Source organism: Stylophora pistillata, chromosome 2, assembly GCF_964205215.1.
Source record: "Stylophora pistillata chromosome 2, jaStyPist1.2, whole genome shotgun sequence".
In the NCBI taxonomy this organism is placed as follows: Eukaryota; Metazoa; Cnidaria; class Anthozoa; order Scleractinia; family Pocilloporidae; genus Stylophora; species Stylophora pistillata.
Window position 1 is genome coordinate 11,599,197 of NC_142520.1, and position 144,179 is coordinate 11,743,375.

General features: G+C 39.2%; 4 protein-coding genes and 3 pseudogenes across 6 annotated transcripts; 3 read left to right on the forward strand and 4 right to left on the reverse strand.

Annotated features, from left to right (window-relative positions):
* Nucleotides 1–234, forward strand: part of LOC111319289 (uncharacterized) — a 1,664-nt pseudogene extending 1,430 nt beyond the window's left edge.
* Nucleotides 235–5,363: 5,129 nt separating this feature from the next.
* Nucleotides 5,364–9,217, reverse strand: LOC148737131 (uncharacterized; annotated as a pseudogene).
* Nucleotides 9,218–18,286: 9,069 nt separating this feature from the next.
* LOC148737132 (uncharacterized) lies at nt 18,287–19,473 on the reverse strand (annotated as a pseudogene).
* Nucleotides 19,474–52,495: 33,022 nt separating this feature from the next.
* LOC148737133 (uncharacterized) lies at nt 52,496–73,634 on the reverse strand. The gene is made up of 8 exons (XM_088749266.1): nt 73,553–73,634; nt 69,438–69,703; nt 68,856–68,970; nt 67,873–68,010; nt 66,103–66,219; nt 65,367–65,489; nt 58,540–59,058; nt 52,496–54,247 (listed from the first exon to the last, which is right to left on the reverse strand). Exons 1-8 carry the CDS (start codon nt 73,632–73,634, stop codon nt 53,883–53,885), a joined length of 1,725 nt encoding a protein of 574 aa, XP_088605392.1. The 3' UTR covers nt 52,496–53,882.
* Nucleotides 73,635–84,062: 10,428 nt separating this feature from the next.
* LOC148737134 (uncharacterized) lies at nt 84,063–95,390 on the forward strand. Of its 2 annotated transcripts, none has more exons than XM_088747292.1 (6): nt 84,063–84,458; nt 85,716–86,036; nt 86,604–87,220; nt 87,330–87,420; nt 88,193–88,298; nt 94,940–95,390. In XM_088747292.1, the coding sequence occupies exons 3-6, from the start codon at nt 87,157–87,159 to the stop codon at nt 95,144–95,146; spliced, it is 468 nt and encodes a 155-aa protein (XP_088603418.1). In that variant the 5' UTR covers nt 84,063–84,458; nt 85,716–86,036; nt 86,604–87,156; the 3' UTR covers nt 95,147–95,390. The 2 variants fall into 2 exon arrangements, with proteins under 2 accessions (XP_088603418.1, XP_088603417.1); XM_088747291.1 differs by having other exon boundaries at nt 84,063–84,342.
* A 137-nt stretch (nt 95,391–95,527) lies between these two features.
* Nucleotides 95,528–111,893, forward strand: LOC148737135 (replication factor C subunit 1-like). 2 transcript variants are annotated; one of them, XM_088747274.1, is made up of 15 exons: nt 95,528–98,155; nt 99,334–99,513; nt 99,969–100,218; nt 101,120–101,266; nt 102,662–102,880; nt 103,947–104,032; nt 104,510–104,647; nt 105,220–105,315; nt 105,971–106,069; nt 106,655–106,806; nt 107,597–107,714; nt 108,262–108,407; nt 108,882–108,963; nt 109,603–109,746; nt 110,000–111,893. In XM_088747274.1, exons 1-15 carry the CDS (start codon nt 98,108–98,110, stop codon nt 110,309–110,311), a joined length of 2,217 nt encoding a protein of 738 aa, XP_088603400.1. In that variant the 5' UTR covers nt 95,528–98,107; the 3' UTR covers nt 110,312–111,893. The 2 variants fall into 2 exon arrangements, with proteins under 2 accessions (XP_088603400.1, XP_088603401.1); XM_088747275.1 differs by having other exon boundaries at nt 101,123–101,266.
* Nucleotides 111,894–112,230: 337 nt separating this feature from the next.
* On the reverse strand, nt 112,231–120,109 carry LOC148737136 (uncharacterized). Its single transcript, XM_088747280.1, has 11 exons — nt 120,049–120,109; nt 118,906–119,064; nt 118,277–118,413; nt 117,491–117,983; nt 117,331–117,378; nt 116,728–116,907; nt 115,797–116,061; nt 114,464–114,639; nt 113,917–114,046; nt 113,086–113,257; nt 112,231–112,565 (listed from the first exon to the last, which is right to left on the reverse strand). Exons 1-11 carry the CDS (start codon nt 120,107–120,109, stop codon nt 112,362–112,364), a joined length of 2,025 nt encoding a protein of 674 aa, XP_088603406.1. The 3' UTR covers nt 112,231–112,361.
* Between the last annotated feature and the right edge of the window lie 24,070 nt (nt 120,110–144,179).

Genomic DNA, 144,179 nt, shown 5'->3' on the forward strand with positions numbered 1-144,179 from the left:
AAAGGCAGTAGAACCAAGGGGTGGCCCAACACCACGAAAAGTCAGAAGACTTTCATGGGAGAGAAGAAAACTGAGGAACATTAAAGTGATACTGGATGAGGCGTATTTTGCCGCACTAACTGAGAAGCAACGTCTTACAAGTGCACGTGTCAACCGGACTGAGGATGAATCATCACGCCCGATCACGCCCCTCACCCAACTAACGGCCCGCGTTGGGCTGTCCGCAGCGAATAAGTCAAGACATCTTCTTCAGCATATTTGACATTTTCTATATACTAGCTGCAAAATTTTTTTGATGTTCATTTGTTATGAAAGGAATTGTAGGCACATTTTGCTCAAATAACGAGGACGACATTCGAAGACGATGTACTTTTTAAATAACAAAAATCAATTATGTGTCACCGATCCATCGACTGAAGTAGATGTGTGATTTTACATAATATTGATGAAGTACAGATTTCGCAACTGAACAGTATAAGTCTGGTATGGGTTATAGAAAAACGCACGATCAGATCCTATTAACCTGTTCTGTAGTAATGAAAAAGGTAGAGAAAAAAACACTACTGCGCATGCTGAAACAAAAAAAGGTGTTTCTGAAACAGAACATTGTACTTCCTCCCCTCTAAGTCTGAATACATCAGCAGAAACAAGAGGAAAATATGTTTCCGAAACGTAAACTTGTATTTCCGTGAACGTTTCGGTCTGACGGAAATATAAAAAAAAATTCATGTTTCTGGAACGTTACCATGTGTTTCCGCACATGTAAACACGAGGTTACACATGCGGAAACATTTGTTTCCTTCAACTGAAACCTAACGGTAATAACATCTAAGAAAAGTGATTCGGTTCCGTTGTTACCGCAGCAACGGAAACACGAGTAAACGTCATCAAACCGCCAGCGGATACACGTGTTACCTGTCATGTTTCCGCAACGGTTTCACAAATCTCTTTCACGTTTCCGATTACGGATTCTTGATATTTCGTCCTGTCAAGGGCCTTGAAAAACCTGATGCAGGCAAGATCCCTGCGCTGACTTAGGGTTGGGAAGGAAGATAAAACAAAGGATTCCACATAACCATTATCTGGAAAGATAATCTTCAATGCCCTCCTCTGAACGGCTTCGATAAGATATCTACATAGGTGATGCATGTTCACTAACAGATCTGATGAATGAACAATGTATTTACACTAGGTCAGTATGATAGGGCTCTGACTTCTTAGAAAATCTCAAGGCATGCAGCCTTTTGCTACCTCTTCAAATTATATACTCAACATGGTGATTCCACTTAAGGTCATTAGACTTATATGCCCCTTGGAACTTATAACTTGAGACTCTTTCTATGTCATTACCTAGTATCTTAATGGTATCTGGAACCATAGGCTGGTATTCAAGAAAGTTGACAATCATCTCTTTGCACCTCTTGGGATTTAAGCGCATACCTCAGCTAGTAGCATAACCACAATGTCCTGAACAACAAACGAAAGATACCTTGGGCTACATCTGGATATTCACTCATACACAGTTGTGTCATCCACATACTTAGTGCACAGATGCCAATTATCAGAAAGCTTGTTAACCAAGGCACCAAAAAGGACAGGGGCTAGCTTTGTCCCTTGGGGCAGACCCAGTTATGAGGATAGACGGGGGCAGATAAGGCCCCACCAATTCTAACAATCTGAGATCTGCTGGTAAGGAAATCATTGATCCATTTGACCAATTATGATATTGCTCACACCCAGTTGTTTAAACGCAAGTTGTAACTTACTATGATCAACTAGACCAAATCCTTTACTAAAGTCTGCAAAAAAACATTCTCGAATATAATTCCCAGGACAATCAAGAAACAGTAGTGTTAAATGCACGAAACAGAAGAATGCATGATTTGTTGATTTTCCACCAATAGAAAACTGTTTACAGTCAAGCCTATTCCTTACCTGCTTAAGAGCTGCCGTCCCTATAAATATCGCCCAGAGGTGTGTAATATGAAAAAATAAAATCTCCTAACTTTTCCAGAATATAGATCTAGATGAACTATTTCTGGAAAAAATACTTTGAGTTCAGCAGGGCTGAAAGCTCACTGAAAGTGCACTAAGCACAATGATGTTTTGGGGCCATTTATTTTCTATCGAAGGAAGGGGGAGTTGGGAGGATCGCATGGTTTTCAAAGGGAATGGCTACAAAGTGTGATACATATATCATAATTATATATTTTACGAGTTGTGCCGTATTTTGACAGGCCCGTAAGGCGAGTCAAATTATAAACGACAGGTAAAGCTATCATTTTTGATGGGTGTCAAATATCACTGAAAGCGCCCGCATCAAATGATCTTTATCATTTAATTTACACTAAACGGCCAATCCGCAGGTAAACAATCTTAAATCAAATTAATTAACAGGCACATCATCAAGAAAGGACACGCGTCTTCTAAGAGAAAAAAAGGGCGCGAGACGTGCGTGCTGTATTGCTAGCAATGATTACAGGATAAAGACGTAACTGCGCTTAAAAAAATTGTAAACTTGACTTAACTCCAAACAAAAATAATGCAATGCAATAAAAACTAAAATTAAGAACACAATTTGTCGTTCACGACTCGTAAATCGTTTGATGACAGGTAGTGTTACGGTATTTCTGAACCACTAGAAAGATATAACCCATACTAAATCAGCTAATTTACTGACTGACGTAGTATGGAGCGATACCAATAACTAATACAATAACTATCCTTTTAACTTAGCTACGGAGCGAAATTAATACCTATACAGTAACTATCCTCTTAACTTACAGCCCTCTATAAATTACTATACTTTCAATCTCAGTGCACTACTGCACAACTCACGGTTCTCTTTAAAGACCCTTTTCGCTTATCAAAATCCACAACACTTTTTCAAGGCAGCCTTCCACACGGCTGACGATTCCAGTAAATAATTTCAACAACTCTATCCGGCTCTCGCTCCTCTGGGCTCCTTGTAGCAACGCTAACTCACTGAAAAAAGGTCTCTAACTTTAACCTATCGCGACTCCTTATATATCTTTTTGTATGTATAGTACCAGGTATGTAAATTATGTAATTGTTCGCTGAAAAGTCCCCAAATGGTGGCATGCCAAATGAATGGAAGTAATTGGTGACATTATCTTAAACAAAAGTTGTTATAATTACCCAATGTGATCCTGACATGTATGAAGGGTAAAGATTGTAAATAGAGTTTTTTTTATTGTTATGTGGAACCTTTTTATCTCTGCTTAAAACATCATTTATTGGAATGTTTTTAGATATTCACACCATTTAATCATATCAAAGTTTGTTAAAGGGATTGTTTTGTGAAATTGTGGTCTTACAAAATTGCTCCAATTAATGGAATTGAATTGAACGGGCTGTTTTTTCCTGGAAGTAATCTTTTGCCTTTTTTTTTAAGTTCTTTTTTTCTTTTTTTTTTTTTTAAATCTCTGCCAACTAGATCGTTTGACCAATTTCCGATAAATGAAGGTGGATATGCGCAAGCACCCAGTCTTGGAGCTCCTTTGCCACCTTTTGATACCAACTGTGGTGCATCTCGTCCAGAAATTAAATTTTTAACCAAACCAATAGCCACTGGAATACCAATTGAAGCAAGAATAGTCCCAAGGTCTCCTCCTTCTTGAGTCTGTATTGGTTTAATATGAACACCTTGTCCACTTTGTAAAGCGCCTAAAATATGTCTATTGTGTTTTTCAGTTAATACATTATTGTATTCAATGAGTTTATTTATTTTATTCCCTGGTATTAGAAAACCACCTGACTGAGCACCTTTTCCAGAAATTACTTTAACTAACGGAGGTGCTCCTTCACTTGCCAAACCAGATAAAGCACAAAGTCCCAATGTCTTTCCAACAGTTGGTGAAAGAGTTCTTCTCAATCTAATAATTGATGTTAAAAGTCTGCCTCCAATTTTGTTTCTGATGCTTGATTGAGCCAATTTTATATCCATACCTTTCTTCAATTGACGATGTTTGTTAACCGTTTGGCGACTGTCTCTAGAACCAAGAGTTCATCATTATCTGTCAATGCGTTCGAGGCTAATCTCAATGTTATTGCCTGTTTGTTTTTATAAGCTCTACCTAGATTAATTTTTTTTTTTTTTTTGATTTGGTGATAGTTTAGCGTTGATTTCAAATAACTGTGTCATATCTTGTATATAATATATGTTAAACAATTATTCAATCATATAACATATTCAATTAACAAGAAAAGAGATAGATCAATCAATCAAAAATTTAAATAATTTACACTATCGGCAATTCATTTTCGACTTGTTTTATTAATTCTTTATCGTATAGTACAACAGCATTCACTTTGAAAACACTATCAGCAGCTGGTTGAGCATTGATTTTATACCTAAAAATAAGCTGTTTGGGATCTCTTGTAACTTTTTCAGTTTGATAACGGAGATCGAAATAAATAACTCCGAAAAGAGAATTGAAATTACTGAGATTAAGTTTCGTGCCTAAATTTTAATCATTCTTACGCATTGCGTAACCCATCAAATCATTCAATATTCTCACTTTGGAGTCGCTATCGTATTCCACCTCGGGATAAAATACGCCATTACCATATTCTAAACGACAAGTTGCGAGATAACTCTCTAGCAAAGAGAGAATAGTGTGTGGAGTCCCTCAAGGTTCTATACTTGGTCCGCTTCTTTTCTTAATTTATGTCAATGACATGCATCGTTCCTCTAAAAAGTTTGACTTTTACCTATTTGCTGATGATACCAATTTACTATATGCAGAAAAAGATCTAAAGAAACTTGAAGTTGTCGTCAATGAAGAGATTTTAAAGTTGTGTGAATGGCTGAATTCAAATAAATTATCTCTTAACGTATCCAAATCTAATTTCGTTATTTTTCATCCTTATCAACACAAACTATACCGAGAAGTAAACCTTAAAATACTTGATAATAACTCGGAGCAATTGGTATCTCTTGAACGTAAGACATATGTTAAATACCTAGGTGTTCTCATTGACGGTAATCTCTCCTGGAAGCATCATATTAACTACATTTCCACGAAAATAAGCAAAGGTATCGGTATTGTTGCAAGGCTAAGACACTTGGTACCGCTCACTACTCTTATAAACATTTACCGCTCGCTCATTGAACCGTATATTTCCTATGGTCTCGTTGCTTGGGGCCAAGCCGCCAATACTCATCTAAACAAAATCGTCATTTTACAAAAGCGGGTTCTTCGTCTAATGCACTTTTCCGATTATACATCTCACAGTGCTCCTCTTTTTAGTCGTTCGGGAATTCTACCGATAAAAATGCTTTACTTCAAATTGGTTGCCTCTCTGTTACATGACATCAGAAATCGCTGTGCTCCTCTCAATATTTCTGAACTTTTTACTCACTCTGAACAGGTTCATTCCTACTCTACTCGTTTCTCAGTAGCTGGAAGCTTTTATATAAAACAGGCGAGAACAAATCATCAGTTGTTTTCCTTTTCTAGAGTTGGTGCGAAAATATGGAATGGCATCCCCCCTGAAATTCGTAAGCTAAAGAAAGCACCTTTTAAACGTGAGCTAACTCACTTGCTTTTGAAAATTCTTGAAATTGAGGAGATGAATGTTGACTTGCGCTACCTTGACCTTTCTAGCTTATATTTGTATTTCAACTGATTAGCTTTCTCTTTGACCTGTTAAAAACTCCCTTGTGTGACTGGCTCAGTTAAAACCTTTAACATGATTATTACTACTATTATTTATTATTTATTTTTATTTGCTCATTTATTTATTTATTTCATTGTTGCGTGTGTGTGTGCGTGCGTGTGTGTGTGTGTGTGTGAGCCTATACAGTGTCTGTTTAGGTAGCCCGCCTAGAATAGCTTTGCTAACTGCGGGTTACAAAAGCCTTTATTTCTTTCATTTTAAAAAAATAAAGTCAATGTTGTTGTTGTTGTTGTTGTTGTAACTACCACCACCACGGTCAGCGTTGATATTGAAAGTATAATATTCATACGGATTCGCCTCATCATTACCGTCTTTATTACGCTGAAGAAATACAAAGACATGCTTTATATTATCGATGATTGTACTGATCTGAGACAATTCCGAAAATATAGTGCCGCTGAGATGATCTTTCAAACACTTCTTGCATATAAGTCCACTGATCCACTTTCATAAAGTTTGATAGAATTTGTTCGTAAAGACTATCTTTTTGTTGGAGTTTGGGAACCCATAAAAAGAATAGATCGATGACAACGCGAGCATTATCGACAACGTTCAATTTGCAGATGAGATTTGCGTCATCTAATAGCTGGATTTTAAATTGTAACTTCATCGGTGGTAACGTACGATCTTCCAGCTCTTCGAAAAATGAATAACGGTTGAGAGGAATGATTACATTTACATCATTGTTTCCACTTGTTAACAGACGTCGTGCTTCAAATCCAGCGTTTTGATTGGCATTAACTATTCTGTGCTCTGTCTCCAGGTACCATAGATTATTTGTAATGACGCTTCTTGAGTAATCGTCACTGTATTCAAGCAAATTCTTCAAATTCACTACTTTGTGAAGATTATCGGTATCATAAACGATTTTACTTCCACTTTTAAGTCATCTGCTGAATAAGTGAATGAGCATCATTGATTACTGACACTCGGTCTGCTCCAAAGGCAGTACCATCCACATTCTTCTGAACCAGGAACTGGACCTCGAAGTAAGCATTATACCAATCGAAAAGACTACTTCGGTCATTGATGGTAAATTTGTAACTAGCCTTAGATTGTTCTTGAGATTGTTCTTGATAACTAGTCTTAGATTGTTCTTAGCTGGGCTACGAATAACATCATGAAGCTGGATTCTTACTAATTCATTTTGTCATAAAGACTGATCTGTTCTGAATTATATTACATTATTATACGTATGATGTGCGATCCTCGCAGTAAATAGCGCTATTTATGCAATAGCGAAAATCAGACCTGAAAAAAATCAGGCCTGTACGGGACTCGAACCACTGACCTCTGCGATACTAGTGCAGCGCTCTACCAATTGAGCTAACAAGCCAACTGGGAGCAGGCCGTTGTTGATTCGCAATAAACCCGTGAAAGTGATAAATGAGATGCAATGAATATATGAAGTTCATAGATTTTGAACTGCGGTATTAGATACGTATGATGTGCGATCCTCGCAGTAGATAGCGCTATTTATGCAATAGCGAAAATCAGACCTGAAAAAAAAAAAAAAAAATCACCCGATCGTTGAGAAACATCTTTTCCAAGACGTTCTCCAGCATGTGAAACACCTGCATCAAGAGCTTTGTTAGCGAATGGTTTTGCAACTGATTTGACTCACCATAGAGTCTCTGTGGCTCAGTGGTCTGACGTTCGACTCCTCAAGAGGACTCGTAATTGTTTCTTTGTCCCACACTCGTGACGAGACAAAAAAAGTATTTTTCTATTTCTTTACTGGGCTCAAAACTTACCACCTTTTTTTATTCCAATCGATTCTTGTTTTTCTTGCTGCCATGTTACCCATGAAATTATATCTTATTGACAAGAGCATGATCTGCAGGATTATACCTTTGCATTCATGTCCATCCCATCTGAATCCAAGACTATTACAAGAGTAGCTGTAAGATCCCTCGATATTTGTACAATTAGCTTCCTCGCTACAGTTGTGGGAATTTAGAGCACAGTCGTCGAGGTCTTAGATAAAATCAGTGGATTGTACCAATCATCATCGTTGTCTCTAGGAAAGAGGGAAGGGGAACGAGGAGCTGTGCAATGCAAAACCAGATCTACGGCTTGTTAATCCAGTCGTGTTAGTGGAAACGTTTGTGTCTTAGATGTAATAGTCGGAGTACGTTATAATTAGGATTATAAAACTTGTGTTTTTTTAATGTTCATTACCTGTGCAGTTGTGTATATCCCCGGTGAATCCACGTTTACAAATGCACTTGAATGGTCCCTTGGTGTTTTGGCAAACGACGTTTTCATTGGTGCAGTTGTGGTTATCTGTAGCACACTCGTCGATGTCTAAAATAAAGTCAATAGACCTTTGGTCAAAATACTGAATTACAGAGGTCGCAGGAACTAGGGGGGATGGGGGGGGGGGAGAGGAGGTATGACGTGCAATGCTATTTGTCGCCAGTGGTGTGTGAAGAAGCCAGTTAGAACAAAAACTGCGAGGCTTTGGAGAGGAACATTCTTTGCTCCGCTTTTCCCGGCACGGAATGCCTGTAATAGGCTGGGGTGACACTATAGCTTGAAAACACATAATGGGGCTGGCTTGAGATCCTTTCTAAAGAAAGAGCAAGAAAATTGAAATTACGCGTCATAAGTAGAGCCGATTTTGAATTATAAACCATCCGAGGGAATAGGCCCCCGTGTTACAATGAAATACAAAATTAGTTTTTATTATTTTAAGTCTTGCCTTTTTCACAATCGTGGCCAGTGAACCCAGACGCACATAAGCATCGATATCGTTTTGTTGTGAATCCCGACTGGCAGGTGCCGTGGTTTTCACATGGAGATTGAGCACAAAAATTCTTTAAAAGAAAAAGAAAAAAAACAAAAATAAAAAAGAAATGGGATGTCACAAGTAATTATTCAATACCTTGACAACATTCTCCGACATCTCCCCGAGAACTTGAATACAAAAAGAAAAAGAAAATCGGGAAGGGGTGCCTGTTGATAGGATTTAAAGAGTATAGTGACGTTCCTAAGAACAACATCTTGGAACCCCAGTAATAGCTCAATTGTATCTTTCTACCTGTTCTTAGCATCTCCCGGGCCATGAAATTGATCTAATTATTGCGATTGTTTTTAAGCTTCGAACCAATGGCATAAAACTGCCTTTTGCAGAAATGCCTTAAAACAACCATTCTAGTCATCTTTTCTCCCGAGAATTTTCTTATTAGAAGCGTGGTTGTGCTTTCTTTTAATAGAACAGCGATCAATTGTTTACTCAAGGCAAGTGAGCATGGCTCTAAAATGAATACGACAAAGTACTCGCTTATGTTAACGGTGTTGGGTGTCCGTCCTCAAGGCGCTCAAAGGATTTTTGTTTTTGGTAATTTGTTACGTACAAAAAAATCCGTAACGACGCTAGCAGGTGGTTAAAATTATGTAAAAATAACAAATAATGGATGAAAGTATCCCTCAGCTCTCATGAATGGCTTAAAAAGAGAGAGAGATGCAATTGACATTTAATTAACAGCTCGTCTATGTACCTTAGTTCCATGGTACACATAATTCGATGCTTGTACCAGATCCTCACCATACTCTTTAGCAGTTGAGTTATTCAGTTCACAGTTGTGTGCTTCTGCCCCATTTTCTCCAAAATAAAAGTTAACACTGACGCAGTTATAGTTCAGGTAGCAACGGTATTCACAGGTGTCCCTGTCAATCACACTGATATTTGCTATGGTGTGGTTAATAAGACGTTCTCCCACGAAGAACAGGGTCGATGGAAAGGCTAATATACGGCATTGATCTAAAAATTCAAATCATTAAAAGTCAAATAGCGTCATGGGTTCTAAAGGTCTAGGTTGCTGTTAAACTCGTTTTCCGAGCGTTTGGGTCTTGCCTTGATAATTATGACATATTCAGTAAGATACCAAGATCAAATTATATATATCCTTTAGTTTTTTGCGAGAGAAAAGATCTTTAGAAAAGGATTGTATGGACAGAAGACATGTTATTTGGCACGTTTATCTATTATCCTATGATTTCCAGAACATTCTTGATTAGTCCTTTAGGAAAGTCCTAGTGATTTCGACATGAGCACGTGACTTCTATTTATAGAAACTTGAGTTGTTTAACATAAATTCTATAAAATTCTATGATGTAATTTTACTTAAAATAGGAAGATGGCGACCTGCTTACAATCTTTCTAGAAAGATTGTAAGCAACTATATAAGAAGGTGCTGTAGGTTGTTGTGATTTTTTAGAGGAAAAAGAAGAAAAAGAAGAGAAAAAGATGAAGGAAATAAAGGAGTTAGTGAAGACAATTCATTTCAAGGTTTATCACGAAACCATTGTATGATATCCAATAGCCAAAAAAGTTTTTTTTCTTTCCTTTATATAAATGCAAATAATTTTCGCGATGACCTCTGCTGAACCAGCTTACATTAAACAAAGTACATATCTTTTTTTTGTGTTTTTTTGTTTTTCTCATCTCGGTCACTTTCTGCGGGACACCTCACACAAATAGCTTCATAGTCGTTAAAAATGATATCGACAAAGTGTAGTTTTAACGAACCCAAACTCCGACGAAAATTTGATCCAGAAAACTTTGATACCTTCCATCAATGCTAAATAATAAAAGAGGCATGAGGTTTCAGTCTTGAACTCCCAACCTGTATGCATTATGACAAATCATATTATTTTCCTCGCTCATCTTAAAAGTTATTATGCGCGCGGTAATTGCAAGTCCTACCTAACTCCTAATGAGCCACCATGGTGTACATTTCTACGTATGCATGGCCGCAACACGACGTGTGCACTTCTCTTCAGCTGGCAAGTTCCTGTCTGGCCTAGCCGAGTGGTTTCAAAGCTCTCAAGAATTTTTTCTATGTTTCATCCCGATTGAGATACATCCTTTTTGAAGCTCAATTTCAAAAGTAAATATTTGCATAAAAAAAAACAATGATATTTTAGCTCCTCAGGTAAATTAAGGCCTAGGTCAATAGTCAACTGGGACCCTCAGCGCGGTTCTAAGCAGCCCCACGACACGCGCGTGAAGTTTGTAATTTGAGGAGAATAATATAGAAACCAACACGTACTTCGCGTGTGCGAAGCGATGGAGACATGTTCGTGATTGCTTTCTTCCTTCCATATAATTAAAAACCTGATATTCTAAGGCTCGAAAGCCCTGAAAAATGAACTCTGTAAAGCTCAGTCAGAATCTGTAAGCTTAAATACACCGAGGAAACAAGTTTAACGAAACATCTTTTAAGTCTGTTTTTAAGTCGAGGTAAGATTACAATATTTGTCGCACAGCTTTATTAACTACGTAACGAGGAAAATGTTTGCCGCCCGGATTGTGGACGGTCATAGGGTTTGTCCGGGTCATGGCAAGCCCGGAGAGATTTGAACAAATAGTTTTCGAGACATGCGTGAAAATTATGTCTTGTCGGTCATAAGAAAGTCACGGGAAATGACAACTAAGATTTGTACGTGCATCGGCACACAGGTCGAAGCTGAAACAAATTTTAAAAAAGGCTAAACCTAATCTGTGCAGTGTGAACTGCTTGCGTATTGTCTAAAGTACCCTAAAACTGAGGACAGGTTTACTATTTGAAAATATAGGGTCATGGGAAAGGTCATCACCCGTATTTTACTCTGTCTGGGTTTCCCAAACCTCAGAATTTTACCGTTCGCATCTACATCTGTTTCTATAATGTTTTTTCCGAAAGTTTTTTCTTCACTGGCACAATTCAACAACTAAATCAGGGGTCTTTTTACAAATTGTACAACGTAGCATGCGCCTGTCGCTATTTTACACAAACTGCCCGAGGTGTTACGGCTTTTAATTTGCGATAAACAAAAGCTAAATTTAGCTATGAAGGTGTTTTCTTTAATTGAACGTGTTCGTATTAAGTGACAAGCTGTAATTCCTCAACGTTGTGGTTGTTCCTTCTTTCCCGAGTTGTCACTGTTTCAAGCGTTTAAAGTACTGAATTGTCAACGAGAATAATAATTTCTCTGGCTATAGTTTCTGCTATTCAAAGTTTTCTTTTGGTGCTTGTGGTATGGGATGGTGATTAACTAAAAAATCCCAGTCGTATCTACCAGAATTTCCTTTGCAGTAATTCACAACGCACACGAGGCCGTCTCCCTCTGGTATTAGGGAGTTTGGCCAAATATTCCTTCACTTTATTTTATGCACTTTGTACATGCTCAAAAGAGCTAAAAATATTATTGCACTATAAAAATGTACTATACATTACAAACATTATTGTTAATCTAGATCCATGTTACATGGCCTTCTAATTTTTCAACTCAGTCTCCAGTTCACCCACTCCTCTCTGACTTGACATAGTTTTCAAATAATTGATGAATTATGAAAAAAAGCACATATATACATATATCTAATACATAAAAAATCCACACTCTGTGAGATAAATCGTAGTCAAAGGAGGGTAAAAACTAGTAGCTAAGGTAGCTCTCTGGTAAAAATCCCATTGAAACTGTTTGAACACACACGGTTAGGATAATGCCTGATCTTTTAATGCAATTCACTTTCCAATGCAAAGGAGGCTTGTTTGTTTAGTCACCATTCAAACTACCTAAGTACTGAATGGCAAAATGTGCCATTTTGCCAGCTGCCAACTTACGATGCGCCATCGAGAAAGCTCTCAGTACTTTGAGGAATTCAGTGACTGGAAAGAGGATATCGAGCTAGATACTAGTATGTTCACGCACTTGAAAGTAAAAAAAGATATGAACAGTTTCAAAAGGATTGTAGTAATAGTAACAAGAATCATGATATCTGACATTTTAATTTTGTTTGAAGCTGCTCTGTGATTTGACATAGTTGTAACCTAGACTTGGGTTCATTGTGCATGCATTTTTCTCCTAGTGTGCAAAGAAAATCACAAGCAATTTTTCGTCCAATAGTACAAATAATTTTCCCAAAGGAGTAGACATCACTAGAAATTGAAGGAGGACTAGCTCCAGTTATAATCTCTGGAGCAATATAGCCATGTCTCCTTTTATAATGCTCTTGTTCTTCTAGAGAGAGATGTTTTGTGAGAGAACTAGTCGCTGCTATAGCTGTACACTTGCCAAAATCAATCAAGATTGTGCGATACTCGCGGTTAATATATGAAACTAGGACATTATCAGTCTTTATATCTCTGTGAATAAAGCCTTTACTATGGGGATAGGAAATTGCATTGGCAAGATGAAGGACAAGGGTCAGCCAAATATCCAACGACAGGCCACAATTGGTATTTTGCAGCAAGGAATGCATTGTGTATGGCCTATCAGAAATATTGTAAAAGGAGGATACTAGAAGATATGGCTTTGATACAGTACATATTCCAAGGAGAAGAGGGAAATTGAAATGTTTTAGGTGTGACATAACTTTTGCCTCCTTTTTTACTTCTCCTACTGTTGCAGAATAAAATGTCTTTACTGCAACACGAATTCCCCAATTGAACATTTTCTTACAGCTTCCAAAGACACCAGAGCCAAGATGAATTGCAACTTGATTGCCACATTCATCTTTTGGGTGCCCCAAAAGGTTACGGTCAATTTCCAGTTAGGAATCACAAGGCGGGTTTAAAATCACCTACAATTTAACAGAAAAATTCAAGTAAATTTACTATTAATATCTTAACTTCAACTGACTGTTGCGTGGCATGTCAGTAATTGTCTATACCTGTCATCACCAAATTACAAAATTGTATACGTACCTTTCTTTGCGTCTTCAAGTGCCTAGAAATCGACCTATCAGTTTTCCTGGAAGCCTCCTCGTCTTCTCGCTTGCGAATGGACCGCAAACGGTCATAGTAATGTCGTGACATGTACTCGTATACCTGTCGCTGCCTCGCGAGACGATCCTTTTCTTTTTTTAATTCCAATGCAAGTGTTCTCCCTTTCTCGAGGCTTCTTTGCTGTCGTTTTCGTTTTTTCCTCTCCCTGTGCATGTTTCGTTTTTCTTCAGTTGTGTTTTCACGACTTTCTTTTCCCATCATGACGATTACACAGATTCCCGCGCTCAATCTAAATATTGGCGGGAGGAAATTTTTTGTCGAGATCAATATCGTTCCCAGTGCCCGAGTGGCAGAAAATCCAGAAAAGGAAACAAGTTATTTAGCCCAAAATGTCATTTTTGGTTTCTCCAGCGGTATTTCCGAGAAAAGGTCGAACGAGATAAGCGTGGATCATTACAGTAAGATCTTATTTTAAGGTCAGAATCAAGCTTCTTTCAAGGCCAAGAGAAAAGGTATGGTTCAAAGTATAAATTTATTACTAATGGCTTGATAAGGCTGCCACAAACCTTTTAAATAACGTGTTTGTTATTGTTTATTGACAATGCAACCTCAATGACGAATTATTACGTATCAGACGGTCCAAAACAAGACTTGTGTACATTTCTCAATAATTATTTACAACCCAGGGCATCCATTTTCCATTCATTTAACAGTCCATCCACATACTTGATTTTTTTATTTAGCTCCTTTGCTGTTGCATCGTTGTTTATATCTTCAGGTAATGCCAGCAAACAATTGTGAGTCACAAGGAAATCTTTCTCCCATTCCTCGAATTTTTTCTTGAGTTTGCGTTGTTCAGCCAAGACTTTTGATTGCACTAAAGAAAGTTTCGTCTGGTAGTCATTTGCTAGCACTATGTTGTTTGGTTTGCTCTTGTGAAGTCTCCTTGCTTGATCTAGCTTTTGAACTTCTGGTGTGGTGCCAACTACAACTGATACCGCTTTACAAAGCTTGGTCTGAAGTAAGCTGGCATCTTTCTCTTTTTCCTATGTTACAAAGAGGGATAGACAAGAAACAGTAATTTGCAACAGACCACTTATATTAGTTGTTATTACTACTTGATTATCTAAACAGGATTAGTTTAACAGACACGATTTAGAACTTTATTATCATTATTATTGTTACTGTTCTCTTTTACTACTATTATTATAACCAGTCTTTGTTTGTCTATACTGTTACAGTAACATGTATAATGTACCTTTTGATTTCCAGTTAAATCTGTCCTTTTCTTTTGACTGTCAAAACTACCACCTGATATAACATTTAAGTCCACTGTCTGAAGAGCCTTAACTCTGTTCCCTGCAAATAAGAAAATGATACATTGTACATGATAAGTGGAACATGGAAAATATTGAGTTGGCACTCCTTTACTTGAACATGGTCAACAACATAATAATCAATTCTCCAAGTCAGCCAACTTGTGTTTCATTGTAGTTTCTTTCTTGTAAGTGACTTATTATGATTATTATTGTGCCTCATAGTCACCCCCTCAGTTTTAAAATCAGTGTAGCAGACTTTTCACATATTATCTACCTGGTACTCTTGTGTCACCGTATATTGTAAGTTCATTGTTTTCAAATATCTTTATAGTAATAATCCATATTGTCACAATACATGTAAATGAATATCTTTTATCAGCCTGAGGGTAACAGTAGACAGTGAATCACCTACCTGAGGTTTTGATGACTTCTTCATCATTTGTGATGCACACTCCTTCCAAGAGGGTGTTATCTTCCAAGTCTAGACCTTCCCCTCCTCCGATAAGCCTCAGGCATACTGCTTCGCCATGGTCGCAATTTGCTTATTGTTGGTCATCATTGGTATCATATAGCACTGAGCTTGCATTTTTAGACGTTGATGAGCTGTCATTAGCTTGCAGGGGCATTTCTTTTTGTTCTGACGGATTCTGTGGTCTTAAAGATGTAACTTCTGTGAACAGAGGGCCATTCAAATAATCAGTGTAAATTCGCTCTACATTGCCATCTTGATCTTCAGCGCGAATAAAGTGTGCTGGAATGATTACTTCTGTTTCTACGCATTCATGCCAACACTTCCTCAAATATTCTTCTTCATTCTTGAAGTTGGTTGACCTGAAGTGGTGCAGCTTGGGACCCTCCTCTCAGAACGCAGGTTCACTGCAGGCATCAAAAAACTCAACAAACTCATCATCTTGACACCACCACACGCCCTCTCCTGGCAACAGAAAATCACTAATTCTTTCTAGGTGTACCTGCCATGATTGTGAACGTTTCTTAATGAATTTCTATAGAGTTCTTGTGTTGCTTTGCAGTGGAAGTGAATGTGCCGAATGAGAAACTTGTGATTCTTATTTTTCAACACAGTTTTCTGATCTTCCTAATTTTTCTTCAGCTTGTAAGCGAATGAATATGTTGCTGATGATGTGGCTACGGCGATAGCATGATGTGTTGTTAGTAATTGATTTGACTATGTTGAAAGTTCTCTCTTCATCTTCAGCACTTGAAGAGCGTCCTGAGATGATTCTTAGTTGCATTGGGGCATGGGATGTTAGGTCATGTAGGTAAGTGCCATAAAACTTTCGTTTAGTCATTAACTGAGTGTTAAAGCTGACTATTTCTTGACAAAGAGTATGGTGGTACCAGCTGGAGTTATGGAAACGGAGAATTAAACGTGGGGATCTGTATTTGTCTTGCTTGTAAAGGATGTCCTGGATGTCAACCATTGTGTCGAGGAGATGTTGCTCTCTAGGGCTGTCTGTTCCTCTCACATAGCAAGAGGTTGTTATTAAAGAACATCGGTAATCCACGGCCCTCTTTGTTTCTTTCTTCCCTGTAGTTAATCCAACTGCTTCTTCTATTTTTTTTTTTTTTCTACACGACTCATCCTCTATTTGCACTGGTAGCTCTGTCAATAAATTTTCAATGTGATGTGAAATGTCATGCATGGGTTCACATGGAAGTACCTCTTAACTTGCAAGGTTCAAGGATTCAAGGGTGGTATTGGGGTTGTTATAAAGAAGTACTGGCACTCTGCGCACACCATGGAGACTCTCATCCAAAAGAAGTTGTAATTCCTTCTTAGTCTTCCCCTCATAAATTCCTCTCCCTCCTAGTTCCAATTCCAGTTCTGATTTCTGCAGACTGCTAAATGGCTTTGGTTTCAGAAAGAGAGAGTTCCTCTTTCCTATGGGCCCTTTCATTACAATCTCTGTCTATCATGCAGTGAGATGGCTTGGCATCTGAAGCTGTGGTCTAGCTCATTCACTCTATCTGCAGTTACTCCACAACCAGAGCAGTAATAATGCCCTCCCTTCTGCTGCCCACTTTCAAACTGCCGAGATGGAGAATCACCATAAAAGAATCTTATGATATCTTTTATTTCAATCCCATCTGTGGTCAACAGATTTCTTTGAAGATGTTTTTGACAGCAGAGACGTGTCTCTACATAGACCAGTTGCTCTTCATCACAGCTTCTACATCTTGCTACAATATAGACATGAGGTTTCTCAACTTCTTTCTGGACATTGGCAACTTTTCCTGATGCTTTCTTGTATTCTTCATCGGTCATGTAGATGGCAGGATCATAAAGGCAGTTAACTGTGAAAATGACGTGGCCAGTGTTTGCAAGTGTGGAGTGGTCATGCCACATCTGAAGGTGTCGTGTGGTTGACAATTCTTGTAGTTGTTTCCTCATTTTGATGAGTTCATCATCCTGGTTATATTCATTCAATTGCTTTAGCTGTTTGATGACCTCTTCCCTGGGCATTTCTGAGTAGTGCTTTGTTTGTTTGTTTTCATGTATTTCTCGTGCATCTTCAGTGTTTTCCTTCTAATTTCCTCTAGAGGTTGCTTCCTTCTGTATCGATGATCATTTTTTCATACTAGGAACAACAAAGCGTTATTTTTTATTAATAGAAAAGTTTAATAATAAAATAGCATAATTTTATTGGTATATATAGCAAATGTGTTGCATTTACTTCATTGGATTTCTCACTGTTTTTATTTACATACATGTTACAAAGGGAGTAAGTGAAAGAATTGTTTTATTTTTAGAAAACTTTTAAAAGACATCTCAAGTAGGCATGGAACATGGACTCAGAAGGTAATCCCTGTTTTTACTGACCATTGACAGTAATTAAATATTACACAGTCTAAATTCCTGGGTTGTGATCCTTTTGTTTGGCACCAGAAATCAAGAGCTCTGGTCAAAACTGTTATGTTGCAGCTTGTACAGACACTAGTTTCCCATCATGGTTTTTGTGTTTTGTTAGTTTAACCAGTCAAGCAGATGTAAAAAAGAAATTGATTTCTTCCAGACCCTATATGTTCATAGTGCTGAAAAAAAAAAGATAACAGCTCTGGTATCAATTATTTCAATATTTGGTTCAACTTGTGTTACCTCTCTAGGAACTATAAGCTCGCCAACTGTAAATTCTCCCTCCTGAATTTGAAGTTTCAGTTTCTCTTTTAAAGCATCATTTGTTTCTGGTGTGGGGATGGAAATTTTACCACCAAGTCCTTTTAATTTCTTTCCTCTGGGCTGTCGTTCAACTTCAGCAGCACGTTTAAATCTGTGTAGGTTAACACCTTGGGAAATAGGCCATTCCTGAGCTATCTGGCCTCCATTTTTTGCAATTTCTCCCTTCGGTTTGTTATTTTGTACCTTCTGCCAATTTCTGACCAATTAACCTTCACACCATCTGCATACCCTTCTACTTCAAATTTTAGACCATTCTTGTCCCATGTCATAACATCAAAATTGCCAGAATGACGTTTTCTTTTGACAATTGAATCTTCATGTTCTGAACTGGTCTCTTTTCTTTTAGTTGCAGCTTCTCTAGTCTCAAAGGAAGTATCAAGCCGATCCCGTTGCCTTGCAGCATATAATTGCCGCTCTCCAAGACATCTGCAAATTTTTACGAATTAAAGGCATTTTTAGGACATTTTTGCAATCTTCTTAGCTTAATAAATATTTAATTGAGCATTTTTGTGCTGTATGAAGTTTTGGTCTTTTCTACCCCATTTTTTATAGGTTGTTGAATTGTTGGTAACGACAGTTAATGGCAGATTGTTTTGGGTGATGATGCTCTGACTAAGTTAGATGGTTATTTGATATAAATTGCCTACTTGACAGATATATTCCCTACAAACTGCACACAGTCAGTCACCCACTTCCAAAAAATAGTTACCTCAAAAGGGAAGTTTTCTGCCATTCTTCTTCTACTCTCTGTTTATATCTTCTATACGTGGCTCTCTTTTCTCTCTTGGCCTCAGCTGGGGATTTTCTTTTTTGAAGTTGGAGCTCTGGGAGGTTAGTCAAGACCTCACCAAAAGATATACTGCATACTTTTTGAAAGGTGACATCAATTTTATTGTACAAAGATCTTGCAATAGTTTTGACCTCCCCTGCCTTGCATGGCTTGATTTTCAATTCTTTTACAGTGGTGAAAAATGGATTCTCTTTTTATATTCCCTTAAACTGATTTGACTTGACTGGAAGTAAAGCTTGAATTTCGGCAGAGCGATGATAGCATCCTTTGCAGTTTGCAAAGGAATGTTCACTCTTTTCCTTGAACGCCATTTTCTCCCAGTTATTGACACTAAATTTGTTCGAGTATTTTTCCTTTTCATCCTTTTTCCTTGGATTCCAGCCGCTAAACATAGCGCGTCGAGCGGGAATTTTCTTCTGCAACTTTAAGAAATCGATTGCAAAATCCTCGGACCTGTCTTTGAAGACCTCATTGTACCGTTTGTAACACTTTTGCATTGAGCGCGCTTTAAATTTTGCCATTCCTTCCCCATTTTCCCGATAAAGCGTCTCGGTTGTTTTCCTTACGATTGTTAAGGGTGCTACTCGAGAAAAGCCACAGCTAGTCGGGCAAATAAAGGTAGCAACCATGCTACTGTACTATTAAATATACTATCGAGCGAAAACTGTTTGCGAACCAATTTGTCAGTCCGATAACTGAGTGTGAAGTTGGCGCTATTTTTCTTGAGCGGTATATTATATGCACACATAAATTATGAAAACATCATGTTTCAGCGCATTTTTATTTTAAAAGATAGCCTTTTACAGCAATTTAATTCATCCCATGCCTTTTCGTTTCTGAAGACTATAAAACAGGCACAAATACTCTCAGTTCCTCCCGTTCGGGGCGATGAATTAGTCTGAAAATCTAGAAAGCTACATATTATTCATAACCTACCAGTTCTTTTTAGAAAAAAATTAATTTTAGCCCACTGATTATAAGATTTGAAGCAATTCGCTTGAAGTAGGAAGATGGCTTCCCTGTCCACCGTCTTGCATACCTCTGTATTTCCATAGCAACAGTAGCATCCACTGTTTAGGTGAACCGTACATTCGGGAACAAATGGCGGCTAAAATCTTGCAGTGACTGACTTCGCGAAACCTCGTTGCAGGAGCATTGTAAATGAACCTTATACGCGTGTTTACTGATAAATACTTTCATCGAATCACATTAAACGTGTTATGTACTGGAAAAGCAACATTTGCGGGGGCAAGACAATTCTTGTAGTTCGACATTTGTCAATACTGATTAAAAACAACCTTAATTTTACATAGTCGTTTAAGGAGAAAGAAGAGACATCCTTGCCAGTACATTTTCGATTCTTCCTGTTATGTTTTATCCTCAGGGCGAATGTGGTACCTTAAGGTAACTAAAAAGTACTCCTGCAAGACAAGCAAATATATTGGCGGGAAAATGTTTATTAATGTATCACGTGATATGTCTCTGCCGACAGCTGGTGTGGGGAAAAATAGGAAAACATATTTCGCAACGATCTGACGCGCAAAAACTCATCTATCCGAACTGTTATTTTAAGTATTATTTTTATTATTTTGCCTATTTTTGATCTTCACCCAGGCCTTAATTTACCTGAGTCTGTAAACGGACGAAAATAAGTTTGGAGTTAACAATATTTTATTCCTCAACGCGGGACGAGTTAAGGCCGTAACGAGGCAACTAAACTTTCTTTACTCTTCCCTGAAATAGTATGAATTATTGAGTGTTGTTGAATTGATTATTTTGTCATAAAATCTTATGATTTTCAACATAAAGCCACACATTCTCGTAGTAAATTATAGCCAAAAAAACAAAAAAAAAAAGATTCAAGCATGCTAAACGTACTACGCGGGCGTCGTAAATGCGGGAAATTCGCTGTTTTTTCGCTTCCGAGCAGAAAATTTAGCACTTGTTTGGGAAAAGCCTTGGTCTTGAAATATCTCTTTCCCTCACCTCAAGCAGCGGTTTTGCTACCCTCGTATACTAAGAACTTCCTCTTGCGTGCATCCATTGAACGATATACACGCGCCAAGCACGATCAAATTCTCAATATTACGTTAAGATCTTTATTCCGTTTTAGTCCTGTTTTGTTTTTCTCATTGTCCGTATCAATTAAACCTCATTTCGATAAAACTTGTCCACGGTGGATCAATATCCAAAAAAACCCTTGGAAACCGCTATTGAAGTAAAAATCTTCCCGTTGCTTCATTGTGCATCGGTTTTAATTCAGTTATGAAAATGCACTAATAAAGAGTTGTGAAATATAACCAATTTCAATGTGTTCATGGTTAGACATCCACGTCGTTTCATCTCTTAGTATAGCCACCTGTCAAGTGAGGATCTGGAGTTCTGATATTTCCGCCCATTCGCACTTAGTTCCGTTTATATTATTGTAAACATAATTGCTCTGTCTGCGTTGAACAACTTTCTCTCTGTTTTTATTACCTTTGAAAAAAAAAAAGTTACTCATTAGGCTTCCAAAGACTGCGTAATACCTAACGCAGGAAGGTTGCTACGACGACTGAAAACAATATGCCTCGAGTGCCGATTGGTATATGTTTAACACATGTCGGAAATATGTTTATGAAGTGTATACATTTTATTGCAAAAGTTTTCTTCAAATAAAAACAAATGATGTCAACTAAATATGACACCAGCGACTAATTATGTACCAAAGAGAGGTCGTTTTTCCACTGGAGAATGTAAAAAGAAGGGAGGAAATTTTTCGAATTGAAAAAATGTCCTTTCCAACTAGTTGATATAACAATTTCTATTTCCCTGAGTGCGAGGCTAACTATAGGCTCTTCCTTGGGTTCATGCGAGCACCAAACAAATATACGGAATTTGCGAAAATATGTTCATTAGTTTTGGATAGCCTTGATAAAACTTAACTGGACCTTAGAGTGTCTCAAAAGAATTCGAGGGCATAAGCTGTAAAAAATATAACCAGTTTGGTAACTGCAGACATTGTTCGGTCATAACTAAAAACTTTGCAGACTCACGTTCGCATAATGTAAAAAATAGAATCTAGAACATTTTTGAGTGAACAGAAGATGACAGCGCATTAAAATGGAAGATGAGTTTCAGTAGCCATCTTATACAATGTATATATGAAGTTCATATATTTTGAACTGCGGTTATAGATACGTATGATGCACGATCCTCGCAGTAAAAAGCGCTATTTATGCAATAGCGAAAATCAGACCTGAAAAAAATCAGGCCTGTACGGGATTCGAACCACTGACCTCTGCGATACTAGTGCAGCGCTCTACCAGTTGAGCTAACAGGCCAACTGGGAGCAGGCCGTTAAGTTGATTCGTAATAAACCCGTGATGATAAATCAGATACAATGTATATATGAAGTTCATATATTTTGAACTGCGGTATTAGATACGTATGATGCACGATCCTCGCAGTAGAGAGCGCTATTTATGCAACAGCGAAAATCAGACCTAAAAGAAATCAGGCCTGTACGGGATTCGAACCACTGACCTCTGCGATACCAGTGCACCGCTCTACCAATTGAGCTAACAGGCCAACTGGGAGCAGACCGTTAAGTTGATTCGTAATAAACCCGTGATGATAATTCAGATACAATGTATATATGAAGTTCATATATTTTGAACTGCGGTATTAGATACGTGTGATGCACGATCCTAGCAGTAGAAAGCGCTTTTTATGCAATAGCGCTCTCTACTGCGAGAGAGTACTAATGTGCTCTCTACTGCGAGAGTGTACATTGTACATTATGCAATGTGCTCTCTACTGCGAGAGAGTACATTGCATCTCTACTACTTATGCAATGTAGCCATCTTGTCAGTTAAGCCTCTATATACGAGAATTTTAGTCCTGGAAAATGTGCGTTTTAATTTTTTTTTTTTTTTTTTTTTTAATAAATTTCATAGCTGAAGAATTAAGAGCAGAAAAACGAACGTTTCTTGTAAACAAATGCAAGCTTTAAAACATACCATCTGGGCAGAACTGAAACTGTCTGAAGGGAAGCACCATAGAGATAAAGAACAAGTGGGGAAAAACTCTCATGTCTGCCAATAAACAGCAGAAAAGAGATCCTTTCGATGTTTTGAAGCTGTTAAGCAAACTGAGGAGCTTAACAGCAGTTTGTTGACAGAGATGTACCTCCAATTTAAGGCTACGCTACCCTAGAAACGTGTTAGCCAATAACATTTGGCCGTGATATATGAAAGATGTTTCACCGCCCGTCACAGAGAGGCTGTGAGATTAATTATTAATGTCTACTGAAACAGTTAATTTGGTTAGTTTTCTCCTCAGGCAGATAGTTATATCTTTCACTCACTATCTCTAGAGAGGCTTCTTATCGTCTTATAACTGTTTTAATAATTATAAGTAGCATCAATTAACAAAACTTTGGGGAAAATGCAAGCGCTTGAAAAGGTTTTTCTTTTTTCTTTTTAAGATTCAAATTGATACCTCTGTGGTATTTTGACCAGAGAGGGATTTTAAAAGACAATTTTAGAGATCATAGCTTCAATGAGGTAGACCTTTTTGTTGAGTGTCATTCGCACTGAGTTATTTTTAGTCTGATTTGCACCTGCATTTTAAGTATTCTTTCCTACAATTAAGTGAGTTTTTGATATGCAAATTAAATTCGAAGAGAAGGTTTTCCCCTAATTCCAAGTGAAGTTTCCATATTTTGTCTGTGAAATGACTAAGGGCATCTTTTAACTTGTAGCAAGAGAGAATTTCATGACACTTTAGATCGCTGTCCACACGGGTGGTCTAGCCAGAAATTAATTTTAGCTTGCATAGACACGAAAAAGTAGGATAGGAGAACAACCAATCTAAAAAAGGAAAACTTTCTTTCGACGAGAATTCGAGAGGATCGCCCATAGAGAGAGTGGCAAACATTGCCAAACCGAAATCTGGTTTATAAAATGATATCTACCACAAATCTGGTTTATAAAATAATATCTACCACAAAAACTCAACTTGTTTAAAAGATAAAAGGTTTAGTAGAACTTGTCAGGTGATATGTCAGGTTGCCAAGCAACAGTAAGAATGGGAGCCTCAAGCCCATATGAAGACAATTTTCGAAAGAATAGGCTACTTTTTGAGATCCCATAATTTAATGTACTTTTTGCCGGATGATGCATCCTTCACTTTTGTAAGTTTGCTAAACATTGCTTATGTTTTTCTATGCAAATCATCTATGTCTTAAGTCTAATTTCTCCAAATTTTGCAACCGAAAAACTTTTTATTAGCAGATCGTTAATGAATCGGTCTTGTGAAAGAGGTAAAACGAAACTTATCATTTCACCGCAGGAAACACTTTTTTTTATCATATTACAGTTGTAATAAGAACTTGGAAAAACCTACGTACAGACCTAATCGAGTGTTGTGGCTCAGCAAACCTCATAACTGAAGTTTATATTGTTTTATTTTAATAATGTAGTCTTTAAGTCCCGACTTTTTCACATTAATTTTTAAAATAGAAATGTCCATACTTATTCTCAAAGTTTCTTTATATAACAATATTTCCCATTCTTATTATTCATGTCAGTTAACCTTGTTCAAGATAAAACGTCTACACATGGAATAAACCTTAGAGGTCCTTTAATTAAACTCGAAATCTTCTCTTTGCCACACTGGATATGGGCGATAATCGAAATATGAGAAAATTCATTGTAAGTGTTTCCATAGTAATTGCATAGCATCTACAACGTTTATTGGCGGTCAGTATCAAAGTTATTCCAGGTAAAACACAAGATGGACTCAGTTATTCACGCATGCGTTTCACAGCGCATCGATGATAGTTAGAACATTTCTCATGATTACTGTAACGAATGAAAAGGAAGAACCACAAGGATCTTGAGTTGAAAGTGAAAAATCTCCTCAAAGTGATAGCAGACAGTGTACAGCAATTATTCTGACAGCCTCTAGCTTGCTAGCAGGCCATAGTTTGCGTCTGCAAGCGCGAGACTCAGCGCGGCGAATATTCGGTCGCCATTTGAAAGCGCGGGGAAGGGAGGAAGTGGAAAAAAACGCCTGCCCGAAACCCATCATTTCTCACCAACCGCTCCCTATACTCTGCATGGTATCCCCGACATGTCACGCATTCTTGAAGGAAGAATCAGATGCAATGAAATGGAACCTCGCTTCTAAAACTTACGAACGTGTCATACTGCCAAAAAAAGTATTCACGTGTCAGGGGTGATCGCGGACGGTACGGCGCAGTGACACCAAATTAAGCGGTAAAAAATTTAAAATCGACAAATAAACTGCAACATTTCAACGAAAATTAATTTTTGATCCCCATAATAAAGGAGTACAGAGGCCTTGAGTTTCACTACATAGAGAACAAAACTTTGTACGAGTTATGTAGTGAACTTGGTTTTCAGTTGACGCATTTATCTAAGTTATCCTACAGAATTTGCAGGCCACGAGGTCGCAAGTAAAGAAGCAATTATCGCTTTTTCAAAGATTGAAAGTCTGCAGCAAACGCTGCACTCAAGCTTCACCAGTGCTGTACAAACACCTACTTGTACAAGTTGGTTGGCAATAATACAATTTAAGAGGAAATCCGTGCAAAAATCAAACATTGCATTGCAAAGTTAAAAAAACTGCAATTAGCTGTTCTTTGCATACAAGTATCCTTTAGAGAGTATACAATTGCTGAAGTTTTTTCCTTGAAAACATTATTTGTTTCAGAAAAAAAGAAAACGCTTCATTTTCAGTCCCAGGATTGATTTGGTGACACCGAAGAGGTTTAGAAAGGTCATGATTCGCTCGACTCGCGTATTAAAACAATTGTGCTATAAAAAGCTATCATAGTTCCAAGTGGTTGTACAGCTTGTCACAGTCTAAACACCGCAATTTCATAAAGATTACATCAATCCCAGTATTCAAGAGAAGTCAAAAGCTTATGGCTCTCCCGTGTTGCGTAAAAGGGAAGACGAAAAACAATGACAATTTTGGGTATGAGCCTTTGTTCAGAATTTCGTAAGATTGCAAATTGCAGTTATACTGGAGTTGATGATCTTTCAAAATATGTAAAGTTGAGTTTGGGGAAATAAGTTTGGGATTTTTAAAATTTGTTTGAAAATCGTGAAGAAAGACATAAAATCACGCCATCCTGTTGTGTACATGTTATCATCAAGACATTGATGTAGTAAAAATTACCACGACTCCGATGCATATAGCAAAGTAAATATGATAACCTTAGCTCAAATGTTATATTCTTAGCTGTTCGCAACAGTCCAAAGTTTTTTTCTGTTTTGTCGTTTTCTCCATTCTGCGGTCTCGATCAAAACAGCCGCTCCTGAAAACGTCTAAACTTTGCAATTTGTGTTCCTTGTGCGCTTGATACGACGGGTCGGTTTTCTTAGCGACAACATTCATTAAAACACTGATCGAGCCGACTACGTAATTAAAGGTTACGTTGAGAGGTTTCTATCTTCGACCCTGTTCATCATTTATCCGTTGTTTAACAGACTGTGTGCAAATTTGTTTCGCTGAATTTGTTCATGGAGGGATGGGGGGGGGGGGGGGAGGAAGTATACGATCTCTCCCTATAATTCGTTACTTAGAGGCAGGAGATTTCTCTTTAGATCGCTAATAACTATTTTACCACGAGTTTATCGTTCTCGTTACTTACTTCTGAAGAATCGATCACGTCGATTTTATGTAACTGAATTAACCTCACTAGTGCGTGTTTATTTCCAACGAGAACTAAATAAAGATTATAAATTTAAGAAAGACAATACTTTCGGTGTTCCTGCCCCTGACGAAATGATGGAAGTTTTTTGCTCCTTCGGGAGTATAGTCGGCAGTCCATGTTCGTAAATTTATCATATTATATTGTCGCGCTATGCAAATTACGTAGGGTAGTTCTGTCAATTAAAACCATCGGACCTCTTCTTTTCTGTTTTGAACTAATTGATTGAAAACTTCTGGACAACGATCGTCAAAAACAAAAGAGAAGAGACATATGGCAAAAAAACCCAATCTTGGCAATCGAGGACTTAGAGACTCGGGGACTCGGGGACTCGGGGACTCGGGGACGCGCAGGGACTCAGTGACGTGATAAACAAACAACTCCTGATTCTGTAAAGTATAATTTTCGGTGGCCTCGAGAAAGGTATTACACTTCCGAAACAGGTAGACCTCTTTTCCAGAGACGTGCGTAGTGTTAACGACAAAAGTGATCCTTTTTGGTCAAGTGACTCAACATTCTCTCGCATTTCTTTGCCCGCGCTTTTGTTGCCTGTTGTAATTTATCCGCTTTCGTTTAGTAATACAACCTGTTTCGTAATATTTCTTTTCCGGAAAATCAATGCGAACTAATTACAACAGACGAAACTAAGGTGTCTACCTTCCATGATCTGATGCGAATCGTAAGGAATAATCATAAGTGAGAGTGTTTACAATTCATTCCTGAGGAAGAATTGCGGATTCAGTACAAGGACGATGAGGATACTTTCCAAACGAAGTAATCGCAACTTGTGTCCGTTGTTATAAGCTCGCATCAATCTTCCAGAAAAAAAAAGGAAAATAAATTGTTAAAACTCTAATTTATTAATTCTTCATCAAGAATAAATTGTAAACGCTGGAGTTGTACTGTATCCGCAATTCTTCATCACCAATTAACTGTAGACGCTCTAATTTATTCCCTACGATTCGCATCATATCATCTAAGGTAGACACTTCAGTTTTGTCCTTTGTTGCTAACGACAACTGTTACGCACGTCTCCAGAAAAAAAAAAAACAAAAAAAAAAAAACAAAAAAAAAAAAACAAAAAAAAAAAAAACAGTGTGTCTGTTTCGGTAGTATAAAACCTTTCTCGAGACCATCAAAAATTACACTTTACAAATCAATGCAAAAATCAGGTGTTGTTTGTTTATTACGTCTCCGAGTCCCTGTGCGTCGCTGAGTCCCGACTTTTTGGCGCCCCACGTCCCTGAGTCTCCGGGTCTCTGAGTCTCCAAGTCTCCGAGTCTCCGAGTCCCTGATTCCACTTCCCTGAGTTCCACGTCCCTGAGTCCCACGTCCCTGAGTCCTGGTCGTACTTTTGGTCACAGCCTGATAAAATTCCACATTCATTTCCCCAAAAGAAACTTTACATATTTTGAGAGATTGTTACCTCGGGTAATGTCATTCTTAATCTTACGAAATTCTAAACAAATGCACACGCTCAAAATTATCGTTATTTTTCGCCTACGGTTTTACGAGGCATGGGAGAGCCATGACTTCTATACTTCTCTTGATTACTCAGATATACCTAATGTTTATGAAACTGTGGTATTTAGACCATGGCAAGTTGTCCAAAAGGTTGGAAGTAGGAGAGCTTCTTCTAACGCAACAGTTTTGACAAGCGAGTGAAGTGAATCATGACTAATTTCAACCCAGTTTGCACGTGATTAGGATCGCCAAATTGTGCCTAAATTGAAAACGGCTTCCATCGTTTTTCTCAGAAATTAATAGATATTTCAATTTAAGGAAAAAACTACATGGTACTTATGTACTTGCTAAAGGCTATCTAGATGCAAAAGACGAGTGAATTTGATTTTTTTCAGCTTTGCCGAAGACTTGCGATTCTGTTTGATTCTTACACGGATCTGCTCTTAATAACGAAATGACTAGTTTGTTGATGCTTTTCCACAGCCTGTTAAGAGCCCATGACTGCAAATATCGAGAATCGCTGGCCAAGCTGAAAAATCGAAAATTCTGATAATTTTCCTGGAAAACTGTTTTAGGGAGACATATTAGAAAAAAAATATTCCAAAGTCTGCAATATCAAATAATTCCGCGAAAATGGGGAAAAACGAAAATTCGGGTTTTTACCTAATTAATTATGCAAAAAGGAGGATGTTTCGTAAGAAATCGGGGATGTTTTTACTTCAAAATATAATTCATTTAATTTTTATTTATGGCACTTTTAGGAGCTTTGGTTTAATTTTAAAAATTACAAGATTTTTTAACAAAGTACTCTCAAACACTTGTTGCAAAAAGCAAAAATTCGAGCAACTTCAAGCCTCCAAAACTCGTCTTGGTATGTGAGAAATCATGTCAAAATGCATGCTGACACAAAGTTTGGTCCTTATACTAAAATAATATGAAATAAAAGATTTGGATAATTCAGAAAAGTGCCGGAAAAATACAAGAGTTACGACGCAAAGTGGCCAAGGTCATGAATTTGCATGATACAAATCAGGTCTAGAAATCGTACTTAAGAGCTACGAAGTAAACAAGATAGTTAAAGATGGTTAAAACAATTATTTGATATGGAAATGAAAGGAAATTATACAATAAAAAATCCATAGACATTGCTGAAGAGAGCTGTAAATTGATGTGTAGATACGACATTTTCTGTTAATTTGAATTGCACAAGACTTTGTTTTTGTTGACTCGCTATTTCAACAGCACTACCTACACCTAACTATAGATAATCGCCGCTGTATATTTCACCACTTCTGTTGAATAGGTGTTTATTATCGACATTATTCTTAGATGAATAGCTACGTTTTCTGCAACTGCGATAATATTTCTTTTGAAATATCTTGTATATCTTGAGAAATGTTGTGCGAGTAAACAAAGTCACGCAACACCGCAAGCCTCTGCTGTGTAGTTTTTCACCTAAGAGAACAGCCCAACTATTTTTTATGCTATTTAATCTTATCTATTTCGGAAAAAGGGCCACATTTCTGTCACAAAAATTGATAAAAAAAAAGACTTATGTCACGGTAACAATTATACCGTGTTGCAGTCTGGGCGATAATTCTCTATGATGTAAGCATGGTCTTTTTCTTAAAGGTAAACACGTGCGAGGTTTTTCACAGAGCATAAAAAGGAAACAATATTATTCTGTAGCTTTGCTTCTCTTCTTGGGGGGGGGGGGGGGGGGGGGAGGGGCTTGTGGTGCAAGTTCTGGGATTCGTGTAGTGACTAGTGTTAGACAGTCTCAGGGAACGCGAAACTGTTTCCCCAAGCAAAAGAAGATTAATGACATCAGTTTACTGAACAACTTCAGATTTTATCCTGGTGGAATGAGGGTGTGGAAGACATTTGATAAAGGCCCCGGCAAATGTATCTCTTTGGAAGGAACAAATGGTAAACTTTACGTTATATTCTCTTTCCAGTTTCTAGCTATAATGTAGCATGATCTCTCTTTAGTTTTGAGACTGAAAAATTCAGCGAGGGAAAGCTTGAAATCAAGATCACTTGAAAACATCAAACCTGGCGCCAGTTTTTGTCATAAAAATTTATTTCAAGTTTTTTTATTTTTTTTTATTTTTATATTTTTTTTTATTTCGAACGCTATACTGGAAAAATAAACTTTTACTTCATTTAGGTGGCAATGCACAAGCTGCACCTAACGCTATTTTCGCTGTGGGGAACGCACCAAATCTCGCTCTGGACAATTTTTAGGTGTCTTTGATTTTGTCGTAAATCATCTTTCATGTTATTATTTTCCACAGAACGCGATTACCAAAATATTCCCTCGGCGAATTTAAAGAGATCGCCCCAAGGAGAAAACTTAAAGAGCCTACTAAATGAAGCCTACTGGCCGTGAAGCGAAAGGTGATGTTCAAGTGTTTCCGCGTCCAAAAGAGGGCGGCATGCGTAGTTTCCAAAGGCATTTTTCTCTGGAAAAGCATCTCGTGTTCGGAACATACAAAAAGACGGTTGAAAGGGAGACATTTCTTGATAAAGCGAAGGTTGAATATGCCGCAAGGCTCGAGGAAGGCTCAAGTTCCGGGCCAACTATTCCTCTACCTCCTGAAACCTGTCCTCGTAGCACTGAAGGCTTCGCTTTCAAACAAGTTAAGAAAGCTTACCGGTTTAACGAATAGCAACGAGAATATCTGACTGTTAGATTTACCATCAAACAAGAAAGTGGCAAAAAGGTCGACGCGGAAATGGTTGCAACAGAAATGAGAAGAGCAAAGGGATCGAAAGGGAAGCGCTTGTTCAGTGTCTCCGAGTTTTTGGCGACTCAACAAGTAGCTTCATTTTTTCCAGAATGGCACCAAAAGTGAAACAGCAGACAGCCCTCTGCGCACAAGCTGTAACTGAGGAAGATGTGGTTGCTATGGAAGAAGAGTTTAATTTGTCAAATGCTAAAGAGTCTATTTTTGAGCAGTTAGATTAAAATGTAAACTGAGTTTGATCAGTGAAAAAAGACATCATACATCGCTCTGCTTGAATACCTTGTTAACTGCTGCTCATGCAGTTTAACAGGCAAATGGAAAAAGGCTGTATCAAAAAAATTGAGTTTTATATGAAAGTTGATATAAAATGGGGTCCACGGAGCATGTTTTAGATCGGAGGCGCTATTTTAGCTCACGCGTAGTGTGAGCTCATTGACACTAACTTATCAATGAGGGACCTGGGTCCTCCCCTCCGAGGAGAGCCTCCTTTTGTCTGTTTCTTAGTACGCCTTTCTTGGTTCAGAAAGACTGCTAGATAGGGTGTCCTGGGATATGCTGCCCCCGCAATTTTTGAAATCTGGAGCTTCTGAAATCACCGGAAACGCGCTTCAGTCCTAGGAAAAGTTTTTCAACTTTTTTTTAATTGCAAAGATTAAAATAAATTATAATGATAATAAGAAATTGTTTTTGGTGGGGCTACAGCCCACTCAACCCCATAGCTCCGCGGTCCCCGTATTAAAGGCGCAAACCGGAAATAAAAAGTTTCCTTCGAACTGCACTTGGCAGTCAGCCTGAAGTCAAACAGGATCAGGCCGGCGAGATGTTGTTCGATAAAGACTCATTAAAGAGTTTATGCAAATAATTTAAAACGAGATATATAGGACTGGATGCTTCAGAATGGAGTTTTGACGAAATAAAGGATCATGTCCGCTTTACTCGGCAACTTCACCTCTGATCCAACGTGACAATTGTCACGCAATTGAAACATTTTGCTTTTCCTCAAGACAGTATCGAGATAAAAAACAAAAACCTCATTGGCTTGAAAACGAATTAAACGCTATTAAATACTGGTCATTATTCTTGTACATTTTATGTTGAAGCCGTCGAAAGAGCCCCTCCTACACCAGAACCGTTACGCGGTACGATTTCTACAACTGATTTGCATCATGCAAATTCGTGACCTCTGGCCACAGTGTGTCGCAAAGCTTTATGTTTTGCCGACAAGTTTCTGAATTACCTAGATTTTTTATTACATATTATTTTAGTATAAGGACCAAACTTTGTGCCAGCATGTAGTTTGACATGATGCCACACATACCAAGACACATTTTGAAGGTTTGAAGCTGGTCGAGTTTTCGCTTTTTGCAACAAGCATTTGACAGTACTTAGTTAAAAAATCATGTAAATTTAAAAATTAAACCAAAGCTCCTTAAAATGCCACATATAAAGGTCACATTAACTATACTTTGAAGTAAAAACACTCCCGATTTCTTAAGAAACATCCTCCTTTAGTACTAGCACGCTAAAGTTGCTCAATTTTACTGTATTTTTTGCATAATTAAGAGGCTGTCTCTCTCACCCGGTCAGTTTCGCGTCAAAAATAATTTTGCCTGAAACTCTGTCAACAGAAAGACTTTACTTAGGAAAGAACTAACTTAGATTTGGTTTGTTTCGAAGTAATTTTCTGACTGCGTTGGGGCCATAATTGTTTCCCAGTCTATTGGGACCGTCGCAACGTCTAGAAAACTGAAAAATTGGCATATTTTGTAACATTGTAAAATATTTGATTCGCATAGTTAAGCCACCAAATTTATATCAGATTGTATAAAAACCTTTCTAGTTTGCCAAGAAAATTAGAATTTGCCCTCTCAATATATCTGAAAAGGCGAATTTTAGCATATTCTGACCCCTATAAATCTCCATCCATGGTCGCGATTTTTTCACCTACACTAAAATCGAACCACTGGGGCAGATTTCGTCATAAATACAGCTTACCTTCGGCGCACCTTGGCTTTATGTGAGATTTCAGATTTCAGATCGCTCCCCAAGCTGGTGAACTTAAAGATAACTCCAGCAAATAACTCCAAACTTGAGCGGTCGGCGTGTATCGACACTCTTCCTTAACTGGTTGTTGCGAACTGAACTCGAAAACTAAAGCCATGTTTCGCGCTTAATTCCTGTTAAAACTTTGGATCGCTGCTGCATTCTCTTCAAGAATCAGTCATAGAACTGCACAAGTCTATATGTCGAAGTTTGGGGGCTAAAATTTGGAATTTAAGACTGAACGATTGTACTATCGAGCACAGCCGTGGTTCTGTTTTCACAGAGGTTCGCATTGACTATTGCGGGTGAACCCGCTGGCTCTTTATTTTTCTGAAAGGCCTGCAAGTGTAGTATGGCATGCAAGTGCTTTTTCGAAACCAGAGAGGTTTCAGTCTGTAGCGCTAGCGAGTCTTCAGCGAGGTTGATAAAGCTCTCAGAATTAAGAGGTGACATCAATGATCATCTACAAGCATGTCACTTAGGTCAGCTTAGAGGAAAGGTACAAGAATATGAGCTTATCGTTAACAGGTCAGGGTTGCCACACGACCTTTCCCCCGATCAACTTGAAGAACTTTGGATCTGCGAAAAGCATAGAGGAAACATGGGTAAAAACTGGCGACCACGTCGCACTTGCCAGTACCCGCTGCACAACGGCCGGAAAAAGCAGCTAAATACTAGAAATGCAGTTCATCTCGACATGTCAAGAGAAATGTATGCTATCTTTTCAGAACTCGTTCCAACAGGTTCCCGTAAGTATGATTATGTAAATTATAGCTTACCAATAAGGTATTGTCCTGAAATGTGGACCACGGTTTAAATTAAGATAAAATCTACACATATATTAAGGTGCGGTGAATGTCAGAACTCAGTATTTTGGATTTGATTACCATCTGGGCCAAAGCTCTCACGCAAGTGAGTATAAAACAAAACAGCTGCTGCGATTTCGTCGCAAGATACGTACCGTCATTCCAAATGGAGGCCATGTGGCAGCTAGTGCAACTTGATAACTTAAATCACACTTCGACTTGTAACAATGCTCTGAAGCAAACTTTAAATCTACAACCAAAGTTTCCAACACTACAAAATTTTGACGTTAGTCAATTATGTTTATAATCGGGAAACAGCAACTGTACCGAAACATGCGTAATATATTGAGTTTTTCTGCCCTACCTTATCTCTCAACATCTACATGTTTACAAAAGCATTTTTTATGTCATACACGCAAGGCGAGATAACAGATAAATAAACATGGACAGTTATTTGACACCAATGTTTACACTGTTGCAAGACAATATTCCTTCTGTTTTTGACGTTTTTACATTTCCACAAAGCCCTTTTGCGTCATTGATATAGAAACCAAGAGACATCGATTTTCGTCCTTTTATCCCTAGAGTCGAGTTTAACAACATTTGCAGTACACCCCCTGTTGGAAATTGAAGAGAGTACCTAGGGGTCACGTGATCATAGTGCAACTGTTTTTATTTGTTATCTATAAGTATTACTCTGCTTATTATCATTTTGCATTATTGTTGTATTTCGTGCTTTTCAGTAATCTGTGTATCTTGTTACAAGCTGCACAAGCTCAAACTCGCGGAGAACATGACGTTTTTGCAAGGGCAACGTCCCGAAGAAGGTAACCAGCAAGAGGACGAACCTTATAGGTGATATAACGCTACCTGATCCTATAAATAAAGCGGACCATGATATGCATTGACAACTAGAGAACATTCAAGGACAAATGTTCAATGGGAATGTTGCATGCAAGCAAAATCATTTTCCTCGGCGTGGCCACACACTGAAATATTTCGCGCAACATTGCTGATGCACTAAGCAAATTAGGTTTACTGGTGTATGGCCAAAATAGGAAAAATTTTCGAAAAATTGACAAACAGTGTTTTGGCTTTAAATTGGACGACTTTAAAAGAGAAAATGGTTGATAATGTACTATACAATTGCACGCGGTGATGCTGATTGTGAGCAGAACGGAATGTTTTGCGCGTATTGCTGACGAAGATGAACTAAATTGTACTTTCGCAACAATGTGCTCAAAAATTTCAGTGGTGGACATACTATGCAGTTAATCCCATGGCGGGAAGACTTCTAATTCTTTTTTACTTTCTCAACTCCCAGAATCGCCAAACGAATGGCAGCTATAAATCTTGCAACGGTCACATGAACGCCTGCCGCGACGCCGCCCTGACCCACACCCAGAGCTCTGGAGACGACGAGGCAGCTGAAAGTACCAGCGAGTTTGCAATGTCGGCGTTTACAGATGCCACGGAGAAACTGAACCGACTAGCAACCGGTGGTGGCCGCGTCAGTCCCTTGACCTTTCAGCTGAAAAGTACATGGGAGGAGGCTAAAGAACACGAGAAAGAGATTTGCATCGACAAGGCTACTGAAGCTTGTACTCTCGTTTGTGACGTCATAGCTCCGAAGGCTGGACAAGAGCTAGTTCAAGCCTGTTTCACACCCGATAAAGGGACCAGCCACATGGACCTTGTGCCGTTGATGCAGGCCTACAGCAACGCGATGACGAGTACCTTGAAGACCCAAATTCTTAGTCTGTATGCGTATCGATATCCAGTGAAGACGCTTCAGAAAATCCACGAGCCATAAGCAGAGTTAACCGAGTGGCAAATTAGACGCGCTAGAGCTAATGCAAGAGAATGTGGTCCAGGTTCTTTCGCCGAAAAGTCCCCATGTCATCGAGTTCGACTGCCACTAATAAAGCTTGACCATTTCTTAGACTTCGCGAACCGCCCCTATTTTTATCAAGACGTGTCATTTAGTACGAGGAAACTGAGGCTCAGCAGTGGCGAGAAGATCACAATGCCAAATGTCATTCGCAAAGTCACAAGGTCAACAATGGTCAAGCAGTACCTTCAGTTCTGCGAAGAAGAGCAGTTTGAACCACTGAGCCGTTCAACCCTATTTCGCATCCTCGAGGTAAGGGAAGCCTCTCAACTGAAGTCCCTTAACGGCTTGGATAACACAGCAGCTGATGGGTCGGCGGGGTTCGCGCAACTCCTCCAAATAGTGGACGAGCTTGATCAGATTGGGCTCGCAAAGAACGTGGCAGACGAGCTGCGAAGAGCCCTCAGCGAGGGTAAGAGGTACCTCAAAACCCAGTTTCAGAGTCACTGCCAGGAAGATGAGAGGGAATGTCTCGACCACTGTCGTAAGTTTGGTCTCAGCGATCCAAACGATCCAGATTTCCAGGGACAATGCTCACATCAACACACGCTTCTCTGCTCTCAGTGCGACGAAATTACTTTCGTTTTGCAGAAGATGCAACAGATTGTTAAGGATAACAAAACCTTAGTTTTTTACAGCGAGGACCAAAAAAATGACTTGTTGTACGATATCCAGAAATCTTCAGAAGCTATCGTTCAGTGGAAAGCCCACATTATGAGGTCCGTGAATCAGGAATGTGCATAGCAAGATATCATCGCACAGCTTGACCAGACTTCGAGTCTTCTTGTTATAGATTGGGCCATGAAGTTTCTGCAGCTGCGCTATAGAGAGAAGCAAAGTGACTGGTAAGGAAAAAGAGGGTTAAGTTGGCACATTAGTAGCGTTGTGTCTCGAAGCCAGTCTAACACGACGGAAGTCATCTCGTACGCTCACCTCTTTGATCAGTGTACTCAGGACTGGTATGCAGTTACGTCAATTCTCGAAGATATTCTAAAGCAGCTGAAAGTCAAGAATCCTTTGCTGCAGAAAGTTCATCTGAGTTCAGATGAAGCCAGTTGCTATCATAACGGCTCCCTAGTAACCGCTGTGAGGGATGTCGCAAAAGGAGTTGGGGTTGATGTTCATAGTTATCACTACTCGGAGCCGCAGTCTGGTAAAGACATTTGCGATCGTATCTTCTGCCCAATGAAGTCCTCTATTCGCGCTTACTGCAACGAAGGGCACGATGTTCTAACTGCCGTGGACATGAGAGATGCATTGACTTAACACCCAGTGAAGGGAACAACCGCTGCAGTTAGCATAGTCGACGAAGCAAAGAACACTCTCTGCATAAATAAGATTGAGCATTTCAGTAGCTTCCACAACTTCGAATATGGAGATACCGGTCTGAGAGTATGGAAATGTTATGGCATCGGTAAAGGGAAGTACATCCCATATGACGTGATTCATATCAAGCACCAAGGTGAAACGTCCCTTCAAACCATAGAATCTCAAGGGTTTTATGATCCTCCTGAAAAGCATGTGGTCAAGCGTCGTTCAAAGGACAGCAAGGAAACAGAGAGTACAACGCCATTGTTTGAATGCTCTGTGCTTGGGTGTGTTGAAGTGTTCGAAACGTTTTTGCAACTAGAGCTCCACCTGGAAGTTGGAAAGCATACAGTCAGTAGGTTAAGCCAGTATGATGCAATCAAAAGGGACTGGGCTCTTAAGTTCTAGTCAATAGATACCGCTCGAGTGTTCGAGCTGTTCGTCGGATTCCAGTATACCACTCACTTCTCCTTGGGATACTTCGCCCCTCTCGCCTTTACGAACAGGATGGGCCGTAAGCAAACCGAGGGGCAGTGTTAGATTTGTAGAGAATGTAACAGAATACATAACGGCACGGTTTACACTTGGAGAAAGAACTGGGCGAAAGGCAGACCCCGCCCAAGTTGCAGTGGACATGCGAAATGCAAAAAATGAATCAAATGCACGTTTATTCACTAGAGAACAGTGGCTGACAAAGAGCCAAGTTCAGAGCTTTTTCTCCCGGCTATCAGCAATGCGACGCAAAGATGGTGTGATCGGGATATCGCTGGACGAGCAGGAAGATGTCCAATGCGTCCAGGAGAATTCCGAGAGACAAGATCTAGTAGAAAAAGTTAACAAAGAGATCAAAGTCTCGCATCCAATCTGCTACGACACGTATGACCACTGTGAACGTTACCACAGTAACACACTTCAGAAATTCAATGGGGTTTTGTTGCTAGCCATCTGTAGTCATTTTGAGATCCTTGTAAAACTGACAGACAAAAAGCAGATCCTCGTAGACAAACTGTCCGACGTGATTAACGATTGTCAGTGTGTTTCACAGTAGACTTATGTAAACAATGTCCTATACAGTTGCTGAAAGTGTAGAATATTGTCTGCAGGTACAAACTTCCTTTAGTTCCGATATCAAGTTCTGACGGCGTTGTTATAGTGTAATACTCAAAGCTTATAATATCTATGACATAAAATTTTTTCGTGCTTTACTCACTTAGAATTCAGAACTAAATCAGTGAAAGATAGTACCTAGTTTAACGACATGTCAAGCAGTGTCTGATACACGATATAGGCATCGTACTGAGCCTTGCTCTTCAAGTCAAAATCATTTTTAACGAAAATAGGGATATTTGTGTTCAGCTTGTTGCAATCAGTGATATTTTTTTACAAAAACGATTGAAAATTTACCAGAAGCAACATTTATAACATCTGTTCATACCAAGCATGTGTCAAAATTTTTCTCACGTTTGTAGCCGATCGATTTCTCCGGCTATTGACAAGTTGCTGGTCTGTGGACACAATCGACGCGGAACCGAGAGAAGCAAGCTCAGGACATTCGAAATTAATTTATTAATTGTATCATATCAAACTCCAGCTTGAAAGCATTTATTCTTTTCAGCCATAATTTTCTCCCCAGATATTACAGTGAGGTGTAAATTGGGACAGAACAAAATCATACGACACAGCGTACGGCACAAGCTATCAGCGGTCTTCTCTTTTGTGCGGACCTTTGTGAGAACAGTAGAACATCGAACTGGATCGTCGTGATCTAAATTTAAGCGATTATTTCTTCACTTCAGAGGCCTAAAACCTTCATTTCTCCCTCAGCTTCCAGAAATGGAGAGTTCATATTCTGATTCTGGAAAAATTCACCTCGGAAGCGATATTAAGTGGGTAATTAACTGCGAAATGTGGCCATAATTCCGACCATTTGTTTTGATACCACGATCGAATCACGATGGATGCAGCCTACTTTTCGAAGGCAATCTAGCAATTTTTTTGAAGTTGTCATGGACTTCAGCAATTTATTTATTACAAAAATACTGAGGTTAGCCATGAAGCCGGGCTGCAAAGCGGGTAAGTTGTATTTATGACGAAATCTGCTCCAGTAGTTCGATTTTGGTGTAGGTGATAAATCGCGAATGCTCGTACATGTGCTGATTCAAACGGTCATAACTTTTGAAAAATCGAAAACGTACAGGGGTTTTTGCATTTTTTTTTGTCTATAAAGGTCTAAACTTAACGGCTGTGTAAGATAGAGTTGTCAACCAGGTCCCAAATCCCAAAACTTAACGTCTAAATCAAGGTTATTTACGGCCATCGGCCGATGGCGATTTATAGGGGTCAGAATATGCTAAAATTCGCCTTTTCAGATATATTGAGAGGGAAAATTCTAACTTTCTTGGTAAACTAGAAAGGTTTTTAAGCAATCTGATAGAAACTCGGTGGCTTAACTATGCGAATCAAATATTTTACAATGTTACAAAATATGCCTATTTTTCAATTTTTGAGACGTTGCCACGTTCCCTACGGACTGGGAAATAACCGTGGCCCCTAACGCAGTCAGAAAATTATTTGGAATCAAACCAAACCTAATTTAGTTCTTTCCTAAGTAAAGTCTTTCTGTTGACAGAGTTTCAGGCAAAATTATTTTTGACGCGAAATTGACCGGGTGGAAGTAAGAGAGACAGCCTCTTAATTAGGTAAAAACCTGAATTTTCGTTTTTCCCCATTTCCTCGGACACATTTTATTTTTCAAACTTTGAAATATTTTTTTTGAACATGTCTCTCTAAAGGAGTTTTCCAGGCAAATTATCAGAATTTTCGATTGTTTTAGCCTGGCCAGCAATTCTCGATATTTACAGTCACGGCCTCTTAAGGAAATAAATGACTAGTCTGTTCATGCCTTTTCCACACTCTGTTAAGGAAATTGAAAGGACATCTTCTATCCTTGGTAGACTTATCGCAGCTGTTTCTTGTTCTGGTTTCAAAACCACCGTTTTCCTCTCAAATTTAGAAAAGGCAATTCTCCTCTTACAACACCCTTCACTTCTTAATTTATAACGTGACGAGGTTTTGCTATCAAATTATACCTTATTTTGCTTTTGACACCTTCTCAACCAATTAGGAACCCCTTTCGGTGACAGTAAATCCAGGCAAACCTTTAAATCACCCACTGTGGTCGCTGCATCATTCGTTAAAAAAAAAAAAAAATGCGCCTTCCATCGACAGCAGCGAGTAAGAGAATCGCTCAAAACCAAAACAAGTGGCGCACGGATTAGATATCAGCAATGGAAAGAGGAACTAGGTACTAATAATCATAATGATAATAATAAATATGATAATGATAACTGTACTCAGTTATAAGAATAAGATAAGAGCGGGCGTGCAGTATGTAGAGTTTTTGTGAGCAAGACCTTTGTCGGAACATCGAGGAGTAGGTTTTACCCTACCAGTTCTCCTCTGTTTCCCTCCTCCCCCCCCCCCCCTCCCTCTTCTCGAAAAAAGTTGTTAACTCTCAAGTTCACTAAAGAAGTTCTCATAATATAAAATAATCTTTAGTTATTATGCTTTATTCATTGGAAGAGAAACGTCGACCAGTTAATTACTTACGTGGAATAGCGAAAATAGAAAGGCTGAGGTATATAGACTGCCTCCATTAATGATTATGCGCGTCCTTGGAACGCTGGGAAGATTTTTATTGGGATTTTATTTGTTTTAATGACATTCGGATGAGCCTAGCATTAATTAACAAACATTAGATACATTATCCTGTTCATGGATACAGAAAATATATGTTTACTTTTGTTAATCAAATCAATCGCACTGCAGTAATGAAGATTATCATTAGTAGCCCTAACATTACGTCGGAGGGAGGGGGGGTAGGGGGAAGTAGCTATCGAACGCGCCACGATCGGGGAAAGGCATCGTGACGACTAGTCTCCCTTGCAGCCCTTTCCGACGTCGTCACGCAAGCGAAAACTCCCCCACCAACGGCTGCTCACATTCGAACAACATTCCTTTCCGGAAATTGGCCAATCAGCATTTACTTACCATATTCTGGAAAGCGTTCGCGCCTCAATAATCAAACCAATCACAGAGTTCGTATTATCCGAGCGTTGAAACTGACAAAATGAAGACGCTTTCGACTTAGTGCGAGATACTTTTGGTATTGAGAGCTTGAATTCCTATCAGAGAGAAGCCATAACAGTAATTATAGAAGAGAGAAGAGATGTTTTTATAAATTTGCCCACAGAATTTGGGCAAACAAAACAGCTATCATTATCTGATATTTTCTTCGGAGTTTCGATGACATCAGATTCCATCTTTGGAAACTAACGCTAACGCGCTTCCTGTGAATACGCGGGAATAAATATATCGCGTGTTCATTGGTTGTTTGTGAGACAACTTTATTTTGATTGGATAACACATTACAATGGCAAAGGAATGTTGTTCGAATGTGAGCAGCCGTTGGTGGGGACACCGTAAAGAGTTAAAAAAGTTTACATGAATGAATGAATGAATAAACTTTAATAATTACTCCTGTACAGGTTTTTCAGCAACTATTTACAATGGTAGACAATTTACAATCACAAATGAACAACTTAAAATAGGGTAATAAAATTAAAAAATAAAAAAAAATAAAAAATATATATATGTATGTCCAATGGGTATCATACAAAGACTATTAATGTGCCCCTTTTAGGGAGTCTTTCAAAGAATGTTTCAGTGACCTTACTGAAGAGAAGTTCACTAGGTCACTACTCAGGGAATTTAATAGTGAAACTGCTCTATAGGAAAAGGTTCGTTAACCGTTCGCGGACTTATAAAAAGGGATGTGAAGTTTGTTGCTATGCCGCGTGGCTCGATCATGTATGGTGGTGCGTTTTTGTAACTTGTTACCTAAGTAGTCGGGTGCTACATTATTGGCACACTTATGAGCCATAATTGTATCTCTAAGGTAAAGTGTCTGGCTCACTGACAACCAGTTAAGTTGGTGCAATAGGGGAGTGACATGTGAGTGCTTCCTGGAGCCGGTGATGATCATACAAGCAAAGTTTTGGATTAGTTGCAGTTTCTTTATATTAGTGGAGGATGTATTTGACCACACGGTTAAGCAATAGAACATTTTGCTGAATACCAGTGATAAAATAACAAGCATTAGTGTTTCCTTGTCGAAACTGTTTTTAACTCTGTTGATCTGGACTAGTTTGATAAACAAGAAGAGACTAAGTAAGAAATGTGACTATCATAGGTCAGGTGTGAGTCAATGATCACACTTAAGTCTCTTGCTGAGTCAACAGGGGTAAGAGACTTCCCCAGGAATAACATTTGGAGTGTTAGCCCTTCGTCAGAGCAAATGGAGGAATTGTGGGTTGTGTGTGGATTCATGTTCAGAAAGTGGAGCTACGCCATTGGTGGGAACGTGGCGACGAGAAAAACACGAATAAATTAGTAGAATGAAAAGCGTTCGCTGATACCTGTGGGATTAAGAGTGTGGATTTGAAAGATAAACTTTTGTTCAAGAGTTTTGCGGCTACCTGAGCTACCTAAATGCAAGGAAAGACGGCAGATTGCCATATGTTGCTTAGAATGATTAGGTAGGTTTAAGTGTCTAGCGACTGGTTTTGATGCGTCCTTGTCATTCCTTTCTACATCGCGGAGGTGTTCTCAGAATCGGTCACCTAGTTGTCTTCCTGTTTCGCCGATGTATATCTTTTTGCAATACAGAGAATCTGTTCAAGAAAACCAAATTCAATGATCAAATAACGTTTTGAAATAAGCCCAGCCATTCATAAATTTGTACAGGGCCATCTTCACGTGAGTTGCCACAAGTCAAACCGGAACAGCCTTCCCCATTACAATACGATCCTCCTCCCCCTCCAGCTTGATTTCCATAGGTACCACTACCTCCCCCAGAGTATCCACCACCTCCACCTGATACGCAATTATCCTCTGATCCCCCTCCACCATCACCAAACCCTCCAATTGCTCCTGGTGCAGGGCCCCCGTTACTACCACTATTCATTTTTCCGGCTTTACCTCCGACCCAGGCTTCGGCACGTGACTTACCTCTTTCCCCATGGGAGGGGACAAGTCAGGCACAATCCTTACCAAACCAACCCGCACCTATTCCTCCATGGTAGCTAGCTCCCTCACCGTTGCATTCACCTGGCTGCGCTTCGAATGAGTTCCATCTCGAGCTTGTGTCGATACTTTCCCCACACTACTGGTGCCATTTGATCCTGCCTGACCATCCATAGCATTGGATCCACCGGATGCACCTACTCCAGCTCTGGCATCCACTAACAGCACATCATCGGTAGTATAAAAAAAACTCCCTCCCCCTCCTCCAGTGCCAGCATTGTCCCTCCCAGACTTTTCAAGCTGAGCTGCGGTTTGGCTAGCGTTTTGTCCGCCCTCGAACTCCACCTAATCTCCTCCTCTTTGTCCCACCACAATATTTAGCACAGTTGCATTACTCAGTCTCAACTTCCCTTCTTTGAACACTCCCTTTCCACCATAATATGTCCCTGGAAAGTATCCATAGGCGTATGAATGGATTAAAACTGCAACAGATAAATCTTGAGCATCAAAAACCTTTAGATATAACTACATTATTTGATTTTCTCTCCTCAAGTTACAAAAGTCTGTGTGTCTCTTATTCATTGTCATCCGAATAATTCATCAGTGTTTCTCTGCAAGCTTGATTTGAATTGCTGGTTAATAACAACCAGGTAAAATATTTCTTTCCCTCCAAAAGATAGTTTTTATTGCGTATTTCTGATTGTTTAATGATGAAATTGATCTGAATAAATATTGTAAAAATTCAAAACTTAGGAAACGTCGCGGAAAAGTTTCAACCAAAATACCTCAAATGAAGTTCCCGCACACGATCGAGTTTGTTCCAACTCGTTTTGAAAGTTTCTAAATTTTTCAGCGCTTTGTAAAACCGTAGTTTCTTTCTTCATCATTTCTAATTAGTTACTCTTATTGACAATAGCAAATTTTTTTCACTTAAATCTCGGGCCGTTGCTTTCCTGCAACTCCAGATTTGCAGGCTTCGGATTTGCCAAAGTCTACATTTTCATCCAACCCACACAAAAGAATGTCAAACTTAACTCACCATGGTTGCAACTGTTAAGGTGTAGAACCAACCTCCAAACGAAAAAAGAAGAAATATGAAAGCGAGCACCGGACAGCGACGGCGGACCATCTTCAGAGTATTGTTAAAAAAAAAAAAAAAACCTTCTTAACCCACTATCACGGTAGTTTGCTTTTTAAAATTATTTTCAATAAAGTGAGTAAAATGTAGCAATCATCAGTTGCCCATCTCTGGCACTGCTAGGTTCTTGAAGAGCGAAGTTTTATTCTTGCCGTCATTTATTATTAATCAAAATTAGGTAGGATCATAACTTTTTCATGTTTACTATCTTCCTCAAACATCATTTGTGCATGAAATGTGCCCATTATAAGCCTCTTGTTTTGTGGAATTTTAAAAGAGATATTTCTCAGAAACATTGATCAAAACGAAATGAAAGAACGACGGAAAAAGAAAACAAAAAGAAGAGAAAAATCCAGATACTAACTAGGGATGATTAATCCTAATGTTACTCATTAACTTCTCTCGGGGTACGTAGATTCTTAGCCATTGGAGCCAATTTTGACTAATGTATGTCTTTTGTATTCTATGTCAAAACAATTCCACAATTAAAAAAACTCCTTAAATAAAAACACATAAGCGACTACCGGGTTTGGTGTTTTCCCATTCAATGACTTGGCATTTGGAGGTAGAATGATTATTTCAACATTCAATAAAGAAAAAGTTCTGAAACGTCACTCAATATGAACGCAATATGAACTTTTTGGATCTTTTCCCAAGCTTTTTTTATCGCCAATAAAGAAAAAAAATTACATTGATTTTAACAGGCGAAATGTTTAAACGACAGGGGTGCGTAACTGTTAAAAAACAAATTACTGTCATGTCAGCCAAGCTTTTAGAATATTCGTCACGATTTTTATCATAATGAAGTGTACACAAACTCATCAAAAAAGGTTTTTTTTTGTTTGCTGCTTGAAACGGCTCTTTCGCACGAATCAGGGTGTGGATCACTATCCGTTTCTGGGGATGGAAAACGATGGAAAAAAAAAAGATTAAGACAGCTGTAAAATCCCGTTAACGCCACTAGTGTTATAAAATCCGATCCCATTCCGGCTGTATTATTTTGTCTGACAGTTTGAGGCACTTCTTGTAAATAATCAATGTAATCTGGAGACAATTTTCATCTTTCAACGCATGGCAAAACCAAAAGTAATAACATTTTAATCCAACATCAGATGTCATTGATGCAAACAATTAAAAACTAAGATTTAGCCCTTTTTTGCGACGCAATGTCCCAAGTCTGATTCACGCTAATGATAAGAACTTGTAGAATAAACGTTAACGACATAAGAGGGTTATTTTGTTGTTAAAATGTGTGGTGTAAATCCGTGGGCATAACGACGACACAATGAAAACAGGCTATATGAATAAACAGGCTACCGCTGAGCTGTACATGATAACATCACTGATTAGCACACTTATTTGGTTCGCTAGTTTTGGAAATTTTCCTTCGGTTCTGGCTTCACCCGCTTGCGCTCAACAGCCGGCGGGGCTTCGCCACATGTGGTTAATTCACCAAGAACAGCCTTCGGAACTCAAATGATCCATTCCTTTTCTCTTTTAAGATTTTCGTCCTTGCACGTGTTATGATATTGCAAATTACGGCGCTTAGCATGCCTGCAAACCTTTGGTTGGTTCTTCTTTTACTACCTGCCTGATCGCTTATTCCGAAATTTCACTTTAATTGATTAACGAACAAATGCCAGACACAGCACAAATTGGCAGATACCGTGACAGCCTTGAATCAGCTCCATGCTCTATATTCTGTTGTAGTTCACCACTAAATTTTCTCCGATTCTTATTGGATTTAACTGATCTCGTGACGCGTAGTGTTCATCCATGGTGGAACACTATCAACCCATAGTGCCCGGCTTCGGAAAATACCCGGATGGATAGTACCCGGCCGCGGAAAATACCCGGGTGGATAGTATACGTCCGCGGAAAATACCCGGATGGATAGTACCCGTCCGCTGAAAATACCCGGATGGATAGTACTCATCCGTCAACAAATTTGAATGCTTTGACGGTCGGGAATTTGGGGAAGTCGAAAAAACAGTGACTTTTCAAGTCTCACATGTATAACGTATTATTTAGCCAATATACAGTTGCGAATTATGACATTTATGACAAGCTGTACGCATGAATAAATATTTGATTGATCTGCGTTTAGTGGGTTTTGACTGTTTTTCAAGTGGCGCGCAGAAGAAAATTTAGAGGTGAACAATAAAGACAAAAGAGTGTTTGTCTCAGAACCATCGGTCTGATAGTTCCTCGACAGAAACACTCTATTGTTTAAATAGAGCACGTCTTTCAACCGACAATAACGCGCATTGTATCCAGTCTCTATCATAATTACAAATATTACCCAAATTTTTTGGCATATTTTTCGGAAAACAGTAGGGGTCATAGTTTTACGTTCCAATTCTTCTCGTTTTCCCGCATATTTTCATGGCACCCTATCCTATGGTATTGATGGTATGCCCAACTTTAATTTTAAGCGTCCCTGTCTGAGAAAGTGTTCCAGGAGCCAAAAGTGGTGGTCCACCTGAAACTTGGCACAAAAGTCAGGTGTGATAAGATATTTCAAAATCCATTGTGGCTCACTCCTCTGACTGTTTGTTCTGTAGTTTCAGAGGGGTCCCATTTGTGGCCTATCACGGAGCACCAAAAATTCATCCTCCTAAAGGGGTTAAAGTTAGGTCAGATTTGAGGTCAAAATCACTACCTAGAGTTTCCATTTTTCAAAAAACCACAACATTTACCTGCCTGCTTGAATAAAATTCACACCAAATCCAGTATGTACTCTAGTGACCCATTTATCCAAATCAGTTGAGAAAAATCTGGCTTATTAAGGTTTGTTAAGTTTTTGGCACAAACTCTCCTTGCCCCTCTAAGGCCAAGCAAAATGGAATTTTTGAGCATAATTCCTGCTATGAAAAGACAAAAGCCTTGACATAAAGCCTTTATTTTGTATTTGGTGAGTGAAAATAAAATATTAAAGCCAAATCAATTTTATCGTCTAGAAATACCAGCTGGACTCATAGCTTATAATTACTCTTAGAAGGCCACTGACTAGCACTGTAAATACCCAGCGGTTTAGCAAAATAAAGGTAATTTTTTTTCCTATGAAAACCTAGTACCCATCATAGAGTACAAATGATGATGTTCTGACCTAGAAGAGCTGGATGAAAAAAAATTATTGTCGCTTTTTAAATTAAAAATTCCACACGAGACGTGAGATGATGCCAATAGGGCCAGCCATTTTGCACGCAGAATATTAGGACTGGGCCGAGTTTCCATTCCTCCCCCTATTCAAGTGTAAATGTTTGTGTTCGTATCAAGTATTAAAAGTATAGCGATGAGAAGTTTCAGGACCATTTTACGATGGCGCTTTGTTCCTTTGGAGGGCTAAATGATCATTGTGGTGCGGCGTCCTGGGATCTGCACGAAACAGGAATGACTCCTTTGTTGTCTTGCAATAATGCCATGACTACTTCGTTAAAACACAAGTACAAGGGTTCAGGTGAGTCCGGGGCGAGAGGAAGATCGGGTGATACCAAAGCTACAAGTACAGGAAATGAAAAATATATGAAAGGGCTCATACACGCGCATAGATGTAGCAAATGGCTTTTTTAGCGCCACTCTTGCAAAGAGCGGTCCTCAGAAAAATATTTCCTTACTTTTTTCCTATGAAAATGGTTTAGGGCACATGTTTTAATATAGTTTGATGGTTTTTTAATTTTATTTTGTACGAGGGTTTCAAATTTCGCGAGCTCCCTGCCAAGGGAAGATTAACAAAAGCAAAAACTCAGTCAACTGCAGTCATTATGCGAGTTTTTTGACGTTGAAATATAGGTAGTGCTAATCGTAAGGCATCACGTCTGAATCTCACGTCCGATATGGTGGGTCAGTTGATACAATAACAATCGCATCTCGAGGTGTTGCCTGGCATTTTTAAAAGGCGCTGCAACCAAATATATTTGTTATCCAGCTCTCCTAACTGTGTATTGCCTGTTTTCACATGACGTCACGCGGTATCCATAATTAGGTGTCCGCCATTATAGAGCCCCTCGGCAGCGTAATCTGATGCTAGCCAGTTCACACGAGTCTCGCAGTACTTTTCGATTTGATGATGAATACTTCACAGGAAAACTGCCATGAGGACCTGGATAGTCTTTCTAAAGATATACCAGTGCTTTCTGAGTACGCAAAAGGTTTAGAAACGCACGCTAAGAGGAGATATTTCCAAAAAATCTCACAAGTTGGAGTCGACCCTGCTAGTATCTCCAGCGATACATAACCGTAGAAAAAATGTCACTCTGATTGACAAGTTGTCATCATGTCTCTGTACAATTGATGGAAAGTAGATTGTTCTCCCACGTTGGAATCATAGGTTTATGGCGACTTCCGCGCGGTCTGGATCCGAGTGATTCGGCCGAGTGGGTTCTAATTAAATATTCATACGGCGTAGGTGCCGAAGAGGGGGTTTTATGGTTTATTCATGCGGCGTAGGTGCACTGGGGGCTTAGGGCTGTTGGGGTTTAGGGTTGTTGGGGTTAGGGTTGTTAAGTTTGTAACGGTTTATGCACTAGTGTGTATTACAAACTTAAAGACTCGCATAATTACTTGTTATATTCGTCTTCGCATCCATCTCACGCTAAGAATTCCATTCCTTTTTCTCAGTTTCTAAGACTTCGTCGTTTATGCAGTGATGACTCTGATTTCCACCACAAATCAGAGTCAATGTGCCAGTTTTTCCATAACCGTGGTTACCCTGTTTCTGTCGTTCAAGCGGGTTACCACCGCGCCCAACTTATTGATCGACATTCAGCGCTACAAACGTCGCATGAGGAAGATTCCGACCGCATTCCATTCACTCTCACGTTTCACCTCACAAACGCTCAGTTAAATCCATTATTCTTAAAAACTTTAAATTACTTCAAAACAATCCAGAGACAAGCACTATCTTTTCGCAGCTTCCACTCATTTCATTCAAACGCGACAAAAACATAGGCAATTTTTGGATCAGAAGTTCTTTTCAGACTAATGACCAACCAGGCACTTTTAAATACTCTCGTGAACGATGCAAAACGTGTCCTTTCATTCACAACACTGATAAGATATCGGGACCTAAACGATCCATTAAGATCACCGATCGCTTCACGTGCACCTCCGCCAATGTAATGTATTGTATAACTTGCACTTATTGCAAAAAGATATACATCGGCGAAACAGGCAGAAGACTAGGTGACCGATTCCAAGAACACCCTTGAGACGTGGAAGGGAATGACAAGGACACATCAAAACCAGTCGCTGGACATTTTAATTTACCTAATCATTCTAAGCAACATATGGCAATCTGCGGTCTTTCCTTACACTTGGATAGCACGGAAAGCCGTAAAAATCTTGAACTAAAGCTCATCTTTCCAACCGGCAGTCTAAATCCCACAGGGATCAACGAACGTTTTTCATTTCACTAATTTTCTTGTTTTTCTCCTTGCCATGTTCCACCAATAACGTAGCTCCATTCTTTTCCTTTAAAAGCACACACAACCCACAATTCCTCTATTCACTCCGACGAAGGGGTAACGCTCGAAACGTCAGCTTTTGTAATCGTTACGGTGGCCAATTTAACACTTCAACTTTGTTGATATATCCAAATGTTTTCGTTACCCCACCGACGCAGCCCCAAACAGCTTCTTTCAAAACTATCAGCCTTTGATAAACATTACGTATGCGAAAACTGTGTGTTGGAGTTAACCCCTCCACCATCTTAGATTCTGTTGTGCTTTTTTTACCGTGATTTTTTAAAATGAGATGCAAAAAAACCCTACACACGAACCTACGTGAAAACTTACCCTAACCACCCCAACAACCCTAGCCCCAACAACCCTAGCCCCAACAACTCTAACCCCAACAACCCTGAGCCCCTAGTGCACCTACGCCGCATGAATAAACTCTAAAACCCCCTCTTCGGCCCCTACGCCGTATGAATATTTAATTAGAACCTACTCGGCCGAATCACTCGGACCCAGACCGCACGGAAGTTGCCATAAACCTATGATTCCAACGTGGGAGAACAATCTACTTTCCATCAATTGTACAGAGACATGATGACAGCTTGTCAATCAGAGTGACATTTTTTTACGTTTATGTATAACCTCTTCCTCCATTTCAACATTCATTGCATACACCATGTCATCTGAAAAACAACTGTTTGGACGAAGAGATTGAACAGAACCCTCAATGGGCCCGAACCATCCTAGACGAATTATTTGCCATTATAAAAGAAAAAAGCAACCACGCAAGATCTTTGTGAAATACGCAGACAAGTGACTAAATACAGTGACGAGATTGAAACCTATGATGCACAAGTGGGAGAACATTCTACATTTCATCGATTATACAAAGACATGATGACAGCTTTTCTAGCTTATGTTACTTATTTACATCTCAAATATCGTGCAGAGTGAACAAATAAACATAGTTAATCCCACCGCCATCTTAGATTCTTTTGTTATCTTTGTACTTTTTTGTACCGTTACTTTTTAAAAACCCTACTCACGAACCTATACGAAAATTAACCCAAACCTTAATAACCCCTCGTACACCTACGCCAAACCCTAACCCTAGCCCCCTATATACTCCTACGGAATATTTAACCCTATTCAAACCCCTCGTACACCTACGCCACATGAATATATTAACCTCGACCAAGGCACTCGGACCCAGGCCGCGCGGGGTGTGCCATACAGGCCCCCAATACTACTAATATTGCAAATCCCGGCACTTGGCGTGCCTACATACCTTTGATTGGTTCTTCTACCCGCTCACTTATTCCAAAATTTCACTCTTAATTAATTAACGAACAAACGCCAGACACAATAAAGTATTTCTGTCGAGGAACTATTGGCTGGTAGTTGCCCCGCGAAAATCTGATGTTCTTAAAACAAATGTTTGCCTGAGAAGTGAAGCTTCGAGGGCAAATATGCTAGTTTTAAGAACATCAAATTTCCATGGGGCAACTATCAGACCGATACTTCCGAGACATAAACGCTCTATTGTCTATATTGTTCCGCGCACCTGTTGAAAAACAGTCAAAACCCACTAAATGCAGGTCAATCACATATTTTTTCACGCTTACAGCCTGTCAAAAATTTTAATACCTCGCAACCGCACATTGGCTAGATAATACGTTAAACCTGTCAGAATTCAAAAGTTACTGTTTTTCCGATCTGCCAAACTTCGCGGCCGTCAAACTATTCAAAACTTTCCACGGATGACTACTACCAATCCAGGTATTTTCCGCGGACGAGCACTATCCATCCGGGAATTTTCCGCGAGCGGGCACTATGGGCTGATAGTGTCTCTCCATGGATGAACACTATCGCGTCACGTGATCGATTTAAACCAATAAGAACCGGACAAAATTTAGAGGTGAACTATAAGGGCTTATAGTGTCTCTCCACGGATGGATACTCTCGCGTCACGTGATCAATTTAAACCAATAAGAATCGGAGAAAATTTAGTGCTGAACTATAAACTCTGATAAAGCACGCCCTTTTAACCAATGATAGTGCTCGTCGTATCTAACCTGTATCACAATTATAAATATTACCCAAATTTTTCAGCATATTTTTCGGAAAACATAAGGGGTCGTATTTTTACTTTCCAATTCCCCTCCTTTTCTTGTATCTTCATAGCAGCCGGCTATCCTTGGGAATTTATGGTATGCCCAACTTTGATTAAACGCTTCCGATAAATGAGTCAGCCATAAACTATGAAAGCTTACTTTCATGGTAACTCACTTTCATGATCTGGAACTCCATAATCAGACCTGCATACACTTTTTTTTTCCTTGATATAACACCAACATTACAAATATTACATTACAAATATTACATTACAAACATTACATTACAAATATTACATTACAAATATTACATTACAAATATTACATTACAAATATTACATTACAAATATTACATTACAAATATTACATTACAAATATTACATTACAAATATTACATTACAAATATTACATTACAAATATTAGTTACAAATATTAGTTATATTGTCATTGGCTTAGGTTCTCACAGGGTAAAGTGTCTGTCTCGCACACGTGCAAGTCATATTCCTTTTCGACATTGTCATCACAAATGTATGTTTTTGTTCTAGACGCCCTCTCCCCCTCCCCCACCCTTTTTTCTCACAGACAAGGTTTGGTGGTAGGAAGGAAGGGATGAGTTGTAACTTAGCGAGGTGTCTCGAAATATAGGGTACCCCCTTCCTCCACCCCTCCCCCCATCCCCTTAAATCTGTCATTTTTTCAAGGTTTGTTTCTTCAGTAAATGGCTTGAACTCGGGGGTAACATGTGAAAGTATCATGTCATCGTCCGGGTGAGTGTAGTCTTGAGAAGGACTGTTGTCGATGGTGGCGACTTACTTTTCCACAACCTGTGGGAATGTCATCTTGACCCTTGACTCTTCGTTTGTCCCTTTGCTATTATTCTTCTTTTCTCGTGTTTTTAAATCTAAAATGTCACGTTATTTGCCCGCAGTTGTAAGGAAATTTGAAATATTTCCATTACAAGATTATGAAGTTCACAAACGATATACTACAACTTCTTTTTTTATTAATAGCTTTGCACTAAGTTTCCAGTATTAACTATTAGCAACAGCTTTGAATGAAAGTTTAAACTCACGTTTGTTTATTTAACAATATATTTCTTAATAGTAAATGTAAGTAATGTCCCCGGCCACCACAGACACTGCTGCCATTTCATAAAACCCTTTTGACACTTATCTTCTATTTCAACATCTTTCTAAGAAAATGTTTCTTTTCCAAATGTTACTAGCTCCCTGTAAGAGCCCGTGGTCTTTTTTGCAATTGCTTGATAGGTGGCTAAAACAGTTCAGTATTCAACGGAAAGGTTTTAGGTCAAACAGACACCTTTTTCGCCGATGGAAACGACATATTTCTGTTTATAACAAGTACTTCTACGAAATACATAGTATGTTTTTCTTAAATTCAGAACAGAGTGTCAAAGCGTATGATATAAATTATTATTACAGAGAGATAGGGAATATTATTCCGTTATTCAAAAAATTATGTATACCTCACACATTAAAAGAACTTTTTTTACGACACTAGCAATACTTTTAAACAACTGTCGTTAAATGAAGTACTTGTGAATACTTCCTACTTAATTCTGGTCCATAATTTACAATTTCACACGAAAATTTACAAGTTGCCGTAGCAACTCATTGGGTTTTCCGGTTGTTATACCAATTTGCAAATGATTTCCTTCCTCAAAGGGCTCGGGAGGGATCTTAACTTTGACAAAATCGTGCGTGTCATTATCCCCTCATGCTAGTCTTCATCATTTGACAACACGTTTTCAATGTTAAGATTAGTGCTACGTTCGAAAAGCCATACCGATTCCAGACTGTTACATTGTAATAGGTGTCTTTACTGTTTGATCTTAAAATCTTCACTGATCTCACTGAAAATCGGTAAAAGAAGGTCACTGAAGATTCGTATCAAAGGATTGATTTGAAAGAACAGACAAAACTTAATCCTAGGCTTCCAGGAGATATAATCATCTGGAATTATTTCTCATCGCTTTAGGTTGTACAGTGTGATAATTGGTCTGTGCGATATTGTGACCTTTCCTTAAGACCCTGGTGAAAAAGTATAACGAGTGAAACTCGACTTCTGAAAAAAATATTTCTTCATTATCTCAAGTTTTAGAACCCTATTTGTACTTTTCAACCATAAAAAAAGCACCGAGCTCAGTTAATGTAATAGATGACCGAAAGAAATGATGGCGAAAAGTAAACCAAATGAAAAATAAGATGCGTGACTTTTGGGTTTCACAGAAGGTTAAAAAGTTAAACAGTTACACTTTATTCGGCACTTTAACTGAGTTCTATCAGTCGATTAGAATGCCAAACACTGAAAGCTCAATACTAAGTGCCATTATCATGTTAGATAAACCTTTTTTTTTTACTCCAGGAACGTAATAGTCACTTGACCATGACCAGCGTTGTTGTAACAACATTCATTGTCCTGGTTGTTTCCATCGTTGTAAGAGCCTCCCCCACCACCACAGGTGTCAAAACGATTATTTCCACTGCTTCCCCCAGAGTATCCTCCTCCTCCTCCTCCTCCTCCTCCTCCTCCTCCTCCTCCTGATCTTCCTCCATTAGCTCCACCACCTCCACCAAACCCACCATCGACATCGTTATACCTGGCTCTTCCACCCACCCCTCTCTGAATAAATCCCTTACCACCTTCTCCACCAGTTCCTTTGGTTCCATTAAAATTCCTTCCACTTCTTCCACTGGAGTAAAACCCGCCACCACCACCACCTGAAATACAATGAATATATTTTAAGATTTTCGTAAACAGAAGCGAAGCTATATTTAAATGGGATGCTAACCCATTCGAATTTTGGAATTTTTTACTAGTATTATAAAACGCTTCAGTAAACCCATATCAGTTCGGCCAAACCTTACATAACGCATTTTAATTGAGCCGCTATCCATGAGGTTTAATATTTATATATAGCACCTGTAATACCTAGTTGTATAAACTGTTTTCTCTTACTTCCCCTGTCCAAGATACTATGAGTTGATTTACCGCGTTACCAAAATGCTTTATTGCAGAGTTAATGAACGGTGAGTTTCTTGTTCTGACACAAAAAAAAAGGAAATTTTTTTCCTCCAGGATCTTTATTATGATTGTTCAGCGTGCGCTCTTGCACCGTGTCCTATTTGAAACCAAATCTTATTTGGAGTTGAAAACAAATTTTCGAAGTGGTCATATGATAAGATGCTTGTTAATCAAGTTTGATCGGGCTGGACAGGAAAATGTTTGGCTCTCGGTCCCGAGGCACGCAACGTGCTACATTCGGTCCGTACGTCACGACCTCGAGCCAAATAATTTCTGTTCTCCCGCCAACATCGGTATCGTTACCTTGACTCGTCTTTACAGTAAATATGACATCTACGAGGATCTCAGTTGGGTTAACCGTCAACCGTCAAATGGCAAAAATATTAACCGTCAACTGTCAAAATCGCAATATTTTTCCGTCAACCGTCAAATAAGCAAGCCAATATTAGCCGTAAAATGTCTCAGATATCCTTAAATAAGAATCATACGATTGCCTTAATTGGGATCAAGTTCCATTTTTTATGAATAAAATTTTTGATAATCCCAAAAATACATTTATGTAAGTCCTTAAACTTCTATTCGCAAGTAAACCTGGCTAGCGACAGAGCTGACTTCCGGTTTGGAAACACTTCCGGTGTCGTAAAACGTTGGTAAGTTATCAATAAAAGGTGTCATAAATGAACAGTTCTTTACAAACGCGTCATCATGAAAATGTACAGCCAAATTCGCGTTTAGTTCTTTTTCTAAACGACATTCCAGAAAATGTTATGCTTACAGTTGCTGAAGTGATGGAGGCTTTGTCGAATATTGATCCAAGTAAGGCCGGTGGACCAGATGACATCCACGGTTCACTCCTAAAACATACTGCTACTGAAATTGCCCCTTCATTATACAGGCTCTTTAATATGTCGCTGTCTGCGGGCTCTTTTCCAGCAAATTGGAAGCGCGCGAACATTGCACCCGTCTTTAAAAAGGGCGATCCTACCCTAACGGAGAATTACACGCCAATTTCTCTTTTATGCATTGTCTCCAAAGTTATGGAACGATGCGTGTTTAATCACTGCTACCCTCATTTATCGTCTTTTCCTCACCAACTCCAGCATGGCTTCCAGCCACGAAAAATCCACAGAAACGCAACTACTTGAGGTGTATCACGATATTTTAGAAAAACTAGCCAATGGCCATGAAGTGGACGTAATCCATTTTGACCTGTCAAAGGCATTTGATAAGGTTCCACACAGGCTACTCCTCTCGAAGCTTCAGCTCCGTGGTATATCCGGTCCAGTTTTGTTGTGGCTCTCAAACTATCTTTCTGACAGATACCAACGAGTTGTTGTTGACGGCATATCCTCAGACTGGCTCCCGGTCACATCAGGAGTACCCCAGGGCTCCATCCTGGATCCGCTTTTATTACTGGTCTTCATTAATGACATGTCGTGCTCCATTACTCACGGAAGTAAACTTGGCCTCTTTGCGGACGATAGCAAGCTATATCGCACTATTGTTTCCAATAGATGTGCCTCCCTGCTGCAAGCTGACTTGGACAACTCCAAAACTTGGTGTGACGACAACGGTATGTCTTTCAGCACAAACAAATGTAAAGTTCTACACATGTCAAAGAGAACCACGCGCCAAAGAGAGAAGCACACATACCTTTTTAGACGGCCAGACCTTGGACTCGCCTCCTGACACCAAGGATTTAGGCGTGACTGTTACTACCCACAATCATAAACGTGGCACATCGAAGAGATATGTGCCAAGTGTAACAAAGTTCTTGGTCTTGTAAAGCGTGTATGCGGTAGAGGCATTGTTAACGTATGAACTAGGAAAATGATGTACACTGCGTTAGTTCGCCCAATCGTCGAGTACGTATCCTCTGTACGGTCTCCTTACACAGCAAAGCGTCGTAGGCTAATCGAAAATATACAACGACGGGCTACTAAATTTATACTAAACCACCCAGATAGGAAAACCAGCTACACTGCAAGACTGAAACCTCTTAGCCTACTGCCGCTTTGATTCAGAAGAGAAGTCCATGATCTTGTCATTTTATACAAAATTAGGTCAGGTCCTATCAACGCTAGTTTTGACCATCTTCTGCTTCCTGGTAACCATACATATGCAACCCGACGTCATCATCCTGCAAACAACCGCAGTTTACTTACTCATACTCAGCGGTCTTTTACAAACTCTTTCTTTCCTCGCACAATTAAATTATGGAACGATTTACCGAGCAACATTAAGCGAGCGAGCTCTTTACATAACTTTAAAGCCTTAGTGAAGCGGTTTTATAAAGAAAAGCTCACGCTTTATACTCCGCCCGGTTTGGGTCGGTGTCGTAAATTGTTAGTCATTTATCAATAAAAGGTGTCATGAATTAACAGTTCTTTACAAACGCGTCATTATGAAAATTTACAGCCAAATTCGTTTGTTTAGTTCGTTTGATAAACAACATTCCAAAAAATTAATCATCAACCGTCAAATGACTTAAAATTTAACCGTAAACCGTCAACATCACCTTCTCCCCCCCATTGAGATCCTCCCAGACGACCCTCGATCACGAGCTCGAGCTTGCCGACCAAATTACGACACGTTATATTTTCTGAAACTACACGGCATTCTTAAAATATCAAGAAACTGAGGAGGATAACGACACATTAATTTCTGAAAGCACGAAAGCTTATCGGATACCAGTTGTCATCACTCAGAGACATCCAAACACTCCGGCTAAGCATTTACAGCGAGACTGCTGCCTTATTTTAAACACCAGACAATCGACCTCATCGACAAGTCAGCAAAGCCCGAAATGCGAGTTTGCTATTTCAAAATTTTTATTTACGAACACTTGTAGCCCAACTAAAAGAAAGAACCGGTTTAGAGCGGCTGTACACTCAAGATCATTTAAAGAAGAACGATATTGATGTTTGCGTCGCCTCCGAAATACACCTTGAGCCAGATAAACCTGAATCTATTGTCAGCATACAGATCTAAAACATATTCAGACGGGACAGGAGCTGGTCAAGAGTGGTTTTGAGGGAAAAAGGCGGAATTGCTGTTTATGTGAGAAGTAACCTAGATGTTGTTGATTGTTTATAGATTAAAACTACATAGTTTAATTTTTAGACATGATCTTTTATAAATACGCAGCAAGTTCTACTTTCACTTAAGTATATTTTAGCGCACCGCACATGTTTTTTTTTTTTTTTTATCTCGGGATATTCATATTTTATCCGAGATTTATTAAAGATTTATGTGACGCCGACGCATATTTCGAGTTATGGTGCACGCGAAAAGTTTGGAGAGCACAAGAGAGGAGTTGCTCGAAGTGCAGCCGGGAGCGTTCGGAGTTATCAATACAACACTAAAAATAATACCGACCGTTCAGAAAACCAAGAGGAAATTTCCTAAATTTACGAGTCCCGTGTGATAGATTTACCTCCTTGAATTGTTGGTTACTAGAATTGACGATCAGAAATTACGTCGCATTGTGTTGAAAATCTTAAAAATTGTACGATTTCAAAGGAAAATCATCTATTGAACAACACTTTTGGGACATACATGCAGCAGCTCTTCAGAATAACATTCACCCCAACGTCGCGAAGCCTCGGTCGAAGTAAAAAAGCTCAGTTTTGTTTTCAGCCACATTCACGCATCGCGTTTGGCATATAAAGTATCGTCGACTCCAGAACTAATTCCGTCGCTTTGAAGAGTTACATGATGCTCAATGTTCTTAGAAACGATTATCATGTTAGCATATCTTCTTTTCAAATAGAGCTCCAAAAGGTTAGAGGGAAAACAGTCGTGAAAGTTTTGAAACTTCGCGGGTAAACTCGATGGGAGATTTTCGCCAACAATGAAGTCAGTCTGAGCCATCTCTATCAGCCATCCATTAAATTATAAGCCACTTAGAGCGCGCGTTATAATATGATTATGATGTAACATTAAATGAACAGCTGAGATGTAAGGAATCATCCCGATATACCCTTACCTGACCATCCACCATCAGCAGTGTGTGCACCATGTCCATTGCTACCCCCTGACCATGATTTGTATCCAGGATTCCCTGTTGTGTTTGTGCTGGCGTCACATCCTTCATGTCTTGACTGAGCTCTATCTACCCCTCCTCCGCCTCCAGCTATTATCAAAGGTGTGTTGGCTCCTCTCACCACAAACGTTCCTCCACCACCTCCAGAAGAGTCATAGCGCTTGTTTATTCCTCCTTCTTGACCAACAAGTATTTGAATGACTTCACCCTTGTTTAAGCGGAACGTTCCAATCATTTTTGCTCCTCTTCCTCGGTACTGAGTAATGTTAGTGCGTCTATCGTACCCTCCTGCAGCTGCTATTGCTTTTATTCTGTAGTCACCAGTGTACGGCACAGTCCACTGTTGAACTCCGCTGGACAGTGTGACTTGCCCGTCATGATCCTGTCCTGTGTAGTGACTGCCCAGCGTTGTTGGACCAATTCTTCCACTGGTGTTGAGGTTTGTAAAAGCGGCCTTGAAAGCTGAAAGGGAAGAGTTAAGTTATCTACATCGTTATAACCATAATTGTTTTAGCTTTTTACTTTCATTAAAGGTAAACTTACATCTACAAAAAATACATGGAACAGTTAAAATCCTGTAGATCGATACTTAAAACTACTCGCCGTTATTGTAGTTATTAAGTTATTTAATGTTCAAGTTATTTTTTTTGATCATTTATTCAATTCTTTGTCTCTCAATGGACGTGTACCGGGTCGTCATGAAATATTTTTCCCGAAAAATTATCAAGCATCGCATCTGATTGTGGTTGAAATGTTGTGTTGGTCTTGTTTGCTAAAATAGATCGCTTTTGAAATAGGCCTTCGACTAAAACTCTCCGTTCTTTCCTCATTTCAGTCCAAAGGTTACGGAAGTCTTTATACCTCTTTGAACTTTCCCTTCTTAAGTTTGAATTATAGATAAACCCATCCTCTTAAAAAGCCACTCTTGGATTTTTAACTGATTGCTTCTGTAAATCGGGAAAGCGAGATTTATCAATGCTGCTGGGCTAGTTTAAGCCCTCTCTCCCCTTCCTTTTGGGCTTTTCCATGCGCTATTGCATTAATTCACATTTTCCGCTTCAGTGCTGACGAGTAACTGTTGATATCCAGCCATTCTGCATGAAAAAAGTCGAGAGTGAGCAAATCGTAAAATTTTGATTTAGCGTCCGGGGCTATTGAACCAGGGGATTTAATTCTTGGTTTTCACGTGATGTCATCAAATTTCGAAAAAAAGAATTATCGATCCCTGTGAGATTTTAGTTTAGTAAGTTAATAGAACAGTTGAATTCTTATCTTTTGACAAACTTTCAGTTTGATCGGGTCTTTCTTCTTGTGGTAAAGCAAGGTTGAATTTCTAAGCTATTGCTTGACACGATATTAACATACTGGTAAGTAGGTTGAAGAAAAAAAGAGAAAGAGAAATGGATAGATAGATAGATAGATAGATAGATAGATAGATAGACAGATAGATATGTTTAATCAACTCTTTTTTAGGCAGAGCTGAATTACAGTGCAGTATGTACACAATATAACAATGATATAAATACCACTGATAATATTTGAGCAATTTCTCATGTGTGAATAATTTAAATATACGTTACTGACCAAGCGCGAGGTCAAAACGGCTGGATATTGGCCGAGTTCTTTCTTTGCATTTTTATGGACCGAGACGATGTCGAAGTGCATAAAATTGTGAAAAAAGAACAAGGCTAATATCCAGCCATCTTGACCGGACAAGGTTGGTTAATAAAGGATTTATTATATTGCAAAAGATTTCGCTTTATTACGAGTTAAGAATGACCTTTTTCCCTCCAGAGCTGGGAAAGAAAGCCAACAGTGTTTGTTGCACAACAAACTCACGAGAGCCGTTTCTATTTTCTTTCTTTTGACTATCTTCTGCCGCTTTTTGCCTTTCCGTCGCCGAAATTTTCCAAGAGTTACGAAAGTAGTTCTTATTCTATTTTTTTTTGTTTTTTTTTTTTTATGCGCGGGATCAATGCGGGCAATCCTGAGGGGGCAAGATGGGCCCATCTTGCCTGCTCGAGTAGCCAATCAGAACGCAGGATTTGCTTCATCTTGCCCACGGGCGCTGTGTGTGATGTGATGAATAACCCTTAAAGTGCCCCTGAGATCAAAATTTTCGTACATCATTTTTTTTCCATTTTCGTGTTTAAGGTGTCTCCTTCACCTACTCTGCCAAATATCAGTTTAGACCGAGCACCACAAATATCTAATTTGGGGCCGTTAAATTCACGAGTTCGCGTCCGCCATTATTTGATCACGTTCCGGATGTTGATCACAGGACTCAGAGGAAGTGACGTCAAAGGCTCAACGCGAAAATTTCACATGGCAAAATGTCAAGCAGTCATAACAGAGTGCTTTACTCTATTCTTACGAAAACTAAACAAAAATGACTGGGCATCGATGCGTAATACAAAGCTGAAGTAATCGTACAGACCACGCTGCAGGTATTTCTCTGCATCAGAGCCTTGCCAAAAGATCAGAGCGGGAAAAACGGATGCGATTTGTGCGACCTCGTCGAGTAAACTTCAATCCTACAGAAATATTTGTGATCTACTCCGAACACTTCTCGGAGGACTGTTTCGAGAGATCTGTGTACTTTGAAGGATCTAGGCGAAGAATTATGGCGGGTTCAATGCCTTCCGTTCAAGAAGAGAAGGGACGAGAAAAACCGTCCTCAGTGCGATCTCGACGTCGGAAAGCGAAGTCTACGAACCTCCACGGATTTTGTCACCTTTACATATGACCTGATCAATATCCACCTTTAACAACACTCAGGAAGAATACCTTACACTAAGGAAAGTACTCGGTGAACATTGAATGATAAAATAGCCCAATTGAGGATTGAAATTTCTGACCTCAAAGAGCTCACTTTTATACAAAAGAGATGAAAAATATCATTGTGTGCTCTGATTCTAAAAAAAGCTGGCTTTAATATCAGCGAAAGCAGAACAAACAGCTTAAGACACAGAGCGTAAAAACACTTTAAAATGTAGGCTTGCAGCCAAGCAACCGAGAAAATTAAAATTTCTGTAAAAACCTTTCAATTTATCAACCATCTGACAGCCAAGTCAGGGTGCTATCAAAGGGTCTCAAATTCATCACAACGCCCGCGACAAACGAATTAAAATCAGGCCAACTTTTGCGAGATTTATTCGCAAGACGAATGTGCCTCCATTACACCTTTCACGGACAAAACAAAGAACTACTTCTATTTCATATCAAACTGAATGCCACCGGTTCAGTCTTCCATCGCCCTTCATGGCTACTTGGAAAATTATCATAACGCTACTTGCGGACTGCATCTAAGCCAAAATATACTTTGTAACGCAATGAGGTCAGGGTTCTAAAAGAGTTGAAACAGACTTTGCTTCAAACCTCACCGATTAAGCATCACAACAATAGTCATCATGAATAAGACAGAAAAAACAACAGAGGCCAAAGTGCAACTCAACAAGAGAGTTCACTTCAGGAAAGGGTTAATGAGATCACTGACCAAATGCATCGGGGAAGACACATTGATGGCTTAGAAATGGCTTTCACAAACTCCCAATATCCGCCTTCGGATACACAATTAGCCATTGCCGAAAACTATTTTACTAATCACCCGATCATTTCTTACAAAAAAGGAAAATCTCTTACGACAAGCAAAAATACAGTTTGAAGGCGATAAAGTGATGTGACCACAAAAGCCATATGGGGAGTTCGCGCCGTGCTGTGTTTATCTTTATTCGCATGGCAAAATTTTATCGTTTGTTGGCGCAAAACTATCCACAGAAGCTTCAGATGATTTCTGGGACAATTCATCGTCTGAAAAAGTCAACATTTCCCGACTGACAACGAAACAGTTCTCAAAAAAGTAATATGTGTGATTCTCTGTGCAGCGAACAAAGAGAGTTGTGACAAAGCAAAGCATCAGTTTGTTGAGCCTTTGACGTCATGATGACGTTTTTGCGGGCTCGGCTGGAACATGTTTTCAGCAATGGCGGACGATTTTCGGACGACTTTGAAGCGGTAAAAATTGGTCATCGAAGGTTTGTTTTGATTCTTCAATGGCAAAAAGGGTCTTAACTTGACCCAATTCAACATTGTGTAAACAATTTAGGCCAAAATAAAATGGTCAATTCTCATCTCAGGGGCACTTGAATGAGTCATATTTCAACGGCATGCACTACAACTTCATTACATTCAAAAAGTTATCATAAATAAACCCTCAAGGGTTACCCCTTATGGGGAAAAGTTCATTGGTAAAGAAAGCGGGGAATCTATCTATCCTAACTCTGGGTCTCTAGATCTCTACAAGGAGGCAATCCCCTGAGCGAAGATTGTCACCGACATAATTTGCGTTGCAGAGAAAACATTACGGAACTTAAGCACCGGTCATTTTAGAGGCAACGGCATCTTTAGCGACCGAAAGAGCCTGGGAAGAGAACAACGTCGTTCCCGCCAAAATATAAACGTTAAGCAGCTAGACGAGGATTGCGGCGGCGACGTGGGTAGCAAACTCTGTTCGCTTTGAAGATAAGCTGTATGAGAGCATGTCATCCTTCAGTGAGATGAGAAACCTGCTTCTTTTTTTGTGCGATAGTAAAATTATCAGTGTCGAAGAATTTTTGACCTTTTACGAAAGTTACAGTTCCAAGAATCCAGAATTCCCTTACAGCTCCTACCCTAAGTTTGATTTCGACCAGATGGATGAATCAGAGTGTTTAGCGGAGTTCAGATTGCGAAAATAGGACATAGCGTTATTGGCAAATGTCCTTCAACTACCAGACACTATACGCTGTCCACAAAGAACAACGTGTGACCGAACTGAAGGGCTTAGTATGCTTCTGAAGCGCTTCTCGTATCCATGTCGCTATTCAGACATGATTCATCGTTTGGGGTAAAGTCCAAGGTAGCTAAAGGTACGTTGTATTGGTAGAAAACGTCTAAGCACGTGAAACTTGCATGGAAAAGTGACTCACTGTACCATTTTGTTCCTTGTGGAATATTTTTCATTGAGGTAGAAATATGTCATAAAAGCTACGTTGTTTTTCATGGAAAATGGCATTTTATCTCAGGAAGTCTAGTCCATACTGGTGAGTAAAAAGTAAACACGTAATTGTAGAGAGAAAAGAAACGGATATTTAAGACGCCAGTCGAAGTAGAAAGTAAGTATAACTTGGTGATGTTTTCAACCTTTGCAGAAAGAGGAACCACAGGGAAAAAACAAGATAATCAATCAAATATGATTTATGCAAATGATTTCGCTAGTTTTACCTGAGTCAGGAAACCTAGCCCTTACCAACAACTCACTCTCGTGCTAAATTCGTGTTAGGCCTTTAGCTGACGATACGTGCGTTGTGAGTGGTACACAAAAACATGCACATTTTGACTTGAAAATGGTAGAAGAAAATTTCCTGACGACCTTTCTAATCCCAACAGATCATAGCGAAAAAGGTCTCACAGAGGACATGAACTGTTACACTGAGTAGATGAGCTCACAATTCTTGTGCATGTCATTCTTACCTAGTTCTTTACCCGAAATTCAAAATGGAATCGCTGATTAACTCCTATATAGCAATAAATTATCCCTCAGTCGAGAAAACGAAATAAAGTAAGCATGGGACTGCGTCAACAATAGTTAAACTGTCCCTTTCTTTCAATTATTCTTCCACTTCGAAGGCGCGCAATTAGGGAAGCACTAGTTCAACTGCCCTCTCTTTTAATCATTCTTCGACTTCGGGAGCGCGGGAATACGGGAGCACTAGTTTAACGGCCCTATAATTTCGTCATTCTTCGACTTCGAGAAAGCTGGAATGCAGAACCAATGGTTACACGTCCTTTCTTTTAATATCATTTTTTGATATCGGGACTGTTGGAGCAATCCATTCATACCGGCCAAAAGTGGCCGGGTATTCTGAAGTTGTTCCCATCAACATCTCAAGCAATACTTGATTCAATGTTTTTTCTCATGTTTCACTTAGTCTCCTCCATAGTCATACAACGAAGACGCGAACCGCTCTCTCCGAGTCACGCATTGATTCGCTGAAATTTAAAGATCTGTAAAACCCCAAATTAGCACGAACGCTCTGATTAGTGCAACATACAAAATACTATAACCTGATTGGTTTGTGATACACAAAAAAAAAGCGCTAATCACATTGTTTTGAGATACACCACTAAAAAATACGCCAATCACACTGCTTAGAGATATACAAAAAACACACCCCTCTATACGCTAAAATAGAAATTTTTTTTTAAGAACTAAAAATTGGATACAGGCTTTTGCAGGTATGTTCTGATTGGATGACCTGAGATACTCGACAACACTGAAAGTTCCCTGAAAGAACACCACGTAAAATGATGTTTGAGGACCAGTCATTTTCTACAGAGGATGATCACATGGTTTTCAGGGGGAACGGATACAAAGTGTGATACATTTATCTTAATAAAGGTCTTGTTGTGTAGAATCGCTGAGTATTTTTACGAGTTGCATTTTTCCGCATTTGGATGATATTGATACACGCAAGATGTTTGGAGAACACTCGAGAAGTTATCGTCATGTTAAGGTAAATACAAACAAACAAGGTTTATGAATCTATTGTTTTCGATTAACTTTGGATGGTAATAATTATAATAGTAATAATAATAATAACACCTTTATTTAGACACGATAATGTTTAAAGCTGAACAGCTTGTGGGGTCGTGTGTAAATGCAAATAAACTCTAAATTAAACAAATTCAAATGATGATGGTTTTTGAAGATGGTTGAATGTCATAGTTACCTGTACAGTTCTTGCCATCGCCATTAAACCCTTCTTTGCAGCTGCAGTTGAAGGAACCTTCGGTATTATTACAGTGAGAATGGACACCACAGTTGTGGGTATCGGTGGCACATTCGTTTACATCTGAAGAAACAAATGCTTCCGTTGAAAAGAAATAATAACAAATGATAAAAGCATATTCAAGAGTTATTCTGATCGTTTAACCTGTGAGAGGCGACTTTTTACAATACTCAAAATATCACTGAAAGCGCCCGCGTCAAATAATTTTTATCATTTAATCTACATAAACAACCAATCCAAAAATAAACAGTCTGAAATCAAATTAACAGATACATCATCAAGAAAGGACACAAGTCTTCTAAGGCAAAAGAGAACGCGAGACGTGCGTGACGTGATGCTTACAATGATTGCAGAATGAAAATAGAACTGTGCTTAAAAACATTGTAAACTTGACTAAACTCCAAACACAAATAGTATAATGTAGCCAAAACTGAGCCAACACAATTTGTCTTCCACGACTCGTACTCTAGATATGAAACGCGTAATGAAATGAACACTGCAATCGATGCAAAGCATGATTAATGACACATTAGCAGCTGACTGATCCCTCTACATTACTATACACAGCTTTCTTATGAAAATCGTTCATGTTCCTATACGCTCGTCAAATTTAGGCAAAATTAACAAACTGATTTTGATGCTTGGAACAATTTAAGTGGACAGATTTCGTCGTTACCTGTGCATTTTTTGCCATCGCCATCAAACCCAGCCTTGCAGGTGCAGTTAAAGGAACCTTCGGTATTGTTGCACTCAGCATTGGTATCACAGTTGTGCGCATCGGTGGTACACTCGTCTACATCTGTAGAAACAAATCCTTTCCGTTAATAATGCAATTAAAAAAAAAAATTGGTATAAGCTTTTGCATGCATGTTCTGATTAGATGACCCGTGATACTCGACAGGACTAAAAGCTCACTGAAAGTGCAACGCGTGGAATGATGTCTGGGGAACAGTCATTTTCTATCGGATGGGGGAAGAGGAGTTTGGGAGGATCACATGGTTTTCAGGGAAAATAGATACAAAGAGTGATACATATATCTTGATAAACTTTTGGTTGTGTAGTATCGCTTAGTATTTTTACGAGTTGTGCCGTATTATGACGAGCCCTTCGGGCGAGTCAAAATGCATACAACGAGTAAAAATGTTATTCTTGGCGTGTGTCAGTGTTGGGTTGATTCCATTACAACGTACAATGGAACCCTAATGATTGGCATTAGAAACAGCATTCTGATTGGTGGAAGAATGCCCTAATACTATGATTTAATTGGAACGTGATAAATACCTAAAGTGGCAATCTTATTGGTTTGTGATAAATGATGAATGAGGCAATCAGATTGGTAGGTGATACCTACCATAGTGCAGCAATATGACTGGTTTGTGATGCATGAAAAAAGCAGCAATCTGATTGGTATGAGCGACCTACCACTCTTAACGCTGGCATCGAGTTATTCATTAGTTAATTTTTTTTTAAAATAACTCAATAATGGATGGACTTTCTTCAATGAAAAGGCGGAACATTTTCATATTTACTGCAGCTGAACTCGGTTTTGCATTTAATGACTAGGATTCGTCTGTGTTATTGCAAAGTATCGCAATATGGATACACGCAAGATGTTTTGAGAGCAAAAGAGAGGCTCTCCTCATGTTTAGGCAAATACAAACAAAAAAAAGAGCTATGAATCTCTTGTTTTCAATGCTGGGTAAACTCTAGATGGACGAATGTCATTATCTCCTGCGCAGTTCTTGCCATCGCCATTAAACCCTTCTTTGCAGCTGCAGTTGAAGGAATCTTCGATATTGTTGCAGTGAGCATGGACACCAAAGTTGTGGGTATCGGTGGCACATTCGCTTACATCTGAAGAAGCAAATGCTTTCCGTTGAAAATAAATAATGACAAATGATGAACGCATATTCAAGAATTAGTCGTATTGTTTAACCTGTGATATGCGACTTTTTACAAGACTGAAATATCACGTATACAACTAATCCAAAAGTAAACAGTCTGAAATCAAATTAATTAACAGACGCGTCATCAAGAAAGGATACAAGCCCTCTAAGGCGAAAGAGGGCCCTAGACGTGCGTGTCGTGATGCTAACAATGATTGCAGAATAAAAATAGAACTGTGCTGAAAAAACATTAATTGTAAACTTGACTAAACTCCAAACACAAATAATGTAATGCAACCAAAACAACAAAGACACAATTTGTCGTCCACGACTCCTAATTCGTTTGACGACAGGAAGTAGCACTCTAGACACGAAACGCTTAAAGAAATGGATACCGCGACGGATGCAAAGCGTGATAAATGACAAAATTAGCAGCCATCTGATCCCTCAAATTACTATTCAAAGCTTTCTTATAAAAATTGTTGATGTTCTTGATACGCTCGTCAAGTTTAGGCAAATATATCAAACTGATTTCGATGCTTGGAACAATGTCGATGAACAGATTTCATAGTTACCTGTGCATTTCTTGCCATCGCCATTAAACCCAACCTTGCAGCTGCAGTTAAAAGAACCTTCGGTATTGCTGCGCTCAGCATTGACGTCACAGTTTGGGGTATTGGTGGTACACTCGTCTACATCTGTAGAAACAAGTTCTTTCCCTTAACAGGTATTTTCTGGTTGGATGACCTGTGACATTCGACAGCACGTAGAATAATGTTTGGGGACCAGTCATTTTCTATCTGGCGGAGGGGGGGGGGGGGGGCTTTAAAAAGATCACATGGTTCTCAGGGGGAACGGATGCAAAGTGTGTTACATTTATGTTAATAGACGTTTTATTGTGTAGTATCGCTGAGTATTTTTACGAGTTAAGCTGTATTTTGACGAGCTCGTAGGGCGCCAAAATACAAACAACAAGTAAAAATATTCAGAGATACTACGCAGCAAAATGTTTAATAAGAGATTTATTATCCAACGCATCAAACTGTGTTTCCAGTGCGGGCGAATTTCGCGGATATCTACTTACGGGGAGTGCAAAGCGGTGCGGAATCAGCGCGTTGTCTTGTTGCTGTTTCTATTTTCTTTAATAAATGATGAAATTTCAATGTCGTCTAACTGTTTTTCTTCCTTCGCTTTATCTAATAAATTTGGATCAATATTCGCCAGCCATTCCGACTCTTCGTCGTCAGAAAAAAAAAATTTAACTTTTCCGCCAGTTTTGTTTGTAACTTCAGTCCAATTCGTTACTTGCGCGATGTGAGAAAACCTGCCTAAGCGGTTGTGTGAAGTACAAATACCGCGAGACATTTGTACTCGTCATGGGCCTTATTTCTACTCTAAGAAGCACAGTTGGATAATAAATGACTCGTAAGTCATCGGAAGACATGTCGAGGCATACGAGACCATGGTAATATGAATGCAAAAGAGACGAATAATTGTAGTAGCTAACATGATTATTAGAGCGCACGTGCAAAATAACTCTTGCCTTTTTCACAGTGTTCTCCCGTGTAACCAGGTGGACACAAACACTTGTATCCCTTGTTCGTAAATCCAACCAGGCAAGTTGCATGGTTGTAGCACACGTTGAAACAACACTTGTTCTGATGGGAAAAGATACTAAGCTTTATTTTATTGCGAGCGATTTATAGTTTTCATCTCTACAGGGCATACTTACACTTTTTCATATTTTGTGCAACAAATAAAGAAGCCTCGACTTTGCTCTGTTGTGTTGCAAAGTACGGAGTAAGCAGCTAAAGAACAAAAGAAGTGAGGGGGGGGGGGGAATGAGTCGTTCTCCATTCTTGATACACTGATAAAACATGCTGTCTCAGCCAATCAGAACGCGCTTCCTATAAGAACTTTATTTTTTCAATTAATATATCGTTTTTCCTTTTTAACCGATTCAGGTGTTTTTAGACTCATTTTGAAAGGTTTTGAAATGAAATTTGCCTCATCTGAGTTGCCGAGGACTCACAGAGGAGCGAGGAAACTCTATCAAACGGTACACAAGGCTTACGAAAAGCAGCAAACTCAAAAACAAAAAATTAAGTATAAATAAAACTCTTACCTCCGTACCCCTATACATAAAGCCAGCCATCGATTTCAGATCATTTAGGTGTTGTAAGTGGTCCGAGTCACTCAATTGACATAAAACTTTGTCTTTTTCTCCTGAGGGTCCCATGTTGATCGATTTACATCTGTCTTCCATAGTACACCAATTTCTGCAGTGACTATATAGATGCATTCCGACTGGTAATGAAATGTTTTTAAAGACGTGGCCCAACAATGCATATCCGTCTCTCTGTTGCAAGAACTTGAGACGCCGACAGCTATCTATCAATCAGACATTAGAGGATAGCTTTTTTAGGCCTGCAGAACGTTTCACGTAGGCGGGCGAAGAAAATCTCATAAAACACACGAACAGAATAGAATATAATTGAGTAACTTGAATAGAACCATTATTTTGAGAAAACCGTGAGTTCTTAGGGATTTGACGATTTTCACGGACACCAATTCACGGGCTAAAACCTCTTTCCATTCGGATTTTGAGATCCACCTGCCCAAAAATTGGATTGTTAATCGCATCGTCTTCCCATGGTTAGTGTTCGGTCGACATATATTGAACCGCTTGTTAGCCAGGCTATTTATTTCATAACCCTTCTGCGATATTCTTTTTCCTTTAACACCAGCAAAATAAAATTCTGACAATTCCGCCATATAAGCACCGAAGGTTATCTTTTTTTTAAGGTAAAAAAAAAAAATTGGTTGTAATGTTTTATTTCGTTTCCATTTTCATGCGTTTTTCGATGGATTAAAAGTTTCAAAATGTAAAATACTTTCGGAGAAAAACGAATCCCAGCTGATGTGGCTCAGAAAAAAAATAATAAAGGAGAAGACCGCAGAACCTTAGATAAACAAACTTTTTTTCTGATTTAAAACTTTTATCATTGCTATTGTTTTCACCACAAATTTTATAAGTAGAATGTTTCGAACAAAAATGAATTTGAGTGGTAGGGTACAGAAAAAAAAAAAAAAGTGGAAAAAGATAGCTTTCCACAAGCTAAGCTGAGCGAGGTTTTTGCATTTAATTTAAGAATTTTTATCATTAGTATACTTCCATTCATCACAATGCTTTAAAAAATATGTTAGTCCCCCGAAGTGGTCTCTTTCTTTCTGTAAATATTTCCCCACGTACTTTAATTAGTTATTAAATTGTCAAAATTTGAATTTTTGCAATCGATCATAGCGAATAATATATAATGTTATGCCCCTAAATGTGCTTATTTTGACGATCTCTGAAGCTTTATCCCAAGTTGAAAACCAAAACAATAAATGTAAATAATAATGTCAAGATAGATGGAATTTTAGAAAATCATCTCCTTTTGCGCTACTTATGAGCTCATACCTCGTTTATCGTAATCCTCCTCAACTAGACTTGAAAAGATGATACATACATGAAAGGCATTCTTTCCCCATTTGAACCTTTCTTTGCATTTTCTTTTTCAAACCAAGTTTAAACAGCGAGAGAGAACAGCTTTTATTTGCTGAATAAAACTTCTTGTGAAAAATATGGCTCTCGTCAATTTACCGACTCGAGCTAAAGTGCATATGAGAGGCTTGAAAGATGAGAAAAAAACAAGCACGAATAATTCCCATTTCTTAATATTAACAATGTTTCCAAATTCAAACATACCCGAATGAAAAGAGGTTAGCCCTTAGAGAAAAAGATAAGTTCACAGGAATATTAGATACTGAATTTTACCACAATTGGCAGTAATTTCGCAATCTGATTGGCCACTTCGCCGTTGTTGATAAGAGTTCAGACAGCGCTGCAGCGTCAACGTGTCACGCAAAATGTCACGCATCCAAAGAATCCATAACATTTTGTGATGACGAATATCGTTGTCGTAGAGACCACGCTAAACCACTGTCGATTTGCTAATTTTATTCTTATGGATCATTCATCTCTCACTTTTCAGCTTACTAAACAAAACTGCTCCTGTGGCACTCGCACTGAATAAATTATTAATGAACCATTGTTCAAAACTTATTTGTTATATACAGACATACAGGGAATAATAAAGGATTAATTCACATCGACTATAAAAACTTTGTTTCCCTACTTAATTTCCTTCACAGGCTAACACAGCTCAAGAAATGTTTGAAATGTCCTATTCGCAAGCTATTGCTTAGATTTCATGTAAGAAAGGTCCCTCTGCTTCAAGAGAGGCCATCGTAAAGAGGGTGAAAAATTAATTTTTTATTGGTTTTCTTAATGTTCTAAGAGCACGAAGATGATTAAGATGATAAAAATTAAGGACGACAGCGACATTAGGATGTTTCACCCACTTTTAGTTTCTTAGGATCGAAAAACATGACCAGGTGTCTGCTTAAAACTAATCGAAAATCATAAATAATCAATATGTTTTTCCATCGACATTACTAGGAAATGTTATGAGTTGGGTTTTTTCTCTATGAAAAACATAAGAGTCTCTGCAAAAAAAATTAACTTGATTAGATTCTTGCAATTCTTGTGATGGAATCGCGTGGACTTACGTGAAATACTGACGTAAAATTCCTGCCACAGAAAGTGTTTTCGTAGCAAGAGAGAAACTGTTTTGTTGAAATTAATTGTAACCTGGTGTGGACGACATTTTTTTTTTCTTTCTTCAGAAGATCTCTATTTAAATTCCGCACATCTTGTGTTTTTGGCTTTCTAGATCTGGTTAGTTATTTTCAAAAGAGAAATTGTATGCTGAGTTAGTTAGGCAATTCTTTGTTTATAAACGCTACAGGAGTTTTTTTTGTTTCCTTACCCACGCTAAGTAGTAATAGCATGTCAATAAAGTGCGTCTAAGTTTTCGCAATACCATCCTGGAGACAAAATACTGAGACACACGTCTCTACAATAAAATTGATGAAGTTTTTGTTTGCTATATTCAATTTTTCGCTGTGGACTAAATCCATTTTTAACATTTTCAAATTTTCAATTTTCAGATTGTTTAAAACAGTTTCCTGGAGTTTTAACAAGCAGAGACATTGCTTAGGTGTAGGGTAACGGAAATAAAGATTTCTCAAACCCGCTTAATGATGACTTCGTTCTCTTAAAAGTTGAAGGCTCAACTGTGTAAATGAAGGTGTTTCCATGTAAAATTTATACGGTAACGGAAATAAAGAACTCTCATATCCGCTTGATGATGACTTCGTTCTCTTGAAGGTTGAAGACTCAGCGTAAATGAAGATGTTTCCATGTAAAAATTATAATAATCGAGACTTTTTTCCTTATGTTCCGTATTTTTAGAGATACATTTGTTTCTTCCGTTATAAAATAATTTGAATGAATACTCGGTTATTTTAGTACATGGAGACAGAACTAAAGTCAAACAGTCTTGAATCACCTGTAGTTAAACGCTACGACGATATGAAGTGCTTCTCAGAGTTTTCATACTCACTGCGTTTGCTATAGCTAACATAATGAGTATTTTTTCTAGTCTAATTGCTTTAGAGACTAAATTAAATTCCCCCCTTTGGTTTTTTTCTCCTTGAGTTACAAAGGTCTGAGTGTCTCTTATTCATTGCCATCAGAATTATTAATCATCCCGATTAATCTTCTTGTTCCTGTTTTGTCCTTCTTGTCATGTAAAAAAAAAAACTTGCGCGTTTTTATGAGCCACAATTCTGCCGGGTTTCACTGAACATTTCACGTTCAGAATTTGTGTTGAGACAAAAGCTTCATGTGATAGTGTTTCTCTGGAAACTAAATTTTCTAGTTAACAACAAACAGTAAAAATATTTCTTTCCCTACCGAAAAATAGCTTTTATTGCGTATTTATGATTTTTTAATGATGAAATTGATCTGAATAAATTTTGTAAAAATTTAAAACTTAGAAAACGTTGCCAAAAGTTAAAACCAAAATACCCCGAATGAAGTTCCCGCACACGATCGATTTTGTTGCAACTCGTTTAGAAAGTTTCTAAATTTGTCGGTGCTTTGTACAATCGTAGTTTCCTTCTTCATCATTTTCAATTAGTTGAAAAAATTTATTGATAAAATAGCAAATTTCTTTGCACTCAAGTTTCGGGCCCTTGCTTTTCTTGAACTCCAGACTTTTATTACTTTAGGAGTTGCCATAGTCTACATTTTCATCCAACCCACACAAAAGAATGTCAAAGTTAACTTACCATGGTTTGCAACTGTTAAGGTGTAGAACCAGCCTCCAAACAAAGAAAGAAGAAATATGAAAGAGAGCATCAGGCGGGCCATCTTCATGTAATATGTCAAAAAAGGAAGTTTCTAATCCACTATCACGGCAGTTTACTTTTTAAAAATATTTTTAGTAAAGTTAGACAAAAGCAGGAATCGTCAATTTCCCATCTCTAGCGCTTTTAGGTTCTTGTAGAGCCAAAACTGCGAAGTTTTACAGTTATCGTCATTCATTATTAATCAAAACTGGGCGGACAATAGGTTTCTTAACTGTTCCTCTTCACTATTTTATTCAAACATCACTTGTGCATAAAAAAATGCTAATCACCAGGCCTCTTGTTTTGTGGAATTTTAAAAGAAAATAACTCTGAAGCATTAATCAAAACGAATCGAACGAACGATGAAAAAGAAAACAAAAATAAAAGAGGAGAAGATAAATCTAGAGATACTAATTGTTATGATGATTTTTAGTAGTATCATTCATTGACTTCCCTTGGGGTAAGTAAATTCCTAACCCTGCGAGCCAATTTTGACAGATCTAAGCCTTTTGTATTCTTGACTATGTTGGAATCAAAACAATTCCACAGTTTCATTAACTCCTTGAATAAAAAGAAATCAAATAACCACTGGGTTTGGTGTTTTCCATTCAATTGGGTAAGTGAGAGTGAAGACTGTCAGTCAAAATGATTATACAGTCAATAAAGAAGTCCCGACACGTCACACAACGTGAAATGATTTGCCAAAAGTTTTCTTCTTGGAACTTTTCCCATATATATCTTTAACACCAAAAAAAAAAAAATTAAAAGGAATGAAAAATGCTATAAATTTGAACGTGCGAAAGCAAGTCTGTTTATATGACAGGTGTGAATAAACATTTTAATCAACAAATAGACGAGCCTCCTTTGTGCTCTGTTCTGTTCCAAGGCACAGCGGAAGCGGATTGAGCACGAAAGAAGTGTAGGGGGAAACACGAGATGTAGTCTAGCTTTTTTATCCACTTCGTGAGTGCTCTAGCCGCTTTCCAAGTCCCTAACAATAGAGCAGAGTACAGTCATGGCTCTTCTATTTGTTTTATAATGAAGAATCCGTTAACCTCCCCACGCATTGCTTTCAATATTCAAATCAAGCTTTATTTCCAGTGCGAACAACAGTGTCGTCAACATGTTGTATACTCTCATAAAGCAGGCTAAAATAAGCCAATCAGAATCCCTACTAGAATGGTTCAAGTAATCTGATTGGTTGAACGAGACTAAAGCTGTCAAAAATGTCGAGCCATCAAAGTTCATTCACCATCAAAGTTCGTTCACGATTTGCAATAGTTCACAAAAAAAAGGAAATAGTTCGGCAGGCCGAATTTAACACTATTGCATGAAGCTCTAACTTGTCTTACGCAAATTCTGAATGTGAAATGTTCCGTGAAACTCGCTTACATTATTGTTATTATTGTAAGAAATAGACAACTTATTTGAGAGACATGTTTTGGCATGCTTATGCCATCTTCAATCAATGAGTAACTGAACGTGAGTAATTATATAGCATACAAGTAGATGAATAAAATATTTACAGTATGATGTAATACAAAAGCGGGTACTAGTTACAACGTGATAACAAACCTCAAAGGTGTGAACTAAAACGCTAGAAAAGTGTTATAATGCTGTAATTGTTTGTTAAGTTCAGGTTTGGTCTCATTTATATAAAAAAAGCTTCTTTGAGTTTTAAATCAATTGAGTTGTTAGCAGAATCCAGAATACTAAAGCACGAAAGGGAGTATTTGTTCTTACAAGAAGGAGATCTGTTGAAATGCTTAAAAATGTCGGGAACCGTGAACAATGCATTATTTCGTTTAGTTGTTATTGTTCTTTGTTGTGTATGACCGGAGATGACTTCACTCAATTTCCCAAAATGTACTTTGTACTCTTAGGTATCACGTAGCTGCTTAGTTAAATAGAGCGATCCTGCCTGCGCTCGTGTCGGTTGATGCTGTAGTTAAGCCTGGAGTTTAAACGAAGTGATTCTTAGAATAAAGGAGCTGAATAATTAGGAAAGGTGTTGGTGCGTTTTCGACAAACTGGCGACCACGAGGGGGCGGCTGAACGAGTATGGAAAAGGAAGAGGCAGAGTTAAACGCGAAAATTAAAACGTTAAGGTTTAGAGTCAAGAAGACAGACGAAATCCTCCAAAAGGATGATCGAGTGGCGTTGGAGAGACACAGAACTTCTCTTCAGAGTGTGGTGACTGCAGTTACGACGCTGAAAGAGTCTATAGAGGAGAAGAAGTTTGCTGAAGGTGAAGACGAACAAGCCGTTCACGAATGGGCGGAAGAATTTGAAGAATCGGTTGACGAGGCGGATAAATGCATGCGACAATTGGCAAGCAAAATAGAGCTGATCCATCGGAAATCTAAACATGAAGCCGCCATCTTTGAGCACAGGCAAGCCCTTCGTACATTTCATCAACCGCAATTGAGTTAATAAAGGTACGCCCTAAGTCTACGGGGTTACGACAAGTCGCCATGTTGACAGGAATCACAACAAGAGCCATGCAAGTATTTGATGTGGTCTTAAGTTCCGTCGCCGGTTATTTTAAGCTCGACGTGGACATTACGAAAGTAAACAAGAGAGAGTTATTGGTCCTGGAGAATCCTAGCTACAAGCACTTAATTGAAGCAAATCCACACCTCGAGAGAGTACGAATGGATGATGAAGACACGAAGCAAATGTTACCCGTTTACATCATATTGGGAGCCAATGACTTCGCTAAAATACGCACTGGGGAGCGGCTGCGAGTAGGACGCCGGGGAGATCCTGTTGCTAAGTCTACCAGATTTGGATGGAAAATTATGTCGCCTGGGGCTGATAGTGGCTTATCTCCTGGGGCTGATAGTGGCTTATCGCCTGCGCTGTTAGCTGTAAACTCTAATGCTGGCTATGAGAAGTTGTGCGCTCTTGACGTATTAAGACTGGCGGACTCTGCAACCGGAGATCAGAATGCTGTTTATGAAGAGTTCAAGGAACAGTTAGTTCGTTCTCCGGAAGGATGGTACGAAACTGGGCTACCTTGGAAGGGAAACTGCCCTCCTTTACCAAATAACCGGGAAGGAAGTTTGCGCAGATTAAACACTCTTGCACGGAAGCTGAGGAAGACTGACCTGCTAGATGAGTATGACGCTGTGATCAGAGAACACCTGGAAGAAGGCATAGTGGAGCGAGCACCAGTTGAAGTTACTGGAAGAGAGTTCATTCTATCTCATCGTGCAGTTGTGAGAAGAAATGCTGAGACAACGAAACTGCGAGTGGTGTACGACGCGTCTGCGCGTGCACAAGAGAAAGCCCCGTCGTTGAACGGTTGCCTCCATGCTGGACCTCAATTACAAAACAAGCTGTGGAGTGTAATTGTTCGAAACCGATTCCATCCTAAGGTAGTGGCTGGCGACGTTTGTCGTCGTGCATTCCTGCAAGTGCGAATCCGAGAAACCGAGAGCCGTAGTAAAGCAAGCTTCAGGTACATCACAAGGGCTAGTTACTGCAAAGTCCCGTCTAGCGAAACAAGGTCTTACGATTCCTAGGTTGGAGCTCTTGTCAGGTCACATGACCGTAAATCTAATCACCAATGTACGCCAAGCGCTAGAGGGACTAACTCTTGCGACTAAAGACCGTTGCTGGTTGGACAGTTCTGTTGCCCTACACTGGATTGCCGATAAAGGGGAGTACTGTCAGTTTGTGCAGAAACATGTTAATAGAATCCAGTCTCATCCAAACGTGCTGTGGCGTCAAGTTCCGTCAACTGAAAACCCCTCCTATCTAGGAAGCCGTGGTGGTAGTGTGGTAGGCGCAGACCTGTGGTGGGATGGACCTGCTTGGCTCTCAGAACCTGCTAAGTGGCCAGACGACATCATGCCAGAACCAAGCCCTGAAAGTATGGCAGAACGAAAGCTCCAGCAAGAAGAGATCGCGGTTGGATTCGAGACCCGTGATACCTTGGATTTGGTCCTAAGGAAGTTCGAACTGCGTAAGGCCATGAGGATTGGTACTTGGGTCATGCGATTCCTGCATAATTCACGTAGCTTCTCCAGCAAGACGAAGGGACCACTGACTACAGCTGAGGTTGAGAAATGTCAGATGTTTCTAGTCAAGAGAGCACAGCTACAGGGGATTATACACGCCAGATTTGACCAAGACCAAGAACAACTGAACCTGCAGCCTAGTGAAGGTGTGTTGGAATGTCGAGGACGGATCTAAGGTGAGTACTTAATACACCTGCCTGACTCAGCTCTACTAGTATCGAAGATAGTGCAACGGGCTCACGTCACTACACTCCATGGGGGAGTTGGTCTAACCATGGCGAGAGTGAAGTTCTGGATACCACGTCTTCGGAAATTGACGAAGAGAATCGTGAAAAAATGCAACGGGAGCAAACGCTTTCAAGCCGTGGCGTTTGCAAAATCCACCACCAGCACCCATGCCAATAGAAACAACAGAAGGTAACACACCTTTCAACGTGATAGGCGTGTACTTTTCCGGGCCTGTGAAATACCGTGACAAGCGCAAGGAAGAGAAAAAGGCCTATGTGGTGTTGTACTCCTGCAGTCTAACACGAGGAGTGTTTCTGGATGTGCTGCCCAGTTTGGAGAGTACAGAGTTCATCAAGAGCATGAAACGGTTAATTGCCAGAAGAAGACGACCATCGAAGATCTATTCAGACGACAGCCAGACGTTTGTCGCTGCAGGCAAGTGGCTAAAGAATGTACGGAAAGATAAAAGATTCCACTCGTATCTAAGTGATCAGTCCACCATCTAGCAGTTCAACCTCAGCCGAGCACCCTGGTGGGGCGGGCAATTCGAGCGACTGATCGGGTTAATGTGTCAGCGTTCTATAAGACAGTTGGTCAAGGACCGCTCAGCTGGGAGGAGTTAGGCAAAGTAATCCGGACGTCGAAGTGACCCTTAATAATCGTACGCTGTGCTACCAAGAGGAAGATGTCCAACTTCTTACATTGAATAAAGGCTGATAGTTTCGAAAGAAACTGTTTGGGGCTGCGTCGGTGGGAGTAACGAAATAATTTGGATATATCAGCAAAGTTGAAATGGTAAATTGGCCACCGTAATGATTACAAAAGCTGACGTTTCGAGCGTTAGCCCTTCGTCGGAGCGAAACGTCAGTTCGAAACGTCAGCTTTAGTAATCATTACGGTGGCCAATTTACCATTTCAACTTTGTTGATATATCCAAACAACTTCTTACATTGACACTAAACACGTTACTCTTCCCCAATGCCAATATCCTGCCTGATTACAGCCACACCAGCTGGATGACAAAGATTTACTTAAGCGTACCAAGTTCTTGTTGAGAACTAAAGATGCAATGTGGCTTTGGTGGACGGCCGAATTTTACGTGAGCGCCATCGTCTTAAACACGGTGACAAGAAGTGTACCTTTGCTATTGGAGATGTAGTCGTCATCCTGTACGCTCGGTTAATATGATATATATATATACTGTATATCTTCCATCGTTCATTGCGAGTAAATACTGGTCGCCACTCTTCTTTCTCCGGTCACAATCGAAATGTTGGAGTGTACTTCCTGTGACGTTACTTCTGCTGTAAAAGGGAGTAATTATTTCATTTGTATTTTTTTTCTTTTCTTGTTTAATGATGTATCAATATGTGGATAATGATTGCAGATCAATTAGATACTTGATTAATTCCGATTAGTACTTCGGACTCGTAGTGGGCTAGGCTGTTTAGCTAGGTCTATGCATACTACTAGTATACGAATGTCGAAAGGACTGACTGCTTCTGGACAATGATGGTATAAATGAAGTAGCAAAGTTTAAGCGCGGTGATATATTTTCATAAGTAACATAAAGGTGTTTTTTGTCTTGTCACGAGCGCTGGACAACGAAAACATTCAATTCTGAGTCCCTAGGAAGATTTTTTGGATTCCGCGTTCAAATGCTCCCTCACTGAGCTATAGGGGCAATGGTGGGCTAGCCATTTCGAGGTGATACGAGCCCTGCATACTGCTACGAGCAGCAATGTCATAGCGTCATGTTTGTAAGTAGAATAAGAAAGATGGCTAATTTCTAGCTCAGTAAAAAAGTGAGAAAGATGTTGTTGTGTATGAAGCCATTTTGTGCAATTTTTCTTTGCTCCACGCGAGGGACTAGACGAAATATATCTTTCTTTATGTCCTCACGGAGGTCAAAACTCATCATCTTTCTTATTCCATAATCATTTATTGACAAGTTTTACTTTTCCTAGACAAAAGATGCTTAATGGAAAGGGCTGGACCTTAAAGTTTTAAGTCCATCTCCTACCAAGGGCAAGGGCAAGGCAAGGGCGATAACTCGCGAGAATACTTTTTTAAGACAGACTTAATATAAATGATGATAGTGACTTGAAAAGAACTCAGTTAAACGTAGTGAAAGCTAACCATACCCTGACTATTCCGTGACGCAATTAGGGTGCAATTTAAATGCAATCCTGCTGAACTGACTGAAAGAGGAATCACAATGCAATCTGAATGCAATAGAATGCAATCTGCCGTCAACACAAAGCTATGTGCATAATACGTAATATGTGATATGTGATAAACCTAATTATATAGTCTTTTGAATAGCTCACCGCCCCATTTGTTGTTCTCTTTATCCTTGATGGTCAGATGCTGTAATGATCCAGAGGGAAACTTTACCCTCTCATGAAATGGTATGAACGGAATCTCTGTGGCAAGTATGGTCGAATCACTGTCCTGGCTCGTATCCACTCCTCCTCTGTTATTCCGTATATGAATCTATTCTGCAGAGGACGAACCTAATTCTTGAGATCCAGCGGACTCTTGACATAAGCTTGCCTACTAGCCCCAACTCCATCAACCGTAATTGTACTTTAGTCATAGCCCAGAATGCTTAGCATTTTTGCACCAAGACCTTTTAAGAACAAAAAGCAGACCAACTAAGGGTTTGGTTCGAGGTGTTTGAGGGGAAATATTGAGGGAAATAAGTTGGGAGGAAGAATGAGAAGTTTTGGATTTTTTTGTACCTTTTTGAATGATCATTTTTCTCCACCCATGTTAAAACTGATTTCTATGAATTCCCAACTATTATGAAAATTGGAATATTCGCACCTAAAACATTGTTATTTTAATGGCTATTTATTTCTATTTGTTCTTTTCAGTGAATGGTTTCTTTGGGGCAAACTTTGGCATAAGACCTGTCCTCCTCCTCCCCCCACCCCCTTCCACACCATTCTAAACTCCAAAGTGGAACATCTTTTCGGTTTTAGCTTTTGTTTTTACCATAATTAGAAGTAATGTCGCAATCTGATTGGCTACGCCTCGTGAGTCCGCAACATTTTGACCTCTGTGACAACGAATAGCATTGTTGATAGGAGTACAGACCACGCTGAGTCACTGTGGATTTGTGAATTTGTTTTTGTTTGTCTTTTTGTTTGAATTTTGTGACAATGTCTTGGAATATTTACCTCCCTAGTAATTCATCGATGATAGTTTTTCTTCTTGTCTCCTTTTATACCTCGTCTCTCCTTCCCCTCTCCCGCATCCTCCCCTCGCTCATCGCGTTTCTGGTTTCTGCCACTCACTGGAGTGGCAGAAACCAGTAAGTCTACTGAGGTCCCCTAGTAGGCAAAATGCGAAAACGGCCAATAGTGGAAAAAATGCTAAAGCGGTTCCTAGTGGGCAAAATGCCAAAACGGCCACTAGTGGACAAAACGCGAAACAGCCACTAGTGGACAAAATTCTAAAACGGCCCCTAGTGAACAAAATGCCAAAATGACCAACTAGTGGAAAAAATACCAAAACGACCAGTACTAGACAAAATGCTAAAACAGCCACTACTGGCGAAAATGCCAAAAGGCCCTCTAGTGGACAAAATACCAAAACGGCCATTAGTGGACAACATGCCAAAACGGTCACTGGCGGAGAAAATGCCAAAACGGTCACTAGTGTACAAAGTACCAAAACGGCCAGTAGTGGACAAAATCCCACAACGCCCACTCGAGGCCAAAATGCGAAAAAGCCACTAGTAGACAAAATGTCAAAATGGCCACTTGTGCACAAAATACCAAAACGGCCACAAGTAGACAAAATGCCAAAGCGGCCACTAGTCTACAAAGTACCCAAACGGCCAGTAGTGGACAAAATGCCAAAACAGCCACTTGTGGCCAAAATGCCAAAACGGCCACTGGTGGACAAAATGCCAAAATAGCAAGTAGGGGACAAAATGCCAAAACGGCCACTAGTGGACAAAACGCCAGAACGGCCACTAGTGGACAAAATGCCAAAAACGGCCACTAGTGGCCAAAATGCCAAACGGCAACTTGTGCACAAAATACCAAAACCGCCAAGGGTGGACAAAATGCCAAAACGGCTATTAGTGATCAAAATCACTAACTATCTGAATTATTATACATCGTAGTCACCATCTGTCTTCTCATTGGCTAAACACTTACAGTTAATTCTGGGAAACAGTGCAACCTAAAGATTATTCACTAATCTGTACCTACAGATTAGTGAATAATCTGCAGTTTGAGCGCAATGCATGATTTCCAGTGAAGCAATGTCAAGTTCACGGACAGCGAAGTAAGAATGGCTTCTCGATTCGCTTCATCGACCCAGCGAGAAATTGAGAGATTACCTGAAGATAAAGATTCGGAAAATGCTAAAAGATCGACAAAAGTGGCGAAGGAACTTTTCTACGAATCATCGGCCTTAAAGAGAGAAATATTCAGGAGCCACACTACAAAAAGGAAAGAAAATTTGACACAAAGAAAATTTGTTCACCACACAGTTGTACATTTTTAAGTGTTCGAAAATAAACTGTGTTCGCTGCGATAATGCGTTTAGCGTTATTTCCATTAAAGCAATGTATAATAAAACGATTATTAGATTCGGTTTTTGTGATATCCGGAATAATCAAGGTCTCGGTTAGTGTTATCAGCCTCAGCCTTGGGCATCGGCTGATAACACTTACCTCGACCTTGATTATTCTGGACATCACAAAAACCTCATCCAATAATTGTTTATAATCCGAACTCGGAATAATCGAGGTCTAGTTAATCGAGACTCGACAGTATTATCTGGTGTCTCCAACATAACGAAAAATATTTACAATTAACCTACCAAGAGGGCTTTTTGTTCTGGCATTATCAATTATATATCCATACAGGTCAAACTTCATATTTTTCTGATTTATCCAAGCATTTGGGTTTATCCGGACAAAGCGAGTTGTGATCGGTGGATCGATGGGAAGGATATAAATCTTGTCATAGTCGTAATGTACTGGAAATGCCTGATGATTAAAATAAATTCAATTTGATATTTTCTTATCACCACCATCATAAATATACGTATAGGTAAAGAACGAAACGGCTCAACTCAATGGGTAGCAGTCGACTGGGTAGAAAACGCTCGGGGGTACTAAACGACTGGTAACCAGTCAAAATGAAGCACACATATAATTGATGCTTTCCAAATTAATTCCTTTGTAAGGATGTATATAGTTTCCAACGAATTTCGTCATTGCTAGTCTAGAAACGAAGATATATAGCTCTTTCCGGTTCAGATCCCTTTACAGCCAGCTTTTGAAGCAGAAAAATATTAAAAGTTATATTTAATCGTACTCGATGAATAATGATGCATTAAAACAAGGGCACTATTCGAATTTCTTTCGCTTAGGTGTAGGATTTCACATGATTTAAATTTTACGCTTATATCATTCATCGATTGGATGGTTTGTCGAGTGTTTTATATATGAAGGCTGATAGTTTGGAAAGAAACTGTTTGGGGCTGCGTCGGTGGGAGTAACGAAATAATTTGGATATATCAACAAAGTTGAAGTGGTAAATTGGCCACCGTAACGATTACAAAAGCTGACGTTTCGAGCGTTAGCCCTTCGTTTTATATATAGACTGAGAAGGACGTTGCAGAAATGAAAAGATTAAAAAGAAATTAAAGAAATAAGGAAAGAAAAATTATAAACCTGTAGATTTCTTTTCTTTCTATGCAACATGCAACCTTCAACAAACACGAAGTGTTTGTTCTGAATAAATACGATGTGTCATCCAAATGAAAAAAAAAGAACAGGCCCGGTTGTCTCAGAAAGGTAGATAACGTGGATAAATCTCCATCCGGTCGATAGCGTGGTACTTTCCTGTCAACAGTTATCCTCTGGATAGCGATTTATCCTTTGAAGTGAGTTATACGCCCTTTGAACATCTGGACCCAGGACTTTAATCGCCTCTCCCCCTCTGAAGTTTGTAGTATTAAAAATGTCTCCATGGCTAAAAAGGTCTGTGCTTTTGGATTAAGGATGAAGTCCATGACCTCACTCACCATTTCAAAGCAAACTTTCTTCACAATTCCACTGCAATATTGGGAGCCTAACGATGCCTGAATTGTTAGAGTCAAATTTAGGCCTCAAGGAACAGCGTAAGCACGTGAGTTAAGGAAAATTTCAGACATGCGCAGATGACGTCCCTTGTTGTGTTTACTTCTCCCTGTACGCTTTTAAAACTTTACCGTTGAATATCTTATCAAAACACAAAGTCTCTGATAGTTTAATACTTAAACTGCGAAGACTGCAACGGAGTTAAGGATTCCACCGTTTTCTTTTTTTTTCTTTTCATCGACTTAGTGTTAGAAATGCTATTTTTTCGTACTGTTTTGTCATTCATTGCGCGTGGTGTTTATTTATTATTTGGAATTTCGAAACGGTCAAGTTCAAGAATTGGCATCGTAATTTCAAGGCAAATTGAGGTTTGTAGTCCACTGTTGTTCGTATTAAAGTTATTTTCATGTTTTTAACGCGCGCTCGAGATGTAATGGAGGATTGAAATATATCGACTGAGTAAAGCAAGCACTCGATGCTCGAGGTAAGATTATAAACTAGGTTATCTTGTCCCTATCTTGGGGGTGTTGGTGGTAATGGGTCGATTAGCTTACATTCAATATCGCCCACCCGAGATCGAGAGTGAACTCCGGTTTATTCGTCAACAGGAACCAAGAGCAGTTAATTATCAATCACTTCTTGAGTTCTCGGTGGTACTATTGATGATGGTTGACTGATATCGATTGTTAAATCAATGCTTATTTCTTTTGGGCGCTTTGAATGTGGAGGATCGACCAATACACTGTTTCTTTTTCGACCACACTGCATATTCATATTTGTGTTGGTCCAGATTTAGAGGCTCTGACAAGTTGCCTGTATGTGAAAAAAAATTCCATCGGTGTAGATATTTACAATAGGAGCGAAGAAAAACGTTTAAAGAGGAGAGACGATTCATTACGGGTCAGATTTGTACTACTTATCTTTTACACGGAGTAAGGAAAAACAGGATAATGAACTTGGCACATTTTTAACAGTTCCAGTGTTTAAATCTAATTTATTACTGTTATGCATTGTACACTAACTGTATGTAACATAACATTGGCTGCATCACTTAGCTTTAATTGCCCTTCCTGTACAAAATGATTCACTTAATGACAAGAACACTTATACACAAGTCATGTACTTGTCACATTAAAAGTTACCTACTGCTAATGATATGTTTAATTATACATGTGCAACATTAAAATGATATAATCTACGTGTAGTTAAATAGTACATTTATTGTGGTCTTAAACTGCTGTAGTGAAGTGACAGCATTTCAATGTTTGTAATATTCTACTAAGCTACAGTCATGCATAACAATTTAAAATCAGATATATTACAGCTTCATTTACCTACTGTTCATTTTGAATGTAATGTTCAATTCATTTAATTCAAGATCCAATACAACATGATTAAATACATGCATGTCTCAGCTTTGGCTCCATGCACTGTACTTATACCCTGCAAAACCAGTTACAATGTTGCAAAGCTAACATACTACATACACTAAAACTGATATTGAGCTCTGTTCATTTAACTAAAGTGGCATATACAACATGCTTTTATCAGGTGAGTTCTAACACGTTGCATTGAAACATTTATTAATTTTTAGATGTGTCTCTTTGTGTAAAAATGCATTCATGTTGAGGTACATTTACTTCATGCAGTGTGGGTCAGTGAAATCAGTTCTTATGTACAAATCTAAAATGTTTAAAAATTACTGAGCCACCCCCATGACTACTTTATTCTTCATGTGTAGGCAATGGCGTAATATACACCGTCATGTTGGACCTGGAAAGACAAGTAGTTGGAGGTGGGAAGACATTTGGAAGGTTTTGTAAACACAACTGGCATTTTCTTGGTAGATCATAAATTGGTAGCTCCTCCCCATAGTTCCACACCTTTAGCGCTGCTAGCTGCATGAGTCTTGGAACTTGTCCATCAGGTGTACTGGTAACTCCCTCAATTACTGTTGGGCTGAATGACCTTTGTCCCTCCAGTGCAGATGTTCCCTTGGCAGAAGCTTTCCAGTGAAGTTTAAGTTTGTGACCATCAACTTTTAGTGACTGAATCATATCCGGTAAGTCATTGTTTACTTTCTTTTCTATCCAAGCTTTAGGGTAAACATCCTTTGCTGTAAGTGGCCCATGTGTGCTGTTTTCTCTAATCTTGTTTAAGTTCTTTCTTGCCTCTTGCAAGAGGTCTGTGGTGAGCATTTGGGCATATTCTTTCATTCTTTCTTCATGAACTTCACGTGCGGCTTCTGTGGTCCTGGTCTTGGTTTTTCCACTGTGCAGAATGTTCTCAACAAATGTGATTGAAGCCTGTTTTGATAACTCTGACATGTTATCACTAAGATACAGTTGCGAAAGGTTGAACTGTCTTTCTGCAAGAACATTGTTAACTGGAAGACTGAAAATGTTGTTGGCGTAGAACTCAAACAGGTTTGGAGTGGCTTCTTTACCTATGAGTGAGCTCTGTTGTGATAAAGCCATTTCTTTGATCTCACATAGCAACTGGGGTTCCTTTAATTTCCAATGAGTGGCCCATTTAATTAATCCAACTCTGTCCTTAGAGACCAATGTGAGAATGTTCTGTCCATGAACATGAAAGGGAATGTTCACTGACTTTTCTTTTTGATTTTCAGATCTGACTGGAATTCCAAGAAGCTTTAAAACTGAATGCCAAAAATGACCTTGGTATCTCTGATCAGCTCCCATTCCAAACAACTTAGTAAAAGTTAACCACTCTGCTCCATGATCTTTCATTACTTTAAGTGCTTCTTGTAACATCGCCGCCTCTGCACTTGTTTGTGAAAATGGTCAATAGCTGCTGGGTCTCTCAATGACATCTTTACCTGTTGTGATGTTACAGGAAAATGTTCTGATGGAGACTTCAACATTTCACTAATTAAAGTTTCATCGTGCTTCAAAACAGTTGCTGGCCATAACCAGGCAAGGTAACCACTGGAAAAACCAAGTTCTGCATCACTAGCTTGGGACGTGTTCAGAGATGGAATGATGAACTTGTCAAGGAATTCAAACAAAAACTTGATTTCAACTTGAATCATAGGACTTGAGCTCATCTTAATGACATCTTGCCAAATAGTGTGGTGGCTATCTGATTTTGGCAATCTTTGAAGGAGATGCTCAGCAAGCTGTAGACAAGCTTTTCCATACTTAAGATACCACTGGAGTATCATGAATCGTGATTTTGATATAATAATTGTTTTGGGAATGGCAAGAAAGCCTTTCTGCGCAGAAGGTAGATCTCTTCATTTAGGATTGAGCACACTTACCATTACACCTTTCTGCCTTTAATAAGATTTGAATATTATAACACTTGGGTTGTATTTTTATGTGGTATCCTACAGATGAGGAAGAAGTTGTGCCTAAGAAATTAAAACCCTCTGCCAAACACACAGAAACAAAAGCAACTAAAGAGGTCCAGCAAGTTAAAGAGAGGTAACATTCAACACTCTTTTTCATTATATTTGATATATTTTAGTACCAAACCCTTGTGTTCATTTAGAACATTGTATATTAGTCTAACTAGCAGGGCTCGACACTAACAGTAGCCCACTAGCCACAGACTATAGTAGAAATTCAGTTTTGGCCAGTTGTTTTCAATTTCCACTAGCCAGCAGTTTGGCTGGTAAGTAAACTGAAATTGTCATCAAAATCTAAGATGTTACTAGCCACTTGGCTAGTAAGTTGAAAATTTAGTTTTGAGCCCTGGCTAGGGATTCCTCTGGATTCTTCACAGAATTCTCTAGCTAAATTTTAATTGTACAAGTTTTTTTTTTCTTTTTTCACTCTATGTCATCAGAGGCAGAGAATGTTAGACTTGCCTTTGGACACTGCTTTCGTGCTAACACATTTCACCCTTTGATCTTCAGGAGTGACCAGCATTTAATTTTTCGTTAAAATTAATAATTATAACCCCTGAATCAGACAGTGAGGTCCTGAGAATGAAAGAAGCTCTTGATTGTTAAATAAATTCTCCTTGCCAGCACTATAGGAAATGTATTGAGAATGGTATGGAGAATATGCATACTGATGTTAGGGTGAAAAAAAAAAACAACAGCAACAACAACAACATGAGGGAGACAGTGTAAAACAGTCACCAAGAGAGAATTTTAACACAGCATTCTTGACATTATTGAAATACTAATTCATGGATTTTTGTAGTTATCAAATAATCTTTTTTTTTTTATTAATATTATTTCTGTTTCAGTCCAGTCAAACCTAAAGAGAAAAAAGTGACCTCTGCTTTTGATTTCTTTGGTTCAACTTCAGTGGAAAGGGAATCCAGGAAAACATTTGCTAATAAAGGAAAACAGGTCAGTGACTAACTGCACTTCTGTGTCATTCCTTTCTTATGGGGCAGAGGGGAGGTAGCAAGGATTGGTGTGAGGAGCCGTTCCTGGTTCACCCACTAAATAATTTTGAGAAAAAATTCAGGCATCATGTGTAGTTTAAACATTATTTCATGCATCACAAAATGTAACAAGGAAAACATTAAACCTCACTATACTATGTCTTTCTGTAAAATTCAGGTATCATGTATGAATCAGACACTCTCTCATAGTAAATTGTATGTCAGCTTGGACTACAGTTAACATTTTCAGTGTACCATCTTGCAAAACCAATGGATAATGGCCAATGCCTGAGTCACATATCGTATAATCAAATTATTGATTTTAAGAATTTATTTTAGGGCATGGAGAGAGGAGATGTTGGAGAAAAGTTGTAGCCAAGAATACTGTTCTTCTAGCGAGGATTAACTAACCCTGATTTTAAACAATTCCATTTATTACACCAAACACATCCCCATTTAAAAATGTACTTCACCATTTTAAAATGTACTTGACATTTCAGGTATCTTAGTTCCTGAATGAGCCAATCAGATCTCAAATGCATTTTTAATTAGCTCTCTGGGAACTAAGTTCCTGTGTCAACCAATCAGATTTGGTTTGTAATATGGACTTTGCTCTTTAGGAACTAAGTTCCTTACTAAACCAATGACATGGAAGAATACATGACGTGACATTTCTAAATTAAGGTTCGCCTGTTTTATTTATGTCAACACTAAATAGAGCAGACAACAATGTTACACTTTGGAAATGAGTCGAATACACGATGGTCTACACGGCAACGAAAAGGCATCTGATATTACACAATTCTGTAAAAAATGCCATAACGGTTTTGCCGCGCTTTTTACCAGCGCTAATACATATATCTTATCAGTAGTTTTGTTGTGTAGTATCGCTGATTATTATTACAAGTTGTGCCGTAGTTTGACGAGCCCGTAGGGCGTGTGAAAATACAAATAACGAGTAAAATTTTTACTCAGCGATACTATACAACAAACGTCTAATAAGTTATTTATTATCCAACACGCCAAACTGTTATATACATGTTGTTCAGTGCGGGTGAATTTCGCGGATATTTATTTACGGGGAGTGCGTGACAGAAGTATGCGAAGCAGTACCAAACTGGCGCGTTGTTTTGTTGCTGTTTCTATTTTCTTCGATGAATTAAAGGAAGAAGTTTCCTGGACGTCGAGCTGTTCTTCTTCATTTGATTCATCTAGTAAACTTAGATCTATATTTGCCAGCCATTCTGACTCTTCGTCGTCGGATGTATGATTCAAACTGGCTGCCGTTTTGTTTTTCGTCATTTAACTACAAATCCACCGTCATTTAACTACAAATTCTCCGCTTGCGCGATGCGAGAAAATCTGTTCAACCGATACTCTAGAGTACAAATACCGCGTGACATTTGTGCTCAACCAATCGTTTCGTAACATTTTCAACGCTGTAGTGTATGTATAAAGGGCAGAAATTTCCTATCCGACGCTTCAAATGCGTTGTTTATTTTGTTTCGGAAAAGTATTTCGCTACGGTTCAATGATCTCGTCTCGGATTGGTGAAAAAATGACAGGTGTATTCATGCGTGGAAATGAACTTACACTTGCGAAACGAGATGTAATCGGCGTTGAGTTTCTTGTTTTCCTCTCCTCTCTCGTGAGTTAAAAAAATCCATTCCCAAAGAAAAATTAGGCAGATCTTCATCGGCTTATTCGCTTGTTGTCATGTCTAGTTTAACTTTTTTACGGACGTTTTTCCCGGTTTTTAATGAAAAATGCTGAAGTCACTCGCGCGAAAAAAAACTGTCCCGAGGCATTTGACGTCACCAGCGTGAATCAGTGGGAAGCACGCTCGCGCAATTGAGTTTGATTGCACGACTCTTAGAAGCTATGCTGTAATAAGCAACATAAACCGGTCTAAAAACTTATCGCAAGAGCAACATTGCCGGGGGAGACTGTTTTGACTTGTGTACATCACCATTTCAAAACGTACTTGACATTAAAGGTATCCTAGTTTCAGAATGAGCCATTCAGATCTCAAATACATTTTTCATGAGGTCTTTGGGAACTAAGTTCCTGTGTCAACCAATCATATTTGGTTTGTAATATCAACTTTGTTCTTTAGGAACTAAGTTCCTCAACAAACCAATGACATGGAAGAATATATGACATGTCATTTCTAAATTAAGGTTTGCCTGTTTTATTCATGTCAACACTAAATAACACAGACAACAAATTGAATTTATGACATGTCAGAGCCGCGCAATCAAACTCAGTATCTGTAAGCGTGCTCCAGATCTCGATAGCACACGCTGTTGGCGCCTGCAAATGGCTTCGCCAGAATTTTTTTTCTTTTTTCGCGCGAGCGGCAAATTTGTGAACACGGTGAAAAATATTATACTTCGCGACAATAATGGATAAAAATAGAGACTCGGCCCACTAATCCCAAAACGAAGACAATTTTGCGACCTTTTCCCTTTGGCTAGAATGCTTAACCGAGGCAGAAAAAGAGAAAAACAACAGGAAACGAGACTCGGTATCAGCGCTGTCACGATTCGCTTCACTGAACAAACACTTCTAAGATAGTGTTGTCCGTTATTCGTGTTGAATTTCGGATGCAAAATTTCACCGGCTACGTTATAAAACAATTGGTTCATGTTTTTAGCTGTGCACTATCGACTTATGGAGCACTTGGGTTTTTCTTCCCAAGGAATTCAGTCCTCAGAAAAATAGTTATCTCCACCCATCTTCGCTTAGCTTCATCTCGGGTAAGATGTCTAAAAGAGATGTTGCCTCATTTCGCGCCATGAAGTAAATTTTGGCGGGGAATAGACCGTGACCGCTGTTCTCTTTCGTGTTTCCCAAAACACATTACCAACGGATTCAGCCGTGTCTTGCGACATTCAAAACGCATATATCACTCCACCGAGCCACCAAATGACATTGGTTGGACAAGATTGAATGTGGTTCGCGAAAAGGATACCTGCGCAACTATCTTGAGAAATATATTGATCGTACGCGATCAATTTCGCAGGAACACCTCTCCTGACCTCACCTGGATCTTTTTCCAATCTCAAGTCAATTTCTGTTAACAATGAGACTTCAACTTTTCTTTTTCGGAAGTTCAGAGACTTTCAATTTAAAAAATTAACAAATAAAGCTCTGCTGTTGTAAAATATTCAGAACTAGTTATCGAGGTTTGTCATCAAACGTTACACATTTTTGGATTTTTTTGGAATACCGTGCGCCAACAATGAAATTGCGAGATCATATCACAATTCCTCTGCATCTTCCTGAAAAGTAAGAAAAATAATAGCTTTATGATGTCATCGCAACTATAGAGGTATATTTTGTAATCTTGCTGTAATTAGATCTTTCAGCTAGTTCAGCTGATAGTTCAGCTAGCGGTTACCTGACTTGAGATTGGAAAGAGATCCAGGTGAGGTCAGGAGAGGTGTTCCTGCGAAATTGATCGCGTACGATCAATATATTTCTCAAGATAGTTGCGCAGGTATCCTTTTCGCGAACCACATTCAATCTTGTCCAACCAATGTCATTTGGTGGCTCGGTGGAGTGATATATGCGTTTTGAATGTCGCAAGACACGGCTGAATCCGTTGGTAATGTGTTTTGGGAAACACGAAAGAGAACAGCGGTCACGGTCTATTCCCCGCCAAAATTTACTTCATGGCGCGAAATGAGGCAACATCTCTTTTAGACATCTTACCCGAGATGAAGCTAAGCGAAGATGGGTGGAGATAACTATTTTTCTGAGGACTGAATTCCTTGGGAAGAAAAACCCAAGTGCTCCATAAGTCGATAGTGCACAGCTAAAAACATGAACCAATTGTTTTATAACGTAGCCGGTGAAATTTTGCATCCGAAATTCAACACGAATAACGGACAACACTATCTTAGAAGTGTTTGTTCAGTGAAGCGAATCGTGACAGCGCTGATACCGAGTCTCGTTTCCTGTTGTTTTTCTCTTTTTCTGCCTCGGTTAAGCATTCTAGCCAAAGGGAAAAGGTCGCAAAATTGTCTTCGTTTTGGGATTAGTGGGCCGAGTCTCTATTTTTATCCATTATTGTCGCGAAGTATAATATTTTTCACCGTGTTCACAAATTTGCCGCTCGCGCGAAAAAAGAAAAAAAATTCTGGCGAAGCCATTTGCAGGCGCCAACAGCGTGTGCTATCGAGATCTGGAGCACGCTTACAGATACTGAGTTTGATTGCGCGGCTCTGACATGTCATAAATTCAATTTGTTGTCTGTGTTATTTAGTGTTGACATGAATAAAACAGGCAAACCTTAATTTAGAAATGACATGTCATATATTCTTCCATGTCATTGGTTTGTTGAGGAACTTAGTTCCTAAAGAACAAAGTTGATATTACAAACCAAATATGATTGGTTGACACAGGAACTTAGTTCCCAAAGACCTCATGAAAAATGTATTTGAGATCTGAATGGCTCATTCTGAAACTAGGATACCTTTAATGTCAAGTACGTTTTGAAATGGTGATGTACACAAGTCAAAACAGTCTCCCCCGGCAATGTTGCTCTTGCGATAAGTTTTTAGACCGGTTTATGTTGCTTATTACAGCATAGCTTCTAAGAGTCGTGCAATCAAACTCAATTGCGCGAGCGTGCTTCCCACTGATTCACGCTGGTGACGTCAAATGCCTCGGGACAGTTTTTTTTCGCGCGAGTGACTTCAGCATTTTTCATTAAAAACCGGGAAAAACGTCCGTAAAAAAGTTAAACTAGACATGACAACAAGCGAATAAGCCGATGAAGATCTGCCTAATTTTTCTTTGGGAATGGATTTTTTTAACTCACGAGAGAGGAGAGGAAAACAAGAAACTCAACGCCGATTACATCTCGTTTCGCAAGTGTAAGTTCATTTCCACGCATGAATACACCTGTCATTTTTTCACCAATCCGAGACGAGATCATTGAACCGTAGCGAAATACTTTTCCGAAACAAAATAAACAACGCATTTGAAGCGTCGGATAGGAAATTTCTGCCCTTTATACATACACTACAGCGTTGAAAATGTTACGAAACGATTGGTTGAGCACAAATGTCACGCGGTATTTGTACTCTAGAGTATCGGTTGAACAGATTTTCTCGCATCGCGCAAGCGGAGAATTTGTAGTTAAATGACGGTGGATTTGTAGTTAAATGACGAAAAACAAAACGGCAGCCAGTTTGAATCATACATCCGACGACGAAGAGTCAGAATGGCTGGCAAATATAGATCTAAGTTTACTAGATGAATCAAATGAAGAAGAACAGCTCGACGTCCAGGAAACTTCTTCCTTTAATTCATCGAAGAAAATAGAAACAGCAACAAAACAACGCGCCAGTTTGGTACTGCTTCGCATACTTCTGTCACGCACTCCCCGTAAATAAATATCCGCGAAATTCACCCGCACTGAACAACATGTATATAACAGTTTGGCGTGTTGGATAATAAATAACTTATTAGACGTTTTGTTGTATAGTATCGCTGAGTAAAAATTTTACTCGTTATTTGTATTTTCACACGCCCTACGGGCTCGTCAAACTACGGCACAACTTCTAATAATAATCCGCGATACTACACAACAAAACTACTGATAAGATATATGTATTAGCGCTGGTAAAAAGCGCGGCAAAACCGCTGTAGCATTTTTTACAGAATTGTGTAGTATCAGATGCCTTTTCGTTGCCGTGTAGACCATCGTGTATTCGACTCATTTCCAAAGTGTAACATTGTTGTCTGCTCTATTTAGTGTTGACATAGATAAAACAGGCGAACCTTAATTTAGAAATGTCACGTCATGTATTCTTCCATGTCATTGGTTTAGTGAGGAACTTAGTTCCTAAAGAGCAAAGTCCATATTACAAACCAACTCTGATTGGTTGACACGGGAACTTAGTTCCCAGAGAGCTAATTAAAAATGCATTTGAGATCTGATTGGCTCATTCAGGAACTAAGATACCTGAAATGTCAAGTACATTTTAAAATGGTGAAGTACATTTTTAAATGGGGATGTGTTACCAGCTTTCTGTCAGTCACTGTACTTTTCACAAAGGAAGTTGAATATGCTTCAAAATCTAAATTACACCAAACTGTGATAGTGATATAATAAACAGTTATCCCTTACAATCAAACAAAGATATTTACCCAGTGGTATCTCGCAGTTTCTCGCAATTCCTCGTACTAGCAAATGACTCAAGTTGCATATTCATGTCTATGACGTCACCTAACAAATTCTAATTACAAATTGTTGGGGATACAATGACGCCAACACCAGAGGCCTTATAATTACATGTACATGGGATTACACCCTCTTCTACTTCCAAGATCTGAAATTAAATTCTTGGTACTGCCTTTCACATACGTCATATGATTTGTACTCTGAGAATATGGCATTGAATCAATCAATATTTTTCTTGTTTGAAGAGTTTGTTCTCATCACGTAATTGCCGCTTGATGTGGAGTCGTTATTGTTATGAGAAATTAGAGGATGATTCTTAAGGGTGTTGAGCTCAGTCTAGAACCCAGTCTGCTTCATCCCTTAGTTCCATGCAGAACCATCTAGAAAATGTTTTAATACTCCTGCAGAGATCTGACGAGTCTGAGGAAAGTGAAGATATGCTGAAAAATAGAAAAGAAGAATCTAAAAATGGGAGAGATAAAGGAGAAAGAGAAAATGGGAATGTGAATGGTCAGACAACAGAGCAACCATCAAAGAAAAGAAAGGAAGACTTGTCAGAGGCAAAGCTTGATGTGAAAAAGCCCTCCTCTGAGAAGAAAAATGTTACTTTGTAAACTTTTTTGATGATCATACTCGTTTAAAAGTTGAAAATTTAACCATTTTTATTAATTAATGCTTAAACCGACTATCCTGAAGGTTACTCAAATTGTTTGCATCTGTGAAGCTGTTCTACTTTGACAATAGATGGTTTTTTCTCAGAAACAGAATACATGTACTTCACTGTCAACAATCCTATTGAGAACAGCTCTTGCCCTGCCAGGACAATGCTCAGCTGTTGGAATGTATGACATACATGTATGCTATACATGAATGATATACTGTAAGTCCTATATTAAGCCCCCCCCTCTAATAATCAACCCCCCCCCAATAAGCCCCCCCTCTTTAGAGAAAGAAATTTATTAAGCCCCCCCCCCCACCCCTCCCCCCTCAAAAAACAAAAACTCAAAATAACACTCCATGTCAGTAAGTACAGAGCTGTGGTCTACCAGCACCCAGTGGCCCCTGGTGCCTTGCTTTTGCTCTTGGGCCACTCGGGAGTCTTAGACTTCACAGTTTCAGAGCAAGTAATAGTTTCAAGTAGTTTTAGTTTGTCATATCCTATTGTATCCTGGTAGTGCACATCGCGGTAAATGAATAAGCTCTCCCCCTCTAATAAGCCACCCCCCAAAGTACCTGAAATAAATAACCCTACCCTCTCAGGGGGGCTTAATTATTAGAGGATTTACAGTACATGACGTGACCTCTCACGCGAAAACGTACACTAACGGCTATCCGTTCGAACGGCAAAACGCACGGCTAGTGAACGGATGACAAACGGATGGCCAAGGTGATTGAAACGGCTAACATGAACGGCTGAACGGCCGAAGAAAAATTTTGAACGGCTCAAAGTGAACGGCTGAACGGCTGAAAAAATTTTTTGAACGGTCCAAAGTGAACGGCTGAACGGCCGTGGAAAATTTTTGAACGGTTCAAAGTGAACGGCTGAACGGCTGTGGAAAATTTTTGAACGGCTCACGGCTCACGGTAAACGGCTGAGGAAAAGTTTTGAACGGCTGACAGTGAACGACTGAACGGTTGTAGAAAAATTTTGAACGGCTGACGGTGAACGGCCGAACGGCTGTGGCAAATTTTTGAACGGTTGAACGAGTAAAGATGATAACCATTTTAAATCAACGACCAGATTACTTTGACACAGAGCAAAGAAAACAAACATCATTCAATTTTCAGCTGAATATCGACTTTGTGGTTGCGTCTCCGACATTAACTCAGAACCTGTTTTTTAAAGTTCAAAATCAAACATTCCTGTGCACATTTCTCGTTAAATATCTACCAGTAACAAAGATACAGAGAACTAAGGTTATTTTAGGTGGACGAAACCATCTCTTTGCGTAAGAACGAGCGGTGTCTACACTTGTCAAAGCATAACATTCGCCATAAGCGAAATTTGCATAACGCACTGTGGTGTTTGATATTTTGCCAAAGGTAACGCAACGTTCAGTTCAGCCAATCAACTTCCACCCTAAAGCGCGTTGTCTTGACAACTACATGGAATAAAACTTGCTACAACTCCTCAAAGAGTTAGAGGAATAGGGGAAGGAAAGTATTCATTCCTTTCCCAAAACCTTTGCGAGACTTGGCAAAGTGTAAGCGTTGGCTAGTGGCTTGCTCACGTTCATCGGTAAAAGGCCGAAATGCCCAGAAACCCTACAATATAGGGCGAGGGCCAAAATAACACCGGACAATGATTTTATTCAAGGCTTTACAAAGGCACGCAGAAGTAAATCAAATCCGTTAGAACACGGAGCAAGAAAAAGTAAATGCGATTATGCGCTTCCATTAACGTGAAATCGGTCGTTTTAAGACTGAAATAAAGAGAAGAAAGCGACCCGCAACAGCTACAACACTGAACCTGAAGAACTGATGTACGATCGAATCAACGCGCGCGGCACAAGCTAAAACACTCAAGATGATGTAACGATCGATACAGTTAAAAAAAAATTGCTATAAACTTCCAGGAACAGATTGCTCATTTCAGTTGACGGCTGAAATTTCCGATAAGGAAACAACATTCCAGGACACCCACATCTACAAAGTCGAACGATTCGAAAAAGACACAGTCCTTGATGTGTTTACTCATTTTAAACAGCATTTCGGAATACGCACTTTAGTTCCTGTCATCCGCAAGGTGTTAAAAAAAAAATCTTATTTAAGGGGAGGCCCTCAGACCTCTCAGAACGAACTCTTCTCAAAAAATATTATAAGAGAAAATTGCAAACTTCAAAGCACGTCTGCTATAGAACTTGTTTATGCGGCTAAGCATTTTTTTGAACTGATGAACAACAGTTGAGGATTTTTCTCAACGGACGACCGAAACCCCAGCCGTGCGAACTGTTGAATTTTAATTACTTTTCCCAAGGGGTAACCGGCTGAACCAACAATTATTAGTTTTTTGGAACGGATAACACCAGCAGTACGAAGGGATGCAAATTTTTTTGAACGGATAACACAAGCCGTGCGAACGGATGCAAGTTTTTTGTGAACGGATAACCCAAGCCGTGCGAACGGATACTATATTTTTTTGAACGGATGACCCAAGCCGTGCGAACGGATGCTAATTTTTTTGAACGGATAACACAAGCCGTGCGAACGGATGCAAGTTTTTTTTGAACGGATAACCCAAGCCGCGGGAACGGATGCAAATTTTTTTTGAACGGATAACACAAGCCGTGCGAACGGATGCAAGTTTTTTTTGAACGGATAACCCTGGCCGTGCGAACGGATGCAAATTTTTTTGAACGGCTGGTGAACGGCAAGTGAACGGCAAAACGCCTTCGAACGGATAGCCGTTAGTGTACGTTTTCGCGTGAGAAAAAAAAACTGTTACTCCCACAAACAATAAAAAAGATGACAGTAAGAAAACTCCAACCAAAGGAACGCTAAAGGTGTCAAAAGTAGAGGAGGTGGATGAAGTTCCTCCTTCTTTGGAAAAGAAAAAGTCGGGCTACCGTAGTTTTATGGCAAGAGATGGTCCAAGGGCCCTTGGATCAAAGGAAATTCCTCAGGTTGGTTAGAAAGTCCATGATCTGATTGTCAATTCTCCTTTCTAGCTGTCACTCGTTTTCCTGTAACTTAGTGATAAGAATTTTGGTGTTACACAAGTATGTAGATCAAAATGACAACTTCTACTTGATTATTGAGTATTCTTATTACCAGTTTGCTGGATAATGTATGGATATTCAAGGGAGAGGTTATCTGTTAATCACATCTGGTAGTTGAACAACCATTTCTCAAAGCTCCTAATGCAGGGCTCGACACTAACTTTTCAACTTACTAGCCAAGTGGCTAGTGATATCTTAGATGTTTTTAGATATTACGACAATTTCAGTCTGTTGACTAGCCAAACTGGCTAGTGGAAATTGAAAACCACTGGCTAAAACTGAATTTCTACTAGTCTGTGGCTAGTGGGCTACCTTTAGTGTCGAGCCCTGCTAATGGTTTGTTTTCCATCCTTTCGTATTCTAGTAAGAGATGTACAACAAAGGAAAAAGAAGATTATTATAGTTAAAGCTGGTTTAGAAAATCTGCCAATAAATGTCACAGAAAAATGTTTTAAACTCGTAGTTTTATTTAGAAAAAAAAAATGTATTTTATTCTTTTACTCTCAGTTTTTCTTTTCAAATGTTGGATCAATGTTAGTGTCTGAGAAATCATGCACCCGTTAGGGGTGGGGTACATGTAGGTGTGCCGTTACTCAGATACCAAATGTTTATGGTGCTTCCAAACAGATAAAAAACCAGGAAAGATTTATTACTCGACGTTTCGGGGTCATCGTGACTCCGAAACGTCGAGTAATAAATCTTTCCTGGTTTTTTCTATGCCTTTGCTTTAGCAAATCCCTGCTGATCAAGTGTTCCAAACAGATGTTACTATTTTTTTTGTCCCTTCTAACTTTTCAATTTGAAAGGTATTAAGAGGCCTTCAAGGAAAGAATTATTCATTTTGCTTTGTACATCTCCTTGAGTCATGCATACTCTTGTTGATTTACGAATCAACTTAATGGCCTGCTCCCAGTTGGCTTGTTAGCTCAATTGGTAGAGCGCTGCACTAGTATCGCAGAGGTCAGTGGTTCAAGTCCCGTACAGGCCTGATTTTTTTCAGGTCTGATTTTCGCTATTGCTTAAATAGCGCTATCTACTGCGAGGATCGTGCATCATACGTATCTTGTTGATTTAATGTTTAGGGAGAAGAAAACTGTTTGGAAGGACTGATGTTTGTTATTACTGGAGTCTTAGAAAGTATCGAGAGAGATGAAGCAATTGATCTGATTCAGAGATATGGTGGGAAAGTTACCCAATCAGTGAGCAAGAAAACAAGCTATGTCGTTGTGGGACGGGATCCAGGAGAAAGTAAACTTTCTAAGGTAATGGACAGTTCAAAACAAAGACACAAATAGAGCTTTAGAAACAAAATTTAAATGTAAAGGAGGTCATTTGTTATGGCAGTGGACATCCAAAGGTTGTGTGTTGAAGTTGAGTGCTACATGCAGAAAGAATTGATCAGTAGTTTGAAAAGCGTTGGTTTTACAGAAACTTATGTAGGAATTCACCATTGGGTAGCTTGTAAAATCCTCTTTTTTATCCCAACACTTTTACTTTCAATAATTTTTTTCCTTAAGTTATTGGCCTTCAATTGAACATTATATTTTGAGTTTATGTAAAATTCTGGGCCACCACCACATGAAAATTGGTGATTATAGTTTACAAGCAGATATTCAGGAATATTAAAACAGTCTATAAGTGAAGTAGCTTGAGGAATTACTGGTAGCTTGTGACTTTGGTATCACTTTTTTTTTTGTCTCTGGTACTTCACTCCTAGGCTAAGCAATGTGGAACATCACAAATAGATGAAGATGGTCTGTTTGAGCTTGTCAGAACAAAACCAAGCAATGCGACCAGCCATGAACCACCTCGTGTGGAGAAGAAGTCTAAGAAGGAGGAGAAAGCTGAACCAATGGAGGCACTCAGCCAAGGAAAAGATCACTCTGAAGGTGATTTGTCACAACTGAGTGAAAGATCTGTGTCTTCTCCAGCGACACAAACACCATCATCATCACCTGCGCTGAAAGGTGGGTGCTGCAAATTCTTTCAACAATTAGAACAGGAGCATAATTTGAATGGAAATTTCCTCACCAGTAAAAATTAATATCCTATTGTATGGTAGTTACATTTAGCAAATGCTTTCTAGGCTCTTTCTTGTGTGTGTTTAGGTGTAAGTTGCTAATGACTTTTAAGTATGTGCTGTACCAACACAGTGGCACATAAGCCATAGGCTAGTCTATGATGACTGATTACATATGCTAATCATTCATTTATTCATCCTCTTGTTTTTCTTTTCATTTATGTATCAGTTTGCTCATTTTTCCATCCTACCATCTATGGGTCTGTGTTTGTCTGTCTGTCTGTCTGTCTGTCTTTCTATCTGTCTGTCTGTTTGTCTATCTGTCTATCTGTATGTCTGTCTATCCATCTGTTTGTTTGTCTATCTGTCTGTCTGTTTGTTTGTCTATCAGTATGTCTGTCTATCTGTCTGTCTTTCTATCTGTCTGTCTATCTGTCTGTCTGTCTATAAGTTTGTCTGTCTATCTGTCTGTCTGTCTCTGTCTGTGTCTGTCTGTCTGTTCTTGTGTGTGCTTGTTCATCCTTCCAATCAATGTTTATCAGTCTGTCCACTTGCCAGCATCCCCATTCGTTCCCCTACAGCAGCGCTAACCAATCAGTTTAATCAACTATTTGTCAGGTCACTCACCCACTTTCTTATTAGCTCACCCACCCACCCACTTTACCTATCAGTTCACTTCTTAGTCCAGCTGTCTGTCCATATAATTATCTGTCCTTCCATCTTTGCACACTTTTTTAAACAAAGTTTAGTTTGTTTTCCTGTTTGTTTGTTTGTTTTGAAATTTTTGATAGTAAAGGTCATTTGTTTCCTTTTATTGTTTGTTTACTTGTCTGTTTGCTTTTATCAAGGAGAACCAAGTTTGCTGTGGGTGGACAAGTATCGGCCTCGTGCTGTAAAGCAGATTATAGGTCAGCAGGGTGATAAGAGCAACATGAGAAAGCTGATGAACTGGCTGAGAGACTGGGAAAAGAACAGAAAGAAACCAGCCTCTAAATGTGAGTCTGCATCTAATTCTAGGCGTTCTTTGTACAACATCCTGTGTCATGTAACTTGTTCGACGAAGGATCAAAAGCTTGTACTCCAAGCCCAACCCATATGATTGTGTTGTATTCTTGGGTAAGGTGCTTCACTCTCAAAATGCCTCTCTTTCGCAAAGAATGGAAGTGGTTCAGGCAAACTCTCAGAGGAAGCAGATGGAAATGTGAGGCGTGAGTAGTCCAGTGGTCAGTGCGCTGGACTCTAGGTCAGATGGCCCGGGTTCAAGTCCTGGCTGGGGCTTGACGTTGTGTCCTTAAGCAAGACGCTTCACTCACGTTGCTTCGTCTTCTCGGATAGGACGTAAAGCCGGAGGTCCCGTCTCCTGCACCTATCAATTAGTTAATTTCGGCAAGGGACGTTAAAGAACCCACATCACGAGATTACTGTGATGTGGTCTGGCCTGTTTACTGGGAAGGGGGGGAGGGGGCATCTGTAAAAATTTCTCCTTTATTAATTGTAAACTGCCGCCGGCAGTCTGGAAAAGTCCCCCGCACATTGTTGTAAAGCGCATTAGAGCATTTACATGGAAATGCGCTATAGAAATTGATCTATATTATTATTATTATTATTATTATTATTATTATTATTAAATGAATGCTAGGGATGGCAGGGCTTGACACTAACTTCTTTTCAACTTACTAGCCCAGTGGCCATTGACATCTTAGATGTTTTTAGATGTTACGACAATTTCAGTTTGTTTACTTGCCAAACTGGCTGATGGAAATTGAAAACTACTAGCCAAACTGAATTTCTACTACTCTGTGGCTAGTGGTCTACCTTTGGTGTTGAGCCCTGGAAGGTAACTTGATGCGGAAAGAGCAACCTAGTCTAGAGGGAAGTATAGATATACTGTAACATACCTGATGCTACTGGAACTTGGATAAGCTTCAAACAGATTGGCTTTCTGTCTCTTTACCCTTCAACTCGCATCAGTGATCAAGACTGAATTTCTCCTCACAATTTTTTTTTTTTTTGGCTTAACCCTTCAAGGAATAAACTTTTTAAGAGTATCAAGATTTTCCCTTGCTCACAAAGAACACACTATTGCTTTTTGTTTTTTTGTTTGTTTTTTTCTAAGTTTCGTCTTTCCGCTCAGCTTATGCGATCGATAAGATGCTGAGATCAGGCCTTAGAACTAAGAAGTGTTTCATAAACTAGAAGTTATGATATTAGAAACAGAAGCAATAGTGGAATAATAAATCCCTTGTTCAATGATGTTGCTTATCACTCGCAAAATAGGCCCGCATAATTTATGTTAAACATTCTAATAAGGGGCATTTGCTCAAATTACAAGCACAAATAATAGTAAATTGATAACAGTTTTAATTCAGTTCCTTTTTTTTCTTCTACAGCTTCGTTTTTCAAGAAAGATCAAGATGGATCGTCCTTTAAGGCAGCTCTTCTGTCTGGTTCTCCAGGAGTTGGTAAAACAACAACAGCAACACTGGTCTGTGAGGAGCTTGGTTTTACTTACATTGAAATGAATGCCAGTGACACACGGAACAAAAAGACTTTGGAGGAACATATATCTCAGTCATTAAGCAATAAAACCATGGATGGTTTCCTAACAGGTAGCAAAATTTCTGTAAGATTTGGAATGACGAAGGGCGAACGCTCGAAACGTCAGCTTTTAAACTCTCTACGGTGGCCAATTTACATTATTAACTAAGTTGATAAAACCAAATTACCTTTTCTTACTGAATTGACTTCACTGCATCATTTTCTTAATTTCACCTTTTTGCTGCACTGTACATGAATGAGTTATTACGGTAACCTAAAATGTATCATTCTAATAAACATGCAAACTATCTTTATTTTAGCATGCTTTGTATATGCGGGTCAATTGTTTTGTTCTCAACTGTACACTGCACTATTGTACAGTTCCTCTCAAAAGTAAGTTGACAGTCTCGACTAGAAACTCGATCTTCGATACTCGAAACTATCGAGAGTCCAGGTTCGAGAGATCGAGTGTCGAGTATCGGGTATCGAGTATCGGGTATGGAGAGTCCAGGTTCGAGATATCGAGTGTCGAGTATCGGGTATGGAGAGTCCAGGTTCGAGATATCGAGTGTCGAGTATCGGGTATGGAGAGTCCAGGTTCGAGATATCGAGTGTCGAGTATCGGGTATGGAGAGTCCAGGTTCGAGATATCGAGTGTCGAGTATCGGGTATGGAGAGTCCTGGTTCGAGATATCGAGTGTCGAGTATCGGGTATGGAGAGTCCAGGTTCGAGATATCGAGTGTCGAGTATCGGGTATGGAGAGTCCAGGTTCGAGATATCGAGTGTCGAGTATCGGGTATGGAGAGTCCAGGCTCGAGATATCGAGTGTCGAGTATCGGGTATGGAGAGTCCTGGTTCGAGATATCGAGTGTCGAGTATCGGGTATGGAGAGTCCAGGTTCGAGATATCGAGTGTCAAGTATCGGGTATAGAGAGTCCTGGTTCGAGATATCGAGTGTCGAGTATCGGGTATGGAGAGTCCAGGCTCGAGATATCGAGTGTCGAGAGTCGAAGGTCACGAATCGAGGGTCGATCCGCAGTGTCAATAAAGCTATTTTATTATTGCACGCAGAGCAATAGTGAAGGACGAAGTGCTTAACATGCGGCTTCTTTTTTTTTTTTTTTTTGTTGCGTCAGGTCACAAAGCAGACCCCAGTAAACATGTTCTCCTTATGGATGAAGTTGATGGAATGGCTGGCAACGAGGATAGGGGAGGCATGCAGGTATGGGGGGAAAATATCATGATTTTTACCTGTTTTGTTTGTTTCTGTGTTTGTGCTTTTTCCTTGTTTTTGGTTTTTGTTTGTGTGTTTGTGCTTTTTCCTTGTATTTGGTTTTTGTTTGTGTGTTTGTTTTCAGATTTGTTGTTATTTGATTTTTTTTTGTATGTTTCTCTTTGCTTTTTGTTGTTGCTATTTTGCTGTTGCTGTATTATTTTTGTCCGAATTACCTTTGGCCTCATTTTCAAAACGAGGCCTGGTACTCAACTATTCATGCGGAAGTGAGTTTAATATTCATGCAAATGAAAACTTACAGGGAAAGGATGAGTACCAGGACCGCTTTGAAAAAGAGGCTAAGGGTATTTCGGAAATGGGCTATTGAAGTCATTGTTTCAAACTTTGATTTGTCTTCTTGTTCTTCACTTTGGAAAAAAGCAACCTTTGACAAAAAAATTACTGTTAATTCCATTTATTGAACAGGAACTCATATCGCTGATAAAGAACTCAAAGATACCCGTCATCTGCATGTGTAATGAAAGGAACAGTTCAAAAATACGCAGCTTGGCAAATTACTGTTTTGATTTGAGATTTCAGAGACCTCGGGTTGAACAGATCAAGGTAATACCAAGCGTGCCGTTTTTTTTTGTCTGTTTGGTTGGTTGTTTGGTGTACGCCTGCATGCAGAATACATATTATTATATCTTCTTTCCCAGTAAAGAGTTTGAAGTTAGGAATAAACAGTACTGCTCTCGTGTATTACAACACCCCCACGCGCGTGTGTAATTCGTGGGAATTACACGTGCTTCCAGTGCGTGTAGTTACGTGCGTGTAGTGGTTTACACGCCTGTGTTTTGATTCGTCTTTTGTAGTTGACTGCGCGGAAATGCGTGTACTCTCACACGAATGCGATCGCTGTGGGAGTTTGTATTTAGACTTAACGATTTCAAATACATGTCTCAAACCCTTCGTCAAAGCGAAATATGAAGCTATAATGAAACTCTGACGAAAGGCTAACGCTCTAAACGTGAGCACCAGAAGGTCTCTTCGGTGGGCAATTTGCAATGTCAACTCTGTTGATAAACTAAACTACAAAGTCTCCTACTGCGGGATACATGTTCGTTTTGAAAGTGTCGGCCTTCAAGTCTGATCTTACATATAAATGGAGAATCAAAGATGTGTTTGTTTTTCAGGGAGCCATGATGAGCATAGCATTTAAGGAAGGACTCAAGATACCACCCCAGGCCATGGAGCAAATTATCGTGGGCGCAAACCAGGATGTTCGACAGGTAAATTGACAAAATTAACTCCACTGACATATGGATAGAGCTGGTTTTTTGCATTCAACTACCAAGCACAATTTAGCGAGACTCTCTCCCACCCGAGTACCGATCAAAAGTAAGTTGATACTGTGTTTCAAAGTAGTATATTTTTATGCTACATAGCGACATAGCCTAAACAAAGAACAATGGAACTTCCATTGTAGAGCTTTTGATATGGAAGCGGGTGAGAAAATAGCGTATTGACGAAGAAAGGTGTGTGTTGAAAACCTGAAGTTCTAGGCAAACAAGAGGGGTGAGGGATTGTTTAAAAGAGGGAGATTTCTATAATGGTTAGTATGGGGGTTCCAAAGTGTTCACCGTTGCTCAAGACTTAAAATAGTGATCTCGTGATTGTTTGCTCGCGTTTTTTGTTTTTTGTTTTTTGTTGTTGTTTTTGTTGTTGCTGTGGATGTTTTGGTGTTGTTTTGTTTTGGTTTTGTTTTTTCCTTCTGGTTTGTTTGTATGTTTGTATGTTTGCCTTTGTGCTGAGCTAAACTTTCTTCAAATGCGAGAAAATGAAAAAAAATACTAAAGAAGTAATAACAGGGAGGGAAAAGTTAACGAATTAGGGGAGTTCAGGATATACAGGATTCAATTAGATTGAAAATGGTTTTTGCCGCAGGTTCTTCATAACTTATCGATGTGGACAGCTAAAGAAAAGTCGCTTAACTATGACCAGGCAAAGGAAGAGGCTGCTAAAGCGCAAAAAGACATCAAAATGGTAAGAAGTTTATCATCGAATGGTGATAAATTATTTATTGTATTTGGTTAAGATAACATTCTGTCCATGTCTAAACCGTTGCGATTCGTCTACGGTCGTTGACGAATCGTCACACCGGAAGTCGAGAGGCATAAGTAATATGTGAAAATGAGTACCATGGTTCGACGGAAGTTGAACCGTGTGTTAACGGAAGTCGAGGGGCGTGAGCAATGAGTGAAAATGAGTGGCAGGTATGAGAAAATGATAACATTAACCTTTCACGTTCTTGAGGCGTGAAACGACTGAAAGTCCATCGTCAGAAAATTATAAAAAATGCAGGGGTAGAAAATGTTGACGAATCGACACGAATCGCACGGGTCTACTCGATAAGTTGAGTCGATTCGTCTCACCGGAAGTCGATTCGCAGAAGACAATTCACGACTCAAGCCTCACGACTTACCCTGCAGATTTAATCGCCGTTACTTTTTACCGGTGACCATTGCGGCCCAAACGGTAGCAGCTTGTTGGATTACAGGTTGGTTTAAAGTCATATATAACAGTTGCATGGTTTAGAAAAAAAGTGACAGGAGGCCTTTTGATCGTCAGGGTGCATTTGATGCCGTGAGGAGACTTCTCTCTGGAGCTGAAAGTTCAAAGATGAACTTGATTGAAAAATCGGACATGTTCTTTTGTGATTACTCCATGATGCCTCTCTTTATGCAAGAAAATTACCTCATGGTTGAACCAGGCCAGGGCCGGTGAGTTGAGATCTCAGTACTTTTGTTATTCGCTTCAAGTTATTAGAGCAATTTTCAATTCACTTCCGAAAGTAATTCGGGATTTTTATGGTATTGCTCCACTCCGCTTTGTGATTGAATTAAGGAGGCGGCGTGGCCGAGTGGTTAGGGTATTTTGGACTTGTAATCCGGCGGCCCGGGTTCGAGTCCTCCACCCTCTACCCGCTGGATTTGTTCCCGGTTGCCCCGAGTTTAACTCCTCGGCTGCGTAAATAGCCTACTGGTCTGCCTCCTTCCAGTGGGGATTTTTCATGCACTTCATGTTTATTTAAAATCTTTGTTTGATTTATTTGAGGGCTACAAGTTCATCAGTCGAATTACTGTTATGTGTTACCCTCCTTAAATAAAGTTGTTATTGTTATTATTATAATTATTGGTCCAGAAAACTCACGTTATCCTCTCAACCAGTCCGATTCAAAACTTTGAGCTTTGAAGAGTAAAGAGAGCAGGAGGGATTGGATTAGGTCTGGTCGAGAACGACCCAAACCTCCCTCGTTTTCGCTCGGCCACTTCTATGGCGCCTTTACTACTTCGTTCTGTTTTACGAACTGAATGTTTGAAGCAAGTCAGTCATTTACCAACCATTCATTGAAACTTTTTAGGTTAACTAATAAGTTCATTTAGGGAAAAGACACATCCTCGTTAAAGAGTACTTACGAAAGTGGATTGATTCGTAATTTCGATGTTATTCTTATGTTTTTTTTTTTTTTTTTTTTTTTTTTTTTTTTCCATGCGTGATTGCCTTATCTAGTGGTGATATAAAGAAAACGCTGTCACTCGTTAGTCAGACAGCCGACTCCATTTGTGATGGAGATTTGGTCGAAAAACTCATCAGGCAAGGAGGCAACTGGTCCATGTTACCCATGCAGGTACGAGATGGCGCTTGACAAAATTTTGCCTTCGTGATTTGGGTTTTTATTACAATCCCTGTCGCTCTTGTCGTTCATCCACAGGGAACTAACCCGCGTAGCTGGCGTAGGAGAAATGCCACCCCCCCCCCCCCCCACACACACACACACACACACACACACTAGGCATAAATTCGCAACATACCGAGAAGTATAAATTCCTTGGTTCGTGTTGCCCGCTTAACCCTTTTTTCCCCTAACATTAGTAGGATATGTTCCCATACAAGGTGCTAAGGAGAATTGGTCCAGCAATCTAGAACGTTTTTAATTGGTGATCATTTCCTTTATTCTCCTGACCTTAATGTGTGATTCAGGGGCGATATTGTAATGAGAAATTAGATGTAAGTCGCTCTTAAGAGGTTAAATGGTTAAGGCAGAGAGGAATAGCGCGAACCTCTCTGTCATGCTTATACTCGCTCAATAAATGCCCATAAGAATTAAAAGTAGCAGCCAAGTAACATTCCAGTTTGACCTTAGTGTTGATTTAGCGCTGCTGGATTTTTTTCAGGCCATGTTTTCGTGTGTGATCCCGTCAACCTTTATAAGCGGGGGAATGGGTCAGAGGATCGAGTTTCCTCAGTGGCTGGGAAAAAATTCCAAATATGGCAGGCTAGACCGCATGCTTCAAGAATTGAAGGGTCACATGCGATTGAGGTAAGGGTATTTGTGGAATGTGACCAGTGTAATAAAGAGCATTTCCATCGGGGTTATCGTAGTAAACTCTCAGAATCAAAGAGAGTAATCAAAGGTAGCCAATTAGACGCGGAAGTAGAAACTGGAAAATTTCCTGAAGTGCGAGAAAACGCAAATAATTAAGACGCGTTTTACGTGTATTCGGTACAAAAGGTTTTGGCTGTTATTGTTGTGGTCGTTGTTTTTTGTTTGTGTTGTGTGTTTGCTTTTTTAGCAGTCTGCATTAAGCATCAAAGCAAAACGAAAGCCTTTCTCACTCCTAAATTCGTATTATCATTGTTATCGTTATCAGTATCATTATTCGTTGTCATTATTATTACTAGTAGTAGTAATACGTATTGTTATTGTTATCATTGCATTTGATTTTATTTATTTATTCATTTTTTTTTCTTTTTTGTATTTTTTCGTATTTTAATGTTTATTGATATTTTTTAGCACATCCGGAAGCAAGTTGTCAATGAACATGGACTACATTCCTTATCTCAGAAAAGTCCTCACCAGCCCGCTTATGACTCAGGTATGTTTGACGGAAACTCGTTTCTGGTGTGAACTTGCTCACTTGAAAATCAATCAATCAATCAATTTATCAACCAATCAACTAATAGGCCAATTGACAGTTGTGTAGTTAGTTGCCAAGCCTTTGATTTGGAGTGAGGCCGGAGATGACCTTGTTTTGATAGAGATCAGTATCTGGCTAGCAGGATAACAAAGTAATTTACATTAGAAAATCACCAACGTTTTTATTATAACCAGGTCACCCTTGGCCTCAATTCTTTTCAAAGGCTTGGCAGCCAAGCATTTAACTGTAAAATGGACTATTCATTGATGGATTGACCAAGCAATTAGTCTGATTTATTTTAACACGTTCTTGGAACTGTCATCTCATTACTGTTTACTAACCATTTACATCCTAATCTATATATATAAATATATATATAAAGTGTGACTTGATTTTCGTAGAACAGTGCTCAATACATAGAAGTAGAGCGAAGTATATATTGTGGGAGGAAAATATATATATAATATATAATTTTTTTTCCATACTCTCCGCATTTTCTTTGGCACTAAGAAGGAGAATTCGTTTGACAATCGTGGATTCTTAGTTTGGTGATCATTTCTTTCATTCTCATTGTCTTGATCCCGTTTCTACACTTAGGAATCAGACCAGATTAATTCTGGTGTGTCCAGTGTCATTCAAGTCATGGCGAACTATGATTTAACCAAAGAAGACTGGGATTCTATCATTGAGGTTGGTCAATTTGAAGGACAGAGAGATCCAGTCGCGTCGATTCCTTCAAAGGTTTGTGCATTCCTGTTGGCCGCTAAGACATGAAAATGCGTGGTGTTTAGATTTCAGTGGTGGAGTCATCCGTGGTGTATTTGGGGCAGTGACGACTGATTGCCTTTTTTTTTCTGAGCTTCCCGTGATAAATCCCAAGTTTAAAATTACCCTGCAGCTTGCTCGCCAGCTACATTACTTTATGTTCTTTATGAGTAACTTGGGAAAATGTCATTTATAATCGCTTTGAAATTTTTATGACATTTCTCTTTAGGTGAAAGCAGCGTTCACACGAACCTACAACAAAGAAAGTTTTAAGACTCCTTACGCCATTCGCGCGGCGCCAAAGAAGGGACGGAAAGGCGGAGCAGAGGACGGACAAATGATGGAGGAAGAAGGAGAAGGAGATGTGGTTGAACAACAGGACGACGACGATGATCTGGAGAATAACCCCATGATCAAGGCGTCAAAGAAACCAGCCAAAGCAGCAGCAAGGGGTGGGGCAAAAGGCGGAAAATCAAAGGAGGGTGCTAAGAAACAAGCGCCTACATCAAAGGGAAAAGGACGAGGAAAAAATAGAAAATGACAGGTTTGTGCGGGGAGGAGCACCTTCACTGGGAAAATAATCGACTGGGAGGACAAGGATCGATTTTAAAATGTATAGCAATGGAATAATAGCTTTAGAGCGGATGACAAAAGTGAAAAATTTCAAGGAAGCCGAGGCGTGTCTTTCATTATTTTCTGCGATTTGACTGCTTGGAAAGATGTGTACATCCAGCCATCCGCGAAATTCTAATCAAGAAGTATGATTCTTTAATCCAGGTCTTCCTTAGCGTTGCCTTCCTGACTGCTTGAGGTCTCTGTCATCCGAAACATACAACGCACACTATAAAAGACGAGCAATGAAAAAGTAGACCCGATGCTAAAATTACAGCGACGCATCATGCCGAGAGGGAATTCCTATTCAAAACTATTCCACTTAGAAACGTACGTTTCTGTGATTTCAGATTTGAGCTGCAAGACGTTTGTGAAACGATTTCATTATCCATGGTCTAAATCTACCATCGCTTTTAACTCAAATACCTGAATTACACGTGTGATGGGGATCAAGGAGGCATACTTGTGTCGCCCAGGACTTACATAGGTGGCTGTATAATTGTTCACTAACTTTACCCTCTTTTGACTCTGTTTGCGTAGCAAAAATTTTTTTAATTTTCGTTTTCTTTTTTTTGCCGTCTCACGCGTCCGGTTCCCTTTTTTTGTCAGCTGAATAGTTCTGAATGGATGAAATAGATGAGAGCAAAGCTGCTCGAAATGTCAAAATAAAATTAAAAAAATAACGACAACAACAAATATAAAAAAACAAGACGAAGCGATGAGGCATCAAATACTTTGTAGCACTCACGCGAAAATAACATGGCTGAATTTTATAACCGTATAACTATTGTCTTGACACCAACTTTCACCTTTGATGGTGTTATGAATTTTACATGCACCACTACCATACATTTCTTTTTTCTTTTATAAAACTTTGACTCGTAAACAACGTTGTTCTGTTGGTGTAACATTTTATTTCTTAAAAAAAAAAAAAAAATTGTTTAGCCACTTTATGTACTTTACAGTCCTCCGTCGTGTCCTGTTTCAGCTTTGTGCGAACTCTAAGAGTGACTAACATCTACTTTCTCCTTACAATTTCCCCTCTGAATCACACATTAAGGTCAGGAGAATGGAGGAAATGATCACACGAACTAAAGAAGCTCTTGATTGTTAAACAAATTCTCCTTGTCAGCACCTTAGGAAATGTATAGAGAACAGTATGGAGAATATGCATGCCGATATTAGGTTGTGAAGGGTTAACTCTGTCCAAGAGATTATAAAACTCGAGCGCAGACAAGCCTGAGGGGGTGTAAGCGCACAGTATCGAAAATTCCATTTTTATGCTTGTGACAGCCTATATTGTATTTTTTGAATTCGTAACGTTTAAGCACGTGAGAGAACTCGTAGAACGTGATATTATCCATGTTTTGTGTCGAGAATCATGATGGATAACCAGGAACAAAAATTCATACACCGTAGTTTCTCTGATTTAGTCCAACCCCTCGGTCTTTATAATTCGTAAGGATCAGCTGAAATTTAACGGACAAAATTAAAGTAAACAAGAGCGTTAACCTGTAGTTTGTTTTGTTTTTGTTTGTTTCTGCGTTTTTCCGTTTTTTTTTTTTCTTTTTTTTGTTTTTGTTTTAGCTCTGTTGATTGTTGGTTTGTTCGCTTCTCCATTTGTTTGTTTATCTTTTTTTTTTTTTTTTTTTTCATTTTCTCCAGTTCTTTGTGTTTATTTGTTTGTTTGTTAGGTTAGAATGGAGTGAGGAGTTCATGCCACTGCCTTTTTGCTGTCATTTGCTGTCCAATTTGCTGATCACCAAATAATGTCGTGATATGAGCGTTGTGGGGTTTGTAGGATATCGCTGAATCTATCTTACTCATCAAAGTGAAGTTAAGCGTCCCCTGCTTTTTAACGACTTTGAGGTGAATAATTATTTTAGCCTAATGCACAGTCACTGTAGGCGTTTATTCTTTCCCCTCCTAAACTGAGTTTACTCTCGCCTAAGCTATTCTATCAGCGAAAAGAACGACTACTAATCAGCAAGTCGTTTCGCGGAACAGAAATTGTCTTCAGGATAAGCGTTCTTACCATTTCGAAGTGAACATCTGTACAGCTCCACTCTAAGACAGGGCTTACCGTACCACTGAACTGGGTTGATTCGTACAAATCGAGCTGTCACAGACGGTTCTATTGTATTGGGCTTTACAAGCAATGGGTGAGAGGACCCACTGAACACCTGAAATGTGATCAAATGAAAGAATAGAACAGAGCGTACGATTCTGTTATTTTTCATTTCTATGATGGGGAAGCCTTTCCAGTTACCTTTTTTATCTATAAAAAAAAAAAAAAAGTTTGCAAAGAAACATTTCGACATAATTCATTTCATTTCAGCTGCAAAAGATCGTGTTACAATTTGAACAGCATCTCGCCTAAAGAAGGGTATTTCTCTCGGCGGACATTAAAGTAGTAGCGTGGCACAGTTCTGATATATAGCAAACAAGACCAATCATGGTTTCGTCATGGCTAGCGTTCTCTTGCATTTCGTGAAGTCTTCTTGTTTCTACTTGGAGCTTTCACTGCCAAATGATGACATCGAGGTTCCCTCTGATTGCCTGTTTTGGTTTTGGGTTCTCGAAACGCGACTGAAAACTGCTCCATTTGAACAGAAACAAAAAACGGTAAAGGTTTGAAGCGAGGCTTTAATTTAAATACAGACACTGATCACAGAATAGTTAAGATCACATCATTCCTTCTACCTTAGTTCCAAATCCGTTTTCGGTGTAGTTAAACCACGTGCTACCATCCATGCTGAAACTCAGAGTAAATTTGCGCACGAGCCAATATTTAGTCTCCTGACCTTGAATGGCCACGCTTTTTATTTCATCAGCGTAACCCAAGTCTACTTGAAAATATGGTTCGGCATTATCGCTGAAAGATAAGGGAGTTTGCATGTTGTTGATCACACGCATTTTTTTTCCATAAGGAAAGCAGTCAGGGCATAGAGGAATTTGAACGATCTTTTAGAATATTTTTGTGTGTTATGGGCATGGATTGACAGACGAAATGAAAGTCTGCATTGGCTTAGTGGAGATGGTTGCAAGATCGACATAAGTTAACAAAAAAGTAGTACCTGAGTACAAGGTAGTAGGGAATTTTTCGTCGAGCGTTCAACTCGGTATATACAAAGTATCTCATGAAATAGCATAGCGAATGACTCAGATATCGAGTTGAACACATGAAGAGAAATCCTATATCTACGAGTAACCATGTATGATTTTTTTTTTTTTTTTTTTTTTTTATCGTATTAAAACCATAGGCCACAATCCGAGAAATTTTCGATAATCGACCTTGGATTGAAAATTGTAAACGGTGTGCCATTCATTCGTCAACCTAACAAAGTGGCGCGAAGGGTGAGTGACGTGTTAGCGGTTGACTGGCGATATGAAACACACGTGAAAAATGCCGTCATTTTACCCTTGGGTTGTGTCGGCTTTCTCAGGGCTGGAAATTCTTTTATAATACCGAAGTTTTTCAGTATACAGTATTTGCATTTCTATGCCTTTCGGAAGAGAGAGCTTTAATCATACCCATTTGGACACCAGGCACTTGTTCTGTTTCGAAGCCTTCCGTAGGATGCCGTATAACTCTCGCCTAATGCAGAGCTGCTGTAAAGTTGAGAGTCACTAAGTAAACCGGTCTGTAAACCATAACTGCAGTCTGAAGGTTCAAGACAAAACTAAGACATGAATGATAAAGTGAATTCTTATTAACCATGAATAGCGCCGAGCTTTTCCCATCTCTCGCAGCGTTGAAGAGAAAAAATAGTCAATAAAGAGAAAAAGTCGGCAACTTGAACAATCAGTCGCTGTAACGAAGGGCTAGAGCTCGACTGCAAGCATTAGAGACTCTTTACCGCTGCCAATTTAGATTACTGTCTTAACTCTGTTGAAAACCAAATTATCTTGCAATCAGAGTGAAAACCGACAAGTAATATTTTTTGATAGCGCTAATTCGCCCACTGCAAAAAAAAAACCTTTCAATATTGGTGTATAAAAATTTCATAGAGGAAAGATCCGAAACCTTCTATAACAAGACATTAAAAGATGATGCAAGAAAAAATAAACACATTTTTACCTGGATTTGGAAATGTGTAAACTCGTTTAAAAGCGTCAGATCCCTCGACACATTTCCTGCCTAATGCTACCACGTCTCCTTTCACTGGAATATTACCACTGACAGACTGCAGGCACAATCCACCAGGGCTGTACTTGATTGCCTTCCCATAAGCCATTCCACTGGTCTTTTGAAATCTAATTCAAAATTAAAACTTAAATGATACTATTTTCTCTCGGCTCTGCGAAAACTGTTGTTAAAGCTTGCCAGTAGTTTTAGGGAAATGGAATTAGTGTTACATTTTACTAAGAGCGACTTCCAGAGGGTGACACGGCGATAACAAAAAGGAAATTTTCCACCCTTTCTGTTCGGTTGGGTGTATTTTCTTATAAGCTGTTTGCTGGATAATGCATTGCAATTTTGAGAAGAAACACACAAGCCTCTCCCTGGGGAGCAGTGTCAAGAAATTCTTGACCATTAAGGAGAAAAAATCGGGTCATCCTCGGTGTAAAAACCTGACGAGGTTTTCTTTGTTTCATGAGGTATTGTTTGGCTGTACGCTATTGTTTATGATGATTTGTTGTCTTTGTTTTACGTCACTCGTGAACTTCACAGGTTTTTACACCGAGGATGAGCCAAAAAATCTCAATAAAATACGCGGGCAGCACCACAGTTTTTAATCAGAAACTTGCCAACTTTATCGATATCTGATGAGGTTTTTGTTTTCCTGCTCTTTAGTTAAATATAATGATGCATCAGTTTTTCAAACTTTAATTAAACCCTTGGATCCCTAAGAGTCAAAATCTTATTTTTCTTTACAATATCACCCCTGAATCACTCAGTAAGTTCACGAAAATAAAGGAAATGATCACCAACCAGAGGCTCGGATTGCTAAACTAACTCTCCTTGCCAGCACCTTTGAAAATGTATAGACAACAGTATGGAGACTACGTATGATGCACGATCCTCGCAGTAGAGAGCGCTATTTATGCAATAGCGAAAATCAGACCTGAAAAAAATCAGGCCTGCACGGGATTCGAACCACTGACCTCTGCGATACTAATGTAGCGCTCTACCAATTGAGCTAACAAGCCAACTGGGAGCGGGCCGTTCGGTTGATTCGTAATAAACCCGTGATGATAAATCAGATACAATGAATATATGAAATTCAGGTCTTATTTTCGCTATTGCATAAATAGCGCTCTCTTCTGCGAGGATCGTGCATCATACGTATCTATAACCGCAGTTCAAAATATATGAACTTTCATATATTCATTGTACCAGTATGGAGAATATGCATACTGATGTTAGGTTGTAGAAGTTGAAGAGAAATTATGTGAGCGTCAATCTTCACCTGTGTGTTTCATCATCGCAAGCACTAAACGACAACCCGACAGGGGTCCCTTCAGTTGGTAGGCTGTCATTAATCATTGGCTTGACGCACATTTCAGAGCATGCGTGCTGAAGGGAGCCATCCTTGAGTAGAAGAAACCATGACGAGTCACTTATACAGTCTGTGTCAAATACTAGAATTTCTGATTCATTGACTACACAAGAGTGGGATTTGGGGCTGATACATAGTCCATTCGGGCTTCTTAGTGGACTGTGCTTTGGAAAACCTAAACAAAAGGAAAAAAAATATTTTCATCCATCTATTCGTCTATCCGACTAGCCTACCGCACATCGATTCCAGCCCTCCACCCCTCCACCCCTCCTCCAACCTCCCATTATCCGGTCTGTGTATCGTCTGTCTGTCTTTGAGTCTATCTAAATCTATATGCCTTTTGTCACAGTTGCTGGGATCTGATTGGCTTAGCTATTGGATATCTACTCCTTCAGTAGATGGGATTCAAATAAACAGCCCGATTAATGTGCTGTTACAAAACGAAAAAAAGAGAAAAAAAAAAAAAAAAAACAAGACTAATGCTGTTCAGTTTTGCTCGATTACGATTGATCATTCGTTCTCGATTTATATGCTCAAAATTTTAATTCGGGTGTCTTCCTCGTCAACTATCACATTAAATGCAAATTTCGAGCTCTTGGTATAATTTACCGAAAACCGTCACTCAGTTACGAAGCTGAACAAAATTAACTGCTTCAAGTTGCCTTTAAGTGATAACCAGGTAACGTGAGTTGTCGATGCCAGTTCAGAAGAGTCATGGGCTCTTTCATCTGCGTCACACAGAACTAGTGACAGACTGCATGCAAAGGATATGTAACCAGCGAGGGTAATTTTGATTCACGCAGAGAAAACTCGCTACTAAGACAGCGAATAATAAGCCTACCACCGCAAGGGGGCCATGGCTTGCACAAGAGAGTTTCACGCGAGGTTCCCAGCTCTGAGCAGTCTTTTCCACCGTTCGCAGGTCTTGGATTGTTGCAGTACCTCGCTCTGACTTTGTAACCGGTTGAACAGGTCTTGCTACAAACGCTCCACGCTGACCAAGAGCTGTAACCACCGTTGACTCAAGTAGTCATATGATATAAATCATAAGTATTGGGTCAGAAAATAGAGAACTTTTAATAACTTACATCTGAAATAGACCGGTCAGTATCTATCACTCGAGGGTGGGGAGACAGATCTTTTCTGGTTGTGTTATAATTACCCCCCTCCTCTCTCCTCCCTGTATTATTCTAATGATCTTCCATCGGTAGTCAATTTTCTCTAGTCCCCCCCCTCCTTTATACTCTGTTGACGACTGACCCCCCTGAGTTTCTCTGAGAATCATGTGATCCTCCAAGTCCTCCCACCCCCTCCCCCCCCCCCCCCTTCTCCGGGCGCTAACACTTATACATGTGTGCAGTTTGAAAAAGTTTACCTCTACAGTGAATCTTCCGAAGAGAGCAAGACACTTAAACTGATACACAAGTTCTTACCTTATCTTTACCTGGCAGTGGTGTCTCTATTGGGCAAATGAGGTCTGGTTCCTTGTAATCTGAGAGATATAAAATCAAAGCTTAGTTCGGCATAGAAGTAAGATGTAAACTGCGTCTCTACTTGGTATACCACATCCCTAGTGCACTAAAAAACTCAAACAATAAACCTGCCTTGTCTTAGCTCCTTCAGCCAATACCATTTTCTCCTGGGAAAGGCCATTTTGCCAGAAATCCACGGAGAAGGAAGAAAGGGCCATTTTTGTTGCGCCACAAAGGTCCCCCAGGGTATATGTCCCACATACGAATCACTCGTTGTAAGCAATGCCAATCGATTTCGCCTTGGGAACCAAGGCATTCGATTGCTTATGGCAAACTCTCCACTCGACCAGTCGTTAAATCGTTTGACCATCATAACGTCTGTTTGATTAGGAAAGTTTCCAGTGAAGGTGTAGTGATTCGGAGCTTGCCAAACTCCACCCCAGCATCCTGGCTGATTTGCATCGAGTCGATACAGAAACGGGCTGTTATTGGTCGAATCATGCTTGATGATGTCAGCTTTTCCTAAAATAGAAAAGTCTGCCCATCTGAGCTTACCGGCCAGTGCGTACGCATTTCGCTGGAGGACTGTTCTTTCATTCCAACCCTTGTTGGTGAGTGCTTGTATCTGTGTATCGTACGGTTTTAGATTAAAAAATCGTTTTGCTTATTATCTTTCAAATTCATTCAAATAGATTGTATTAGAGCAGTTGAAAACGTGGAGAAATGAAAGGTAATTTCTCGTCCAACTCATCTACAATTGCAATTAACTTTGTGTCGTGTTCCCCTTAGTAAAACATTAAGTGATCAATTTGTGAGATCTGGTAAACCAGATCAACAAAAAAGTGACCCGTAACGGTGTAAGAATCAGAGCAGCCTTTCTGTTCAATCAAATGATACGGACTGGAATGGTAGATTTACCAATAAAGTCCATCCCCCGCCAAACCTTCTGGATTGATCACAAATTGTTTTGACTGGCTTTGTGCAGGGTCCATCCAAATGCAGCCGGTAAACTCCATCACGCTCAAAGCCATCCTCAAAATACTGCTTGCAGCTAACTGTAAAACAAAATCACAATTTTGAAATCTGATTTAAGATATCAAAGCTTTACATGAAAATTCAGTACAGTTACTTTTGTCGGAAATTTGATGATTGGATGCTTTTGAAAGAAAAAAAAAAATAACAAGGGGATAAAGAAACCGGATTAAAATTTAATCCTGGCTGAGTGCTAATGAGCCCTCAAACAACTGGGCCCAGGGTGAAGAGAGAAACCGTAAAAGTAGAGAGTCTAGCCCCAACAGCACGCCACAGAGTTCCAAACAGAGCCATTCTTTACGGATTCCAACCCACTCCCGTTGAAGCTACTTTGTCGTTTAATGTTGGCCTCCTATGACTCAAGCATTCCAATAAGAAGTTACGGGAAGCGCAAAAGAAACGAAAACGAAACGAAGAAGTAAGTCAAGAGAGGGATTCGCTACTTCCCTGAGAGTAACTCGCAGAATCAGTTTAGTTCGGTAATTCTTGCCACCGTTTTCTTTGAGAATACTTACCATAGCACTTGGTTTTATAACAAGTTGACATTTCAAGCGTCTGTCCTCGGCAGTCGCCATCACGAACACACGAACGAATACGATACCGCATTCCTCCTCGTCCGCAATACTGACTGCACGCTGACCAACGAGACCACGGGCCAAAATCCTGTTCATCACCTGCAGTATAGAGAAAAAACTGGTCGGCTTCTGAGCTCTCATGAGCCTCTTTATGAAAACGAGTCCTTTTTCTGCAGTGACTCATACGTGTGCTGACATATATGTATATATATTCTTAAACAAGGTTTTTTTTCCTATTGTTTTCAAAATGATCACCGCATAGTAATGTTCACACTAACGAAGAACGAGTTCATTCTTGTAAAGAGGAAAGGGGAAATGAAATATACTTCGGGCTCGTTTCTTGATTTACCAGCCTTTCGTATTTCTGCAACACCTCTTTGACTTATTCTCCTTTTCTTCGGCTGGCCCAATCATAATGTGAGTAGCATGTCAGTCATGAGAGATGCCCGAAACTAAGCTACCACAATTTGGTGGCTATAACACAGTGGTTGGATGTCATGGGGCAAGGTATACGCGAGGGGATCAATTCTGGCCGGCTGAGCGCCAATTTCCCTACCCGCTGTGTCGCAAAGTAAGCGAAAGAAATTGAAACGTCTGCAGAGATCTTTATTAAGATAAAACGTAGGGAGAGGGAGATATCGACTTTTGTGGCTGTTTGTAACTCTTGTGAGACAACCTAGTTCTACATACATGTTATCACTGAAAACCTTAGCACATGCGCAGACGTCTGACGGCTTTGTTGGTAGCTATAGCTTGTCTAGTTTTTTTCTTCTTTACGAATGGGCGAAGACGAAAACCCTCCAGATGACATATTGAATTCAAGCAATTGAATTGATGAACATGTCGTCTGTCACTATGAAAAACCATAATTCTGAACAAATTTGCCGCCTGTTTACTAATTTCGTAAACGTTTACTATTGACATCTAAAGCAGGTTTTGCAATTGATAATTTACGGTTCACAGCCTCCTTTGTGTACCTGACCTGAAATATCATCACAATTAACCCACGATATTTTTTAAAAGACGAAATTATTTCCTGATTAAGGGAAAAAAACAAACAAACAAACAAGCATTTTGACTTACCTGTTGTCGCCAAAATTGCGAGGATCCCAAACAATAAAACAGGTAACAAAACTCGTGACATACCGTACGCCTTACGACAAGTTGTTTCCAGTGTTTCGATGTAACGACGTGTTATCATAAAAAGAAAGGTAATGGAGAGTAAAGTAAGAAATGCTGAGGCAGTTTCGGCCAAAATTTGTGAGTAAGAAGAGATTGACTAAAAAATAGTAGAATTCAATTCACCCCTTTATGACATCATTGCAAGAAATGACTTTTTTGCGATTCACTACCCAAGTCCATGACATTGACGTGAAAATGACATAAACTTGACATTTCTTATATCGTGTCACTGGCTACCATAGAAGAGAAATCTTCAAAGAAATTTGAAAATTGTTTCTTAATTGCTTAACTTCCGAAGACTAGCAGAGGGTCTGGATGGGGTTAACTGACCACTGACAAATGGCAAAATTTTAACTGACAACTGAGAAATCGCTGAAAAACTAACTGACAACTGACATTTGTGGTGGGCTTTTACTGACAACTGACAAAAGCCCGGATCGCCCTTGGTATCCTAAAAACTGGATGTAAAATAAGGACAGTTGATCTATTGTGTTCAAAGAAAGTACATTTTCCATTACATATCAGTAGGAGTACGCCAGAGTGTCCTATTTCGTTAATAATTACCGCATGTGCCATCCACATGAAGGTCATGTGTCACATATCAGTTATATGGTCTTTGATACCCAACTCGATCGTCAACTTACGCGATGGCCGTGAATACTGGAATTTTAAGAGCTGTTGTAAGCTTTTACTGAATTGAGTCGGAAACGACATTGGAGCGTCACAGAAGCCGCATTCCTATCAAAGATGTTAAAACCGCACTGGCGCTGATAAAGCACCCTACTTTGTTTCTTGGTCTAAAGGACTTGTCTAGTAAATATGGCCTCGGAGATTTTGATGTGAATCTTTATCACATGGCTCCGAACTCAGGCGGCAAAAGCGATATAATTTTGCGCTAACTACGGACGAGCAATGGAATTTGGAGCTTCCTACCATGCTGGCTGGAACAGGAAGCGAATTAAACAGTATGTATTGGAGTGGTTTGGTATTGGTAGATTTCTGTCAGTTAATAGCCTACTCTTTATCATAAAACGCCCATTAGATGTCGACTTATAAGCGCCGTCAGAATTTTTTCATTCTTGAATTCATGTAAATTATGCTTTATGTAGATTATAATGACATAGCTAAAGTGACTGTGAAAAATTCAATAATAATAATAATAATAATGATATTTATATAGCGCCTATCCAATGATAGATCTAGGCGCTTAACAAAGGGAGAGGAAATTCAGAATTAAAGTTAATTAAAGTAAATAAACTTGAAATTGAAGTAAAAGCATACAAAGTCTATTCAGTCCTAATGGCTAAAGTAAAATCTTATGTGTCTCATAAAACTCAAGTCTCACTTAAACTTCTCGAAGAAGGAATGCGCCGCCTGCACAACAGCATAGCTTCAATTAACAACGATTATCTCCAAGATATTGAATTGACCACATTACTCACAACAGTTGTGGAGAATCTACATGCAGTTTCACATTTTAAGCATGAGACCTTCACCTCATTACAGTATTCCCAAGACTTTGGATTAATTACCAAGGAGTCGTTGAAGAGAGTAACGAAATGGGCAGCCAAGTATTCATGAAAAATCCTACTATCCTGACCCTCAGACCAGCCCGGAGTTTGCAAATGTAAACTTTATGCGACCTCTACCTTAAGTAGAGATCGACCCCGAGATTGAAAGTGCTATGAAAGAATTTGTGGAGAAATATCGTCCCTTAAGGCAAAGGACAGTTCGGGAGGAAACTACCAAGGGCAGGGCAGGGGCTTTACCACCGGCCGTTTACACGGAGCAACAAGATTCCACCAAAGTGGACTTGTTGGCAGCGACAAAGGAGCTGTTCAAGCTACTTCGAAAGGTGGGAATGTAACAGATATCACATTTGTTTACAACTGTATCGTCGAAGTGTCAGCTGCTGACAGTGCGAACACATGCAGACAAATATGACACGGACTCAGAAAACGACCGTTTCTGACCAAGAGGATGAAGATATTACTCCAATTACGGTTTCTAGATCTGGGCGGCCAGTTCGCGCCCATTTTCTCTTGGGTTTCTTAGTTACGCTTTCTCTAATAACCTAGTTGAAAAGTACACAAAAGAACGTTCCTTTCCAATCATTTCATCAGAGCGAACCGCAACCGAAGCTTTGTAAAACAAAACATAAATCCAATATATTATGCTAGAGGACTCTTCACAAGTTTTGTTTTCTTTCTGATGATTGCACGGGAAAACGGAAGTTTATTGTAGGAAGAGTCGTAACTGACTTAAACAATGACTGAAAGTCATTTGAAAGATCTTATTTCATTCCAGTACTAAGAAAATGCAGTTCTTATTGTATCAGTTTTCGACTAAATTTTCGAGTGTACGCTGTATATATATGTACTTTTCAGCTAAAATTATAGGGTCGGAAAGTAATAATTAACTTGCCAAGTTAATCATTAACAGTCATTTAACTGACAACTGACAAATGGCGGAAAATTTAAGTGACAACTTATAAATGGCCGAAATTTTAACTGACAACCGGACATTCGTACCCACCCCCCTATCTAGACCCTCCTAGCAGTGTGGCGGTCAGGAAGTCGCGGTCAATATAATCGATAGCCTTATATTACATTATGAGACAAACGATTAAACGTTCATTTATCAAGAAATCCACGATGAAGAACAACATTTTCTCTGACATGGTTTTAGTTTATACAATATTTTTATATGGCAAGGTAGTCCAGAGGTAAATCTCTGACCGTCGGGATGCTGCTATACAGACTGTTTCCACTTAAATGGTCATAAGCTGCGTATTTTTGTTCGCGAAAACCGGCATATTCAAAATATAAACACACACAGAACATAAAAAAGTTTGGTAACCTCGCTTGCTTGAGTCGTGCTGGGGGATATTGGCCCAACGTCGCTTCGCTCGGCCCGTACTGCCACGACCTCGGACCTCGGGCGAACAATAATTGTGGTTCTATAATTCTACGATATTGAAAAAACGACTTCTTAGTACTTTTACAATTTTATTTTACAAAAACACAAATTTTTTTCTGTGTTCTTTAAACCCAATTAGTCCCGAAGCTTCAAAAATTTACACAACTAGGAGAACTTTCCTGAGTTCTAGAATCTATGATCAGGTGTTCTAACGACACATTCGAAATCTAGAAACGTGTACGCCTTAGCAGGTCAAGTTGTACAGAAGTGGAGCATTCTACTCTTTTGTTGTCCACATCAATTATTCTAGTAAATATTTCAGTTTACCCAAAGGACGGCCGATGTTATTTCTGAGGCTTGCTTCATTGTAAGGACCGGAGATCACCATGATGAGCTGAACCGCGATGTAACTCAGCGTGATCGCAGTCGCTCTGACATCGTCAGGATTTGTATGAATTTTAATAGTAATGTCAGTTTGGATGCATTTTTAAGTTTAATTTCATCAAACCTGTTTTGTTCTTTTTTGTTTTTAAACGCGAAACTACATATACTAGAAGAGTGTTAGCTGTGTTCGAGTTTTATCACCGGATGATTTCTTTACAGTCTAACTGAGCCTGAAATCCTACAAAACTCTGATTTTCCATTTCGTTTTATCCTTAAGGATTTTCGTCCTTCCACGTGTTATAAGCATTAGAGTTAATACTTATATTTTCATGGGCTTAGTTTTCCACCGGATAGTGTCTGTGTTACCATGATGTCATAATCTTTATCGTATTACAGTAAATGAAACGTGATTAATTAACAGATCAGTCGAGTTAGTGAACGCACGTGTTTGGATATCCTCTTGAGAACTAGAGCCGCAAATATTGGTAAGTATATTCATTTTATGATGTTTCGCTTTTCAGTATCTTGTTACGTTTCTAAAGCTAAATAGATCGAAGCAGTTAGCGTTTTGTGATCTTTTTTCAGTTGACTTTTTTCTATCCATGGACATTAGAGAATGAAGTAAATGAGTGCGACAACGACCTTGTATCGAATACATATCCGATACAACCACAGTCTGTCTCGCACATGTCAAGTCATTTTCCTTGTCGATGTTGCCATCACAAACGCATGTTTTGATGCTATCAGTCCCCCCCCTTTTCTGACAGTTATAACTTAGAGCGGTTGCTTCAAAACATAGATAATCCCCTCCCCACTCCCCCCGCCCTCCCCCTCTCCCTTCCCTCCCCCCTCTCCCCGCCCTCCCCCCTCTACCCGCCCTGCCCCCTCTCCCCGCCCTTCCCCCTCTCCCCGCCCTCCCCCCTCTCCCCGCCCTCCTCCCTCTCCCCACCCTCCCCCTCGCCTTACCCTCTTCTCCCCCGCCCACCCGCATCGAATTAAATCTATCAGTTTGTCAAGGTTTCGTTTCTTTATTCGTCCCTTTGCTATTATTCTTTATTTTTTCGTGTTTTTAAATCGAAAATATCGCATTATTAGCCCGCACATATGAGGAAATTTGAAATATTTTCATTACAATATCATGAAATTCACAAACAATACACTGGAGAACCTTTTTTATTAATAGCTTTGCACTAAGTTTCCAGTATTTACTACGATGTAGCAACAGCTTTGAATGAAAGTTTACTTGGTAATATGACGTAATAACCTCGTATTTGTGTATTTAACAACATATTCTTTAATAATGAACGTAAGTGATGTCCCTTCACAGATCGACATCGCTGCCATTTCATGAAACCCTTTGACACTTTCAAGATCTTTATGAGAAAATGTTTTTTTCCTCATGTTATTAGCTCACTGTAAGAGCCCGAGGTCTCTTCGTTAGTTAGTGTCTAAAAGAAATCAGAACTCAACGGAAAGACCATAGGTCAACCAGACACCTTTTAGGCTGATGGCAACGATATCTTTCTGTGTATCACAAGCGGTACCTCTACGAAATACATAGCGTGGTTTTTTTTAGATTCAGAACAGACTGTCAAAGCATATGATATAGATTATTATTACAGAAACAAAGGGAATAGTAGTCCGTTCTTCAAATGATTAAGAAATACCTATAACTCATACATTAAACAGGACCATTTAATACAAAACAAGCAGTACCTTTTAACAACTGTCGTAAAATGAAATACCTGTAAATACTTCCTAATAATTCTGGTCCATACTTTACAATTTCACACGTAAATTTACAAAGTTGCCGTGGCGATTCATTTGATTTTGCTGTTGTTATACCAATTTGTTGTTGTACCAGTCTAATTCCAGACTGTTAAAAAAAGGCGTCTTTACTGCTTGACCTCAAATCTTCGCTGATCTCATTGAACATCGGTGAAAGAAGGTCAGTGAAGACTCTTATCGAAGGATTGATATGAACGAACAGGCAATACTCAAACCGAAGCTTCCAGAACATATAATCATCTGGAATTGTTTCCAAAATTTTAAGTTGCACAGTGTGATGATCGGTCTGTGCGACAGTGGGATCTTTCTACATGGTTAGGGTGAAAAGGTATAACAAGTGAGACTCGATTTCTGAAAAAAAAATCTCCGTATTTGACTTTTGAACTATAGATAAGACCCTTTTTTTTCAAGGTTTAGAGCGCTATTCGAGTGAGTACCGTAGAAGAAAAACCAAAGAGATCACAATGGTCAACCAGAAATAAGAGAAACTATACCTTTAACACTTAATGAAAAAGTAAAAACAGCTGAGCTGCCTAAAGCGCGGGAAAACGCTGTTGACCAAGTCGTGATTGGTTTTAGTTTTGCATCTGATTGGTTGAGAGAGTGACACGAGTTTTCTGGACAGATCACAGAGCGAAGTAAAGCAAAGCTAATGCAATCCCGAAATACTTTCGACATTTAACTGACAATTTCTCTAAACATCATGGGGGCATACAGTCCCATACAGTAAGGAAACAAAACAAAAAAAGAACAACGTTCACCTTTTGAGTTTTTATATCAGACCGATCTTGATTTCAATCCACATTAAAAAGTAACGACTGAGATTCAGTTTATGATCAAACGAAAAAAAATAGCGCCCAATTTTTGATCAGACACAAATGAGAATCTGTTTGGCCGAGTAGGACTGATAGTGACAGTTATATCCCCTGGGAGATACTTAGTAATTGAACAGTCTCTATATTATCATCATTATCAAGTCGTATTTAAATGGAAAAGCCTTATTGGTTGGTTGTTGATCAAACATAAAAACTCTGGTCATAAAATACTTTTGAAAGATAATTTTCTAATTAAGAGATGCATTTACTGATATAAAGTACCGATTAGATTGTTGGCTATTTGCACCACTTTCCCTTCGCCCTCGCCTCCCACATCGTCGACCCCAATGAATAAATGACCGAAAGAAATAATGACTGAAAGTAAACCAAGTGAAAAATAAAATGGGTGACATTTGTGTTTCACAAAGGATTAAATATTTAAACAGTTACACTTTATTTGGCCTTTTAACTGAGTGCTATCAGTCGGTTAGAATGCCAATCAATAAAAGCTAAATGGTAATGCTATTATCACCACAGTAGATAAACTTTTTTTACTCCAGGAACGTAATAGTCACTTGACCATGACCAGCGTTGTTGTAACAACATTCATTGTCCTGGTTGTTTCCATCGTTGTAAGAGCCTCCCCCACCCCCACATGTATCAAAACCACCATTTCCACTGCTTCCCCCAGAGTACCCTCCTCCTCCTCCTCCTCCACCTATTCCTCTTTCTCCCCATCCATAAGCTCCACCACCTCCACCAAACCCACCATCGACATCGTAAACCCTGGCTCTTCCACCCACCCCTCCCTGAATAAACCCCTTACCACCTTCTCCACCAAATCCTTCGGTTCCATCAAAATTCGTTCCACTTCTTCCACTGGAGTAAAACCCGCCACCACCACCACCTGAAATACAATGAATATATTAAGATTTTTTTAGTAAACAAAAGCGAAATTTTGTTTTTAATAGGATGTCAATCCCTTCGATTTTTGGAATTTTTTTACTCGTATTTTAAAACGCTCCAATAAAACCGTAACCGGCTCGGCCAAACCTTAATACAATGCTTTTTAATTGAGCCGCTATTCGTGAGCTTTGATATTTGTATTTAGTTTCTGTAAGACCTAAATGTATAAACAGTTTTTTTTTTTTAACCTTTAACCTTTATTATTATTATTTGTTCACATCAGATGGTCATTACTACGCCGGCTTGCAAATAGCAAAGAGCTAATCGCGGCAAGCCAGGCAGTTGACATATTTTATAAAATAAATGCTCACATGCAATTACAACATGTAGACATTAATCTTCGTGCTTACAAACATGTAGGCATTAGGATAATATATATGTAAAGAGGAAAACTACAGACTAAACATAATTACAGTTTGTAATTAATCTTTCATCTTATTAATTAGAGTATCTATGTCGACATAGGAGTTTTCAGTTTCAGGAATTTCGATTAATTTTCTTTTTTTCTTATCTTACTTTTCCTGTCCAAGATACTGTGAGTTGATTTAACTCATTACCTAAAGTTTAATTTAGATGATGATTATTTGACCCGTACGGCCCAGCGCGCGTTATCTCATTAAAAACCATAGTGAAAGCTGACGTGTGTAGGGGCGGACGGGTTAAGGAACTATAAGTTTCTTGTTCTGCCCCAAAAAACAAAGGAAAACTTTTCCTGTAGGATCTTTATCGTGATTGTTCAGCGTGCGCTCGTGCACCGCGTCCTATTTAGGTTGAACCAAATTTTGGAAGTGGTCCTATGATAAGATGCCTGTTGATTAATTTGATCGGGCTGGACGGGAAAATATTGGACAGTCGGTCGAGAAGCACGGACCGCGCTGCACTCGGTCCGTACGCCATGAACTCGAGCCAAATATTTTCCGTTCTGCGGCCAACACCGCTACCGCGACTCGTCTTTACAGTAAATATGGCCTATACGGCCTTCGATCACGAGCTTGCTGGCCAAATTATGACACGTTACATTCACTGAAATTACATGGCATTCTCAAATCTCGAGGAGGCCGAGGAGGAAAAAGACGTTTTTATTTTAACAACACGAAAGCTTATCGGATATAAATGGTCATCACTCAGAGACAACCAAACACTAAGGCTAGGCAAGTACCGCGAGAACGCTGCTTGATCCCGAACACAAGACAATCGACCTCATCTGTAACAAGTCAGCAAAGCCCGAAAACTGAGTTTGCTGTCCCAAAATTTTTATTTACGAACGTTTGTAGCCTGACTAAAACAAGGAACCGGGTTAGAGTGGCCGTACACTCGAAGATCATTTAAATAAGAACGATATTGATGTCTTCGTCGTGTCCGAAACACACCTTTAGCCAGATAAACCTGGCCCAGTTGTCAGCATACCTAACTACAACATGTTCAGACGGGACAGGAACTGGTCAAGATCGGTTTTGAGGGTAAAAGGAGGAACTGCTGTTTATGTGAGCAGTAACCTAGATGTTGTCGATATTTGCAGATCAAAACTACATAGCTTAATTTTTTAGATATGATCTTTTATAAACACGCAGCAAGTTCTATTTTCCATATAAGTATATTTTATCCGAGATGTATTAAAGAGTTATGTGCCTCCGATGCGTATATCGAGTTATGGATACGCGCGGGAAGTTTGGAGAGCAGAAGAGAGGAGTTGCTCGAAGGGCAGCCGGAAGCAACTCTAGCTTCCGGAGTTACATGATCAATGTGTCACGCGGGTAATCTTTTAGAGGACGGGTAGCTTGCAGACCAGACTGAACTCAGGGTTGTCGGAACAGCAACAAGATTTATTCCAAAAATTAACCTAGTTTCCACGAAGTAAAACTCTACAACAGCTCTACAACAGCTCAATAAACTTACACGGCCTCCGCCAACTTCAAGAAACGCTGCTTCCATCCGCAGTTGACTAAACACGACCAACGTCAAACTCTCTTCGCGATCGCTTGTGAAAACTTGTTAAAAACTTCGCTTGGACTCGCCTACTTATATACTTACAGAAATAAATTCCAAAACTTTCTAAATGGTCTAATTATAGAAATATTACAAAACATACTGCTTAAGGAACGCTCACGCAAACGAACTATGAACTCTCGCGAAGCTGTCAGAAGGTCATGCTAGTCACGCAATACAATTTTTCGTAACACAATGCAACAATAAAAATAATATCAACCGTTCAAAAAAATAAGGGAAAAACCTACAAATTTCCTGAATTTATGAGTCCCGTGTGGTAGATTTACCTCCTTAAATTGCTTGTTATTAGAATTGACAATCAGAAACTGTGTTGCTTTCTGTCGAAAATCTTAAAAAAATTCAGTATACGATTTCAAAGGAGAATCATCTATTAAACAACACTTTTAGGACATACATGTATCAACACTTCAAAATAACATTTTTGCCAACGTAGCGAAGCCTCAGTTGCAGCCAAAAAAGCTCAGTTTTGTTTCGTCGTATTCGTGCATCGCGTTTGGGAAATAAAGTATCCTCGACTCCAAAACTAATTCCGCCGCTTTGAAGAGCTACATGCTCATTGTTTTTCGAAACGATGATCATTTAGCAAATTTTCTTTTCAAATAGAGCTCCAAAAGGTCTTTCTCATTTGGGAGAGAACGGAAAAACAATTTCGAAAGTTTTGAAACCTCGCGGCTAAACTCGATGGGAACTTTTCACTGACAATGACGTCAGCCTGAACCAACTCGATGTACCATCCATTTCTTTTTCATAAATTATAAGCCAATCACAGCGCGCATTATCATGTAGCTATGATATAATATTAACTGAAGGGCTAAAAAACAAGGAACCATCACGATATACCCTTACCTGATAATCTATCATCAGCAGTCTGTGCACCTTGTCCATTGCTCCCCCCTGACCATGATTTGTATCCAGGATTCCCTGTTGTGTTTGTGCTGGCGTCACATCCTTCATGTCTTGACCAAGCTGTATTTACCCCTCCTCCACCTCCAGCTATTATCAAAGGTGTGTTAGCTCCTCTCACCACAAACGTTCCTCCACCACCTCCAGAAGAGTAAGAGTACGTGTTTATTCCTCCTTCTTGACCAACAAGTATCTGAATGACCTCACCCTTGTTTAAGCAGAACGTTCCAATCATTCTTGCTCCTCTTCCTCGGTACTGAGTTCTATAAGAGTATAATTCATACCCTCCTGCAGCTCCTATTGCTTCTATTCTGTAGTCACCAGTGCGCGGCACAGTCCACTGTTGAATACCGCTGGACAGTGTAACTCGTCCGTCATGATCTTGTCCTGTATAATGACTGCCCAACGTTGTTGGACCAAATCTTCCCTTGACGTTGAGGTTTGTAAAAACGGCATTGAATGCTGAAAGGAAAAAGTTAAATTCTCTACATCGATATAAACATTATGATAATAGTTTTATTTTCCCTTGTGACGAAAGCTTTCGCACCCAAACTGGACTTATAACAATAACGGGGGTAACTTGCTTTGTAGAGAAACTCTGCAGCGAGAACGGGAACTCGTCACAGGTGATCTCTTCAAGCGAGCTTTTACGGAAGTCAAGGACGAGACAGTCTTTTGGTTCCCTTTTATTCTAGGTCAGGTAAACAACTGACATGACCTCTAGCGTACTCAAGTTGGTAATCAACGATGTAAATGACGATATATGCATACATACATACATACATACATACATACATACATACATACATACATAAACTTTATTTTCATTGGGATTTATGAATAGCACTAGATGTGCTAGTATCTCCGAACACATAACTACAAAACAAATGACAAAAAGTTTAAAATCGAAAGACTCATATAAAACCTCATATAAAAATGCTAATAATTATATACTAATCCCACTACATATATAACTCCTAATGGCACGTTTAAAATCGGCTAGAGTATCCGACATTCTTAGTTCATCTGATAAGCTATTCCATGCAGAGGCAGCGAGATACCTGAAAGAGTGAAGTCCAAAAGTTGTGATCTTCACCGCTGATATCTGTAGTTGCCTATTATCCCTTAAATCATGCGCACTTTGACTGCGCTCTTTGAGAAGTGATGTGATATACCCAGGAGCCATGTTTTAAAGGCCTTTGTAAACCATACTTAATATGTCCTGGACTCTTTCATCCTTTAGTGATACCATATCAAGCCTGTTCAGTAAAGCTGAATACGAACTTTATCTGTCTCCGAGGACTAGGCGAAGCACTCGCTTATTAACAATCTCTAGCTTATTAGAATTCCGTGCTTAACAATAATGCCATACAGCACTACAGTACTGAAAGATAGATTGTATAAATGCCTTGTATAAACGTAACCGTATGGATCCAGAGAGAAGCTTTCCAAAACTCCCAATGACCCTAGACTGGTTATTGACCCTATCGCATATATGGGATACATGCTCCAAAAACTAAGTTTTGAATCAATGTTAATTCCTACAAGATCTATATCATCATGCTGCTCGATTCTCACCCCATCAACTATAATTATAAATGAAAATCGACAGCAATCAATAGTTCACTATTCATCCTATCATGCAGGGCAAGGTGATCCGTATCCTAGCTATATAATTGCTGATCATCAGCGTATGCATTAAGCTTAACCTTTGTAATAAAATAGAAAATATCATTTAAGAATATGTTAAAAAGTAAGGGTCCTAGGACACTTCCCTGTGGCGCACCTCTGTAATTATGCTCCCACGTGGAAAACTCATCGCCAGTTTTTACCCTCTGTTGCCTATGCTAAAAGTAGTCTTTAAATAAAGCACAACCATGTGTATCTAAGCCATACGCTCGCAATTTAGCAACGAGAACATCGTGGGGGAGGCTATCAAAAGCCTTTGATAAGTCCATTATTACAACAGCTATAAGCTGCCCGCGACCTGGACATTCCTTTCAGTCCTCAACAAGGCGTAACAGCGTCGTATTGCAGCTATAAAACTGTCTGTAGGCTGCGAGAAAATCAGAGAGAAGGCCGTGGAGAGTAACTGCGACGAAAGGAGCCTCTCATAGATGTTGTTTAAGGCTGGGAGAAAGGTGACAGGTCAAAAACACTGCTTATTCATATTCTCCTCATTATTTTTTGGTAGCGGAGTGACTTGTCGCAATTTCCATACTGACGGACACTTACACTAAAATTGTTTTGCAACAGACTGCAAAATGTCCGATCTCACCGCATGTATTACATTTCTTGCCACGGGCAGGACAAATTGGGTCGCGTGCCATATGGTCAGTGTAATTACAGCTAAAACAGCCTCTCACTTTTGTCTCCTGAGAACCACTGGACGGTTTACCAGGCTTATATCCTCTGCCTCTACCTTGTGCTGTCCTTTTTCCTTTTCATTTGCAATGAGATCGGCCGGAAACAGCATTTACCTGACCGGATGACTGATCCATAGCCTTGACCTGCATGTTCAACGCTTCCTGCACACAAGCCAGATCTTTTAAATCTTTCAGAGTAACATCTGCTTTCTCAAGGAACTTACGGCGAAGACTTGGATCCTTGCATTTCTCAATAAGCTGATCTCTTATCGCCTCGTCGACATTTTCAAACTCGCAGGAGATCTCTTTCTGCCTCAACCGACAAACAAACTGATCCACCGACTCTTTTGACGCCTGCTCCATTTGCCTAAACTGATGCCTTTTGAATGGAATATTCAACTGTGGTGCGAAATAGTTATCCAATAACTCCATATTCTCAGCGAACGGCTTGATATCCGCACCGGTCAATAACATGAAATAAAGCTCCTGTAAATTCAACCTTCCAGTATGCAACAGCAATCCAGTTTTCTGTTCATCCTTCGTAATACCTTTTGCCACCAGATACAGATTAAACGAGCGTTTCCACAGCTTCCAGCGAACTTCAAGTGTTTTCGGATCTTCCTTTGGATTGAATGGAGGAAGGCTGACCACATCAAGAAGAGGAACAAACGCTGCAGCTGGCGAAGCCTGTGAACTTGAAGTTGCACTCGAACTGGTTCCACTGTCCACCATCTTCTGAGAAAATGGCAAGGCTTTCCGCACAAATGACTTCCAAAAATATCCCCTACCTCACAAAACGAATTGAATCCTCGTCGCCAATGTAACGATGTCGCTTGGATGGCCGCACAGTAACCCAGATTAAACTATAAAAAGAAACCAGTCTTTATACATCCACCATGACAACCGGAAAGCATGGCCCATACAAATATCCATAATCCTTTGCAATGTCTCAGAACTTCGGCTAGGACAACTTCCGGTAGGATTACAATCAGAAAATTACACTGCTTACAGTCTGTATTCTGTTTAACCATTTCATAGGAGTGGCGCAAGTCTCTTCAATTGAGTAAAAAAGTCACAAAGCCACTCTTTACCTCACAAGCGTAACCACTGACCACTCACGAATTGCTCCCTTGGCGCGGAAATTGAAATCGTATCGAGTATACAAAGTTAAAGTGAGTTCCTTTAGATCTCCCGAACTTGTACGTATCGCGTTTAAAAACAATTACAAGTAAAAGAAGAGGTCTTAAAATCTGCTAGATAAATTTTTATGCTTTCTGGGAAGTTAAAGAATTTGGGTAGGTTTCCTACAAATGAATAGAAATGGTAGGTCACAGACTTAGATTTTCAAATAATTTACAATAACTGAAAATTTGAGAGTCTGTTTGTAGACCTTACGTCCTGCCATGGTAACCGATATGACATCACCACTACCCTTAAAGTATTGCCCAACAATATAGTTGCAAAGATGTTTATAATTTTCCCTCAAGATTAAAGCTCTTTTCTTGTAACCTTTCATGGTTTCACAAACACTACGACAACGAAACCATGGAGAAAATGTCCTAAGGAAAATTCCAGCTACTGATGGCCCCGTAACAAAACGTTGAGAGGTTGCAACGTCTAATGAGAAAGAAAAATGTCCCAAAACAGCCGAGATGTCTTATCGGTTGGCATGCGGAGTAATCGCTCCAAATGATCCGGACAAGCTGTACGAGGCACTGGTAACGGCAACAGAGCAACGGAGTTCACACGACATACTTACATTAACAACTGCATACAAAGAATATACCGACAAAGAATCTAAAAACTCAAATTATCAGCCTGTATGTTCTGAACTTGAAGAGCTAAGGAATCATCGAGAGCCTTTCGAGAAGCTAAGTGATCGGTAAATAAAGAAAGTGGGATATCACTATTTCACTGTTTCCGTGCTGAAGGAAATCTGTAATTTCTACAAGCTCCCATTTGAATCTAGAGATTCGAAAGCTATTCTAATGTCAAAAATTAAGGACTGAAATGACCCATAAATGCCAGTGCTCAGTGAAAGGATGTTACACCATCAAGCAGTGATGCAATGGACTTTGGACTTTGTTGCTGTCCATAATAGCCACCATTTTGCTAGAACAAGGTATATGTCTAGTTTGAGCACTCTGGCATGACTTAGACGATACCACAAAGGTTGGATCGTTTGGGGTGACCATATTGGTTCTCCTCCATCCTAGCATTAGCACTGCACTGATGAGGCCCAGAAGGCCGAAACAGTACTGTCTGCAGTTAGTTATATATATATATATATATATATATATATAGCGTAGTACACACACACACAAAAAAAAAAAAGTCAGTTGTAAAAACCTTTGTGCTTTTTATATATTTACATACTTATATATAATTGTGAAGGGTAACTGAAATGAAAAAGAAAAGGTGTCCTGCATAGCAGTCTTTCAAATTTCCTTTTTTAATTTAGCCAACAGGGAGTCGTGCAGAGGGGTGAGGTGAAAGCAACAAACAAATTAGACGCAGGGGGAGCTTATTTAGCCGGCCTTTTTCATGTCTTTGTATAAAAAAAAAAAAAAATGTACAGTAAAGTTGAAAATGAAAAGAAAAAGGTTTAGTGATAATAGGTCAGAGCTGAAACTAACATGGCTCACTTGACAATTGTATGTGGAGCTTATAAGTGGAAAACACTAAAAATTGTACATGGCTAGTCTTATTAACACCATACGTAAATGACATTGGTTACTGTTTGGGAAAATCTTTTGTTAGAGTCAGCAGAGCGATGATTTTGCATACATTCTTGGGAACGGCAAAAATGATATAGAACAAACATTCTAAGTACAGTGTTCATTGCGTAAAATGGAACATAAATAAAAGGTTGTGGTAAAAAAGACGCCTTATCTTATTCCACTGAAGACAAGCAAAAGGTAATATGGGTACCCTGCTTAAAAATACATCAATAGCTACTAATTAATACCAGTTCTAATTTAAAGGAAAGAGTTATGAGAATAAAATGCAAGTAGTCTGTACCACGAAGCATGCCTTCACTGTTAAGACGGAGAGTCCTAAAGTTTTTAAAGCATGTATTCGAATATGACGATAGCCCCGCTCACCCCACCCCGCGCTGTTCTGTTTTTACTCAGAGGCTGGTCAGCGGTCCGTTTAGATAAAATCAATGGATTGTACCCATCATCATTGTTGTCTCAAGGAAGGAGGGAAGGGGAACGAGGAGCTGTGCAATGCAAAACCAGATCTACGGCTTGTTAATCAAGTGTTGTTAGTGGAAACGTTTGTGTCTTAGATGTGATAGTCGGAGTACGTTATAATTAGGATTAGGAATAGGGAATAGGTCCCCGTGTTGCGATGAAATACAAAATTAATTTTTATTATTTTAATTCTTGCCTTTTTCACAATCGTGGCCAGTGAACCCAGACGCACATAAGCATCGATATCGTTTTCTTGTAAATCCCGACTGGCAGATTCCGTGGTTTTCGCATGGAGATTGAGCACAAAAATTCTTTAAAAGAAAAATAAAAAAAATAAAAAGGAAATGGGATGTCACAAGTAATTATTCAATACCTTAACAACATTCTCCGACATCTCCCCGAGAACTTGAACACAAAAAGAAAAAGAAAATCGGGAAGGGATACCTGTAGATAGGATTTAAAGAGTATAGTGACGTCCCTAAGAACAACATCTAGGAACTCCGGTCTTAGCTCAATTGTATCTTTCTACCTGTTCTTAGCATCTCCCGGGCCATGAAATTGATCTAATTATTGCGACTGTTTTTAAGCTTCGAACCAATGGAATAAAACTGCCTTTTGCAGAAATGCCTTAAAATGACCATTCCAGTTATCTTTTCTCCCGATAATTTTCTTATTAGAAGCGTGGTTGTGCTTTCTCTAATAGAACAGCGATCAATTGTTTACTCAAGGCAGGTGAGCATGGCTCTAAAATGAATACGACAAAGTACTCGCTTCTGTTAACGGTGTTGGGTGTCCGTCCTCAAGGCGCTGAAAGGATTTTTTTTTTTGGTAATTTCTTATATACAAAAAATCCGTAACGACGCTAGCAGGTGGTTAAAATTATGTAAAAATAACAAATAATGGATGAAAGTATCCCTCAGCTCTCATGAATGGCTTAAAAAGAAAGAGGTGCAATTGACATTTAATTAACAGCTCGTCTATGTACCTTAGTTCCATGGTACACATAATTCGATGCTTGTACCAGATCCTCGTCATACTCTTTAGCAGTTGAGTTATTCAGTTCACAGTTGTGTGCTTCTGCCCCATTTTCTCCAAAATAAAAGTTAACACTGACGCAGTTATAGTTCAGGTAGCAACGGTATTCACAGGTGTCCCTGTCAATCACACTGATATTTGCTATGGTGTGGTTGATAAGACGTTCTCCCACGAAGAACAGGGTCGATGGAAAGGCTAATATACGGCATTGATCTAAAAGTTCAAATCATTAAAAGTCAAATAGCGTCAAGGGTTCTAAAGGTCTAGGTTGCTGTTAAACTCGTTTTCCGAGCGCTTGGGTCTTGCCTTGATAATTATGACATATTCAGTAAGATACCAAGATCAAATTATATATATATATATATATATATATATATATCCTTTGGTTTTTTGCGAGAGAAAAGATCTTTAGAAAAGGATTGTATGGACAGAAGACATGTTATTTGGCACGTTTATCGATTATCCTATGATTTCCAGAACATTCTTGATTAGTCCTTTAGGAAAGTTCTAGTGATTTCGACATGAGCACGTGACTTCTATTTATAGAAACTCCAGTTGTTTACCGTAAATTCTATAAAATTCTATGATGTAATTTTACTAAAAATAGTCGTGTCGTGGACCTGTAGAATCTTCTAGAAAGATTGTAAGCAACTATATAAGAAGGTGCTGTAGGTTGTTGTGTTTTGGAGGAAAAAAAGAAAAAGAAGAGAAAAAGATGAAGGAAATAAAGGAGTTAGCGAAGACAATTCATTTCAAGGTTTATCCCGAAACCATTGTATGATCTCCAAGAGCCAAAAAAGTTTTTTTTTCTTTCCTTTAGGTAAATGCAAACAATTTTCACGATGACCTCTGCTGAACCAGCTTACATTAAACAAAGTACATATCTTTTTTTTCTTTTCTTGTTTTTGTTTTTCTCATCTGGGTCACTTTCTGCGGGACACCTCACACAAATAGCTTCACAGTCGTTAAAAATGATATCGACAAAGTGTAGTTTTAACGAACCCAAACTCCGAAGAAAATTTGATCCAGATAACTTTGATAACTTCCATCAATGCTAAATAATAAAAGAGGCAAGAAGTTTCAGTCTTGAACTCCCAACTTGTATGCATTATGACAAATCATATTATTTTCCTCGCTCATCTTAAAAGTTATTATGCGCGCGGTAATTGCAAGTCCTGCCTAATTCCTAATGGGCCACCATGGTGTACATCTCTACGTATGCATGGCCGGAACACGACGTGTGCACTTCTCTTCAGCTGGCAAGTTCCTGTTTGGCTTAGCCGAGTGGTTTCAAAGCTCTCAAGAATTTTTTCTATGTTTCATCCCGATTGAGATACATCCTTTTGAAGCTCAATTTCAAAAGTAAATATTTGCTTAAAAAAAAAAAAAACCATGTTATGTCAGCTCTGTAAACGGACGAAAATAAGTTTGGAGTTAACAATATTTTATTCCTAAACGCGGGACGAGTTAAGGCCGCAACGAGGAAACTAAACTTTCTTTACTCTTCCCTGAAATAGTAAGAATTATTGAGTGTTGTTGAATTGATTATTTTGTCATAAAACCTTATGATTTTCAACATAAAGCCACACATTCTCGTAGTAAATTATAGCCAAAAAAAAAACAAACAAAAAAAAAAGATTCAAGCATGCTAAACGTACTACGCGGGCGTCGTAAATCCGTGAGATTCGCTGTTTTTTCGCTTCCGAGCAGAAAATTTAGCACTTGTTTGGGGAAAGCCTTGGTCTTGAAATATCTCTTTCCCTCACCTCAAGCAGCGCTTATGCTACCCTCGTGCACTGAGAACTTCCTCTTACGTGCATCCATTGAACGATATACACGCGCCAAGCACGATCATTCTCAATTTTACGTTAAGATCTTTATTCCGTTTTAGTCCTGTTTTGTTTTTCTCATTGTCCATATCAATTAAACCTCATTTCGATAAAACTTGTCCACGGTGGATCAATATCCAAAAAAACCCTTGGAAACCGCTATTGAAGTAAAAATCTTCCCGTTGCTTCATTGTGCATCGGTTTTTAATTCAATTATGAAAATGCACTAATAAAGAATTGTGAAATATAACCAATTTCAATGTGTTCATGGTTAGACATCCACGTCATTCATCTCTTGGTATAGCCACCTGTCAAGTGAGGATCCGGAGTTCTCATATTTCCGCCCATTCGCACTTAGTTCCGTTTGCATTATTGGAAACATAATTGTTCTGTCTGCGTTGAACAATTTTCTCTCTGTTTTCATTACCTTTGAAAAAAAAACCTTACTCATTAGGCTTCCAATGACTGCGTAATACCTAACGCACGAAGGTTGCTACGACGACTGAAAACATTATGCCTCGAGTACCGATTGGTATATGTTTAACACATGTCGGAAATATGTTTATGAAGTGTATAAATTTTATTACAAAAGTTTTCTTCAAATAAAAACAAATGATGTCAACTAAATATGACACCAGCGACTAATTATGTACCAAAGAGAGGTCGTTATTCCACTGGAGAATGTAAAAAGAAGGGAGGAAATTTTTCGAATTAAAAAAATGTCTTTTCCAACTAGTTAATATAACAATTTCTATTTCCCTGAGTGCGAGGCTAACTATAGGCTCTTCCTTGGGTTCGTGCGAGCACCAAACAAATATACGGAATTTGCGAAAATATGTTCATTAGTTTTGGATAGCCTTCATAAAACTTAGGTGGACCTTAGAGTGTTTCAAAAGAATTCGAGGGCATAAGCTGTAAAAAAGATAACCAATTTGGTAACTGCAGACATTGTTCGGTCATAACTAAAAACTTTGCAGACTCACGTTCGCATATTGTAAAAAAAAGAATCTAGAACATTTTTGAGCGAACAGAAGGTGACAGCGCACTGAAATGGAAGATGAGTTTCAGTAGCCATCTTATACAATGTATATATGAAGTTCATATATTTTGAACTGCGGTTATAGATACGTATGATGCATGATCCTCGCAGTAGAAAGCGCTATTTATGCAATAGCGAAAATCAGACCTGAAAAAAGTCAGGCCTGTACGGGATTCGAACCACTGACCTCTGCGATACTAGTGCAGCGCTCTACCAATTGAGCTAACAAGCCAACTGGGAGCAGGCCGTTAAGTTGATTCGTAGTAAACCCGTGATGATAAATCAGATACAATGTATATATGAAGTTCATATATTTTGAACTGCGGTATTAGATACGTATGATGCACGAACCTCGCAGTAGAGAGCGCTATTTATGCAACAGCGAAAATCAGACCTGAAAAAAATCAGGCCTGTACGGGATTCGAACCACTGACCTCTGCGATACTAGTGCAGCGCTCTACCAATTGAGCTAACAAGCCAACTGGGAGCAGGCCGTTAAGTTGATTCGTAATAAATCCGTGATGATAAATCAGATACAATGTATATATGAAGTTCATATATTTTGAACTGCGGTATTAGATACGTATGATGCACGATCCTAGCAGTAGAAAGCGCTATTTATGCAATAGCGCTCTCTACTGCAAGAGAGTACGAATGTGCTCTCTACTGCGAGAGTGTACATTGTACATTATGCAATGTGCTCTCTACTGCGAGAGAGTACATTGCATAAGTAGTACTCTCTACTACTTATGCAATGTAGCCATCTTGTCAGTTAAGCCTCTATATACGAGAATTTTAGTCCTGGAAAATGTGCATTTCCATTGTTTTTTTTCTTTTAATAAATTGCATAGCTGAAGAATTAAGAGCAGAAAAACAAACGTTTCTTGTAAAAAAAATGCAAGCTTTAAAACATACCATCTGGGCAGAACTGAAATTGTCCGAAGGGAAGCAGCACATAGATAAGGAACAAGTGGGGAAAAACTCTCATGCCTGCCAAAAAACAGCAGGAAAGAAATCCTTTCGATGTTTTGAAGCTGTTAAGCAAACTGAGGAGCTTAACAGGAGTTTGTTGACAGAGATGTACCACCAATTTAAGGCTACGCTACCCTAGAAACGTGTTAGCCAATAACATTTGGCCGTGATATATGAAAGATGTTTCACCGCCCGTCACAGAGAGGCTGTGAGATTAAATGTTAATGTCTACTGAAAGAGTTAATTTGGTTAGTTTTCTCCTCTCTCAGGGAGGCTTCTTATCTTCTTATAACTGTTTTAATAATTATAAGCAGCATCAATTGACAAAACTTTGGGAAAATGCAAGCTCATGAAAAGGTTTTTTTTTTTCTTTTTTCTTTTTAAGATTCAAATTGATACCTCTGTGGTATTTTGACCAGAGAGGGATTTTAGAAGACAATTTTAGAGATCATGGCTTTAATGAGGTAGACCCTTTTGTAGAGTGTCATTCGCACTGAGTTATTTTTAGCCTGATTTTCACCTGCATTCTAAGTATTCTTTCGTACAATTAAGTGAGTTTTTGATAATTAAATTAAATTCGAAGAGAAGGTTTTCCCCTAGTTCTAAGTGAAGTTTCGATATTTTGTCTGTGAAATGACTAAGTGCATCTTTTAACTTGTAGCAAGAGAGAATTTCATGAGCGCGCTCGACACTTTAGATCGCTGTCCACACGGGTGGTCTAGCCAGAAATCAATTTTAGCTTGCATAGACACGAAAAAGTAGGATTGGAGAACAACCAAACTAAAAAAGGAAAACTTTCTTTCGACGAGAATTCGAGGGGATCGCCCATAGAGAGAGTGGCATACATTGCCAAACCGAAATCTGGTTTATAAAATAATATCTACCACAAAAACTCAACTTGTTTAAGAGATAAAAGGTTTAGTAGAACTTGTCAGGTGATCTGTCAGGTTGCCAAGCAACAGTAAGAATGGGAGCCTCAAGCCCATATGAAGACAATTTTCGAAAGAATAGGCTACTTTTTGAGATCTCATTATTTAATGTACTTTTTGCCGGATGATGCATCCTTCACTTTGTAAGTTTGCTAAACATTGCTTATGTTTTTCTATACAAATCATCTACGTCTTGAGTCTTGTTTCTCCAAATTTTGCAACCGACAAAGTTTTTATCAGCAGATCGTTAATGAATCAGTCTTGTGAAAGACATAAAACGAAACTAATAATTTCACCGCAGTAAACACCTTTTTTTTATCATATTACAGTTGTGATAAGAACTTCGAAAAACCTACGTACAGACCTAATCGAGTGTTGTTGCTCAGAAAACCTCATAACTGAGGTTTATCTTGTTTAATTTTAATAATGTAGTCTTTAAGTCCCGACTTTTTCACATTAATTTTTAAAATAGAAATTTCCATACTTATTCTCAAAGTTGCTTTATATAACAATATTACCCATTCTTATTATTCATGTCAGTTAACCTTGTTCAAGATAAAACGTCTACACATGGAATAAACCTTAGAAGTCCTTTGATTAAACTCAAAATCTTCTCTTTGCCTCACTGGATATGGGCGATAATCGAAATATGAGAAAGTCATTGTAAGTGTTTCCATAGTAATTGCATAGCATCTACAACGTTTTTTGGCGGTCAGTACCAAAGTTATTCCAGGTAAAACAAAAGATAGACTCAATTATTTACGCATGCGTTTCACAGCGCATCGATGATAGTTAGAATGTTTCTCATGATTACTGTAACGAATGAAAAGGAAGAACCACGAGGATCTAGAATTGAAGGTGAAAAATCTCCTCAAAGTGATAGCAGACAGTGTACAGCAATTATTCTGACAGCCTCTAGCTTGCTAGCAGGCCATAGTTTGCGTCTACAAGCGCGAGACTCAGCGCGGCGAATATTCGGTCGCCATTTGAAAGTTCGGGGAAGGGAGGAAGTGGAAAAAAACGCCTGCCAGAAACCCATCATTTCTCACCGACCGCTCCTTATACTCTGCATGGTATCATCGACATGTCACGCATTCTTGAAGGAAGAATCAGATGGAATGAAATGGAACCTCGTGTCTAAAACTTACGAACGTGTCATACTGCCAAAAAAAAGTATTCACGTGTCAGGGATGATCGCGGACGGTACGGCGCAGTGACACCAAATTAAGCGGTAAAAAATTTAAAATCGACAAATAAACTGGAAAACGAGGAGCGTATAAACAGGCTAGTCTTTCGATAGGGAAACACCAACATTTCAACGAAAATTAATTTTTGATCCCCATAATAAAGGAGTACAGAGGCCTTGAGTTTCACGACATAGTGAACAAAACTTTGTACGAGTTATGTAGTGAACTTGGTTTTCAGTTGACACATTTATCTAAGTTATCCTACAGAATTTGCAGGCCACGAGGTCGCAAGTAAAGAGGCAATTATCGCTTTTTCAAAGATTGAAAGTCTGTTGCAAACGCTGCACTCAAGCTTCACCAGTGCTGTACAAACACCTACTTGTACAAGTTGGTTGGCAATAATACAATTGAAGAGGAAATCCGTGTAAAAATCAAACATTGCATTGCAAAGTTAAAAAAACTACAATTCGCTGTTATTTGCATACAAGTATCCTTTAGAAAGTATGCAATTGCTGAAATTTTTTCCTTGAAAACATTATTTGTTTCAGAAAAATACGAAAACGCTTCGTTTTCAGTCCCAGGATCGATTTGGTGACACCGAACAGGTTTTAAAAGGTCTTGATTCGCTCGACTCGCGTATTAAAACAATTGTGCTATAAAAAGCTATCATAGTTCCAAGTGGTTGTACAACTTCTCACAGTCTAAACACCGCGATTTCATAAAGATTATATCAATCCCAGTATTCAAGAGAAGTCAAAAGCTTATGGCTCTCCCGTGTTGCGTAAAAGGGTAGACGAAAAAACAATGCCAATTTTGAGTATGTGCCTTTGTTCAGAATTTCGTAAGATTGCAAATTGCAATTATACTAGAGTTGATGATCTTTCAAAATATGTAAAGTTGAGTTTGGGGAAATAAGTTTGGGATTTTTAAAATTTGTTTGAAAATCGTGAAGAAAGACATAAAATCAGGCCATCCTGTTGTGTACATGTGATCATCAAGACATTGATAGAGTAAAAATTACCAAGACTCCGATGCATATAGCAAAGAAAATATAATAACCTTAGTTCAAATATTATATTCTTAGCTGTTCGCAACAATCCAAAGTTTTTTTTCTGTTTTGTCGTTTTCTCCATTCTGCGGTCTCTGTAAGTTTGACATCGGCACCGTCGCTTTATGTCGCGCCTCGATCAAAACAGCCGCTCCTGAAAACGTCTAAACTTTGCAATTTGTGTTCCTTGTGCGCTTGATACGACGTGTCGGTGTTCTTAGCGACAACATTCATTAAAACACTGATCGAGCCGACTATGTAATTAAAGCTTACGTTCAAAGTTTTTCATCTTCGACCCTGTTCATCATTTATCCGTTGTTTAACAGACTGTATGGAAATTTGTTTCGCTGAATTTGTTCGTGGGGGGGGGGGGGGGGGGAAGTTTGCGATCTCTCCCTATAATTCGTTACTTTGAGGCAGATTTCTCTTTAGATCGCTAATAACTATTTTACCACGAGTTTATCGTTCTCGTTACTTACTTCTGAAGAATCGATCACGTCGATTTTATGTAATTGAATTAACTTTACTAGTGCGTGTTTATTTCCAACGAGAACTAAATAAAGATTATAGATTTAAGAAAGACAATACTTTCGGTGTTCCTGCCCCTGAGGAAATGAGGGAAGTTTTTTGCTCTTTCGGGAGTATAGT

Excerpts from the sequence above, each read along its gene's own strand:
- LOC148737133 (XM_088749266.1), bottom strand. The coding sequence starts at position 73,634 with ATGGCCCGCCTGATGCTCTCTTTCATATTTCTTCTTTCTTTGTTTGGA. Across the intron at positions 69,704-73,552 it reads CTTAACAGTTGCAAACCATG|ATAGCTGTCGGCGTCTCAAG; the intron begins GTAAGTTAACTT and ends TCTGATTGATAG. Across the intron at positions 59,059-65,366 it reads CGATGGCAAGAACTGTACAG|CTTTCAAGGCCGCTTTTACA; the intron begins GTAACTATGACA and ends CTTCCCTTTCAG.
- LOC148737134 (XM_088747292.1), top strand. The coding sequence starts at position 87,157 with ATGAATCGTGATTTTGATATAATAATTGTTTTGGGAATGGCAAGAAAG. Across the intron at positions 87,221-87,329 it reads AAAGCCTTTCTGCGCAGAAG|ATGAGGAAGAAGTTGTGCCT; the intron begins GTAGATCTCTTC and ends GGTATCCTACAG. Across the intron at positions 87,421-88,192 it reads GTCCAGCAAGTTAAAGAGAG|TCCAGTCAAACCTAAAGAGA; the intron begins GTAACATTCAAC and ends TTTCTGTTTCAG.
- LOC148737135 (XM_088747274.1), top strand. The coding sequence starts at position 98,108 with ATGGCAAGAGATGGTCCAAGGGCCCTTGGATCAAAGGAAATTCCTCAG. Across the intron at positions 104,033-104,509 it reads AGGATAGGGGAGGCATGCAG|GAACTCATATCGCTGATAAA; the intron begins GTATGGGGGGAA and ends TTTATTGAACAG. Across the intron at positions 109,747-109,999 it reads TCGCGTCGATTCCTTCAAAG|GTGAAAGCAGCGTTCACACG; the intron begins GTTTGTGCATTC and ends ATTTCTCTTTAG.
- LOC148737136 (XM_088747280.1), bottom strand. The coding sequence starts at position 120,109 with ATGTCACGAGTTTTGTTACCTGTTTTATTGTTTGGGATCCTCGCAATT. Across the intron at positions 119,065-120,048 it reads CGCAATTTTGGCGACAACAG|GTGATGAACAGGATTTTGGC; the intron begins GTAAGTCAAAAT and ends TCTATACTGCAG. Across the intron at positions 112,566-113,085 it reads AAAACGGATTTGGAACTAAG|GTGTTCAGTGGGTCCTCTCA; the intron begins GTAGAAGGAATG and ends ATCACATTTCAG.